Source organism: Ursus americanus, chromosome 3, assembly GCF_024610735.1.
Source record: "Ursus americanus isolate L20-20 chromosome 3, mUrsAme1.1.p, whole genome shotgun sequence".
NCBI classification, from domain to species: Eukaryota; Metazoa; Chordata; class Mammalia; order Carnivora; family Ursidae; genus Ursus; species Ursus americanus.
This window is the reverse complement of record NC_142129.1, coordinates 7170823-7315001: the sequence shown is the minus strand read 5'-3', so window position 1 is coordinate 7315001 and position 144179 is coordinate 7170823. Positions and strand designations below refer to the sequence as shown.

Here is a 144179-nt window from a genome sequence, read left to right as displayed (position 1 = left end):
AGTGCATAGGTTCACAGACACTGATCCATATCCAATTTAAAACCAGGTCTGAGAGGAGGTGTAAGCCAGTTTCCACTGTGTATCAACGCTTCATTCTCCACATTCATCCATCCTTTCTGTCTACAGTTGTCAGCCAGCTGTCAGCGCCTTGGTTCTTTGCTGTGAACTGTAGACTTGACCCTAAGATTCAAGCAACAGGTCCAACACACCAGCTTACTTCATTAGCAAATAAACTTGACAGCTTTGTTGAAAATCTGCACCCTCTATTGTAAATGTGATTTAAAAAAAAAAAAAAAAACCTGAAAAAACTGGAAGGGAAGTTTCTTGATAGACAAAAAGGGCATCGTTTGTTAGTGAGGACCATACTTAGCTGGCAAGCACCTACAGTTCACATTCACAGGCTGCTGGGGGCTTGTTAAAAACGGGGGTTTTCTGTCAGTCAGGCTTGTTGAACTTACTACTCCAGTTAAATCCTGAATTAAAAAGCATTAAGATCTAAAGTCCCCAAATTCTAGGCGACTGCTAGTCTAGAAATGTTAGAAGACCAGAATCTTGTTCAATGTCGTAAACATGAGAGGCACTTCATTACCTGTCTCAGAGGACTAAAAACCTGTCCAGGTTGCGGTCTATCGTGAAGGAGACGGACTAGAAGTTAGCTTTTGCTTATGTAATTCAACCCATGACTCAGACCCGCAATGACGATGCCTAAGATCATGTTGTTAGTGTTGGGTAATTTTCCCACAAAAATATCTGTATCATAGGAAAAAATGTAGCATCTTTATAAAATAATAAAATTTTAAAAATCAGACAGAGAGAGATATCTTCTTGAAATGAGGGTTATCATTCAACTTAGTCACTGCGGGGAATAATTCAATGATCCTGCCTTTTAGTACCCATGTCCTTTGTAATCACAGCTCCCTGAGTGAGGCCTGAACTTACTGACTCATTTCTAAGAAAGAAAAAAAAAAAGGCAAAAGTAATGGGGTGTTACCTCCAAGATTAGGTTGAAAGAAGTCATTTTTTTATGAGGGTGCTGGAGCTCTCATGCTTGTGCTCATGCTTTCTCTCCCCTCTTTCTTTGGGGGTAGAGAACAGCCCTATGGAAATGCAAAGAACTGTCCACAGCCAACAGCTAGTCAGGCCTGAGGCCTCGTGAGTGAGATTGGAAGCTGATCTCTCTCCAGTGGAGCCCTGAGATGACCACCGTTCCAGCTAATGTCTACATTTCACTCCATTTCAGAGTGAGTGACCCTGGGCCTAAGCCCCCGGCTAACTGTGGCCAGATTCCTGACCCGGATATGGTGAAAACAAAAAACAAAAAACCCAATGCTCATTTGTCTTAATGAGTAAGAGACAGGCAAGGCCAGGTAGGGAGAGACAGTAGAGGGCGTTGTGACTAGGGTCACTCAGGGGGCTATGTAAACAGGCTCACAGAAATTCCAGTTATGAAGAAATAGACATGATATTTACAAGAACACCTTGTTTGTTCTCATGACACTTACAAGTCCACCATGTTTGTTCTAAATATAGACATGATATTCATAAATCCACCATGATGTTGACAAGAAATTTGCCAAGTTCCCTGGTCAGTTTCCTATAAAAGAGGCAAACCTAAAATCCCTCAGTGGCAACCCATGCAGGACTCCCCTCACTTAAGAGAACTCTTTTCTTTCTTTTCTGTTCTTACCTTCACTTAATAAACTTTCAGTTCACTTCACACTTTTGTCCCTGAGATTCATTCTTTGACTCCGTGAGAGAGAACCCTGAAACCCTGCAACATTAAGTTGCTACATTTGGGGTTAATAGTGTGCAGCAACAGATAACTAATCCAACACTTTACCAAAAAAGTTCTGCCACTGCTTAAGCAGATCCGGAATCCTGTTTCCAAAGTCTCGAAGGGTGATCCGCACAAGACTGCATTACTTAAATCACGCCTCAGTCTTGCCAAGGAGTACTTCCCAGCTTGTGCTCGCTGTATTCACCATTCTTGACTTTGTTTGACAGACTCTGGGCTGTTTTAAAAAGAACTCTACCTTTCAAAGAGGAAGATTCACCCCCACAAGGAATACTTAAAAAATAATATGCCACCACTTCGGAAGACAATTTAGCTTGGTTTCAAATCTATTTTGACCAATGACTACCTCACTGGAATAATTCTTCCAAGGGGATCATCTTGAAAGGGGTAATGCTTACTTTAGATTTAACACACAAATTACTCCAGGAATGACTTGTTCTGTATTTATTTAGTATCTAGCAAATGTAGGACATGTCCTGCTGATTACTCTCTGACTTAGGTGTATTATCTGTCTTACAGAGGACGAGACTGAGGCTGAGACTTGCTGGAGGGCGGGTGCACAGTCTTGGCCAGAGCAGGAACCTCATCCGGGCAGTCCGGTTTGGGCCTTTGCTCTTTCCTACAAAGCTACCTGGCTTGTCCGCTTGATTTCTAGTTCTATCTCGTACAATAATATCAAGACAATAACAAAGTACAGTTTCTTATTTATTGTGATAAAATTTCACCTCCACTCAGATAATATTTCAATTTGATGGGTTTTGGAAATATACAAAATAGCAAATTAATGTTTCTTCATACATTCTCCTGTAAGAGAAGGGAAAAGAAATCAGGGCATCTAAGTCTTTGGTCAAATTTAGGAAGGTACAAGCTCAAAAGAGCAAATAAAGATTTGGGTCTCTATGTAAAACCTGACTTTTTTTTTATTAGTAACATATCAGACTTTGACTAGAACTTTCCACTCATTTGGCTAACTGGGGTCTTATGTATCCAACTACAGTGCTAGCAAAACTCGGGCTAGATGTGGAGGCTGGCTTTTCGGAGAGGGCTTTACAGCAGCTGCTCTGTTAGAGACCTCAGAGGAACTACTGACTTACTTCACTTGGTTCCTTTACTGACAAACCTACTCTTTCATTTTCTTTTTTTGTCTGTGAGGGTGTTGCCTGGGTGTGTTCCCTCTGGCTACAACCAACAGAAAGGTCCTTGCAGATTCCATTTGCTGGGGCAATTCTCTCCCTTTCATCTGTTCTTTTGTCCTGGGAACCACAAAAGACCCTTTTTATATCTTTATGGTATGTTACTACTTAACACATCTTTTGTTGTTTTATAATAATTTATAAATATGTCTTATGCCCCCAGGTAAATTAGAACCTCTTTATTGGTGGGAATGCAATTGTATCCATTTCATTAGGCTGGCAAGGCCTTGTGCACAGGTGTCGCTTATTCTAAAGAATACTTTTAAGTGGATGAACAGTTTTCATCTCCAAGGAACCGTGTTCTCAACTATAGACAGGATCTAGGTGGCTTCAGAAGTCATTCAAGCACCAAAAGATGCTCAATTTCTGATGTTTAATCGGCTGCAGCCAACCTCTTTGAGATTCCAAACTGCTAAGAATATTGATGAAACTCAGCAGGACAGAGGGTTTACACTGAATTTGACCATTTTGATGAGTTCCCAGACTACTATTATTGGACAGTGTTATTTTAAAGTGGTTACTTGGGGGAGCCTGGGTGGCTTAGTGGGTTAAGCATCTGCCTTCACCTAAGGTCATGATTTCAAGGTCCTGGGATCGAGCCCAGCATCAAGTTTCCTGCTCAGTGGGGAGTCTGCTTCTCCCTCTGTGAGCTCCCCCCTCCCTTGGGCTCTATCACTCTGTCTCAAATAAATAAAATCTTTAAATAAAATAAAGTGGTTACTTGATTTGTATTCATTTGGGCATTCTTCAGCAATTTAAAGAATTGCCTTCAGGGACTTCTTTAAATCCCTAAGAACCTGAATTCAAAAAGGATTCTACATAGCCATGAGCTAACCTTTGAGTTCTCCTGTCTTTCCCATCCTTTACATGAAGTCATAAACACCATCATTTTAAAAAGAAGATTGTCAATATTTACCCGTGCCCACTTCTGCAAGCACTATGGCGAGCAATGCGTAAGAGAAATAACCTCTGTCCTCAAGTTGCCAAGTAAATAACACGATTTACCTGCCACTGTTTTTCTCCAAAGTATAAGATAACACCGAAGTATGATGTAAGGGCCCTGGAGCACAGTGTACAGACAAGGAACTTCGGACTGGAGAGGCTGGGTGGCTCAGCCCAGCTGGGAAGCAACCCAACCAGAACTCAACTCCATTTTTCTGATGTCAAGCCTGATGCCCCTGTCCCCAAATTGTGATGGGTGTGTAGAAATATACATTCAGCCTCAAGAATTTCCAAGGAAAGAGACTATTTATGACTTCAAGAGCTTTTACTGCATTTTAGGGGTACCCGACTGGCTCAATCGGAGAAGCATGTGACTCTTACACTTGAGGTTGTGAGTTTGAGCCCCACCTGGGGTGTGGAGATTACTTAAACATAAAATCTAAAAAAATAAAGAGCTTTTACTGCATTTTAAAGAAAATTATAAGCACCATGCAATTTACAGGGTAGGTTATTCAGTTTGTGAAAATGACTAAAGAAAAAAAGCTTCCATAAAATTATAATAATACATACAGTAAGGAATGTTAGTAGTAAGAGAACATGTTTCCAAGAAAGAACATATGTAATTTTTGACTGACTACTGGTGATGGGAAGTCCATGCCCCTGTCCTATGATGGCAGCAGGCAAAGTGGGATGTGCTCATGGCAAGGAGTTTGGTGAGGAGGAAATTGTTAGGCATAGGGAGGGTAAAGGGACCCCTACAACAGGGGACAATGTTCTCTTCGAGGCCACACAGGGTCACTTCATGGGAAGGAAACAGCTGAAGCAACTGGCAACAATTTCTGTGGTATAGCGCTGCTTTCCTTGAAATAATCTGTCATTTCCATTGGCCTCCCCTAGGAGGTAATAAGCAGAACAACTCAGCAGAAGTGAGGTTGCATGTCTGTAGCTTCCTGTACGCAGTAGACACTCAGCAGATATTCATGACTAAATGAAAACCACATTCCATAGCATAGGTGCTGTCAGGGTCCAATGACTTCATTGCAGGTGTCTTGATCTACATGTCACATACAGAGAAAGGTCCTGAGTGCCTGGAGAAGGTTGCTATGTTAAAACCAAGAGGCTGTTGGGGTGCCTGGGTGGCACAGCAGTTGGGCATCTGCCTTCAGCTCAGGGCATGATCCCAGTGTTGTGGGATCGGGCCCCGCATCGGGCTCCTCCGCTGGGAGCCTGCTTCTTCCTCTCCCACTCCCCCTGCTTGTGTTCCCTCTCTCGCTGGCTGTCTCTCTCTCTTCAAATAAATAAAAATAAAATCTTAAAAAAAAAAAACAAAAAACCAAGAGGCTGTTGCCACCTTGCTATGAACTGAATGCTTATGCCCCCCCCAATCCATGTGTTGAATCCCCAGTCCCCAGTACAATAGTATTTGGAGGGGGTGCCTTTGGGTGGAGCCCCCATGAAAGGGATTAGTGCCTTTCTAAGAAGAGAGGAGAGAAATGATCTTCCTCTCCACCATGTGAGGACACAGTGAGAAGACAGACTTCTGCAAACCAAGAAAAGAGCCCTCACCAGAAATCAGATCTGCCAGCAAGCACCCTGATCTTGGACTCCCAGCCTCCAGAACTCTCAGAAACAAGTACTTGCTGTCCGAGATGTCCAGCCCATGGTCATTTGTTTTTGCAGCCTGAGCTGACTGAGACACCACTCATCACATTCCATTTCTGCCACTAGCAGTGTGATCGTGCCCAAGCTAGGCATTTGAGGCTCAATTTTCTCCTTGTGAAAATGGGTATTAAAAACATAGGTGTGAGGGGTGCCTGGGTGGCGCAGTCGTTAAGCATCTGCCTTCGGCTCAGGGTGTGATCCCAGCATTCTGGGATCAAGGCCCACATCAGGCTCCTCCCCCAGGAGCCTGCTTCTTCCTCTCCCACTCCCCCTGCTGTGTTCCCTCTCTCACTGGCTGTCTCTCTCTGTCAAATAAATAAATAAAATCTTAAAAAAAAAAAAAAAAAAAACGTAGGTGTGAGCTCCTCACCATCGGTCTTGGTAACAATCTTTTGGATTTGACACCAAGAACAAAGGCAACAAAAGCAAAAATAAACCGTTGGGGGGGGGTGGCACCTAGCTGGCTCAGTGGGTAGAGCACGTGGCTCTTGATCTCAGGGTTGTAAGTTCAAGCCCCATGTTCAGTGTAGAGATTACTTAAAAAAAAATTCAAAATCTTTAAAATAATTAAATAAATAAATAAAAACAAACAGTGGGACTACATCAAACTAAAAAGCCCCCGCACAGGGGCGTCTGGGTGGCTCAGTCACTGCCTTCGGCTCAGGGCCTGATCCCAGGGTCCTGGCATCTAGCCCCGCGTCGGGCTCCCTGCTCCACTGGGAGCCTGCTTCCTCCTCTCCCATTCCCCCTGCTTGTGTTCCCTCTCTCGCTGGCTGTCTCTCTCTCTGTGTCAAATGAATAAATAAAATCTTAAAAAAATTTAAAAAAAAAAGCTTCCGCACAGAAAAAGAAACCATCAATAAAATGAAAAGGCAACTTGTGGGGTAGGAGAAAATATTTGCAACTCTACACCTTATTGATAAAGGATTAATATCCAAAATATATAAGGAACTCATAAAACTTAATTGCAAACAAACAAAAAACCCAAACAATCCAATTAAAAATGGGCAGAAGATCTGAAGAGACATTTCTCCAGAAAAGACATACAGACGGCCACCAAGTACATGAGAAGATGCTCAACATCGCTCAGCATCAGGAAAATGCAAATCAAAACCCTAGTGAAATATCACCTCACACCTGTCAGAACGGCTATTATAAAAAAGACATGATATGATACGTGTCGGTGAGGCTGTGGAGAAAGGGGAACCCCCGTGCACTACTGGGGGGAATGCAAACTGGTGCGCCACCGTGGAAAATAGTGTGGAGTTTCCTCAAAAAAGTAAAAATGGCACTACCCTATGATTCAGCAGTTCCACTTCTGGGTATTTATCAGAAGGAAATGAAAACACGCACTTGAAAAGACATCTGCTCCCCCACGTTCACTGCAGCATTATTTACAATAGCTGAGGCACGAGAGCAACCCAACTATCCATTTAACAACGAATGGATAAAGAAATTGTGGTATATATGATGGACTACTATTCAGCCATAAAAAAGAAGGAAAATTTTGCCATTTGCAACAATATGGATGGACCTTGAGGACATTAGGCTAAACGAACTATATCAGACAGAGAAAGACAAATACCTATACGAGCTTGCTTATATGTGGAATCTTAAACAAAAGGTGAAAAAACGAAATCATAGACGCAGAAAACAGATTGGTGGTTGCCAGAGGTGGGGTGGGAGTGCGGGGGGGGGGGGCGGATAGGGGATAGGCAAAATGAGTGAAAGTGGTCAAAAGGTACAGACTTCCAGTTATCAAATAAATAAGTCACAGGATATAATGTACAGTATGGGGACTCTGGTTAATAATATTGTATTGTGCTCTTTGCTGCATCTACTGCGAGAATGAAGACCATTCTCAGCAATCAGACTGTCGACGTTCCAGAAAATGTCGACATCGCTCTGAAGGGACACACAGTTATTGCGAAGGGCCCCAGAGGAACCCTGTAAAGGGACTTCAGTCACATCAATGTAGAACTCAGTCTCCTTGGAAAGAAAAAGAAGAGGCTCCGAGTTGACAAATGGTGGGGAAATAGAAAAAAACGGGCTACCGTTCGCACTATCTGTAGTCATGTACAGAACGTGATCAAGGGCGATACACTGGGCTTCCATTACAAGATGAGGTCTGTGTATGCTCACTTCCCCATCAACGTTGTTATTCAGGAGAATGGTTCTCTTGTTGAAATCCCAAATTTCTTGGGTGAAAAATACATCCCCAGGGTTCGGATGAGGCCAGGGGTTGCTTGTTCTGTCTCTCAAGCCCAAAAAGATGAGTTAATTCTTGAAGGAAAGGACATTGAACTTGTACCGAACTCAGCTGCTTTGATCGAGCAAGCCACAACTGTCAAAAACAAGGATATCAGACAATTGGGGGATGGTATCTACGTTTCTGAAAAAGGAACAGTTCAGCAGGCGGAGGAATAAGATCTGAGCTGTCCATCTACAGAAACGGCAGGATGCCGGATGATTTTTCAGACTTATTGGTGATATTTTAAAGATGGAATAAAAGCTATACTGATTTGGGGGGGATAATATTATATATTTGAAAGTTACGAAGAGAATAAATCTTAAAAGTTCTCATAAGAAAAAATTTGTAACTGTAACTGTGTGGCGACTGATGTTAACTAGACTTATTATTATACCTCCGGTGACTGCCCGCTGACCCGCTCCTGATGTCTCAAGCTCATTCTCAGGTCAGTTTTGCCACCCCCAGGCCGATCTTGGTCTCAACCACCAACTCTATTTTGCTCCAGCCGGCTTGGGGGCTGGGACCAGGACCTAAGTGATGTCATGGCTCCACCATCCAGTTCCGAAGCCTCTGGCTGGTGAATGCCCCAAGTGAGTCAAAACCTCCCCTAGAATACAGACAGAGCAATAAAGGATCGTCCTTGAACGCAGTCTCAACATAGATGCAAAAAAAGACAATAAAACTTCCAGCAGTGACTCTTAATAATGCCATACTCACTGACAGACTTTGAACAAGGCAATTTTTGAGCTGGTTTAGAATCATAAAGGAGAAAGAGGAGTGAGTGTCGTGGCCACGGGGAGTCAAGACTGCGAACGTAGCAAATCGTGGCAACAGGGTCCCCCAAGGGCCCCTTACAAGTTCACACGTACGCTCATTTGGGCCCATAAGGTACTCTCACTCCCATTATTACAAAGGAAGAGAGACCCAGGGAGACAAAACGGCTTGCACGTAGTGGTAGAGTGGGGACAAACACCAGATCCCCAAACCCCCCAGCACCTTCCCACCCCAGGGCAGCTGCCTAGACGTGGAGACCGACCCGAAGAGCCGATCTTAGGAAAAGGGCAGGAGGTCTGGGCAGAAAGAAAGAGGTAAGTACAGAGGAGAAAGAAATACGATTTTAAAACAGAAAAAAAGCTTCTGAGGGGTCAGGCTGCCCAAACCAGAACACATAACGCGCTCCTATTTTAGTCTGTGGTGGTCTTGCTGCCTCACCTGACAACCAAAGGATTCCGCAGGATCGATGACCTCCCCGGGACACGGATGAGCTGAGAGTGGGCAAAAAGGCTGCAGTTTGTGGCCCTGTGCTCCCCAGGCCGGCTTCCCTGCCGTGGCCGGCTCAGCCCCGCGCCGGCTCTGCAGCCCGGAGCAAGTTCCAGGTGGAGCCTGTGGAAAGAGAAACCTGGAAATGCCGAGAACCGCCGCTCTGCCCAGCCACCCCTGCCCCCAGCCCCGGGCTGCAGACCCTGGCACCACCTGTCCCCCTGTCCCACAGGCCACCGAGCCACAGGTGGGCGCCTAGAGACTCCAGGGCTGCGGCCCTGGTGCCCACACCCTTCAGGATCCCAGCCTGTGAATAGCGAGGTCCATCTTCAAAAACCAAGCCTCCCCAAGAGGAGGGCTAACTGACTTGGAAGAAGCCCTGGGAAATGTTTCATTCTGCTTGTTTTCCTTTCTCAAGTTGGAAAGCCACGTTAAGCAGCCAGCGGCTCAGCTTTACAGAAGGTTCATGATGTTCTGGTTCCTTAAAGTTCCTTTAACAGGTTCATTTTGGGTTCGAGAAGTTCCATTTAAATCAGATATAGATGTTTATATGGTGTTCTTTACACCATATGGGAATTTGTTTCCTCTGCTTTGGTTATTCTAACGAGCCGAGCTGGAAGCAATGAAGGGATGAGATTTCGGATTATTGCACAAACAGTGCTCTAGCACTGTCTAGTATGGGCACGTTATATCTACATAATGCAACGGAAAGAGACACTATCCCAATATATCAAACTTAGATTTTCAGTTTCCTTTGCTCTTATCCTCTATGCTCTTATTTACTCTTCTGTGTTGTGAGCGCAGTCTGCCTTGGTTTTTACTTTTTGTCTCTTTCCCACTGAACTTTATATGTAAGACTTTTCCTTTGTACTATCCAGTCTTCACAATTTTCCATTTTAAATCTGTGTAGCTTTCCATCTCACAACTAGATGTATAAAATATATCACGACGTTTCTTAGCATTGAATGTGATCTGGGGGAATAAGGGTTTTTATGACTGGGAAGACGTGGTCATTTTGAAGGTTGGGCACGGCTGCCCCAGGGCAGCACTGGATGGGACAAAGGGACAGAAGCAGAGGAGAAAGGGACAGAAGACGTGATATACTTGAACAATTTTTGCCGTTGGCCATCTGTATTCCTCAGATTTAGATCAGATTTTCTTTTTTTTCCTAAGATTCATATATTTATTTTTTTTTAAGATTTTATTTATTTATTTGACAGAGACAGCCAGTGAGAAAGGGAACGCAAGCAGGGGGAGTGGGAGAGGAAGAAGCAGGCTCCCAGTGGGGGAGCCTGATGCAGGGCTCGATGTGGGGCTCGATCCCAGGACTCTGGGATCACGCCCTGAGCTGAAGGCAGACGCTTAACGACTGCGCCACCCAGGCGCCCCCATATATTTATTTTAGAGACAGAGTGTGAGTGCTCGCACGAACAGAGGGGGGGGCAGAGAGAGAGGGAGAGAAGCAGACTCCACACTGAGTGTGACATGGGGCTCAGTTCCATGACCCTGAGATCATGACCTGAGCTGAAATCAAGAGTCGGACATTTAACTCACTGAGCCACCCAGGCTCCGGATCAGATTTTCTTATCTGAGTTCATGGTCAGGCTGGGGGGCTGATGGGGTCCATGAACACTCTGATATTGTATACAGAATGTGTGCACTTTTGTGAACATAGATGTATAACTTTTATCAGAATCCCAAAGAGTGTTATGGTTTTTTTTTTAAAGATTTATTTAGGGGTGCCCGGGTCACATAGTTAAGCATCGGACTCCATTTCGGCTCTGGTTGTGAACTCAGCATTGTGAGGTCTGGCCCCACATCGTGGAGCCTGCTTAAAAGGTAAAAAAAAGAAGATATATACTTAAAAACAAAACCCTAATGAACAAAACTGCTACCTCCATAGGTTCACCTGTAGCTTCGTCATCTGGGTGACATGTGTCTGAACACAAGAGGAGCTCCTGTTTCCCTGGTTTGGTCAATACGGTGAGGGGCTCGTGGCCTGCCCATGTTCCCCGATGTAGCTTTACCCCCTTCCCTGCAGCAGGTGTGGCACCTCTCCTGGGGCCCCTAAGGCTGGCCTCCCACTGTGAGGAGGGGGGCATCTTCTGGTCTTACTGACGTAGCGCTCCGTGATTAAGCAATTACCCACCTGACTGAGCCTCGTAAGCAAAATACAGGATTCGAGTGATGGAACTTGAACCTGGCTGGCGCCTGAAGAACTGCCCACTCCAGCATCCAGGGGCGAGGCATTCTGCTGAACTCCCAATGCTTCCTTAATCCTCCCAACATCTTCCAAGCGCAGACCACACAGGGCCCAGCGCCCGGCAGGACCTGCACAGACGTTTGTACAATGACTACAATGAGAAAGCATCTGAGTCTCGTTCGTTTTTGTGTTTTACTTTCTAATGTTTGACTCATTGTTAAAATCATATAAGAACACAAATAAAAGTTTCTAAACAACTTACAGATTCTAGAAGCATAATTTATGTGCCTACAATTCAACGATTTTTAGTAAATTTGTAGACTTGCACAACCATCACCACAATTCACTTCTGGGACATTTTTATCACCCTCCCCAAAATGTGTCATACAAGTAAATTTTTATTTTTTAAGATGTATTTATTTTTTGTAATCTCTATACTCAATGTGGGGCTCGAACTCACTACCCCAAAATCAAGCATTGTGTGCTCCTCTGACTGAGCCAGACAGGCACCCCCTTACAAGTAAATTTTTACCAGAAAGAGAACGACCTGGCATTCTACCACTCTAGCATCGCCGTTGTCTTTTTTTCCCCATATTCCTTTGTGATCTTTGCCCAAAGGGCATTTTGCTATTGTTGTTGTTGTTTCCATAGTTATATTCTCCTTCAGCATTTTAGAGGGCATCTGTTTTCATCCCATGCACAGAGATTTTTTAAAGGGAGAAATCGTATGGGAGGCTGGCTTACACACAGCTGGCTGACGATGCTTTTGTCCACAAAAAGATTCCCCTTAAATAACTGTTTGCTTGCTTCTCTTCCCAGCTAATAGGAGGTTAGTTATCATCAGAGGGGATGGGAGCTGGACAGCAGGGAGCTACTGGAGAGCAGAGGTCATGGGCAGGCCTGGGGACAGCCTACAGAGATGAGCCTGTGGAAGACAGGACCCAGAGACATTAGGGCATTTAAATGTCATCTGAAAATGGCAAATACCATGGAAGGGTTTTGAGCATATTCGGAAGAAAAGAATAGCTTAGCACATGAAAAGTATTCACCCCTATGACCAAATGGCCCGTCTTTCTAAAGAATTGCCATTTTTCCAGGTAGGCCAAAGCCCAACTGTGAGATAGGCTAGCTATGTTGTCTATCCTTCCACTTCCTCTCAGATCCCTTCCCTGCTGCCCCCTAGATCTCCCCAGCCCCCCTCCAGCCCCAGCAGCTGCACTTCTGGGTGCAGTTATAGAACCTTGAGTTTAGCACCTGTTCAACTCCCATTGAAGTCCCAGCCACATGCGAACTCACCCCATGGGCTTTGTGAAGTCCAAATATCACCCTAACGGTTATCTACACAATATTTTCTTTTTTAAAAAAGATTTATTTATTCATTTGAGAGAGCGAGAGAGTAAACAGGGGGAGGGGTAGAGGGGGAGAGAGTCCTAAGCAGACTGCACACTGAGCATGGAGCTCGACGCATAGCTCGATCTCATGACCCTGAGATCACAACCTGAGCGGAAACCAAGAGTCAGTTCCTTAACCGACTGAGCCACCCAGGCACCCCTCGCAATATTTTCTTTAAATAAATTAATTTATTTTACTTAGATACTTCTTTCTAATTTTTTAATCCTTATTGAGGAATAATCTATATAATAAGATGCATCCATTTTAATTGTGCAGTTCAATGAGTTTTGACAAATGTTTACCAACACGAAATCACAACCAAGATGTAAAATGTTGGGGCGCCTGAGTGGCTCAGTCGTTAAGTGTCTGCCTTCAGCCCAGGGCGTGATCCCAGGGTCCTGGGATCGAGCCCCAACTGGGCTCTCTGCTCCACTGGGAGCCTGCTTCTTCCTCTCCCACTCCCCCTGCTAGTGTTCCCTCTCTCGCTGTCTCTCTCTCTGTCAAATAAATAAATAAAATCTTAAAAAAAAAAAAAAAAAGATGGAGAATGTTTTCATCACCACAAAACAGTTTCTTTAGGGAGGGCCCTTTGCAAAGTTCCCATCCTCAATCCCATCCCAGACAACCACAGATCTGTGTCTGTTACCATAGATTATTCTTCCCCTTTCTAGAATTTCATATGAATGAAATTGTACACTATGTACATTATTGGATCTGGCATCTTTCATTCATTATTTTTCTTGACATTCATTCATGTTGTTGCATCTATTGCTAATTTGTCCCTTTTATTCCCAAATAATATTTAGAAATGTATTTTCTCAAGAAAACTTGATATCTCTACACAAATTAGAAAATCGGTATCAGGGGCATCTGGATGGCTCAGTCGTTAAGAGTCTGCCTTCTAGGGGGGAGGAGTTAAGATGGCAGAGGAGTAGGGGACCCCTTTTTAAGCCGGTCCCCTGAGTTGAGTTCGATAGGTACCAGACCAGCCTGAACATCCACGGAATCAGCCTGAGATGCAGGAAGATACATCTGGATCTCTACAAATGAACATCTCCAGCGCTGAGTATTGAGGTACGAAGCTGGGAGCCGTGAAACCCTGCACAGATATCGGGAGATAAACGGAAGAGGGAGGGAGCCGCCATGTTCGGGCTCCGGGAAGCGGGAGCCACCTGCACGGGGGAGCTGGCGGACTCGCGGACTGGCACCCGTGAGAGAGCGGACTGAGACCATGAGCCGGGGAGCACGCGTGCCACCAGACTGAAACGGAGCTCCGGTGCACTCACTGGAACCAGACTGAGACCAGGAGCTCTGGGAGCACCCAGGGGCGGCTGGCGGTGTTAGAAACACAAAGGACAGAGACGTGCTGGCCCTGGAAGTGAGGGCTGGGACACCGGGTGTGGGCTGCACATCCCAGGACGCTGCAGGGTTGAGCAGCACCAACAGAAACAGAGTTAAAGTGGCCAGAACATCAGTGGAGAACGGTCCGAGATCCCTCTGTTCTGAGACAGAGGCTGAGATTCGGCCACTGCTGCTCTGACTCTCAGAAGAGGCACAGCAAACCGCCAGGGAAAGCCGCCAGAGAACAAAAGCCTGGAAATACCTGCTCACAGTGTGCCCATCCCCATCCCCCCTCGCAGGGGACACGGAGACTCTACCCAAACAGGGTTGCCTGAGTATCGGTGCGGCAGGCCCCTCCCCCAGAAGGCAGGCTGAAAAATCAAGAAGCCCACATCCCTAAGATCCCTATAAAACAAGGGCACATGGCCTGGGTCCCGGTCAATAATTTGGGCTCTGGACAACCCCGCAACCTCTCCTCATCAGAATGACGAGAAGGAGAAGTCCCCCCCAGCAAAGAAAAGACAATGAGTCTGTGGCCTCTGCCACAGAACTAATGGATATGGATATAACCAAATTATCAGAAATGGAATTCAGAGTAACAATGGTCAAGATGATGTGTAGACTTGAAAAAAGTATTAACGAAAATGTTAATGAGAATATAGAATCTCTAAGGGCGTAAATGAGAGTGAATCTGGCAGAAATTAAAAATTCTATGAGCCAAATGCAGGCAAAACTAGAGGCTCTGACGGCCAGGGTGAATGAGGCAGAAGAACGTATCAGCGAATTGGAGGATGGGTTAGTAGAAGAAAAAGCTAAAATAGAATCTGGACTCAAAAAAATCCATGCTCAGGAATGTAGGTTACGGGAGATTACTGACTCAATGAAACGTTTCAATGTCAGAATCATCGGCATCCCCGAGGGGGTGGAGAAAAAGAGAGGTCTAATAGAGATATTGGAAAAAATTGTAGCTGAAAACTTCCCTAATCTAGCAAGGGAAACAAGCATTCGTGTCCAAGAGGCAGAGAGGACCCCTCCCAAGCTCAACCACAACAAACCTACGCCATGTCACATCATAGTGCAATTCGCAAATATTAGATCCAAGGATACAGTATTGAAAGCGGCCAGGGCAAAGAAATTTCTCACGTACCAAGGCAAAGGTATCAGAATTATGTCAGACCTGTCTACACAGACCTGGAATGAGAGAAAGGGTTGGGGGGGGGCATTTTTAAAGCTCTTTCAGAGAAAAACATGCAGCCAAGGATCCTTTATCCAGCAAGGCTGTCATTCAGAATTGATGGAGAAATAAAGACCTTCCAGAATTGCCAGTCATTGACCAACTTCGTAACCACGAAAACAGCCCTACAGGAGATATTAAGGGGGGTTCTATAAAGGTAAAAAGGCCCCAAGAGTGATACAGAACAGAAAGTCACAATCGATAGAAACAAAGACTTTACTGGCAACATGGCATCATTAAAATCATATCTCGCAATATTCAGTCTCAATGTAAATGACCTAAATGCTCCCATAAACGCCACAGGTTTGCAGATTGGATAAAAAGACATGACCCATCCATTAGCTGTCTACAAGAGACTCATTTTGAACCTAAAGATACATTCAGACTGAAAGTAAAGGGATGGAATACCATCTTTCACGCCAATGGACCTCAAAAGAAAGCTGAGGTAGCAATTCTTATATCAGATTGGATTTTAAACTAAAGACTATAGTTAGACACACAGAAGGGCACTATATTATTCTTAAAGGATGTATCCAACAAGTGGATATGACAATTATAAATATATATGCCCCCTGCAGGGGAGCAGCAAGATACACAAGCCAACTCTTATGCAGAATAAAGAGACATATAGATAAAAATATGTTAATAGTAGGGGACCTCAACACTCCACTATCAGAAATAGACAGAACACCCATGCAAAAAATCGACAAAGAAACAAGGGCTTTGAATGCCATACTCGACAAGTTGGACCTCATAGATATATATAGAACACTACACCCCAGGATCAAAGAATACTCATTCTATTCTAATGCCCATGGAACATTCTCAAGAATAGATCATGTTCTGGGACACAAAACAGGTCTCAACCGATACCAAAAGACTGAAATTATTCCCTGCATATTCTCAGACCACAATGCTCTGAAATTGGAACTCAACCACAAGGAAAAATTTGGAAGAAACTCAAACACTTGGAGACTAAGAACCTTCCTGCTCAGGAATGATTTGATAAACCAGGAAATCAAAAATCAATTTAAACAATTTATGGAGACCAACGAGAATGAAAACACAACGGTCCAAAACCTATGGGATACTGCAAAGGCAGTCCTAAGGGGAAAATACATAGCCATCCAAGCCTCACTCAAAAGAATAGAAAAATCTAAAATGCAGTTTTTATATTCTCACCTCAAGAAGCTGGAACAGCAACAGAGGGACAGACCTAATCCACGTACAAGGAAGCAGTTGACCAAGATTAGAGTAGAAATCAATGAATTAGAAACCAGGAGTACAGTAGAGCAGATCAACAGAACTAGAAGCTGGTTCTTTGAGAGAATTAATAAAATTGACAGACCACTGGCAAGACTTATCCAAAAGAATAGAGAAAGGACCCAAATTAATAACATTATGAATGAAAAAGGAGAGGTCACAACCAACACCAATGAAATTGGAAGGATTATTAGAAACTTTTATCAACAGCTTTATGCCAATAAATTAAGCAATCTGGAAGAGATGGAGGCCTTCCTGGAAACCTATAAACTACCAAGACTGAAACATGAAGAAATTGATTTTTTAAACAGGCCAATTAATTATGAAGAGATTGAGTCAGTGATAAACAACCTTCCAAAAAACAAAACTCCAGGCCTGGATGGTTTTCCTGGGGAATTCTACCAAACATTCAAAGAAGAAATAATACCTATTCTCCTAAAGCTATTTCAAAAAATAGAAACAGAAGGAAAGCTACCAAACTCATTCTATGAGGCCAATATTACCTTGATCCCCAAACCAAAGACCCCATCAAAAAGGAGAATTACAGACCGATTTCCCTAATGGATATGGACGCCAAAATCCTCAACAAGATCCTGGCTAATAGAATCCAACAGTACATTAAAAGGATTATCCATCATGACCAAGTGGGATTCATCTCTGGGATGCAAGGGTGGTTCAACATTCGCAAATCTATCAGTGTCTTAGATTTTATCCAGAAAGAAAGATTCAAAAATCATATGGTTCTCTCAATAGATGCAGAAAAAGCATTTGACAAAACACAACATCCTTTCCTGATTAAAACCCTCCAGAGTGTAGGGATAGAGGGTACATTCCTCAATCTCATAAAAACCATCTATGAAAAGCCTACAGCAAATATCATTCTCAACAGGGAAAAGCTGGAAGCCTTTCCCTTAAGATCAGGAACACGACAAGGATGCCCACTCTCGCCACTATTATTCAACATAGTACTAGAAGTCTTGCAACAGCAATCAGACAACAAAAAGGGATCAAAGGTATCCAAATCGGCAAAGAAGAAGTCAAAATGTCTCTCTTCGCAGATGACATGATACTCTATATGGAAAACCCAAAAGAATCCACTCCCAAACTATTAGAAGTTATAGAGCAATTCAGTAATGTGGCGGGATACAAAATCAATGCTCAGAAATCAGTTGCATTTCTATACACGAATAATGAGACTGAAGAAAGAGAAATTAGGGAATCCATCCCATTTACAAAAGCACCAAAAACCATACGTTACCTTGGAATTAACTTAACCAGAGACGTAAAGGACCTATATTCTAGAAACTATAAATCACTCTTGAAAGACATTGAGGAAGACATCAAAAGATGGAAAAATATTCCATGCTCATGGATCGGAAGAATTAACATAGTTAAAATGTACATGCTACCCAGAGCAATCTACACTTTCAATGCTATCCCGATCAAAATACCGATGACATTTTTCAAGGAACTGGAACAAATAGTCCTTAAATTTGTATGGAACCAGAAAAGGCCCTGAATCACCAAGGAACTGTTGAAAAGGAAAAACAAAGCTGGGGGCATCACAATGCCGGATTTCGAGCTGTACTACAAAGCTGTGATCACAAAGACAGCATGGTACTGGCACAAAAACAGACACATAGACCAATGGAACAGAATAGAGAACGCAGAAATGAACCCTCAGCTCTTTGGGCAACTAATCTTTGATAAAGCAGGAAAAAACATCCGGTGGAAAAAAGACAGTCTCTTCAATGGTGCTGGGAAAATTGGACAGCTACATGCTGAAGAATGAAACTTGACCACTCTCTCACACCATACACAAAGATAAACTCCAAATGGATGAAAGACCTCGATGTGAGACAGGAATCCATCAAAATCCTAGAGGAGAACATAGGCAGCAACCTCTACAACGTCAGCCAAAGCAGCATTTTCATGACACATCTCCAAAGGCAAGAGAAACAAAAGATAAAATGAACTTGTGGGACTTCATCAAGATAAAAAGCTTCTGCACAGCCAAGGAAACAGTCAAAAAAACTAAGAGGCAGCCCACGGAATGGGAGAATATATTTGCAAATGACACTACAGATAAAGGACTGGTATCCAAGATCTACAAAGAACTTCTCAAACTCAATACGTGAGAAACAAATAAACAAATCATAAAATGGGCAGAAGATATGAACAGACACTTTTCCAATCGTGACACACAAATGGTTAACAGACACATGAAAAAATGTTCAAAATCATCAGCCATCAGGGAAATTCAAATCAAAACCACACTGAGATACCACCTTATGCCAGTTAGAATGGCAAAAATAGACAAGGCAAGAAACAACAATTGTTGGAGAGGATGTGGAGAAAGGGGATCCCTCCTACATTGTTGGTGGGAATGCAAGTTGATACAGCCACTCTGGAAACAGTGTGGAGGTCCCTTAAAAAGTTAAAAATTGAGCTACCCTATGATCCAGCCATTGCACTACTAGGTATTTACCCCAAAGATACAGACGTAGTGAAGAGAAGGGCCATATGCACCCCAATGTTCATAGCAGCATTGTCCACAATAGCTAAATCGTGGAAGGAACTGAGATGCCCTTCAACAGATGACTGCATTAAGAAGTTGTGGTCCATATATACAATGGAATATTACTCAGCCATCAGAAAGAACGATTTCTCAACATTTGCTGCAACATGGACGGCACTGGAGGAGATAATGCTAAGTGAAATAAGTCAAGCAGAGAAAGATAATTATCATATCATTTCTCTCATCTATGGAACATAAGAACTAGGAAGATCGGTAGGGGAAGAAAGGGATAAAGAAAGGGGGGTAATCACAAGGGGGAATGAAGCATGAGAGACTATGGACTCTGAGAAACAAACTGAGGGCTTCAGAGGGGAGGGGGGTGGGGGAATGGGATAGACTGGCGATGGGTAGTAAGGAGGGCACGTATTGCATGGTGCACTGGGTGTTATACACAACTGATGAATCATCGAACTTTACATCAGAAACCAGGGATGTACTGTATGACTAACATAATATAATAAAAATATATATATATATTAAATAAATAAATAGATAATCTAAGAATCAAATAAAAAATCAAAAGAAAAATAAAAAGTCTGCCTTCTGCTCAGGTCATGGTCCCAGGGTCCTGGGATTGAGCCCTGCTCAGCGGGGAGACTGCTTCTCCCTCTCCCCCTGCCATTCCCCATGCTTGTGTTCTCTCACTCTGTCAAATAAATAAATTAAATCTTAAAAAAAAAAAAAGAAAATCAACATCAATTACCATCAATAAAGGAAAACATAAATATGGATACTATGAAAACGAAATAATGTTATAGAATTCTACTGAGATAGTGTTGCTGCAAAAGGTACTCTCCCTTTGTTTAAAAAGAAGCTGAGCAAATGGGAGGTGGTAAAGACGTATCATTGATGTAATCAGAAGGATTGAAAGGAATAACTTTCTCATTATAGGAGTCAGTGTTATTTAAGCCCATGCACAGCGCAACCTAGGATTTCTCATCTCCTGCTTGTGATCCAGTGATATATATCCCATGTGTTAGGTACACTCTTTCTGTAGGTTAGGAATGTGTTGAGCTGCATGTAACAGGAAACCCAAATAACAGTACCTTGAGCCCACACACACTGACTGTCCTCATATCCCAGAAAGTATGGAGCTAGGCAGTGTTCAGGGCTGGAGCAATGCCCTAGGTGTCCTCAATGCATCGGGATTTTTTTTTTCTCCTTATCTTATGCCATCTTGGGCAACACCTCTGTCCTCATGGTTTCAGGATGGTTTTCCCAACTCTAGCCACCAATCCCCATTCCAGGCAGGAGGAAGGTGTGCAAGTGTGCTCCTTTCTCTTCTCTTTTCCCTGTGTTTAGTATTTCACTCAGTGATAGTGGGATTTGAGAAGAAATTCAGAAGAATGCATGTGTTCAGGCTACCATGTTGAACAATTTGATTACTTAAATTTTGGTAAGAGATGTCAGAGACCAGAATGACCTTCCATGCAAATGAATGGAACCTTTCAAATGTGGAAAAGGGGAAAGTAATTTTGGACTGGTCAGGCTTCCAGGAAACCCCAGCTAGCCTGCTTTAGCAATGGGTCCTAATCACTGCATGGATTATAAGGGCGGCATGGATTATAAGGGCAAGGAGAGAGACTATCTCGTCTCTACACTCTCCAGAAGTTTCAGCCTTTCCTTCTCTAAGTCCCCATTCCCAAGGAACTATACAAATTCTCATGCTGGATACCTAAGAAACTCCCTGTTACTGGCCAAGCTCAATGCATATGAAATAGGCAAACATCATTCCCTAGAAAGTGACATTTCTTAAGCATTCAAGTTAATCATACTCTTGAACACACATTTTCACCTGTCCTCGAAAGCTTCAATTCACTTTAACACTTAGTACTTTAAAATATTTAAAACAGGAATATAAGATTTGTCAGGCAAAGATAATAACTAAGATTTCTTGATCCTTTTCTCCCCCTAGCTAATGTGAAATTTCTTACCTCGTATTTGGCCAGGGTGCTCACACCTAATCACTGACTGGGACTCCACCAACACAACCATTGGAAAAAGGTGATTTTCAGCATTTTATGGTGACTTCTGCATTGCAATGGCAGTCTTTCTGGAAGCGGAAGGATACGGTCATATTAAACTTGGCATAACTATTCCACCGACTGTGACTATTAGGGATTATTATCAGGAAAAGAAGAAGTCTAGAAAACCACAAGTGTGAACACTAAATGTGCTCTTGGCCACGAAGGTCTCTAGCCGAAGCTCAGCGCAAAGTGGACAGAAAGTGAATCTTCTGTGTGTTTACTGCCATCTGCTGCTGCCTTGAATCTGAAAGGCATTTTGCAGATCATAGACAGAAGCACTATTAAAAAAAAAAAAAAAGGCTTATTTTGCTGACGTTAAATTTTTTTTTCTTTATTGCTAAACATTTGGCCCAAGTATGTTCATTATTTTTTTTCTGTGAGCCCCGAATGTCCTAAGCTATTTGTGAAGGACAAGAGGCCGCCACCTGGTCATTTGTTTCTATTTCCCATCATGCAACTACATTCATTTTGAATATCAGTTTGTGGTAAACTGTCCAAAATTCGAGAAAAATAACCAGGAAATATACTGTTTTTTGTCCCAACAAATCATATGGTTCATGTGACATTAAACCTTTTTAAAAATTATTAAAACATGTCATCCTAAGTGATTTGGAGTAGCTCCTTAAGAGATTTATATAATGAAAGTGAAAGCACTTCTCTCGGCTGGTCCGATGGTAGTGGGTTATCAGAACTTATTAACATTAGTGTCACTAAAGTTGGTATACAACCCCCCACTGCTAAATTTGACTGGCTTTTTACCATTTGATTTGGTATCCGATTACAAAGGTACTGTGCGAACTATCCACTTCAGGGGAAAACATTCTTAAATGAATGCAGTTGTAACAACCAGAAACAATACCATTCTTTTTCCAAAATTAATTATGATGGTATGTAATCTCTCTCCCCTTCCCTCTCTCTCTCTCTCTTTTTCTTACCAGAAATGGTCTTTTGCAGGTTTGATTCTTTTTGTGCTTAGCCTAAATGCCAGACAGTTTCCTATGGCTTCGGGGATGGAGGTGCACCTGCACTATACTAGCCTTCTGAGATGGAGTGGAAGGGTCTCAGGTGGCTGCCAGTGGGGGGTGGGGGGTGGGGAAGGGAGAGCTGTCCCAGGTGCCTGTTTGCTCAGGAGGGAGAAGCGGTTTTCAGGGGACCAGGGACAATCTCCCCTGGTTATCTCTTTTAAGGATCAAGACTCTCCTTGCTGTCGTGGTAACCCATTATTTAAGCTGCAAATACTTGTCAATTAACTGTCTCTGTGAGCACCTCTCAGTAGCTCAGTCTTACCCACTTCGTTTAGAGGAGTTTAGGGATGAGAGCTAAGGTATGGGGGCAAAGAGGGAGGAATCCACAAGTTTTCCCTCTACCTTGTTCTATTATATTTGCTTTAGTTTAAAATAGTAATGATGATAAAAATAATAATAAAACCAGCATAATCTTTTCTTCCTAGAGAATAAGGCTGGCCATTGGAGCAAGCAGAGAAGGTATCAAGGGTAATGTCACTCCTAAAAGCTCCTGATTATGGAGGAAATAATACATAGATCTTTTTCTTTTTCTCTTTTCTGTGGTGGGGAAAAAGAGCAATGGTTGGTGGCTGAGTGACCAAAATACAAATAGTCCGAATCCCTGGATATACCACGTTAGATGATCTCTAGCCCAAACCTCATCATCATTTCCACTGGTTATAGGAAATGAAGAGCTAAAGCAAATATCTGGATAATTGAGGCAGACTTCCCATCGCTCCCCACTTTTATAACTGAATAGTGTTTTGCTTTTTATATCTGAGTAGTGTTGCCTCAGTTGCCTGAATCGTGAGATTGTAGCAGCCACGCTGTGTCTCCTCTGCATGGTCCCTTGAGGCCTAATAATTGGATTGGTCCGCATATCAAATGTCTTGCTCTCCAGGGGCCAGAAAGGAAACTGATCCCTTGGAGAGACTCATTGCTCCTGGGGCCCACCTCTCTGATCCCTCCCCCGCCCCACCTCTGAAGCCCCAGCCTTTGGCAAAAAACATCCTTCCCTCCCACCAGGCAGAGTCCCTGGTGGGGTCTTTCTCCTGCCACCTACGGCCTCAGTTCCTCGTTCTCCACCCACTTTTCTGGCTCCCCTGCTGGAGAGTGAGTGTTTCCCAAGTTCTTTTCCTCAAGCGTTCCTTGTGCCTAGCACCCAAACTCCCACTTCCCAAGTACTCAACAAGCATTTCTAGAATGAATGAACAATTGAGTGAGTAAATATTTCATAAAATTCACTGAGTGTCATATGCAAAATTTTCAATGCCTTGGTTTAATAGTTTATTCCTATTGAATGGGCTAAGCCAGTGGGCCCCTGTGGGAGCTGCTGCAGGTGGTGAAGGGAAATGGCAAATGATGGAATTAAGGGGGTGGAGAGGCAATAAGGACCGAATGGAGACGGATGTAGCTGAAGACGGCTCTCTTAGAACACGCTGGTCGTGCCTTGCGCTCTCCGCGGGCTTGGGGCCATAGTGGGCAGATGTATGCTGATAAGGCCCTCCTGATCCCACTCTACTCAGAAGAGCTCAGAAGCACCTTCAGTTCTTTCCAACTACTGAAAATGGAAGGCAGGCCCTGATGCTGTTTCCTATCAGCCTCTGTCAGGGGCCATTTGCAGAAATCCAGCAGGTCCCTATTCTCTTCTTTGAAAGCTGCACCTTTCCACAGAAGGGCTAATTTGGCAGCCCTGTGTCCCCCAGCTCTCATGTTTATGTACTATCCTCCCTGCACTTTACCTCCAGAGTAAAACCGCTCGCAAATAGAAAGCACGTGTGTGTTAGTTTCAACTCTGCAGGTCATGGAGGCTCCAATAAGCTTCTCAGTGAAGCTCTCATCAGTTCTTTTTCCTTCTTCACTTCCATCTCTACAGAATGGAAGTGTGAGCTTCCTAATGCACTAAGGAGTTAACAACAGAGGCTGAACTGGGAAAGGGTTAAAACTGGCTACAGAAATCTGGATTCTTTGCTGGCAGCCCACCTCCCTGGTGGCAGTATCTTCTTGCTGCTGGTGATGGATACTTTTTTTTTTTAAGGTTATTTATTTATTTACTTATTTGAGACACAGAGAGAGGGACAGAGAGCATGAGCAGGGGGTAGAGGCAGAGGGAGAAGCAGACTCCTCACTGAGCCAGGAGCCCGACACAGGGCCCAATCCCAGGACCCGGAGACCATGACCCGAGTCAAAGGCAGATGCTTAACTATCTGAGCCACCCAGGTGCCCCTGGTGATGGATACTTCTGAAGCAAGTCTGGGTGGGTTTCTGAGCCACGCTGCCTCATGTGGTGCACTTATCAGCCCCAGCTGCTTGATCATCATGGTCACCACTGTGCCTTGTTAAACAGATCCTGAGTCAGCAGCTTGAAGAACATGTGATTGTGTTTATGGAGCTGCCACCAGCCCCTGGCCCCCTCCACAGCAGGCGGCATCAGAGAAGGTGGCGCACATTCCTGGTGCAGTATGATGGTGCCAGGGTGGGCCAAAGGACTTTGTCCCCCCCAATATCAGGGTTGTGTGTTTTGATCTGTCTGGTGAATCACTTAGGGACCTGCACAGATCTGGCCATGTTTCAATTGCTTGGGCTGAAGCAGCTTATGTCAAAAGAATTTAAAGAGATAAAACACCTTTCTTTCTTTCTTTTCTTTTCCTTCCTTCCTTCCTTTCTTTCTTTCTTTCTTTCTTTCTTAGATTTATTTGTTCATTTGAGAGAGAGAGAGAGCACGCGTGCATAAATGGAGGGGAGGGGCAGAGGGAGAGAGGGAGAGAATCTTCAAGCAGACTCCCTGCTGAGTGTGGAGCCTGTCATGGGGCTTGATCCCATGACCCATGAGATCATGACCTGAGTGGACACGAAGATTTGGACACTCAACCACTGAGCCTCCAGGTACCCCTTTCTTTTCTTATTGGATTCATGTATTCAGATCACAGGCTGACTGTGGAGATGATGGAACAGAGAAGTCACTGACCACACATAACAAGGAATACAGTCTTCACAAAAGCTGTTTGGAAAAGCCACTAAACAAACAGATGATGATCGGCCTTAAAAAGCACCAACATCAGGGGCACCTGGGTGGCTCGTCAGTTAAGCAGCTGCCTTCAGCTCAAGTTATGATCTTGGGGTGCTGGGATCAAGCCTAGCATTGGGCTCCCTGCTCAGAGACCCAAAATATATGAGGCAACATTGATAACCGAAGGGAAAAATTGATAGTTATACAATAATAGTTGGAGACTTTGATATCCTACTTTCAACAGTAGATAAAACATCTAGACAGAAGATCAATATGGGAATAGAGGATTTGAACAACACTGTGGACCAATGGAGCCTCACAGACACCCAAGGCACTCCACCCACCCACAGCAGAATATACATTCTCCTCATGTGTACATGGAGAATTCGCCAGGATAGACCTTCTAATGTTATGTTTTCGGGTCATAAAACAATTCTCTTTTAATGGTTCAATCATGTAACGTATCCTCTCTGACCACAATAAAATGAAACTAGAAATCATTAATGGGAGAAAAACAAAAATTCACAAATAATGGAAATTAAACAACTCTTAAACAACCAGTGGGTCAAAGAAGAAATCACCAGGGAAGCTAGAAAATACTTAGAAACAAATGGAAATGAAAACACAGCATATCAAAATGTATCCAATGCAGTGGAAATAGGGATCAGAGAGAAATGTATGGATATAAATGCTCACATTTATTTAATAAGTAAGCTCTACACCCAATATGGGGCTTGAACTCAACTCTGAGGTTAAGAATTGCACGCTCCACCAACTGAGCCAGCCAGGTGCCCCTAAATGCTTACATTTGAAATAACCAAACAAGGGGCACCTGGCTAGCTCAGTTAGTGGAGCGTATAATTCTTGACCTTGGGGTTTTGAGTTGGGCCCCACACAGGGCCTAGAGCATACTTAAAAAAATAAATAAAATTTAAAAAATAAAACAAAACAAAAACAAAGAAATAACCTGACTTTACATCTTAAGGAACTAGAAAAAAAGAGCGAACTAACCCAAAGCCAACAAAGGAGGGAAATAATAAAGATTATAGCAGAAATAAACAAAATTGAAAATCAACAAGGCAAATAGAATCAACAAGGCAAAAAGCTAGTGCTTTGGAAATCAATAAAATTGGCACACCTTTAGCTAGACTGACTAAGAAAAAGTTAGATATAAACACAGTGATATTAATACTAACCTGACAGAAATAAAAATGATTATCAGAGAATACTATGAGCAATTGTACACCAACAAATTAGATAATCTAGATGAAATGGACAGATTTTGAGAAACATACAAATTACCAAAACTGACTCAAGAAGAAATTAAAAATCACAACAGACTAAAGAAGACATCCAGATGGCCAACAGACACATGAAAAGATGCTCAACATCACTCCTCATCAGGGAAATGCAAATCGAAACCACAGTGAGATATCACCTCACACCTGTCAGAACAGCTCTTAACGAAAAGACAAAAGACAACAAGTGTTGGCAAGGATGTGGAGAAAAGCAATGTCGGTGGGAATGCATACTGGTGCAGCCACTGTGGAAAACAGTATAAAGGGTCCTCAAAAAATTAAAAGTAGAACTACCATATGATCTAGCAATTCCACCTCCAGGTATTTATCTGAAGGAAATGAAATCGTTGTCTGTACCCCCACGTTCATTGCAGCATGATTTACAGTAGCTAAGATATGAAAGCAACCTAAGTGTCCATCAATGGATGAACGTTCATCAATGGATGAACGAATGAACATCAACATGTTCTTTATGTATATAGTATATATACTGTATATATACAATGGAACATTATTCAACGATTCAACCATTAAAATTCAATAATTTCAACCATTAAAAAATGAAATCCTCCGGCACCTGGGTGGCTTAGTTGGTTAAGCATCTGCCTTTGGCTCGGGTCATGGTCCTGGGGTCCTGGGGTCCTGGGATCAAGCCCCACATCAGGCTCTCTGCTCAGTGGGGAGTCTGCTTCTCCCTCTCCCTCTGCCCCTCCCCCTGCTCCTTCTCTCTCTTGCTCACTCTCTCTCTCAAATAAATAAATAAAATCTTTTTTTAAAAAAATGAACCCTGCCATTTGCAAAAACATGGATGAAGCTTGAGGGCATTTTACTAAATAAGTCAGACAGAAAAAGATAAATACTGTATGATTTCACTTATATGTGGAATCTAAAAAGAAAAAACAAAACACAAAAAAACCCTGAGCTCATGGATACAGAGTTGCTCGAGGCAGGGAGCAGCCGGGAGAGGGGAGCAAAAAATGTCTGAAGATGGTCAAATCTACACATTTTCAGTTATAAAATGAGTAAGTCATGAGGAGGTAATGTGCAGAATGATGACTATAGTTAATAATACTGTACTGCATACTTGAAACTAATTAGAGGATTGGATCTTGAAAGTTCTCATCACAAGAAAATACTTTTTTATAACTACATATAATGATAGATGTTTCCTGGATTTATTATGGTAACCATTTTGCAATATATTCAAATACCGAATAATTATGTTGTACACCTAAGACCAATATAATGTTATCTCAATTATACCTAAATAATAAGTAAATAACAAGTAACTCTAACAAGGAAAACTCTAACAAGTAAAGAAATTGAATTAGAAATTTAAAAGCTCTCAACAAAGGGACACATGGTAGCTCAGTCAGTTAGGTGTCTGTCTCTGGGTTTTGGCTCAGGTCATGATATCAGGGTCGTAGGGTCAGGCTCCTTGTCAGGCTCTGTGCCCAGCATGGAATCTGCTTGAGATTCTCGCTCTCCTCTCCCTCTGCCCCTCCTCCTGCTCTTACACTCGCTTTCTCTCTCTCAAATAAATAAATAAAATCTTTTTAGATAGATAGATAGATAGATAGATAGATAGATAGATAGATAGACAGACAGACAGATGGATCGATAAAAGACTCCCAAAACAAAGAAAATCCAGGACCAGATGGCTTTATTGGTGAATTTTACCAAACATTTAAAGAAGAATTAATATCAATCCTACTCAAACTCTTCCAAAAAATATAATAAGAGGGAACACTATCTAACTCATTCTGTGAGGTCAGCATTACCCTGATACCAAAGCCAAACAAAGATACCACAAGGAAATAAAACTACCAACTGATATCAATTATGAATATAGACCCCAAAATCCTTAACAAAATGATGGCAAACTAAACCCAACAGCCTATCAAAAAGATTACATCCATGGCCAAGAGGCATCTGTCTCAGGAATGCAAGGGTGGTTCAACACAAGGAAATCAATGTAATAAACTACATTCACAGAACAAAGAGGAGCAACCCACACAATCATCTCAACAGATGCAAAAAAAAAAAAAAAGCATTTGACAAAATGCAACACCCTTTCATGATAAAAACACTCAGCAAACTAGGACTAGACAGGAACTTCTTTAACATGATACAAGGACATTTATGAAAAATCCACAACTAACATCATGATCAATGGTAAAAACTGAAGGCTTTTTCCTTAAGATCAGGAACAAGACAAGGATGCCCATTTTCGCTACTATTTCTCAACACTGTACTAGAGGTCCTAGTTAAAGCAATTAGTCAAGAAAATTTCCCTGTCTTGGCTCTTGTGAATAAAACATATCTTTTCCCCAAACAAGGCAGAGGATAGGGGCATAAGATTCCACACAGTTCATTACAACCACAGCCCAGTTCTTTTGCCCCAAATTGACCATCACATTTTTCCATCACATTATAAGAAGGTTCTGTAGTTTATGCTAATTGAGGGGTGAATTCCAAAGTGGATAACTGTATTCTTATTTCTGTCCTTCCAAGAATTTAGAAGATACCTCACTGTTACTCCTATGTCCCCTAATATCCATAATTCAAGAATTCAAGGTGAAAGACGGAAGATGTTAGCACCAACCAGCATGGTGAACAGTTGGCTTTAGGAGGGAAACCTGTTTCCCAGCCAGGACCCCCTGTGGAAAGCGGGCTTTATATTCTTTGCCTCTGGTTGAAACTCTGAGTTCCTTGGTCTCTCAATTGCAAGGAATAAATCACTTTATAAAGGAATACCTAAATATTGGTCGAATTTGAGGGGTCCTGTTTGTTTGTTTGTTTTAAATAAAAAGAGGAGCTTTTGATTTTAGATTTACAGAATTTTTGAGAAGATAATACAGAGTTTCCATATACCCTGCACCCAGTTTCGTCTATTATTAGCATCTTACATTAGTAAGGTATACTGGTCACAATTAGTGAACCAATGTTGGTACTTTACTATGAATTAAGGTCCATACTTTATTCAGATTTCCTGTTTTCCCCTAACACCCTTTTTCTGTCCCAGGATCCCACCCAGGATACCACATTACTTTAGAAGTCAAATCTCCTTGGGCTTTTCTTGGCTCTAACAGTTTCTCTGGGTTTTCATGTTTTTGATGACTTAGACAGCTTTGAGGATTGCTGATCAGGTATTTTGTAGAATGTCCCTTTGTTGGGATTGGGATTACTCTGATGTTTTTCTCATGATTAGTACCCTTAGTACCATTCCTGTCATATGGTACCAAAGTTACCTACTATCAATCTGACTCATCACTGTGGACTTAGCCTTGATCACTTGTTTGAAGATTTGCCAGTTTTCTCCACTGGAAAATTACTCTTTTTTTCTCTCCCTTCCCATACTGTCCTCTTTGGGGGAAAGTTGAGCAGGCCAATGGCTCAATGCTATTCACATTTTAATCTTTGCATTCCTCTGGTGGCCTGACTTCCCTTGATCATAACAACATCCACGTCCGTGCACGCACACACACACTTCCTGCGTGAGCTGCCACAACACCTTTTCCAGAGCGCTTTTTCGCTTCCTGGTGCATAGCTTGCTCTCGAGTCTTCCCGGTGAATCTGCACTGTACTTTGAATAAATATTCTCATGAAGCGAGAACTCGGCAAGTGGGTGTCGCGAGGGAGCAGGAGACGGTTTCTGTGACCCGTGGTGAAGAGGCTGTGAGTGGCGCAGAAGCCTTGTTTGTTTGTTTAATGCTGTCAGCGGTGACACGTGGGGCAGCTAATCACCACATCACTCATCCGCAGCATAATTATCGTCTCTGTTAAAACATCAGCGCCTGCTAGCAAGTATCATTAAATTTAAATTGGATCCCTGGGCAATGTTCTAATTACAATATTTGAATTTTTAAAATGAACTCATAGAAAGATTAATTGCCTACTGTAATTAGCGATTTCCTCCTATTGGACAGAAATACGCAATGTATTTTTTCTGACAATGTATTTTTGAAGTGATCATTTCATCCTTGCAGCACTAAGGTGGGCTTATGTGTATGACTCATTAATTACACCTTACTTCTTATTAGAATATATTAGATCCTAAATATCATATTTTATATATAGCATAAAATACGTAGTGTTACATATAGTATCTCATATATACATATTATATGCCTATGTATTTATAGATACATGTTTGAGTGTTTATATATTTAGAGATAAATATAATATGGAGAATAATATAGAATGTAATATTTTATGTTACATCATATATATTCTATATACTATTATATGTTATGTTATATAATCAATTATTACATTCTATACTCTATACTGTTATTAGAATATATATGCATGTTTATAAAATATCATCATGGTTGAAAATCTGAGAGTGGGGAATGGCAAGATGCCATTTCTTCTTTTTTTTTTAAGATTTTATTTATTTATTTGAGAGAGAGAGCACGAGTGGAGGGGAGGGGAGAGGCAGAGGGAGAAGCAGACTCCCCACCGAGCAGGGAGCCCGACGTGGGGCTCAATCCCAGGACCTTGAGATCATGACCTGAGCAGAAGGCAGATGCTTAACCAACTGAGCCATCCAGGTGCCCCAGGAAGTCATGTTTTAATTAAAATAGAAAATGTACTCCTCCGTATTGACCTGATGCTTTTCTAGGCTCCCATGGAGCAGACATGGACACATTGGCCCTGGCAAACCGGGAGAGCTGGGTGAGAATGTCAACCTTCAGCCCCTACCCAAAGAGGCCTCGCCCACTGCCACTGTGTTTGGCCAGGTGGCTGTACACTGCACAACTCCAGAGAACATCATTCATTCAGAGTCTATAGTATGGCCATCCTGAGAGGCTCCTAGAGTTGTACCAAGGGGCTCTGGGTCTCCCATAAATTATGTATGTGGCAGAAAGTTTTTCTGAACACTTCCCTCATTTTCCTCTTTCTTTTTTTAATCCCATGTGCTCCTAGGATATTACTATTTAATGACTTACCCCTCTTGTATCTAATCCATTTGGATCTACCATCAATGCCTGGGAAGGGCAGTCTGGCCATTTACGATCATTGGATCCTTTTGCTCTATGTGTTTTTTCAATCACTCAGCAAATAGGTATCAGCACTCCACTCTATGCCTTTCAGTGGGCTTTCCTTCTCTTGTTTTGAAGGGCAGGCATGGAGAATCTTTTCTTTCCTGCAATCCCATGACCTACGGGGGGACAAAGCCTATCAAGATCTGCTGAAACAGAGGGGTGTCTGAGTGGCTCAGTTGTTAAGTGTCTGCCTTTGGCTCAGGTCGTGATCCCAGGGTCCTGGGATCAAGCCCTGCAGCAGGCTCCCTGCTCAGTGGGAAGCCTGCTTCTCCCTCTTCCACTCCTCCTGCTGGTGTTCCTTCTCTTCCTGTGTCTCTGTCTAATAAATGAATAAAATCTTAAAAAAAAAAAGATCTGCTGAAACAGAGAACTGCTTCAAATCATATTGGAAACTTGTACATAGATATAGTCATAATATTCAAACTCACATGTCCATCCACTGCTGAATGTACAAGCAAAATGTGGTATATCCATACAGTAAAATATTATCCTGCCACAAACAGGAATGGAGTACCAACACCTGGTACAACACAGATGAACCTTGAAAACATGCTAAGTGAAAGAAGTCAGACACAAAAGCCCACTTGTTGGATGATTCCACATACCCAAATGTTCAGAACAGGGAAATCTAGACAGACAGGAGATTAGTGGTTGCCAGGAGTGGGGGTAGGAGGTTGGGGAGGGACTGCTCCTGGATATGGGGTTTCTTTTCAGGGTAATGAAAATGTTCTAAAATTAGGTCATAGTAATGGCTGCACAACTCTGTGAATATACTGAAAACCACAGAATTATACACTTTAAAAGGATGGATTTTATGGTGTATATGTCAATAAAGCTATAGAAAAGTTTAAAAATCGTAACAGAATCACAGAACTTTAGGGATTCCTTTTAGGGGTCTTTAGACACATTTCTCCTTTTACATATGAGAAAAAGAAGGTTCTAAGCAGTTGCTTGATTGTCCACTGTCATAATAGTCTGTGAATTGCATCACTGTGATTCACTTGTAAGGGAGAAGGTGTTTTGTGAGGGTACAAATCACACGTATGGGGTTGTTGGTGTACCCAAGAGACAGTACTTTCGGCGAATTACATTTCCCAATGCGAAGTGCATTGACCACCGTTGCATATGCCCACCTCCCTGGGAGTTAGGACATTAAGTTGTTAGAATGTGAAGCCTGGCTGGGCAGCCATGGTGGCTCAGCTGGCTAAGTATTCAACTCTTAATCTTAGCTCAGGTTTTGATTTCACAGTTGTGAGTTCAAGCCCCCCTGTGCTGGGCCCCATGTTGAACACGAAGCCAATCTTTTTTTTTTTTTTTTAAGATTGTATTTATTTGACAGAGATAGACACAGTGAGAGAAGGAACACAAACAGGGCGAGTGGGAGAGGAAGAGGGAGAAACAGGCTTCCCGCGGAGCAGGGAACCCAAAGCCGGGCTCCATCCCAGGACCTGGGGACCATGACCTGAGCCAAAGGCAGACGCCCAACAACTGAGCCACCCAGGCGCCCCACACGGAGCCAATCTTAAGGAAAAAAAAGAAAGAAGGAAAGAAAATACCTGGTCACCTGCCTCCCTTCTGATCTTCTCTCCAGTGATGAGCCCATCTCCCTGCTGTGAGATGAATGTAATACCTTCAGCTCAGGCACTTTAAATAAAGAATCAGAAATACAGAACGGTATTAATGAAACAATACAATGAACACTTCAAAGGATACTTTCAACCCACTTCTAGGCCAGTAAGGGCAGAATTACAGAAAAAGGAGAGACTGAAGACAGAGAAACGAGGAGCCAAGAAAGAACTCCAGAGATGAGGACAAAGACCAGGGTCTACTCCGCTCTGCGTCAAGGAACAACAGCTCCGAATCCCCTTCAGTGACCCTCCAGTCTCCTCACCGCCCTGGGAGGTCTGGCCCAAGACCACCTTGACCGAACGCCGCCCCCAGGCCCAGGGGCCAGGACCTACACCTTTGGCGCTGTCTCTCCTGTCGCCTCTGGAAGCAGGGGGTGCTGAGCCGGGCGCGGGGATTACGGAGCCATTTACGTTGGAAATGGAGATTTCCGGAGGCAGTTCTCTCCCAGATGAACCGGTGCTGACTTTGTTAACCTTGGAGGCAACATTCCCTAAGGCCTCCCGAGTTCTAAAATTCCCTTCATCCAGGGTCTTAAGAGTGGAAGGAAGGCGCAGCCCAGCGCTTCCGGTAAGAACACGTGCTGTGGGGCAGAGAAAGCTTGGAGGCTCCCTAAGGACCCCGGATGAGGAGGGAAGACTGCAGCTGGGCGCCGCCACAGCTGGTCCTGCTCAGCGACCACAAGCAGTCTCGCGAGAACTGCAGTTCTATTAGGCAACCACTGCGGGGCTTCGAGAGTGGCGGGGCTTGAAGAAAGCTCTGCTCTGAAGACCCCCCAGCGATCGCTTCCACCCGCCACCGGTAGCCCGGGTCCTGGTCCTGCGCTGCCGTTTGACCGACCTGGCCCCCCAGAGAATGGGCCTGGCCCTGAGACCGTGTAGGCTTGCACTTGGCCGACGTTGACGGGCCTGCTTTATTAAAGTTTTTAAGAGACTAAAACTGCATTTTTCTAAAGTGGAGATGTATCCATTGAAAAGACATCAACCCCCGCACTGGGCAATTCTCCTAAATTTTATCCCCTCAAGGACATGAACCTTGAGTCAAATAATCAAGGAGTCTACACTGGGCATCTGGCTGTGGGTCAAGTATGAATTCAAATGCGCAACAAGCGGAAGGCTGGTGTAAGGGGAGGGGAACGGATGAGAGGGTGTTGCTGTTAGGATTGTGATGAGGTGGTAGCCAGTGGTTCTCACCCTCCACCCGTGACGGAACCCCTCACCCTGGCTGAGACCACTCCAATATGGTAATTCCAACTCCCTTGGCAGGAATCGGTTCAGGATCTCAGCCCAGCAGTGCATGGCCTTGACCTGGGTCCGGTATCGATTGTGAGCTGGGCACATGGTCCCATCCTATTGACAGAAAAGATTTTGTTCCAGGGCTGGGGGAGGTGCCTCTCTCCCGCTGGATGTGAACAAGTAACCACGTTGTCCCAGCTGCTGAAGAGGGAAGCCCCGTGGGGACAAGGCACACACATGAAGCAGAACTAGGAATTCCAGAGAAACTGAGCCAGGGCCCCGCCGGACCACACCTGGGGCCTAGTGTACTCTAGACGTCCTGTCATTCTGCATCATACATTTCTTTACTTCTTTTGTTGTTTTTGTAAATCACAGAGCAGTACGCATAACTTAAAATGTACCATCTTAACCATTTTGAAGTGTACGGTTGAGTAGCCTTAAGTATAGACACGCAGAGTGCTACCCATCTTCGGAACTCTGCTCCCATTCAACCCCTTCCCCTTTCCCTCTCCTCCCAGCCCTTCCCAACCACCGTTCTACTTTCTGTCTTTTTGACCAGTCTAGGTACCTCATAGAAGTGGGAGCAGACAGATAGTGTTTGTCCTTTCATGACTGGCTTACTTTACTTTGCATAATGTCTTCCAGGTTCGTCCATGTGTGTCAGATTTTCCTTCCCTCTTTAAAAAATTTTATTTATTTTAGAGAGAGAGAGCGCACATGCACAGAGAGGGAGGAAGACAGACAAGTAGACTCTGGCCGAGTGTGTGGCTCAACATGGGGGCTCAATCTCACAGCCCTGGGATCTTGACCTGAGGTGAAACCAAGAGTTGGTCGCTTAACCAACTGAGCCACGCAGGCGCCCCAGACTTTCCTTCCTTGTTAAGGCCAAATAAGATTCCTTTGCAGAGATGTGCCACATTTGGTGGACCCATGCATCTGTTGATGGACACCTGGGAGGTTTCCACCCTGGCTGTTGGGAATAGTGTTGCTCTGAACATCGTGAGCAAGTATCTGTTTGAGTGTTCCTTTTCTTTTAAGCACTGAAAGCTAGTTTGATTTTTTTTTTAAGATTTTATTTATTTATTCGACAGAGATAGAGACAGCCAGCGAGAGAGGGAACACAAGCAGGGGAGAGGAAGAAGCAGGCTCATAGCGGAGGAGCCTGACGTGGGGCTCGATCCCATGACACCGGGATCACGCCCTGAGCCGAAGGCAGACACTTAACCGCTGTGCCACCCAGGCGCCCCAGCTAGTTTGATTCTGATGGGCACAATTTGCTAAGTACTGGATTGCTGGTTTTTGGAGCCGTATCATAGTTCAGCTTCTTCCTCTGCCCAGTCTGTTCTCCTGTTTTTCTTTCACAGGCATTCATCTCTAGTAAATATCTTGCATGCCTATTTCTTTGGAAACACCCAGAATAAACATCTCTCTGCCTCTGTCCACCACCCTCCCCCTCCCCTGACCCTACTTCTCTGGACATCAGGCACATGGAACTCTCTTCAGTCCTCCATCGGAAGCCTCCAGGCATCCAGACCCTCTCCAAGGACCTTCCCAAAGCCTCTGAGAAAGGAACTCAATGGCAAAACAAGCCCAGAGCTTGTGTGGACTGAACTGGCTCCTGAGGCTTTTAATGCTGCAGCCAAGGCTTGTTACTCTGTCCACGTCCAACAGATGGCGTTGGCGGTCAAGCGGTCATTCCATCTCATTCCAGGCGACCTCTGGCCGCTGCCACTGTGCTTGTTTCAAAGTATTTTAGGAAGACTGTCTATCCCATCGTGTCTGATTTATGCAAAAGCAACGCGAGTATTGAAAGGTAAGAAATGGTCAGAAAAGGGATATGGCTAAGAGGAGAAAGGGAGAGATGATTAAAAGTAATTGATCAGTGCGGAGAAGTTGGAACTGGGGGGGGGGGCACTGGGGGTGGGAATGCAAGCTGGTGCGGCCCCTGAGGGAACAGCATGGCAGTTCCTCAAAAAATTGCAGCTTGAATTACCGGACGATCCAGCCAATTCCACTTCCGGGGATACACCCCCAGGAACTGAAAACAGGGACACCAACAGATATTTGAACATCAGAGCGGCGTTATTCACAACAGCCAAGAGCCCAACCACCCCCCCAGCCCCACCCCTGCACCCATCAACGGATGAATGGATAAACTACATGCGGTATATATGTACAATGGCGTAGTATTCAGCCCTTAGAAAGAAAGGAAATCCCAACACAGGCAACAGCATGGATGGATCTGGAGGTTATGAAGCTAAGCCAGTCACAAAAAGATAAATACTGTATGACTCCACTTATGTGAGATCCTTAGAATAGTCCCATTCACTGAGACGGAGAGTAGAGGGAGGGGGAAACGGGGAGTAGTTGTTTCATGGATATAGAGTTCCAGTTTTAGAAGATGAAAAAAGTTCTGGACATAAATGGTGGTGAGGGTCACACAACACTGTGAATGTATTTAATGCTACTGAGCTGCACCCCTAAAAAATGGTAAAAATGGTAAAAATGGTGAATTTTTTCCTACAATACTAGGAAATATACTAAGTATATTTTCCTACAATACAAGACAACCGAAGGCAATGAGCAAACGGTGCGGTTGCAGGAGCCTGTGGAACTGCTGTGGAGGGCAACGATCCAATTGTGCAACATGTTACAATTGCTGGGCCTATGGGACCAGCAGCAATTAGAAGGACAAGAGACATGGGTGGAATAGACATTCCTTACAAGTCACACTATTCATATCATAGGTTTGGCTGTGAGTTGCAAAACACCTGTGCTTACCAGAGAAAATTTCAGACACTCCTTTGAAACGATATATTCATTTCAATGTTCAATGAGAGGATTACCTGTTTTCTAAGAATAAAATACCCCACATTAGAATACCAATATAAGTACCCCTGTGGAAGTCTCAACTTAGCCCTGGTCTCCAGACACAGATTAGTTATTTATGCACATTTCACCCACCTCGCTGGAGGGGCAGACTTTGTTGGAATGTGTGTGTGCACCTACAAGGAGAGAACCTAAGGGACTACTGATGCTCCAAAGCCTGGGCTCCATGTACAGTTGTTCAGGGTGTGCACTGCACAAGGGCACCACATATACATGGATACTATTCCCACTGCAGATATCTTCATTATTTTGCAAAATATTTAAATTTTTATTATTATTGTACTGACTCCAATGATGAGATATATATACACAATGTCCCAGCAATAATAATAAAATATTTTGGGGTTTTTTTTACAAAATTAGTGTACACAAATACACAAAGAGGTGGAAGAAGTCTTATTCTAGCAGGATTGATATCGATCATTCCACTTGGAATTACAAAGAAGGAAAAAGTACTTCTAAACAAGAGCTCTTTTTCTGCCCTGATTGGTGACTATTTTCAAATTAAATCCTCTCTGGGCACTAACTTGTACATTGCCTAATTTTGACACTTCACATTGTGGTTTCTTTACTGTGTCAGAACTATATTGCTGAATTCCCAAAAAACATCTGTAAGCACTTCGATTATGTAATAACTTGTATACATTCATCTCTGCTATCCAGAAAGCAAACACTACCTAGATAGCAATTAGAAACTACTTCGTCCTGGTTTACTATTTTATAAGAATTGTTTATTTGTTGCTGAGGGAATTTTGTCAGTACAAAATTCAGGGCCATAATGTAATGCGAGTAAGCATCAAAACTGCCATTTCCATTTTACAAAAGCAAGACCTGTATGCAAGACTAATATATAGTAAATTATTGTATCGTGGTGATTTTTAGTTTTTATTTATTGTGATTTAAAATTCATGTTTCTATTAGCTTGTGTTTCATATTTGGACATTTATACATGTTTTATACATTACATGGAATGATTTTATATTTTTGCTAGTGTTATTGACCTATAAATGATATTAACTAAAATCCTTTTTTAACTTAAGAATGGAGGACCTTTATATATACAATGGAATATTACTCAGCCATCAAAAAGAACGATTTCTCAACATTTGCAGCAACATGGACGGCACTGGAGGAGATTATGCTAAGCGAAGTAAGTCAAGCAGAGAAAGACAATTATCATATAGTTTCACTCATTTATGGAACATAAGAAGTAGGAAGATCGGTAGGAGAAGAAAGGGAAGAAGAAAGGGGGGGGTAAACAGAAGGGGGAATGAACCATGAGAGACTATGGACTCTGAGAAACAAACTGAGGGCTTCAGAGGGGAGGGGGGTGGGGGAATGGGATAGACCGGTGATGGGTAGTAAGGAGGGCACGTATTGCATGGTGCACTGGGTGTTATACACAAGTAATGAATCATGGAACTTTACATCAAAAACTAGGGATGTACTGTATGGTGACTAACATAATATAATAAAAAAATATTATTAAAAAATAAAAAGAATGGAGGACCTTTTACTACTTAGGCCTAAGGCTATCCATAGCCCTGGTTATGGCAAATCCATCCTCACTCTTGGGTGGGGTGAGGAGGGACACATGAAACATAGGTTACCGATGATGAGTGTGGAAAGATATGTCCAACCCTCCCCAACCACCACCAAATTCTGGGCCAATTCAGGAACAAACTCCATGTAGCCAGGCCCAAGGAAGGAAATAAGTCCCCAGTGTAGTTCCCGGGAGAGGCTAGGGTGCGAGCTGAGGAATGAAGATGTGTGCCTCTCCAGGGGATTTGGAGGAAAGTGAGCAGATTCGCAGCCTGGGAAGAGGTAGACAAGAGCAGAGCCTTGTGACTTTTGAGAAATGCTGGGACTGGACAGCAGAAAGGGGCCAAGATAAAGTACCCCCGTGAGCAGCCAGTCACCTACGGAAGGGAGTCAGCCTGTCGGGGGCCCAGGTGGCTGTAAGCAGAACCATTCAGACCTAATGCCCCCAGACTGAAAAACAACAGGGGAAACAACTTGTCCCCGGGGCTTGCGGATCCAAGGAGAGCACGCACTGAGAAAGGACGTGCCAGGGAGACGGGCACGCAGAGGCAGGACGCTGTCCAACCGGACCAAGAAGCAATCATAAAGTCGATTAGAAGGTGGCCTGCTCTTTATTATCCCCAAGCGCTGGTAATTTTAAACAATGCCAAAACCAAAATGCTCCTCTCCCCAAATCTATTGCTTATCTAAGTTGTAAAATAATTGTTGCTACTCTCGAATTTAATAAATATCTCTAAGATTAGAATTCACCCATTTTAAATGTTCCCTTTAACACACATCCTATTCTACATGGAAGTTAATTTGGAGAACTCTCAGGCATAGAGTCAACCAACGCACGTGGACTCAGCTCCAGCATTTGTCTGAGGAGAGAGTTACTGAGGTTCCTTAGGACTACGTTATTAAAACTAAGTCACCAGTCAACATCTATGGACCACTTCATTCAAAAGCATAATTCACATTCTTAAGCTCACCGAGATAGAACACATTCTGGGTCATAAAACACACCTTAACACATGTAAAAGGATAGAAATTGTAAAATGTCAGCTCCAGACCACAATAGAATTAAACTACACACCAGTGATAGAAAGATAGCTGGGAAATCCCAAAATGCTTGGTGATTAAACAGCACACTTGTAAATAACCCATGAGTCAAAGAGGAGACCTCAAGAAAAATTTATTCTACTCAATTTTGTTGTGATCCTAAAACTGTCCTAAAAATAAAGCCATTTAACAACATCAAAAAATTGTAGGACAGTGATTGTTCAGACAAGAAACAGAACTTGAATTACTTGATTTCTATCATTGTATGTCACCACTTAGAATTTTTATTTGTTAAAACTTAATTTTAAATTAATTTAGATGAATTTTGAAGTTTAATTTTAAAACAAATTGGTTTAAATTGGTTTTAAAATCAAATAAAAATTTTTTAATTTAAAATTTAAAACACACTATTTTTAACAGGGACGCACAGAGGGAACTGCGAAGTGTGATATTTTTATTTCATAAGTACAAATTTTAATTCATACGTGAAATAATTTACTGAATTTAAATAAAATCTTCAAAAATGTAAATTTCTTCCTTTTCAAATTGTCAGTCGCTTCTTTTAAAACGAAGGAAACAGCGATCATTCCTGATAATTATATGGGTATGACTGAAAATAACTCTCGTACAGAGGAATGTTCCAAACCCCCTCCGGGCTCAAGCAGTTGGTCGCAGCTGCTCAACCTGAAGAAGAAAACTTCCGCCAAGCTGGCTGTGCGCCCGGGTCGACAGGACCACGCAGTCCGGGCCGGGCCGGGGAAGGGCCGCGGGAGACGCGCCGCCAGGTCCTGGGGGAAACCAGGGAAATTGCCCTCCCCACGACTTCTGTCTGCGGTTACCGTGGCCTCGTTTCTGCACGGCAGTGCTGTAAAACCGACTTCTACTGATACACTATCTCAGCCTCCCTGGGCGTCCCCTTCTGTTTGCACAGGGGGACCCCCGTGTTCCCCCTAGGGGGGCTGACAGCACCCAGTTCTCATAGAAACAAAACCGCTTGATAAGAGCAGGACAGCAGTGCCACCGAGACTGGCCGGTAAAGTGAGAGCGCGGACTCCCGGCGGGTGGAGGAGATCAGGATCCGTCCGGTCTGGCTCCGGGCTGGGGGACACGGCCGCCGAGCATCCCGCACCTGCGGCGGGGGAGGGGCCGTTCGGAAAGGCGGGAGCTATCCGCACCCCCCCCCATGCGGTCTCCACATGCGTCCTGCCTGGGAAGACGCCCTGACAAGGCAAATTCAGATTTAAGACAAATCGCGTCACTTCGGCGCACTTAACAGAACCGCCACGACCCACCTTTTGGATTCTGGTGGATGTGGCTGCTTCTTGTTTGCATGCAAATCACCCACAATGCCGAGCAGCATTCCCTGGAGCTCCTTTAATTTCATTGAAGAGGGAAAGGCTTTTTTCCTCGACAAAGTTGTTTCATATTTTTGTCTTTAAAATATGTGGTTTATATATGAAGCTTATATTTATACATTTAAAAGTAAGCTTTACTATAGTCACCGTAACTGTAGAGAAGATGAAATTTTGGAGACTTATATAAATGGTAGTGTAGCCTTTTTCTCCGGTTGGTCCGAGTGCAGTGGTGTTTACAATTAATTGATCACAGCCAGTTACAGATTTCTTTGTTCCTTCTCCACTCCCACTGCTTCACTTGACTAGCCTTTTGCTGCGGGGGCGGGGAGAAAAAAAATATTTTCCCCCTATAGGCCAGCCAAGTACTAGCTCTGCCTGACGGTTTCCGAAACACACCGGTAAATACATCGTGCCTGACGACCACCTGCCAGCAGGGATGACTACTAGACAGCAGCATATTGAGCGTTAATGGATCTGCATGGCTCGTGCTGAAAAGGAAGATCCTATTGTCTCCAGATTGTTTCTGGAGAACAGGGAGAACCAAGGTTTAGGTGACCTAGGGAATGAAACGTGCCTTCTGCTCCTCCTTATCCCCAGTGTCAGGTGTGCAGGAAAGAGGGCAGGAGAGCAAGGGGTAGCATAGTGCTGTGGAAAGAGCACAGGCAAGTTGCAAAGTAATTTGCATAGCATGCTTCTGTGTCACTGTATAAAGCAAAACAACGTACATATCTGTAAGTTTGTCTGTGTGCACAGAAAACACAGGGAAAGATGACAAAGGCAATCCCAAGGCTGTATGGCCTGGCAGAAGGGATGCTTTACCCTGTTCTGAACCCTAGACAAATTGCCCACGTGCCCTTATGCATTCCTCAGTCCCTGCGGTTCATGGTATTCGCTCTAAGCCGTGGGTCCACCAAGCTTTGCTTTTCTAGTAAAACATCGAGATTTTGGTGTTGAAAAAATCCCCTTTCTCTTTTCAAATGCCAGGTGTTGGCAAATCAAGTTCATTTTGGCTTCAAACTATAGTATATGCAATGAGAGCAGAATATACCATGCAATATTTGTGATATACTTCTACTAAAAAATGATTTTTATCTTAGCATCTTGCATTTTATTTGGCAACCCTATCTTCGTCACAAGTAACCCGGAACTCTTTTCTTTCTGGAGTTATTCTATTACTCTGGGTTGGCCATTCATTATTGCTTTGTGTATATTATTAACTGGTTAGGAATCCTCAGGAGAGGAGACACATATATCATCAAGACTAATGGGCTTGTGCAGTCCGTAGCCTATGGAATGAGATTTTCCTAGGGTCAGAGAAATTGATTGTTCTCACACCACAGCACTTGGTTTATGGCTTTGTTGCCATTGTTGCTCTGTCAGGTTTTTTTTTTTTTTAATGGTTTATTTATTATTTTAGAGAAAGAGAGAGCAAGTGTGGGGGGAGGGACAGAATCCCAAGCAGACTCTCAGCTGAGCGTGGAGCCCGACACAGGGCTCAATCCTAGGACCCTGAGATCATGAATCAAGAGTTGGAAGCTTAACGGACTGAGCTACCCAGGCACCCCACTTTGTAGGTTTTTCATTGTGGGTTAGCAGAGAGATCTCCGGAAGAAGAAAGGTTATGCTGGTCCAACAAGCAATAAACTCTGTGGTGGGCCTTGAGCTCCCCATGTGTTCTCAGAGCCTCAGTTTTTTCATTTGTGAAACAGTGATGTCTGCCACACTAAGGTAACTGGGTTGTAAAGAATATTGTGAATTAAATAATATGAAAATATTTTGCACCTTATAAAATACAATACAAACATAGGGTTTTCTTTGACAAATGTAGAGCATTGCTATGGCCAACAGACTGTGGTCTTCTCACAGTATTGCTTATTATTCTTCAGATACGATAATCCTGTGTTAAGGGCTGCTGTATGATCATAGCATCACCAGTTGGCTTGAACGATCCTCTGTTCTCCTTCTATGTGTATACCCATTACCGAGGAAGCAGTGAGGTATACAGGAAAGGCCATGAGATTTAGATTGAGAACACCCACTGTGAGTCCTTGGTCTCTCTAAGTCTTAGGGTGCTGCTCTTAACACTGCCTTACCTCCCTGTGGAGTCAACTTGAGACTACACAAGACGGTACTCACGGAAGCACTAGGGAAATCCAGTGTGTTCTCAAGGTACCTTGGGTTGCCTATACCTATAAGAACAAACCAAATAGCTTCCTTTATTAGATACACATTTGTGGCCGGCACATGGTACTACACCTTGCTTCTGATGCTGTCAGGAATTACACTTCCGGGGTGCCTTCGGCTCAGGTCATGATCTCAGAGTCCTGGGATCGAGTCCCACATTGGGTTCTCTGCTCGGAGGGGAGCCTGCTTCTCCCTCTCCCTCTCCTTCTGCCTGCCGCTCTGCCTGCTTGTGCTCTGTCAAATAAATAAATAATTAAAAAAAAAAAAAAGGAATTACGCTTCCATCTAGTAAAGGAGAAAGGTGGATGAGTGTTACGGCCCCTACTTGCAGATGAGAGGGCAGCTGAATGGGTCTCCCAAGGTTACACAAGAACATAAGGGCAGAACCAGGATGACAAAGTGGCTCTGAGGCCCCACCTGGGCATCCCACAACATACTCTGCCCTTCTCTATCTTCTTCTCTGTTTTCAGTCTCTTGCACTTGGGTTTTTCTTCTTCCAAAATGTTTTCTCCTTGAGAATGTTCATATCTCTGTCTTCAAAACTTAACAGGATTGTCAACTTTGAAATGTCTCCTAATTTCCCTATTAAGTGTTGTGTCATCAAATATAGGTCTCTCTTTCCAATATTCAAACATTTAAAAATCCTTACATATCTTCAAAGACTTTCCCTTTGGTTCTTGTTTTTGTTTGTTTGCAAATGACATAAAGAATGTAGAAATCAAATACAACCCCACTCTAAAATAGAACTACCCGATAATCCAGCAAATTGCACTACTAGGTATTTACACAAAGGACACAATAATACAGATTTGAGGGGGCACATGCACCCGGGTATTTAGAGCAGCATTATCAACAATAGCCAAACTATGGAAGCAGCCCAAGTGTCCACCCACTGATGAATGGATAAAGATGTGGTATATATACACACACATATACACACACAATGGAATGTTACTCTGCCATCAAAAAGAATGATATCTTGTCATTTGCAACAACATAGATGGAGCTGGTGTATTATGCTAAGTGAAATAAGTCAGAGAAAGACAAATACCGTATGATTTCACCTACATGGAATTTAAGAAACAAAGCAAATGAACATGGGGAAGGGGGAATAAAGAGAGAGAAACTGTAAGAGACTCTTAACGATAGGGAACAAACTGAGGGTTGATGGAGGGAGGTGGGTGGGGGATGGGCTAGAAGTGTGATGGGATTGAGGGCACTTGTGATGAGCTCTGGTATGTAAGTGATGAATCACTGAATTCTATTCCTGAAACCAGTATTGTGCAGTATTTAACTAACTAGAATTTAAATAAAAATTGGAAAAGAAAGAAAAAAATCAATAGTTACCAGCATGTAGCAGGTATTCACCAAATATTTGTTGAATGAAAAAAAGTCTATTAAAAAGTGGGAAAAATTAAAGCCTCTTTATTTCCTTTCCCTGATCTCTTAGAGTATATACTATCCCCACCCCATTTCCTTTCCCTGATCTCTTAGAGTATAGACTATCTTCGTCATCTCTATTTGATTTGGTTTTGGTGGCGGGGAGGAGGGTCTGTGTTGGCTTCCCCAAATTCATCATTAGCTCTTCAAGGTGAAGGACTATATTTAAAAAAATTTTTTTTTTTGTATTCCCAGCTCTTATCTCAATGATACAAACACGGCAGCACTACTTGGTAGTGTTGACTTAAAATTTTTAAATAGAAACAGGGACAAAGTGTTTTAATAAAAGACTAGTCAAGTGCAGTAGTGAGAAGGGGGGAAAGAGTAGAACAAGGAGTTCGATCTGTAACTGACTGTGAACAATCAATTGAGATAACTCACTACCTTCGGACCAGCCAAGATAGTAATTTGCTGCTTGAGATATTTAAAGCTCAAGGATTTGTTCCTTTTTAGCTTACAGTGACATTTCAGTCACAGCTTATAAATAACTATATTCATAATATCAATTATATGCATCCCTCAAGAGTTCCTCAGTGCATCTAGTTATCGATAGACAGCATTAATGTATTTAACAACCAGAATCAGAAGCACTGCTGAGCATCCTGGGAAGGAGAATGCAAAATTAGCATCTCGTCACTAGGGTGTCTCTTTTCAAGTCCTGTCCTCTGGAGTGTCTCAGGCCCGGGGTTCTGGGAGAGCTGCCCAATCAGCGCTGACCTCCTTTGGCTGATTATCACATGTGACCCGTGGGACAGCCCCGTGAGGCACGGAGAAAACTCAGGTGGAGCGGGTAGTCTGATTCCCCGCATCTGTAAGCCCCTGCGGAGCTCCACACCCTGGAAGCAGAGTCTGCTCCCTCCAGAACGGCGGAGATGCCTCCCCCATTGCCCACGATCCCCGTCCTCCTTCAAAACCCCAACTGAGAAAACAGAAACCACTACAGGAACAGGAGGAGGCGGCATCTGAAACACCCCCAGCCCTTGGATGCTGCTTAGGACGTCAGAAATTAAAGGGACAAAAGACAGAAGCCCAAGGTCAGAAGCAACGATGACTATGCGAAGGCAAGTGGAACAGATTTCTGTCAAAGTGTCAGAGAGGCAAACCTCAGAAAGACCCGAAGTTCGACCTCAATGCAAAGAACAGCAAGAGGATGGCAGGGAGGAATAGCGAGCAATGAGAACGGGAATATTCTGGAACAGGAGGTAGAGGGCAGCAGAGTTCACAGCTCCGTTTTGCTCCCTAGGAAAGAGCAGTCCCAACAATGAGAGTGCAGTGCAGGGGAGCAGGAGGACAGGCAGCTCCCCCACCCCAGACAAAACACACTCCTGGGTGCTGACGTGAAAGGCTGCTGTCTGATTCCCTTGGTGCCTAGTACAATGCCTGGCACATAGCAGGCACTCAATAAACATGTCAAGTGAATGAATACATGAGATGAAGGAGAATGAACAATCCCAGAAAACTAGGCATAAGGAAATGTCTTAATCTTCAAGAGGAGAAAAGAGAGTAAGAATTTCATAAACTATAGGGGCGCCTGGGTGGCACAGCGGTTAAGTGTCTGCCTTCGGCTCAGGGCGTGATCCCGTGATCCCGGCGATATCGGATCGAGCCCCACATCAGGCTCTTCTGCTATGAGCCTGCTTCTTCCTCTCCCACTCCCCCTGCTTGTGTTCCCTCTCTCGCTGGCTGTCTCTATCTCTGTCAAATAAATAAATAAAATCTTAAAAAAAAAGAAAAAGAATTTCATAAACTATAGACAACGTCTGAATTGCTGTTGCTTCCTAGCAAGATTCTAGAATGGATTCCTAAGGAGGTAGATATATATTGGGAGCCAAGTTGCAATTAACAAGAAAAAGTCACACACCAAAATGGTTAATTTCTCCTTTATAATTAGTGTTTGACTCAACTGGTTACATCTCTTATGGCGCTTTGTGTGGGTTGGGTTCAGTGGGCTGGAAGTGATTCCACAGCCCGGCTCAGAGGCTGCTGATAGGGTTGATGCCATCCTGGGAGAGGGGCGCTGGTGCTGTGCCATGGGGTGTTCCTTGGCCAGATCCTGCCTAACCTGTTTTTGTGAACCACATGAATGAAGACGGCCTCAGACTGATGGCACCATAGGCAATACGCTGTGAGAATCAGGGAGGCCCCAGAGATTTACAACACGGGCTCATATCACATCATCTAGGTCCTAGATCTGGCCATCTACTAGCGATGTGTCTTTGGATGAGTTCCCTTGCTTGTGCCTCTGTTTCTGATACAAACCAACAATATAATGGGCACAAACGAACAGAGCTGAAGTTCCCCTTTTCAGGTAAAAATTAAAAAAAAAAAATCTGAGCAGATACCAGATAAGAGAATCTCACAAAGTAAAAATCCAAATACTAGCATAGTTACACAGAAGTGAGCTGTCACTGTCCCTCTGAGGTGTGCTCTGGCCAGGTACCCAAGGCCCAGGGGACAGTTTTTAAAAAGACAACATGGCAAACTAGAGTGTGCCCAGGGGAAGGTGACCGACGTGGTGATACACACTTCCTTGCACATTCCTGATTTCACAAAAACGCTTTCAACTTCACAGGGTGATGTTCCCCAGAGAGTTAAACGTGTTACCACACAACCCAGAACTCCACTCCGAGGTGGATACCCCAAAGTGTTGCAAGCAGGCACTCAAATACACACACACACACACACACACACACACGTGTTCCCAGCAGCACTTTTCACAGTCGCCAAAACATGGAAACACTCTGAGCGTCCATCAAAGCACAAATGGATAGTCAAAGCGGGCGATGTCCCTCCAATGGAAAATTATCCAGCCATAAGAAGGAATGACACCTGCTACCATGTGGATGAACTGTGAAAACATCACGCTCAGTGGAAGGAGCCACGCACAAAAGGTCGCACCGTGGATGATTCCAGAATAAGTAAATCCACAGAGACAGAACACACACTGGTGGTCGGTAGGGGCTGCAGGAACGATAGCTTAAAGAACATGGAGTTTCCTTTTCAGGGGAATAACACGTGTTGGGACTAGATGGAGGTGGTGGTTACCCGCCATTGTGAGTGTACAAATGCCACGGAATTGTACCCTTAAAATGGTTAATTTTATGTTCTCTGAATTCTACCTCAATGTTAAAAAATGCTTTCAATGAACCATATCCACTAGATTTGATCCTCGTGACAAGCCTGTGAAGGCAGAGGATTGGCAATGTTTTTTCTAGTCTTATGGCTGAGACAAATGAGGCTGGAAGTGGTTTGGGGGCTGCCCCCGTTAGTAACTAGCTGGGCAGTGGCAGTCTGGGTCTGGAGCAGGGAGGTAACGATTCAACGCCCAGCACAGTCCCCAACATCCACTGACCTCCCTGTTTCCCTGTCACCTCCCACGAGGTCCTGCTGGCTCGGAATTCACCCCCACCCCCCCATCGGTAAGGCCTGTGCTTCCTTGACCCTTGGACTTTTGGCCTCATCAACGTGGGGCGGGTCCTCCCTTCCTCCCTCTGTTCCTTCCCTCCCAGGAGGCCACGCCACAGTCTGCAGGTCTGCGCCCGGGTGGGGGAGGGGGGCACCTGTAGAAGGCAGGTGCATGGGGTGCTGCAGAGACCTTCTTAATGTTATCTCAAGTAGACCGTGGAGGTACTCAGTCGCAAAACTTTCCGACACTCTTATGTCTGATCCGCTTTTTGCCTCCCCATGTGTTACTGCCCCGGGTCATGGGAAATAAGGGAAGAACAACAACAAAACTGGGGGGGGGGGTGACACTTAAAATCATATGACTATGAGAAACTGGTATACAGAGAAGTCTTTTTCTTATGACCCACTGCCATCCACCAGGAGACTTAGATGGAAATCAAATGTCCCCCTGAAGTCCCTCCTGCCTTTGACCTGGGAAAATAAAACTACATCATCAGCAACAACAAAGTGAAATAAAAAGGCACCCCCGCCAGGGCTTCCACAGTCCGTGGGCTCCGTGGCCCCCAGCTGGCAGACCCTTGCGGGCCTCAGGGGCCCCTGCCCGAGGGTCGTGGGCGACCAGCGACCCTGGCTGCTTCAGCTGACTCGGGAGCTGTCACAAACCACCACAGGCCGGGGGCTTAAACAACAGGCATGTGTTTCTCACAGTTCTGGAGGCTGGGAGTCCAAGATCAGGGCACCAAACGATTCAGTTCTTGGTAAGGATGGTCTTCCCGGCTTGTGGATGGCTGCCTTCTCCCTGTGTGCTCACATGAGGGAGAGCGAGCTCCGGTCTCTTCCTCTTCTCATAAAGACATAATCCTATCATGGGGCCCCACCCCCATGGCCTCATCTAAACCTAATTCCTCCCCAAAGCCCCGCTGCCCGAAGGCCATCGCCTTGGGGGGTAGGGCTTCACCACGTGGATTTTAGGGGGACACAAACATTCAGTCCATGGCACTGGTTCTCGCTTGGGTTTGCTTTTTCTGAACAGATCTGTGCCTGGGCTGGTGTGGTCCTGGGAGTGAGGATGGGCCCACTTGGGTGCTCCCTGCTGAGGCCCCCAGATTGCTGTACTCAGCCCCTCGGGTGCAGGTAACTGCCACTCCCACGCACAAGCCAGACCTGGAGCCCTGCATCCCGACAGTTGTGGCCTCGTGGACACAAACCTAGGGGCCCTTCTTCCCTGAGAACCCACGTCCATGGCTTGGCAGTTTTCCTCTTAATCTTTCAAAACTTCAGGGCCTGCCTCCACCCCGCCCCCCACGGTCCCACACAAGGTGCTGCCACCGGCCAGTCCACTGATGTTGGTGCCTGTGCGGATAGGACTCTTCGGTAGCCTTGAGATGACTTTCTGCTGTTCCCCGAGGACACCATACACCCATTCCGTCCAAGGTACCACTTCCTCGCTCACGTGGGGAGTTAAAAGCGTAAAAAAAAGTCCCTCCTGGCTTCTCTGGAATTTGAACAGACCATCTCCTCTCCAGGGCCTCCGCTCGGGCTTCTCTCCCTCACAGATTCCATCCTGGTTTTCATTAAGGAGGCCCTCCCCTTGGTCCCCTTGTCTGTCTTCCTTAAAAACAGAGCCTCAAAGGGCAGAGGAAAGGACCACAGGTGTCAGCCTAGATGACTGGGTCCCCCTCAGGAGGCTCCTGGGACACTGCCCTCACTCCAGCTGCCGGACTCAGGAACTTTCCTTGAAGAGCCAGACCACCTTTCCTCCTAGGTGACAACTGTGTATTGTAAGCAGACCCTTTCTGAAAAGAACGGGGCTCCCTCTCCACTCCTTTGGTTTTCAAACCCAGAGGAAGGGGAGCCGTGAAGAAAGGACAGAGGAGAGGTGGAGACACTTCAGTCTGGGACCACAGTGACAAGTGCAGGGCCACGTGATGAGGCTGGGAGCCTGGCAGCCACGAGGTCATGACATCAGGAGCCTGGGCTGGTGGCAGTGAAGGGGACAGCAGAGTCGACACTCCATGCTCAATCAGCAACAAGAGAGAGCCTGGAAGCCCCAGGGCATGGAAATAGAACACACTGACAGTAGCTTCTAACCCTTTGGAGTTTGGGATATTTGGAAGTGCCCTGGGCCACCTCTGTGACTTGGGCAAGCCTATCTCTTCTCTAGGCCTCAGTTTCCTAAAAAGGAGGGAGTGAGAAGTGTCAAGGCTTTGGCAGGAACAGCAGATTCGGGTGGACTTGGAGCGCCACTAGTCCAGCCCCTCAGGGGACTGTTGCTGCTTCCATGACCCAAACTAGTGTTGGGGTGAGCAGAGAGCAGTGGTAAGAAGTGGGGTAGAGCAGGTCTCCCTGTAGGGGTGCTGCCAGGGGGGCAGAAGGGTAACAGGAAGACTGACCAGCACGACTCTACCTGAGGGAGGGGACCCATAAACAGAGCGATCCTGTTCAAATGTGTAGACCACACCCTGTACCAACAACCCACCTCCACAACCCAACTCAGCCCAAATCCCAACGCCAGAATGAAATCTCCAGCTTTTCTGAACCAACTCGATTTTGAAGACTTTGTTACATGCAGGGCATCCTCTGTGCTAGTTTGTTTCTTGTGATTATAAAACAGGAAAAACAAAGTGGGGTTTTACTGAGGTCTGCAGTTTCTAACTGAATCCAGCCCTCGGAAGCCCTTTCTTTGGCCCACATAGTATTGCTACCACAATCAGAAATAGATCCAACATTTAAAACTGGGAGATTGCAAATTGAAATTCTGGCTTCTCTTAAAAAAAAAAAAAATCAAGAATAAAATAAAATTAAATTAAAAATTAAAAAAAAAATCAGAACAGCAACAGCAGGCCCAGATACCCATAGGCAACAAGTACCCCCTTCAGGTGGAACAGAATCGAAAGTGTGCCCTGGCCACCACCACTCCCTATCACCCACATGGGCAGTTAACTTACCTGTCAGGCCCCTTGAACACTGGAGTTTTCGACCTCTGACCTTGAAGCTCCCTCAAATCTCCGGCCAACCCGTTATCCGTGATTTCCGGGTAGGATACTCTTGTAGCGGGTGGGGAGAGGGAAGATTCATGATTCCTATACACCTGTGATTGAGGTATCCGTTTTCAATCCAACCTGAGCTGAGCTCACCCTTCCTTTTTATATATAAGAAAAGCTGGAAAGAATACAGAGGGCTCCTTTCCCACAGGATCCCTTGTGCAAGCAATAGCCGCCACTTTCTAAAAGCCCCCCTTCTCCACTTTACAAACAAGTGGTGCTTTGTCCGCCCCGCTCTCTCTGCCACAGTATCTTCATAATCGAAGGTGGGACCACGTTGAATTGGGGAACTGTGCTGGCTCTGGGGCTGCGCCAAGTGCAGGGTGAGCTCTGGGAGCCAAACGGGAGGAGGGACCACAGAGCCCTGCCTTGCCTGGTCCTTGAGCCTGGTCCACCCAGGGATCTGGTCCTTCATTCATTGTTTCATCATTGTGTGGTCAGACCTGGCACCCCTCGCCCCCCTGCATCTCTTGTTAGCAGCTTTCCCAAGCCCCGTGCTGGGCACAGCTGGCCAACCGTCACGTGGGAACTAGATGGATTTCATGGAGAGACACCTTACCTTAGTCATAGGGCCAGAGGACGCACTGTCAGTTACCAAGCAGCCACAGCACTGTGCCCTCGGGGGGTTAGTCCCTTCCCCCCAGTGGAAAGGCTCTTTGGAAGACCTGTGAGTGCACTGTGATGGGCTCAGGGTCAGGTTTGTCCCCGTGCTCCTGGAACACTTCCTGGCCTACGTCCTTCACCCCTTCACCCCAGGGCCCGCCCACACTGACGGGGGAGGGAGGGGGTGAGAGGAGGCATGAGCGCTTCCTCAGGGCCTGGGGGATGGGCTGGGGAGAGGGAGTCACCACGCAGCTCTGTGGGCCTGAGTGGTTTGTGCTATAGAAGCAGGGTCAAGTCCGTCTTCCTCCCACAAAGTCTCTGGAACGCTCAGGGAGGCTCTGAGAACTCCTTCAACAAGATCCCCATTTAAGCTTTTTTTTTTTAAGTTCTGGGATTTCCCCGAGCCAATTACTTATTTATTTATTTTTAAAGATTTTGTTTATTTATTTGACAGAGACAGCCAGCGAGAGAGGGAACACAAGCAGGGGGAGTGGGAGAGGAAGAAGCAGGCTCATAGTGGAAGAGCCTGATGTGGGGCTCGATCCCAGAATGCCAGGATCACGCCCTGAGCCGAAGGCAGACGCTTAACCGCTGTGCCACCCAGGCGCCCCATCCCGAGCCAATTATTAACAGAATTTGTCTTTAATGGAATACTTATTAATCTCCTTTAGAAATGTTCTTTCAGGGGCAACTGGGTGGCTCAGTGGTTAAGTGTCTGCCTGGCTCAGGGTGTGATCCCGGAGTCCTGGGATCATGCCCCGCATTGGGCTCCTCTGCTGCGAGCCTGCTTCTTCCTCTCCCACTCCCCCTGCTTCTGTTCTCTCTCTCGCTGGCTGTCTCTCTGTCAAATAAATAAATAAAAACTTAAAAAAAAAAAAAAGCAGCGTTCTTCCAACACATCTTGGGAAATGCTGGGGCCTTGGAAAGAACACTGGTTGTGACTTCTAGTTCTGACTTGCCAACTGACTGGCCGAATGGCTTTGGGCAAATGACTTCATCTCTCTGACCTCCATCTCCCTTGTTATGTGTTGGAGGTCAGGATACCTGTCCTACATTTCAGGGGGAGATGCGACTGTATTTGGGAAGCTCTGAAAACTGCCACTAGGCTCCAGTCCTGCTGGATCTGATTCCGTAGGCCAGCACCAGGGTCCACGAAGGATCTGCATTTAACACACACCCACACCCAAACCCTCCATTTAGGGTCTACCTTGTCTGCACAATGCACAGCCAATGGCCCCATCCCGGCCCATCAGAATAGGCCAGAGACACAAAGATGAGCATTTCCCACATAAACGGAAAAGGCCTCAAATTTAGCATTTCAGAGCTCCACCGAGCTTTGCATTCTTGTCTGACGTTCAGAACAGAAGTTCACCAACTGCCTCTTTGATGTGCTGGGAATCCCCATCATTAAGCTGGCACACACGGGGTTAGAGACAATCACTTCTAAGGGCGGTATGCCTTCGTTAGCGAGAACTCCGAGCCTGGGACTCGGCAGCACCCGCCCTAGCCAGGGTCACCACCTGCCAGGGGTGAGCTGAGCCCATGCACAGTACTGCACGGGGCCCTGTGGCTCCCTGCAAAGGCTGGGTCGTCATGCTCCAGATGGGAAAATCAGCCCCGAGAGGAGTTAAGGTAACTTGCCCAGAGTCACACAGCTAGGGAGTAGTGTCGGCTTGGATTAGAGCTTTAATAACACCACACGCCAGGTCCTGGATACCCAGCAGGCACCCAGTCCGTGGCACCTATGCTCAGCCTTCAGGATTCGTAGTTTTCATGCTCAGATCTCTCCAGGTCTCTGTGTACCTCCCAGATACACCAATGAGACAGTGAATGTGGAACATTCCTCAAACTTGTACACTTGACACAAATAACAGACTCATTTATCTGATCCCTTGTCCCTGTTTCTGCTGCGTGAGAGCCACAGGGAAAAGCAAACGGGTGACAGGCACGAGAGACAGACACAGAGCACAGGCCTTGCTCACTGAGGAGCCTCACGGACCAACGGCGAGGACCCGTTTTTGAGACCATCAGGCACATCTGATTAGGGACTGGGTACCGCGTGAAACCCTTTATTCGGGCAGCTGTGCTAAGGCACTGTGGTTCTGTAGGAAAAGCATTCTAAGTGCGCACGGGTGAGAGCACGGGCCTGGGACAGGTCATTCGAGGAAAGAAGGGGGATCCATAGGTCAAGAAGATGCAGCAAACTTTGTACTTGTTCTAAGTGGGTGGGGAGCAAAGGGCATCAAGGATACAATTCTCGTTTCCGTGCCCACTTGAGAAGTTTCCTAATTAAGTAACAAAACCTCAACTCAAAGACCTGGATGTCATACCAGCTTCTGGGGTCCTCACCCACCCTCAACTTCCCACCAGCCCCGGAGCCCCTGCTCCTTAGCCTGCTAGAGCCAGTTCTCCAAACGCAGCCCATTTCCCTGCAGCCCGCTCTGGCTCCCTTGCTACCAGACCAGGTTTTCTACAGGGGGGAGGCCACAGCCCAGTGACTGGGGGCCCTGCCCGCAAACCCTGCTCTGCACGTGCCCAGGGCTAGCCAACACCTCCCGCCCTCCTTTCTTCCACTGAGAAATGAGCACAGCAGTACCGGCCTCACAGATCACTTCAGCACACGACCCGGCAACACTTCTGAACACGGGGTCTGGCTTTTGCAGAGTGTCCCATAAGTACCAGTCATCACTCTCATTACTAAAATTTCAAGCTGATCATACCTTATCCCTGCTTCAAGTTATCAGTGGTCCCCCTACCCCCAGTGCTCAGATAAGGTCAAACTCCTGGCTTCCGCTAGAGGCCTGCCCTCCGGCCCACCTCTCCAGCCTCAGCCCCCCTCCCCTCAGACCGGCCACCACATCAGGTCTGGGTTCTGCCGTGCTGCTTGATACCTGTCCCCTCACAAGCCCTATGGGAAGTCCTCCTCCTCCTCCCCCTCCTCCTCCCGGCTCCCATGGCCCCAACCCATTCCTCACAAGGCCCTGGCCACAAGGACTGTAATCCACTTCCTTGCCTGGCTCCTTCACCGGTCTACCAGCTCCCTAACCGATCTGGGGTCAGTTCTCTCCCAGGGGGCCTACTTTCTGCACTCAATGTAGGGTCAGATCCGGCAATCAAGATTCTCTTCGGCAATTTGGTTTCCAGATTGTATTTCAGAACTGAACACATCTTGACCTCTGCCTCAGGGCCTCTGCCTGGTGTTCCTCAAACTTCAACGTGCATACAGATCTCCTGGGATCTGAGGGGCGCCTGGCTGGCTTGGTCAGTACAGCATGTGACTTTCAATCTCAGGGTTGTAGTTCAAGCCCCATATTGGGTGTAGAGATTACTTTAAAATAAAATCTTAAAAAAGTAGATTCCGGTTTATTAAATCTGGGGGCCACCCTGAGATCCTGCATTTCTGACAAACATCCAGGGAGTGCCATGCTGCAAGGCCCAGGACCACCCTGAGAAGCAAGACTTACTCCTAACTAACCCTTTACCGGGCTCAAGCCAACTCATCCTTGGGTCTCAGCTCAAACATCACTTCAGAAAGAAGGGCTTTTCTGGACACATCAACTCAAAGCAGGCCACACGTTACTCCGTGGGCCTTGCGTAGACTGTGACATCTCCCCAACTCGACCAGAAGCCCCAGGAAGGCACCACTTTGTTCTCCTGGTGATGCTGGATGAAGACCTTCAAGCCCCATACCCACCTTCGCTCCTGAGTCTTCTGGCATCAAGCCCCTGAGGGGAGACCCACATGTGCTCCCAATGAAAGAGGACATCGAGGAGGGTGTAGACCTCTTGCCACACTGGCCACTCTGAGAACTTACCAGACACCACCGCCCTCCCACAACTAACACCCAGTCTGCCTGGGCCTGAGTCAACTGGAAAGCAGATCCTCTGGAAAGGCTCACCTAAGCTGCCCCTCCCCAAGACCTGCTTCCTGCCCCCCGCCAGTCCCTGCCACAATCACACGTTACTGCTCAAAGAGCTGCCACCAGCTCCACCACGTTCAGCCTCCTCACTTCTGTTTCAGTCGAGCTGCGAGCAGGCGAGCGCCAGGACAGGGGAGGTGCAGACGGCACGTGCTGGTGAACAGAACCACTGGAATGAGTGCCCCCGGGACCTCAGTGTCGGGGCTACACCAGCTTCCCGCCCTGCCCTACCCCTCCTCCCAGGCCCCCGGACTGCTCGGGGAGTCCCGGCAGCCTCTGTCCCTGCCGCATCCCGTCCGAAGGTGCCACCGCTCACCTCCACACACCAGAGCGGAGACCCCCGGTGTCCTCCATCCTGGTCAGGAGGATACCCCATCCCCTGGATGTTCAGGGGTCTGAGGCAGCCCGCAGGCCGGCCAGCCCTCCCGGCCAAGCCCAGGTCCTCAACTCAGCCAAGGCTCCAGGATGGAGCAGATGTTCTCTGACACAGTTATGGAGCTTCATTTTCAGTAACTGTTTTATTCCATCACGACAGCCTACCCTATCTCGCCCATCACCCTAAGGTATCCACCTGTGTCCTGGGTCACCTCTCCTCACGCAGCACTGATTCTGAAGAGGTGGGGCTGCCTGACCCAAGTGGGGGGGCCTCTCTCTCCCCCCGAGGCTGAGCCTTGGAACCTGGCTCCCGGGTTTGGGGGACCTGGGAGCCGCTCCTCGCCCCGCGGTCCTTGGCTTGAAAGCAGAAGGCACAGCGACGCCCAGTCCTGCGCAGAGATGCTGCCTCTCTCAGGACCGGGTGACGGCCCAGAGGTCGGGCTAAAATGTCATCCTTGGCAGGGTGCTCAGTGACAGTTCCTTGCGCCATACGGGAAGAAACAGAAACTAAAGCACATGGACAAATCTTCTCCAGCGAGTAATTCCTCAGACAACGGTAAAATAAAAGGCCAAAAAAAAAAAAAAAAAAATCAATGTGATTTGGCAAATGTTTTCTTAGATTTTAAAGAAAAAAACATTCACACAGAAGAGATTCAACTTATCTGCTTTGAAGAAATATATTAAAGAAAATGGAAGGTTAAAAAAAAAAATCACACCCCAAATAATGGTAATATCCTCTGTAAAAATCTGGGCTAATCTACGGAGTCCTTCTTACCTATTCAGTATTCAGAGCATGAGATGAAACCCCCGAGTATAAAAAAAAAAAAAAATTAAAAACCAAAGAGATCCTGCCCTTGCGCTAACCCCCCAGCTGTATGGCTCGTGGGGGCTCTGGCCACCGGCTGCTGGGGGCTCCAGTGTCCGGTCCCTCCCGCCCGCCACAGACCTCACTCAAGGCCTTCAGAGGTCTTCCCTGGTCCTGCTCAGTTTTGTGGCATGTTCTTCTACAAACTTGCTCAAATGTTCCAGATCTCTGTTTCCGTCCTCAAATTTAATTGGGTTCTTTTTGTCCCCACTGGGGGCGAAGTAGATGGTAGGGAACCCCTCGACTTTGTAGCGGTCGTTGGTGATGTCGTTGGCAGTGGCGTCCATCTTGGCGATGACCAGATTCTTGTGGTTCTTATACTTCTTGCCGAGGGCGGTGTACTCGGGCTCCAGCTGCTTGCAGTGCCCGCACCAGGGTGCGTAGAATTCGATGAGGACATCCTTCTTGGGGTCCATCACAATGGAGTCAAAGGTCTTCCCCACCACGACCTTGACAGGCCCCTTGTTGTTCTTGGGCACCGGCTGAGATTTGATGACTGGCTTCAGTTTTCCTGCCAAGGAAAGCAAGTAGGGGAGCGGTGTGAGTGCTGAGAAGGCCCTGGGCTCTGCCGGCTCAGACAGGGAGACTGACATGCAGAGGGACGGGCAACTCAAACACACCAGGGTCAGGTGGGGCCCTGCCTCCCCACGCTGACCCCGATTTCTCTAGTCTCTTCACCCCTTCTACCTCCCCAGTCCCTGCAGAGGCCAGAGAGGATGCTGATGGTCCCACCCCAGGCCTGATGGGCCACCAGGTCCCACCCAATTGAGGCTGTCCCATGAGACAGCCCCTGGTGCAAAGGGGCTGCCGGGAGCTGGAAAGCCTTGGTGGTCAGAAGCACTGAGAATACAGCAGACGGCGGGGCAAGGTCTGCCCACAACTCGGCCCGTGCCAGGAAACTGGGCCACTGTGCTCAACCAGACCAATAAAGATACTCCATCTAATCCCTCAAAGCAAGTCTTCCATGTATACAAATCTTATTTCTAGGTCCAAAAGCCTGTTTTGCTTTAAATACTTTTAAAGTAAGGCTTCCTGAAATTTCTAAAATACCTGCCTTTTCTTTTTGTAAAAAAAAAAAAAGACAGCAAGCGAAAGAATGGAGACTCTCCATGTCCATTCGCCCATCTCTCAGATATAGGAGAGGAAACCCAGGGCCAGGCTCAGCAGAATAAGCGAGTGGGGGAGATGGGGTTGGAGCACTGGGTGGTCCCCCCCCCGCCCCTAGGCTGCGTGTGGGGAACCAGGACGAGAGGTCCAAGGGGCCGCGGCCAAGGCTCACCTTTTTTGAAAGCTCTGACAAACTCCCGGAGAGTGTCAGAGTCAAAGTCGTCAGGCTCCATGGCAAACTTCCGCCCGCCCTCATCCAGGATGGCGGCGTTAACATCCTCCCCGCTCTCGCTGAGCCCCAGGTCCTTCACCTCCGTGGCGAAGTCCTCCTCATCAGCCACAGCAAAGGTGTACTCGGGGAAGTCCTTGGCCACCTCCAGGACTTTGTTCCGCCAAAACTGAGTGGCTGAAATGGGAGCGAGCACTGTGAGCTGAGCCGCAGAGATCAAGCTCAAGAGTCCTGTGGCTCAGATCTCTGACCAGGCTCGCACCTAACTTGGAGAGAGAAGCATTTCTGAAAAGCCACCCTCGTGAGCAAGTGCACAAAAGCCCGGTGAGCCCAAGGACATAAGCCCCCGCCTGCCTAAGGATCAGGGGCTGGCCTAGTCCCAGCTCTGCAGCCTCTGAAAGCCTCCAGGCTTTGGTGGCCTCATCTCTAAGAGGGCGCTGGACTCTGCACCAAGTTCCCCTCGGAATCGAAAAGGAAGGAAAAGGGGTAGCTACATACAGAAGGGAAACCACCTTGAAGGCATAAATAAAAAATCCACCCTAGCCACCACCCTGCAAGGGCCTGGGGGCAGGATTCCTAAATGCCAGAGCCCCACGGGCAGGACAGGCCCCGGGGTCTCTCACCAGCTCTGTAATCGAAGCCGAAGTCCACGCTGTAGTAGACGACCACCAGAGGGCGCCGCGTGTACCGCTTGGCGTCGTTGGAGGTCTTGCGGTGGCCCACCAGCGGCAACGTGTGCTTCAACACGTGGTCCTTGATGGCCGCCCCCTCCGTGGAGCTCTGCAAAAAAGCAGGGGCAGGTGAGGAGCAGTCGGACAAAGCGGGGCTCATGTCACCCCACCTTCTGCTGCCACCGTTGAGAAGGAAGACATCTGCTCTGAAGGGCCAGGCGTGGGGGAGGAGCCGTCTGAAGGTGAGCGGCTCTGGGAGCGCACCCGGTAATTCCCTGCGGTCTTTTGGGGCTCCTTTCCTCCAGTGACCCCTAAGTGAGCTTCTGGGGCCATTGAGGACACCACCTGCCCTTTCCTCTGGGTCTGGGCTCACTGTCGGTCTCAATCAGAAACCGCTCGGGGAAGGCAGGCTTCCAGAGAGCAGCTGTTTCCACCGCTGAACTGAGCGAAATGATCCCTTCTCCCCCTCATCTGACCCTCACAATAGCCCCCGGGGGGCATTTTACCGGCGACACAGCATGAAGGTAGGTGAAGGTAGACAGGCCCAGGTGCGCACACTGGCGAGAAGCCATGTTGGGCTCTGAGTTCTACCTGCAGAGGCCACACCCATGACCACCCATTACACCAAAGCACGGCGTGGTCTCTGGTAAGACCATGGAGCCAGACAGGGCTGCAGGGCCTGGAGGCTGCTCCAACCAAGGCCACCCCTCCTGCGATGAGGCCCGGAGGCCTGGCACGTGAGGGCTCAGCAGTCTAGCACCAGGTGGCCGTCCTTGGACAGGCTCAGTATCACTGGCTCCTAAGGCTGGTTCCTAAGGCTTTCCAGGTGTTTTCCAGATGAGATGAACCCAACGGACATTTCAGGGAGCATCCATGACCAGCTGGGTGCAGTGGTCTGGGGACATGGGGCTGGGGTGACTGCCCCAAAGGCCATGCAGGGCCCCCTGGCTCACGCTAAGACAGATGCTGAGCCAGATCCTCCAGACACCAGCCTCACAAGCACCCAAGGGTGGGCACTGCCATCTCACGTTACGGAGAAGAAACTGAGGCACAGCCAGGCTGAGCCGCTCACGCAGGCTGCAGAGCTAGAAATGGTGACCACCGCACTCTTCACTCTGGGCCCGAGTCCTGTTGGGATGGGACAGGATGGCAGGACTTGCCAGGCGGGAGGGGGAAGGTGCTCCAGGGGAGGAAACAGCAGGAACCACGCAGGGGACAAAGCACAGAAGATGATGGGGTGGGGGAGGTTAGTGCTGGAAAAGTGGGCAAAGGTGACGGCAGGGCCATAGGCTGTCCTTAGGACAGACCCCAGACTGAACGTCACTCAGAAGGTGAAGTCAAGGGTCAAACAGAGTGAGCCCAGGCAAACCAGCTCTGCAGCCGAGCATGTACCGCCCACAGGCCCGACCCTGAACTCCAGGGCCGATCTGGCCTCACGTCCTGCGAAGAGCTGCTTCCTTCTCCCGGCAGCGATTCCTGGGCTGCCTTTCAAGCCGGCTCCCTCTCACCTGCCCTGCCTTTGTCTTCCTTTTGTACCGAATTCCAAATTCACTTTTTCTTATACTTTAATTAAGTCATCTCTATACCCAACGTGGGGCTCGACCTCCGGACCCCAAGATCTAGAGTCACACGCTCCCCCAACTGAGCCAGCCAGGCGCCCCTCCATAACCACTTCTTAAAAAACTGCATTTTACTGTGCTGTATGATGTTTACAAAGCAGTCTTAAAATTTCTCCAACAAAGGTGGTACATGAATAATACCAATGCATTTAAAATGAAGAGTAAAAAGGCAGTGATGTGTATACAGACTAGACCGAGCGGCCTTAACCTTTCTGGGGTCAAGGACTCCTTCAAGAATCTGTCGAAAGCTACAGACCCCTTTCCCGGGAACATGCATACCACCCAGAATGTGCCTGACTCCTGGGGTCTGCCGCACCCCCAGCTCATGAGAGCCCATCTCTAGACGCGGGGTCAGTACCTACGGATGGAAGGAGAGCACTGGATGGGACAGGAGATGGGGCAGCCGCTGGACGTCCCGGGAGAGGGGCCCTGAGCCTGAGCAGCAGCAGATGAAAGGATGTGCACCAGACTGTGAGAAGGGGCAACGGGGCTTAGGCCCCAAGGAGTCAGGGATTCAGGGCAGCCCCTCCAAGGCCCCCTGTGTTCCCAGTTCACAAAAATGGATCAGAACAGGCGGAGCTCCTGTGGCCCACGCGGAGCTCACCCCGCCTTGCCCATCACCTCCTCCAGGTCCCATGAGAGCCCTCTGCCCAAACAGCGAGGGCCATGGCCCAGCCCTTCCCCTCAGTCTGCTCCCAGCTGGCTATGAGAGCCAGGCAGATGGCTCACTGCTCTGCATCCCCATCTATCAAAGGAAAGCTCTGGCTTCGAGACGGAAGGTTTCTTCCAAATCTGGAGATCGGCTCACTGCAGCACTGGGCCCCCATGAAGCACTCGGGACATGAAGCTGTATCCAGGCTTAGCCTGGGCCAGAAGCTCCCTCCACCCTCCCCAAGGTGAGTACGTCACACTCGGAAGTCATACTCAGAAGACGAGGGCTGGGTAGGCCCCGAGGAGGTGGGGGAGGAAGGCCAAACCCATGCGCTACTCTCCACAGCTCCAGCCAAGGAGGAGAGGCCTGCCGTCACTCTGTAGCTCAGCGCCTGAGCCGCCTGTTGACTAAGGAGGCTGAACTCAGACCCAGGAGCACGTCCTGCCAGGGACGATGGCAGACACGCAGGCCACAGCCACAGCGGCTGAGCGCCGGGGGAGGCTGGCGCTGGCCCGCAGGAGGAGCAGAGAGGGAGCAACTCTGGCAGGTACAATAAATCACGGGCCACCGCACCGGCTGTACCGTCTCCTCAGCCGCCCGGGACCCTGCACCTTTACCGTGGGGGCCAGGGTGCCGGGAAAGGCAGTCCAAAACCTACTTGTCTGAAGCACAGAGCAGCAAAATCTCCTGCTTCAGATCCCAGCCACTGCTCGACCAGTAGCCTCAGGCCGACCAAAAGCCTGACTGTACAACATAGCGGAGGCTTCCAGACACTATATGTTAACTCACTGCAATGTAAATACAAAGCAGCCCGGGCTGCTGTGACTCCGGACGGCCCTGCCTCACCTCGATGTCCATGACGTGGCTCCGCGGCTCGTACTTGGATTGGAACTTCTCAGGCTGCATTACGACCAGCTTCCCCGGGGAGACTTTCAAGAACTTTGCTATTTCAGTGTTGAAAGTGTGGTGGAATTTATAATCTTCTCTCAGGTTGTTCGCTGAGAAATTAACAGAACAATAAATACACAGTTTATTAAATTGCATCTCTGACCGAGGCTGAACTCACGGTCCCAGCTGATGCCCTGTGAAGACCGGAATTAGCACCGTGAGTTCTGCGTGGACAATGCCCACAGCTTAAGCACCCGAAGGAAGTTTGCATTTTACAACCTGGTGTAGGTATAACACCTTAGAGCCTCTAGCTTAGAAGTTGTTTTTTTTAAAAATCAAAATAATAAGCAAACCAAATGTTCACAGAACAGCTCAGAGCTAATTTGTCAGGAGCTACCTGTCTCCAATGCTGAGAAAGCCACAGATGGTCCGTGAGAACAGGTGGGCACCACATTCCCCGTAGCCACACGGTGGGTTTCCACACCCAACCTCTCCTTGGATTGGTGGCTGATCTATTTGTGGGCTGCAATTCTTTTGCTATATATACTTTTATTTAAATCTCGTGAAACTCTCAAGATGAAACCCCACTGCCTGAGGACACTCGAGAACAGGGGCGGGCAAACTTTCTGGAAAGGGCCAGACAAGATCTTTGGCTTTGCAGGCCATACCATCCCCACCACTCAACTTCGTACTGTGGGGTAAAAGCAGCTCGAAAGCACATATACCAGTGAGCGTGCTGCGTTCCTGTAGACAAACAGAACCAGGCCAGCCTGCCCACCCCTGCCCGACATCCCCTGGGCGAGCGCACCGCAGTCTCTGCTCTGTCCTGAGCCAAGTCTGTGATCCAAACACTGGGTAAGAGGTCAGAGGTGCTCTCCAACCCCGGAGGGTGGGCCTCCCAACTGGGTTATTGGAAACACCATATGTTTTGGGGGAGGTGGGAGGCGGCTTTTAAAATCAGCCAGACGTAGATTCAAATCTCAATTCTGAGACCTGTGAATGGTGTGACTTTAGGCACATGAGTGATTCACCTCCCCGGGCGACAGTCTCTCCTCTGTAGAACCGTGGCGGCCTACTTCGCAGCCACGGGGGAGACTGGGGTCTCTCTCGGCAAGATTCTTCCCGGCTAGTTCCAAGGAGATGACAAGGCTACCTAACCAATAAAGACTGACGAAGCACCTCCGCTCTGGCCCCGGACACGGACACGGAAGTTCCCTCTGCTCCCAGCCTTACCGAGTGAACCTGCACTTGACACTTGCACAGCTGTTCTGTGCGGCACCGGAACCAGCACTAGGCGGCCATCGGTGCAGTTACAGGACTGTGATTACTCCTCTAAAGCAGAAAACCGAGCCATCTGTGGTACGTGAGTGGGGTGTGGGGGCAAAGGGTGCTCAGAAGGAACTTGACAAGGATGGAGAGGATCCTCAGTCTTCCTGAAAGAAAACGTCTCTCTTTCATAACCTAGGGTCAGGCGGGACAGCAAGTACACCTGCCACCAGGCAGGAGCAGACGACGGATCTCAGGACTGGGGGAGTGCCACTTGCCCCCACAGGACACACCCTGGGACAGCTGTTCCCAATAACTCCCCCTCTCAGGGCCGGCACTTCGTGGACACTAGCCTTACTAGGTGCTTCGTCCACATTACCTCAATGGAGCAACCTCCTGAAGTAGAAAAGATCTCCACAGCCGATTATTTAATAAAATACATTTTAAAAGAAAAGATCAAGTCACCACCTGCGCTCACATGCTAGTAACTGGCAGAGGCAGGACTCAAACCCGAGTCTGACTTAGAAACCCTCATTTTCTGGTCGAGATGCTGCCCCTTGCAGAGGGGCTGGGAAGGGGCTCCTGGAAAGACAGGGAGGGAGACAATGAACTTGGATGACTCTGACGTACCCCTGCCCTCCCCCTCAGAGGCCAGGAGGGAGCTGGAGCACCCATCTACTCAGTATGAGATCCTATCCCCCAGGCGTAATCAAGGCAACGGGGGACTAACCTCTACTCTAGCCCCAACCCCAGAAAGGAAAGCCTGTTCCCCACAGATGATATCTCAATTCCTAATCAAGCTATCCTTTAAACTGCCGCCCCAGGAGTTTCCCACAGAGTCAGCAGACTCCCCAGCAACCTATCACAGCCTGGGCAGGTACGTATTGTCCAGCCAAAAGGATCACTACTCACCAGCATCCTGGTACTGCTGATAGGCTGGGTCACTCTCTGCTTTAAAGACCCCAATGATGATGACGTCATCCCCGTCCTTCAGGAACTCCTGGACCTGCTTCAGAGCCATGATCTCCTTGGAGGGTGGCCCGGACTGCTCGATCATGTAGTCCACGATACCTGGGAGCAAAGCACACGCCTGAGGAGGAGCTCGGGGCTCCACTGTTCTCCCTGCCCCCACCTCCCCCAGGAGAGCTCTGCTCCCCCTCCCTGCTGAGGCAGGACTAGGAGGCAGCCTACCATATTTTTCCCGTGGGCCGTTGTAATCAAAAGGCTTTCCCTTGCGGAAGATTTTCAGGGTGGGATAGCCAGAGACATCGAACCTCTTGGCCAGGTCTGTCTCCGCAGTGGCGTCGACCTTGGCCAGGGGGATTGGAGGGGAGCGCTTGCTCAGCTCCTTGGCGGCCTTCTCGTACTCGGGGGCCAGCTTCTTGCAGTGTCCACACCTACAAGAAGCATCAGTCCTTGAAGCGCCTGTTCCAGCACGGACCTGGCCTCCCATCTGAGGAGGCGACAAAACCCAACCTGTGTTCCCGAGCAACTTGGTTCGATCCAGCCAACCTCCGAAGGTCTCCCAGGTGAGGGCATGGAGACAGGCCCCTCCAGAGGCCAGCATGACATCACCGGCACTGGTGCTCACACAGCGAGAGGACGCACACCACACAAACATACACACACACACACACACGCATGACAAATGCACGTGACACAGGCAGGAACAAGTAATGTGGGAAAGCCTAAGAAGGAAGATTCTCTTAGTTGGAGAGTCGGGACAGGTGAGGACACCAAGTGAGGGGTGGCTTCATATAGGATGTGACAGTTGATCTGGGACAGGACAGACAGGGAGGAAGTGGACCTGAGCTCATCAAGGATGGGTGAGGGGAGGGACAACGTAACAAAAGCCTGGGGCCAGAACAATGAACGCAGGGCAGGAGAAGGTGGGCCTGAGCCACGGGAACTGGGAATGGAGACAACTTAAAATAGCCTGTGTGTACAGCAGGAACCAACGGATCCCACGTGGGCAAGAGCCTCGCCAATCACAGGCTCTGCAGACCGAGCTAAACGAAGCAGTCTCACATTAAGGTCCTCAGGGCACCTCCCAGCTGTGCACTACAGAATGTAAACCATCTGCAGGGAGAGGATAACTGTTCTCTGCAGCGTCAGAAACAAGGGGCATTTGCTCTCTAAGCATTTCCTGAGCATGTGACGTGAACAGCAGCTTGCTGAACTCAGCTCCGGGCAAGTACGATGTAGGATCCGTAACCCATCGAGAGACATCCCTGTGTAGCTGTTTGTCCTCCAACACCTTCACCAGCTCACGGGCCCCCCTGCTCTCCGAGTGCACCAGGTGTTCCTCCCGCCCCCACCCACCTGTCCCCTCTGGGTATGCACACCCTACGATGACCAAGGGCAGTGCCTTATGCTGCAGAGGTCCAGAGCCTTGGGTCACTGTCGTTCACCCCATGGTCACATTCCTGATTCTGGTCTACACCACCCACCCTGACAAACACAAGGCTGCTCAAGAATCATGACCCAGGATGAAGTCACCAACGCAGACAGTACCTGGAGCAGCCCTGGCCGCGACACTCACATCTCCCTTGAAGACGGCCTGCCTTGCTGTCTCCTCCGGCTGCCCACGCCTCCCTCCTCTCCTCACGAAGCACGAGAACCGCAGCACCGTGGCTCCCAAGCCGGCACCTCGATCAGCCACTCTCCCCCACTCTCCGACTGCCTTTCTTTCTGGCATCTTCTTTCCCACGTCCGGGTCCCCTGACCCACCGGATTCCTGCTCCTGCATGTTCCCACCTTGATCATTTCTGAGCTGCTCTCCTCGATGAGCTGTCATCACCTACTATCTGGGGCCAGAACCAGCTGTTTCCTGCACACGCTGGGGACACGTAGGCCACGTCCCTGCTAAGCTCTAAGGAACTGGCCCAATTCCTCGGCAGAGCTGGGGCTTCCTGTTTTCTGACAGAGAGCAGGCTTCAATCCCAACCATGTACTCGGGCCGCTGCCCCCAAACAAGAGCTCCTCAGGACCCCCCAGCTGGGCTCTGCTGTTTCTCTCCTACAAGAGGCCCAGTTGTAATGGAGGATTTGGGGGCGAGAGAGGCAGGACGAGACAGGATGAGTGGAGGAGACAGAACTGCGGGAATCCGGAGGCCCGAACATGAGAAGGGCACACGTCTGGAAGGTGAAGCAAGGCTGAGGGTCACCTTCCAAGATTCGCTCCAGAACATCTCGGCCACGAGCAGAGAGAAAACCACTGTTCAGACACCTCAGGAGGCAGCAAGGCTGGAGCAGGCAGCCTGAGACCACCAGTTACCACAGCCCCGTCCACGGTGGTGGTGCTCTGCTCTCTCCCCCAGGCTTCACACTCCTCTGCGCTATAGGCCTGTCTACCTCGTCCCACCCCCTGGGAAAATACTACCCCTCTCCTGGACACTCAGCAGCCACATCAGCTTTTGTGAATGGTGGGTACAGGGCAGCCCCCTTGTTCTCGGCTCTGCCTCACGCGCAGGGGTCCCTGACGCCCCCGCCCAGTGGCTGGGGCGGTACCGAATGCAGGACAGGACTCGTCAATATCTGAGCAACACGGGACGGACACCATCTTACCACGGGGCATAGAACTCCACCAGAATGATATCTGCATCATTCACCACTTCATCGAAGTTCTCTTTGGTCAGCACAAGCGTGACTTCTGGTGGAGGCGTCCAGTTGGGCTGGGAGATCTCTCTGACCTTGGCAACGATTTCTGAAAGAAACCAAACAAGCCTGAGCATGGGCAGACCCTCCCTGCAGAGGCAGGTGGCGGGGAGAGGATGGAGAAGCTGCAGGGCCAAGGAGAACAGGAAATGGGATTCCCTAAAATCCAGCTGCATCTCTAGCCAGTGCCACTCTGCAGTTTGAGGCCACAGTTCAGGGTATGAGGGTCCACTCTTCCCTGTCCTTCCATTGCCTGGTGGCTTCTCTGACAGCCCAAGACCAAGCTGACGAGAGAGGCCCTGCTCCTGCCAGATCGTGGTGCTAACTGCGAGCTCATCTCCCCGCGGCCGACCATGAGTGCCCACGAGCAGTCTCGAGGGCGTCCCCTCCTCACGTACAAAGACCTATGCATCTAGCCACACAATGTGGCACGAGCACGTCACGACATGCAAAAAAACAAGAAAAATGAAGAGAGCAGCACGGCCCCCACTGCTCAGGCTGCATCAGCATCACAGGGAAGGTAGTGGCCTCGTGCCCCAGAGACAGACTCAACGATGGGAGTGGGACGCAGAACACACTCTCGCAAGGCACCTTCCAAGTGGCTCTTAGAAGCAGTGGTGGCAAACTTCACGTTTTTCTTTTTTCTCCTTTTTCTGTTCTGCTGTGCAATGGCCAAGAAGCTAGAGCTGAGAACCACTCCTGCAAAGCAGGCGGCTTCCGGCGGAAGTGTGCACAGCGGCACCTCCGCGGCACCAACACGGCGGGAAGCCCTGGCCCCGGCCCACACCCAAAGCCCGAGTCCATCAGTGTCAGGGAGGCCAGCGGCCCAAGGAGCCCCCTTTGGCAAACACCACTCTCGAGATCCCCAGTGAGCCCCACCTCTAGCGGTCAAACATTGGGCACGGACCTCCAAACACACAAGCCTGTTCACTTTCAAACAATACGGACACGGCTTTACGCCTGCGCTCAGATGAAGTTCCTTTATGTGCTGGTGTGGCTAAGACGTTGTTCGTTAAGTAAAACGCAAAGGTGCAAATGGCGATTAAGATATGCTAACAATTGTGAGAAATGATACACATACACATACATTTGCTCTCACGTGCCCACAGTATCTCTGAAGGACACAGGAGAAACTTGTTACACGAGCCGCCTTCCCGGGCGGGAGCTGGACAGCCAGGGTCTGGGTGGAAAGACTCTTATCTAGCCCCTTGAATTCTGAACCCCATAAACGTATGAACTAGTCAGCAGACAATGTGAAAGCAAGTGTTAACAGCTGTGATGTTTCCTTATGCACCTGCAGTGGGTACAATCCTTAGGGGGTCACAGGACAGGCCCTCCACCAGCTCGAAGGGAACTCTGAAATCAGATCCAAGTGACCCCTAGTTCTCGGATGAGGAATCCGAGGCCTGGCGAGGGGAAAACACGTGTCCAGGACACAAGGGGACATGCAGACACCGCTATGTCCACTATGCCACACTGGGAATGGAAAATGTAATGTGATGGGTTTTTTCTAGTGACTAAGAGATATGGGGAAGATACCACCATCTTATTTGTTCATTCATTTAAAAAAATTTTATTTTGTGCCTAATGTAAGTCAGGCAGGGACCCATCAGGCCTGGTTTTGGAGAACTGCCTGGCTCCCCACATCAGGGGTTCTCAACACAGGGCTCTGAACCCACAGCTTCAGATAAGCCCTGGGAGCCTGACCTGAAACTTAGGGACTTGGGAGGCAGGAGATGGGGCTTAGCACTGGCTTCAGGAGCCCACCGAGTGACTCTGACAAGGGTCAACACGAGCAGCACTGCTCTAGGGCACCTCCTAGAACCGCGGCCTTGCGTGTCACGTAACACACGGGCTCCGGATCTTGAGTTTCACGGTCTGAAATGAGAAAACACCCCTCCTACCCTACGACAAGTTTACTTTGATCTCAGTTACCTGGAACATTCCAGCAGGGAGCACTTCCAGAAGCTGGTGCTCCTGGGGCCACTCCCAGCCCACCAACTTGTCTTCCTCTCTCTTATCCAAACTCCCCCCTTTCAACTTTCCAGTGGGAAGAGAGTCCCAGCCCCGCCTCCCCCAGGAGCATAGGCTCCACTCACCTTCCTGAGTCCTGGAGCCCTCGTAGTCCACAGCCTGCCCCTTCTTAAGGACCTTGATGGTGGGGTAGCCGCTCACATCAAACCTGCTGGCCAGCGCCGACTCTGACGTTGCATCGATCTTGGCCACAGGAATAGGAGGGTCGTTCTCCTTCAAGGCACTGGCGATTTTTTCATATTCTGGAGCAAACTGCTTGCAATGTCCACACCTGGGAAGGAGAAGCAGGTTAATTCTACCCATGGAGACTTACCTCCAGCAATGCACACAGGAACAGGGGCGCCAGGACCAGAACGACTGCAGTTAAGAGGAGACACATAAGTTAAGACAACAAGGAAGCCAAGGCGGCTGGAGCCAGACAGATGGAGGCTGGAACTCCAGCTCTAGCCTGGGCTCAGACTTCCATAAGCTTCTCAAAGTTCATCCAGGGACCCCTCGCATGGGGTCTGTGAAATAAAAACACTCTTTACAAAAGACCTTTCTGGGCTTCTTCACTCATTCCCTCAGAGCGTACAGTGAGTTTTCCAGAGGCTACATGACTGACCACAAGGTCAACATACTGCTGTTAACATGGAAATGCCTCTGTTTTAACGTCTAGTATGGTAACTACAGACAGCCATGACCCACATAAAAAGCTATTTGGACTCACAAGACCAGAGTTTGAGATGTACTGATCTACAGAACACTATGACCTCACGGACCTCTTCAAAGGACTATTTAGATATTTAATACAAAACGCCTCACGCCTGAACACCAGGCACTGGACCAAAAACAAAGTATACCTTAACTATTCTGTCTCCAAAGTGAACCAAGGAGGGCAGGGGAAAGAGGAAAGACAAGAAGGGATTATGAGATAAAGACCGGCAGCAGAGGTGAGGAGGAAGGGCCCACGAGGGTGAAGGACAGGACAGGACAAGTGGGGTGCCTACTGCCCCCGGGGATGGTGTGTCTTCCCACACTGGAAACTGCCCGCGGGCCACGCCTGCACCTGGGCAGCAACTGGCAGAGGCAGGGTGGCAGGTGGCCTCGAGATGGGTCAGGGCAGAACCTGAAGCCAGGGATGGGTCTGTCACCAACACAGGTCTCCGTGTCGTCACATACCCACACCCCAGCTGTAACTACCAGAGGACACATTCCTATTTTAAACTGCGAGGGACCACGTTCCGTGAGGGCTGGCTCACCGGATGCTGAGTTCCTGGGGCTCCTGCACCCACACTCCCCCTGTCACAGGGTCTGGAGGTCCGTGAGGCGTCAAGCATGTGAGCACTGACGTACCCCTCGTTCAGGCTGGTGGGATAACGAGGGTCCTTACCATGGAGCATAGAACTCCAGCAGCACTGTGTCTTTGTCAGCCACGAAGTTATCAAAGTTCACGTCATTCAGGACCAGGACACCATTTTCTTCCTTGACTTCCAAGTCATCCTCATCATCGTCGTCGTCGTCCTCCCCCTCCTCCTCTTCATCCTCAATGGCATCTTCTTTATTAGAAGAATCTGAGCGGAAAATATCCAGACTGGTTAGGAAATTGGTGACTCTCCTCCTTAAAAACTTTCCTAGAACCCCAAACCCTCCAAATGTGTCATGAGTCCTGAGGGGCCCCTGAGGGCCACCACGAGCCACAGTGGGGACATCAGGTCTCCCCTACCCCAGAAATTCTGCTCCAAAGTTTGCATATTGGGTAGCCACTTAGGAGTTCACTTGAACAGAGGTCCCGGTTACAAAGATGTTTGCAAAATAGAAGTTAAAGTCTAAATGCCCCAGCAGGACTTGAGGCTGCAAATGGAACCCCCCCCCCCCATAGCCTGGCTCGGCATGCCTCCCACCCAGGCTGGGCGGACCCTAACCGTCAGCCCCTCCTCCCCACTCTGGGGTCTGATCCAGTCCCCAGCACGACCCCACTGCAGGCTCTCTAGGCCTCACCCCATAGCAAGGCTCCTTTATCCACATCCCATGCTTTGTGCTCTAAGGCACCTCGTTTTGCAGTTACCCCACGTTTGTGCTCCAGGGCGAAGCTAACTTTCACCGACACCTTCCTCTTCTTCACGCACTATGCTTTCCACAGGTCGGGACTCCTTCAGTCTCCCGTGAACAAATGGCTGCCCGGCTCCCAAAACAGCACCCACAGGACACAAGGACTCACACTCGACTTTTCATTCTGGAGGATGGACTACTAACTAATTCCATTTCTGAAAGAGGGTGGCATTTTACCTCATATGCACAAAAAACAGCCCCACAGGTTTCACGGTCCTTTAGAGAGAGACTGAAGTGTGCAGGGAAGGGGGGGGGGATTTTATTGACTTAGAGTCACCCCAGAGTAATGTCCGGGGTAGGAGTTATCCCACAAAGAATTTTAAAGATTTACAGGGTCAACGTGCATCAAAATTACACAACAAATCGCACCTCCGTCAGATGCCTTGCCTTGCAAAGCTCTCTTCCCAGAGCACAAGTAAGTGAGTTCTACTACCCAGGTTTCAGGGACTATCTTGCCCAACGACAGATACAAGGAACCATGGGACGGCAGCTCTTGTCACAGGCTTCCCCCGCAGCAGTCTCACCAGCCAAATGCAGCTGGGCCCCGAAACGCATGAACTCTGCGGCCAGATCATGTCAAGGGAACAATTATTCTTTCCTGAGATGCTTCTCAGGAGATAAAGCAACTCTGCTGCTTCTGTGTTGGGGGCGGAGGATGAAGTCAGCCTCAGGATCCGGGAACCTCGGGGACTTGCCCCACCTTCACCCTGCCCCTAACGAGTCCAGGGCTGGCTCCACAGCTGCTGGGACAGGCCAGGGAACCGGTCTGGGTGCTGTGGCAGCTCTGTTCCTTTTCGTGAAAATCTACCAAGCTGCAAACTAACTAGAAAAAGCAAACCAAAAATCCACCAGGAGCCACACTTTGCTGCACCATGTACCTTTACACATCCTGCTGTTTCTCCCTGACTTCCATGTCTGTCTCTCCAGCCTAAGGTAAAGTTCTCCTCCTTCGTGGGGGAGGAAGAAAGGCCTCTAAAGTCCCAAAAGAAAAGCCACCAATTTGAGAAGTACAAACCAAGCGGACTCCCGGTTTCCTAGGGCCACAGCTCTCTAGCACCTGCCCCTGCCTCCCTCCGCCACAGCAAGAACTCTAGGGGAGGACAGGCCTGCAGAGGCCCGGGCCCCCAGCACTGTCATCCGACCTCCTGGATGTGGAGGAGGGCAAGACCTGGGGAAGACAATGCGGGCTCAACCTCCATCTTCGCCCCTTAGGCTGGTGGCCTACACAGAGTCCCTCTCCCCCGGTGATGGGCAGCCAACACTCCACACCCAGGTCTTCATGAATCTGAGCACCTAGTGCTCTGGGGAACCTGAGTTTAATACTAGCTGGCCAGGGCTTCTAGGTGCTTCTGGGAATACTGCCTACAGCCACCCCGCAAGGCAAGAACCAAGCACTGAGCTTTCCTGTTGTGGCCTGTGGTACAAGCAGTCACCCTGGCTTCCCAAAAGGCTACTCTGACCACCCATCATTTGAAAAGTCCTACCCAGAATGACCTGTGTGGTGGCTGCAAAGCTGAGGACTTGATGCGGGGACGTTCTGCAGGGTCTTTGCTCCAGGTCAGGGGCCTAGGAGGCACTGCACCCGCGGCCTCTGATCTGGACGCTTCCCACGGGCTGGACGGCCTGCTGAGGACAGTTAGGCAGGGCTTGTGGGCCCCGCAGATCCGATCTCACTGCCTGACTGCTCTGGCCAATACGGGAAGCAGATTAACTTGCAGGCGGACGGAAAGACGGGCGCACCGGATGGAAAGAACGATCTGAGGTACTTAATCCGCACTTTAAGCTAGAAGACACAGCGGGGGGGGGGGGGGGCAGAGGGACTCGACAACCCGCTCAAAGCACTGGGGTAAGGTGAATTTTACAAAAAAAGGACAAGCAAACCTGCCTTCTTTCCTACGCTCAGCCTGACGTGGGCTGTGAGCACCACTAGTGGCAGAGCTCTCAGGATCCAGTGGGTGTCCCTGAGCTGCCACGGGACAGAGCTCCAAAGAGTGAACTCATTTCTTGATACTTGGAAAAAATAACCCAACTTTTTTTTTTTTAAAGACAACAAACAAAATGACAGAACCTTCCCCACATTATTAAAGACTCTCAAATGCATTAAGGCATGCCCCTACCTTTCCAGTCCTTCCTAGCCTGCAGATAACCCGGGGACTGGACCCTCTACGACCTGAGAGGGCGCTGGCTCTATATTCCTACCTACTAGAAAGCCACACATTCCTGCAAGGAAAATATCCCACATTTTAACAGGAGACAATTTTTTCACTGGGTTTCACTTTTAAGGCTGGACATTCTAGGACAGAAAATATATCCACAGCCTTCTAGCATCTTCTGGATGGGTGCCATTAACCTCAGTATGAGGCTGATGAAGCCGCCCACATCACCTCCACACTGCTTAGCCCACCTGGTAAGGCCTCTGTGATTCCTGTCCACTCTCAGCAGTACCTCTGACGATAACACCAGAGCCCTGCCCAGCCTGGATGCAGGCAGCTCCTTCCAAGATGTCCTTGCTCTACTCCCTCAGCTGCTCACTCTTCAGTCCCCACCGGCTCAGTGCCTAGAGCAGTTGGATAAACTCTACCATTAGGTCAACGCTGAAGTTGATATTAAATATGGAGAAAGAGAAACTTGTCATCAGACAGATCATGACAGCAGCTATTTGTTAAGTGCCAGGTACCGTGCTGCGCTCGTAAACACATTCTCTCACCCCCTGAGGGACACTTTACATGTACTTTACAGATGAAGAAACTAAGGCACAGAGAGGGTGAGTCACCTGCCCAAGGATCATGAAGTTACTTAGAGGAGGGTCCTGACCACTCAGCTGCTCCCTTGTCACTTCAGATTGTTTCCCAATATGCCCAAAGCTTTAGGTGGAATCATGTGATAATTGCTTCTCAGGAACAAAAAGAGAGGGGTTGGACAGTTCGTTAGCACTACACACAAGTGGATCTCCACTTAACATTTTTTTTTTTTTTAAAGATTTTATTTATTTATGTGACAGAGAGACAGCCAGCGAGAGAGGGAACACAGCAGGCGAGTGAGAGAGGAAGAAGCAGGCTCCCAGCGGAGGAGCCCGATGTGGGACTCGATCCCGGAACGCCGGGATCACGCCCTGAGCCGAAGGCAGACGCTTTAACGACTGCGCTACCCAGGCGCCCCTCCACTTAACTTTTAAATCTAAACCAATCCCAGATAAAAACAGGCAACAACCAGCATCAAAGTATTTTCTTTCACTGTTTTAGCTGGAAAGATGTGAAAAGTACAGGTGATTTCTGATCTGAGGCACAGAAAGCCCCACCACCTAAGGCCTGCACCACCACAGCTTAAGCTCTATTTAGTGACCATATTCTTGGGGGGGGGGCGTTGTCTTTTGTGGCCCCGACACCACTGGGATGTTTGAATCTGAAACGTAAGAGAGACAAAACAAAAACAAAACCGAAAGACTTAGAACATCTGCAGTGGGAGAGAAATGTGGCCCCAAAATAAATCTGCAGGACAAGTTACCTGTGAAAGTGAAGGACCAGGGATGCCCTCAGGGATGGGAAAGGGTCAAGGTAGGGACTAGAACTCCCCCCCCCCCCCCCCGCCCCGGCCCAACCCTGCCAGAGGACAGTGCCCTGGAAGACCTGACATGACCATGACAACTCCAGAGATTCCTGGGCTCACCCCAGAGGCAGCTGCTTCCCGGGGCCTTCACAGCATTAGCGACCTGTCGCCCAAATAATAAACCTGCTGGTCCTAATAACCCTTGGCATGCACCCCAGTTTGCCACTGTCTCAGGCCTCTTAAGAAGCCCCCCAAAACAGAATCACTAGATCAAAATCAAGACAAAACTATTTTGCTTTTCAGCAACGTTCCACAAATGACCCTCCATCCCCACTGGTCCTCAAACTTAAGGTGACCCCCAAAGTTTAACTTGCATGTGAATCAATGAAGAACATGTTTAAACTGCAGATTCCAGGGCTGACCCCTGCAATCTGCTTTGGTGTATTTGGGGACTCTGTATTTATTTATTTATTTAAAGATTTTATTTAACAGAGAGAGAGAGAGAACACAAGTAGGCAGAGCACCAAGCAGAGGGAGAGGGAGCAGGCTCCCCGCTGAGCAGAGAGGACCCTGGGGTCATGACCTGAGCCTTAGGCAGACGCTTAACCGACTGAGCCACCAGGGCACCCCTGGGACTCTGTATTTTAAAAAGCATCAGGTGATTTGGATAAAGGTCCCAAAATTCACCTGAAGGCCACGCTGCTTTCTACTTCCTCTCAGCAGGTGTCTTTATCACCAAGTGCTTGTTCTTACTTCCCTTTCTATTTGGGTTTAGACTTGAATCAGTGACCCACACAGAAGTTACTCAATCTGTTTGAAAGGGTATAAAGTTCACACTTCCCCTACACACTAATGTTAGAAAACGGGGTTTATTTATATTGGAACAAACTGGCTGGGAAAAATCTGTCATCAGGAGAAAGGCCAGAGAGGAAGAAAGTTAAGACCAAGAATGCGATGTCCGTTTTCTAGGAACAGCATTCTTTTCTTGACTAGTGCATTCCCTTTATCGAAGTTCTCTTATGCCATTTGTTTTCTGCTAGCTGGTTTCCATGAAAAATGAGGCAATGATGACTAGTAGCTGTCCAATGTTCCTACTAGAGCGGGAGCTTTATGGGCCGTGGTGGCCACGCTCATCCTACACTCCCAGAACCCTGCTCAGTAACTGGCACATAGTAGGTGTTGAATAAATGGCCGCAGAGGGAATGGAACCTTTGGTTTCTAACAAACGCAAACCAAGCCGTTGTCCCTTTCTCCCTCAAACCAACACCCATGAGTTATTTATTTCCAAATCTACAAACCACATTTTTAAAAGACGCTTGCTGCCCACGTCTGCCCTGGAGAGCTTCTACCGGGTCTTCTCGCCTCTTCTCTAAGACCTGTTTTGAAAACAGCGGCCCCCCTCTTGTTCAAGCTCCCTGGGCGTGTTCGCCCGGAAATTTTAACCAGTTCCAAGCTCCCCTTGCCAGAAGCGAGCAGTCGACCCGAACCCGAGTAAAATCTGAGCGCAATCACGAAGGAGCCAGCTGCAAAAAACGCACTTGGCATCCTCTCCGCGTCCTCAGCTTCAGTGGCAGGGGGCTTGCTGGGAGGCCTCCGCCTCCCTCCTCTCCCGGGATCTCCCAAGCGATTCCGCTCACCGCTACTGCCCTTAAACTCCAGCAAGTTGGCACCAGACGTCAGTTTTGGAAGGGCTCCGCATGAAACCCACCGGTCCCGGGTCGCAGCCACCCCGGCCCCCACTCACAGGTCCCTGCGGCCCATCAGGCCCGGCCCGGCGCCGGGCAGCTCACCTTCGTCCGGCCCCCCGGCGCTCGCCGCGGCCAGTAGCTGCGCCAGCGCCAGCAGCAGGAGCAGCAGGCATGCTTTCCGGAGCCTCATCACGACAGTGCGCAGCGCGGCCTCCCGACGGCCCCTGGACGCTGCCGGACCTCGAGCCCTGGCCTCTACAGCGAAACGGGAGGGAAGGCAAGAAACCCCCCAGGAAGTCCTCGCCAGCTACGGGCTGGGGGCGGGGAAGCCACCGGCGGGCCAATCCCAGCCGGACTGGGGGCGCGGGCCGCGTGCGCCTCGCTGCGCGTCGGAGCCCTGCGGCGCCGCCCTCCGTACCGGCCCTCCTCCCCGTCCTCCTCCGCGCGCCCCGCGGCTCGCGCGTTTAAAGCTCGGAGCCCTAACGTGAGGTGCCCCCTTCTGATTGGCTGCGCGGCAGCCACCAATCAGCGGCTGCCACTCGGTTTGCCGGGAGCGCACAGGCTGAGAGAGGGAGTGAGGGAGAACAAAGGCGGCGGGCAAGGGCCGGAGGGGCGGGGCGGGGCTGCGCATTGGGGCGCGATTGGCTGGCGGGGCTGTGGGCGGGGCGGAACTTGGGAAGGCGGGGCGGGGCTGGGCTCCGGTCCCGCCGCCAAGCTTGGCTGGAAGAACACGTGTCCTTACAGGAGCTGTAGGGAAAAGGGTCGGGTGTGCGCGCTACTAGCTCGGCCTGGGGAGGCTTGAGGTCGAAGCGACAGAGGGGCCTGAGCAAGTTATGTTCACGGGAAAAGAGAACGTGGCTGTTGAGTCGGCTTGATGTTCGTGGGCGTCTTTTTGTGTGCCTTTGAGCAAATAAAAGATTGCATTTTTTTCCTGGGTTAAAACACATACTGGGCTTGGGGGCGGGGTTGAGTATGCTGCAAAATGAATCCAGACCTAAGAGTTCTGGAAGCTGCCCTCCGCGGCTTCATTTATGAACAGACCATCAGTTGTTTGTCTAAACTTTGTCTCCTGTTGTTTATTCCTCTAGTGATTTTCAGCGAAAGTGCAATACCAGATAGGCAATCTACTGGCCTACATATACCTAAATACAGGGCAGGTTTTCCCTCCTGACAACGTAAAAGAAAATTAGGTTAAAATAATTTTTGAATGCCAAACCTGTGGTGTGTATTAGGGTTTGAGACTTCTTCCACACGAGGGGATTAGTATGCCTGAAGAGTTTGAGAAGACAAATGGAGGAAAAAACTCTAGTCCAGGAGTATTTTTCTGTGTATACAGATTGAGTCAGGAAGGAAGAAAGCTGGTTACTCACAGCCTTTGGCAATTAGAAAATTTTAATTTAATAAATCTTTAATGAATTCCTATGAATCTGATGGTTCTCCCCTCAATTTTGTAGGGCAGAAAGACATTCTGCAACTAACAGCACCAAAGTATACACGAAGTGACTTATTTGAATGCTAGGGATGTAGAATATCGAATAGTTCAATATCATTTTATATTTATCTGTTTTTAAATTCCAGTATGGTTAACGCCCAGTGTTACTAATTTTGGGTGTACAATATAGTGCATCAACAATTCTATACACTACAGGGTGTTCATCAGCAATATCATTTTAGAGAACTCTTCAGAAAGATTGAGCCTAGCCAGAATTTTTGCCTTTCATGGTAGTTTCCTATGGATCCTCATTAAACTAAGAGGAAAGGGAGCTCCATTTGCCTGAATGTGGGACAAATACAACCAACTTCACTAAGACCCTTTGTTGACACAAGGTCTGGAAGGAAACCTTTCAAAATGCAGTATAAATATATATTATCTGTGTGTGTGTAATCAGTATCACATTACTTGTGAAATTAAATATGTTCTTTTTAAAAGCACTTATAGGGATGCCTGGGTGGCTCAGTCGGTTAAGCATCTGCCTCCAGCACAGGTCATGGTTCCAGGGTCCTGGGATTGAGCCCCACATTGGGGCTCCCAGCTCAGCAGGGAGCCTGCTTCTCCCTCTCCCCCCTGCTCTTGCACTCTCGCTATCTCTGTCTCTTTCAAATAAATAAAGGAGATCTTTTAAAAAAATAAATAAAAGCATTTATAGTATAGCAATAGAAGTTCATTCAATAGCAAAACATTATCAAGTTGGAAAGATCCTTGTTCTTTCTTTATCCTTAAATCTCACTGATTTAGTTATGGGTAACAGCAGGTTTGGAGACCACTGTGCCAAAGGTCAGAATAGTTTCATAACTATCTCCAAGATCCCTAAAATTGGTTGTTAGTATAGAGAGGCTGACTGTTAAGTCATGGAACTCGCCCCTGGCGTGTCCCTCCAGCTGCCATTTAACTGTTGGGCTATGTTTATGGGTCAGTTTGAACATGTGCTTCCCTCTTTGAAGCATCCCTAGAGAAATGACCTATGGGGAAATAATCCTCCCCATGTAGATATTGTCCAGGCGATCTGTGACATCATTACAGATCCAGGCACTTAGGTTAGCTGTCACATGCCAAGTATATATGGTCAGAAAACAGTACACTGAGACCAGGCAGCTGCCCATCTCCATACCCTGCACAATGAGTCTTATGATTGATCTGAGCAGGGAATTAGACCATGTGGGATGAAACAATCTCTTATATGTGCTTGGAGAACTCAGAAGTGGTCCTGACTACCATCTCATGGTTACGACAGAAGGGGAGAAAGCTGGAGGCACCTGGGTGGCTCGGTCAGTTGGGAGCCCAGCTCTTGGTTTCAGCTCAGGTCGTGATCTCAGGGTCAGGAGATGGAGCCCCGAATCGGCCCTGTTCTCAGTGTGGAGTCTGCTTGTGATTTGCTCCCTCTCTCCTTTTCCCTCTGCTCCTCCCTGCCCCCTCTAAAATAAATAAATAAATAAATAAATAAATAAATAAATAAATAAATAAATAAATAAAACCTTTTTGAAAGGGGGGGGAGCTGAAGCTTTCAAAAATAAAAGAATTCATTTTCAGAAATATCTGCTTCTTCAGCCAAACACTATTGTAGCCAGAGATACACACACCTGCATGTAATTTTCTATCCTACATTTTATTTATTTATTTATTTATTTTTAAGATTTTTTATTTATTTATGTGACAGAGAGACAGCCAGCGAGAGAGGGAACACAGCAGGGGAGAGGGAGAGGAAGAAGCAGGCTCCCAGCCGAGGAGCCCGACGTGGGACTCGATCCCTGAACGCCAGGATCACGCCCTGAGCCGAAGGCAGACGCTTATTGACTGCGCTACCCAGGCGCCCCTCTATCCTACATTTTAAACTTAATATTGCATCATAATCGTTTTTCCCACCCTGTTACCTTGTCTTCTGAGGGAACTTTGCTTTCACTTGAAGGCTCTGCCTTAACTAAGAAAATTAGAGATGGAAAGGAGGTCCAAAACCCACACTCAGAACTCCTTTCGCTGTTCAGGCTGCTGCTGGAGAATGCCTGCCATACTCCTTAAATTCCTTTTAGGCACGGCTGAGACACCGTGCTCAGATTCTATCCCTACCTTTCAGAGGATAATGCTACGTCAGCAGCTGCAACTTTTATTGCATCTTCCAATAACCTTGAGTACTGACTGCTTTTGCTCTGATTCAAAATAGGGAAATGTTCACACATATACGGGTGGCCAACCATTGAAAATAAGGCCACGCTGACATTTTTGCAGGACGTTGTCTGTGACAAGACATTCTTTTCAAGTTTGCAGAAATAGGTAATGGCACAGTCATTTCATTGTTAAGCCAATGGTCTTGGCCACCATTTCTCATTGTTCTAAAGTGAGAAATTCTTTTTTTTAAAGATTTTATTTATTTATTCCGGAGGAGGAGGAGCAGAGGGAGAGGGACAAGCAGGGTCAGGACCCTGAGATCGTGACCTGAACTGAAACCAAGAGCCAGACACTCAGCCACTCAACTGACTGAGCCACGCAGGAGGCCCTAAGATGAAGGAATTCTTTTTTTTTTTTTAAGATTTTATTTTATTTTTGAGAGAGAGAGCGAGCGAGCGAGTGAGCATGAGCCAGGAGGAGGCGCAGAAGGAGAAACAGACTCCCTGCTGAGCAGGGAGCTCAATGTGGGACTGGACCCTAAGACCCTGTGATCATGACCGGAGCCGAAGGCAGACCCTTAAGCCACCCAGGTGCCCAAGGTGAAGGAATTCTTAAGATGTTTTTAGATTCAAACTAAGATTTTTCCCTTAGTATTCAAATTTCATTGTCACCAAATGCTAGAAGGTTCTAGGCATTTGGTAGCTGTTACTAAAAAGACATTATTGGTGTTTGTGGAAATTAAACAGTAAAACTTCCATCAAAGACATAATACATTTATATTAGAAACAAAAAATATTTACTGTATTTGTTGTGAAAGGGCAGTAGAGGCTCTGGAGTCAGACTACATGATCTTGAGGTTAGACCCTTCTCCTTTATTTACTCATTCAGTATTTATTAAGTACCTACTATGTGCCAAGGAGTTATCGGTGTGCAATCTTCCATATGTTTTATAATATCTTATGCTATATTAAAGTGCATTTTTAAAATTTCAAACTCCTGTTGTTCATTACAAATATATGGAAGTACAATCGATTTTTTTGTATTGACCTTGAATACTGCAACCTTGCTAAACTCACAATAGTTTTGGTAGCTTTGCTGTAGATTCCGTAGGATTTTCTACATAAATCATATTCTCTGCAAATAAAGACACTTTACTTTTTTCCATTGTAGATGCCTTTCATTTATCTGGCTTTCCTTATTTCACTGGCCAGAACCTCCAATACAATGTTGAAAAGAAGTAGTAAGAGTGGATATCCTTGCCTTGTTCCTGATCTTAGGGAAGTAATTCAGTCTTTCCCATTGCATAAATTGTTAGCTGTAGATTTTTAGTAGATGCTCTTTGTCAGGTTGAGGGGGTTCCCTTCTGATTCTTGTTTTCTGAAAGGTTTTTAAATTAGGAATGGATAACATGGTTTGTCTTCTTTAGTCTGTTCATATAGATTATTATATTGATTGATTTTCAACAGTTAAACCAACTGCTGAATCCCTGAGACAAACTGCACTTGGTCATGATGTATTATCATTTTTATATTGTTGGATTTGTTTACTAAAATTCTACTGAGTTTATACATCTATGTATGGATGCCTTTATTATTCTTCTCTTGTTCGATTTTTGTCTGGCTTTGATACCACATAATGTTGGCTTCATAGAATGAATTGGGAAGTACTCTCCCTCTCAGTTTTCTGGAAGAGTTTGTGTAAAATTGATATATTTTTCTTTCTGAAATGTTTGGTACAATTTTCTAGTGAGATTTTCTTTGTGGGAAAGATTATAACCATAAATTCAATTTCTTTAATAGGTATATAGGGCTATTCAGGTCATCTATTTCTTCTTGGGTGAGCTTTGGTAGTAGTGGGAATTTCCCTATTTCACATAAATTGTCAAATTTATTGGCATAAAGTTCATAGTATTCTTTTCTTACATGTTAGTAACTGTAGAATCTGTAGTGAGGTCACCTCTCATTGCTGATGTTGATAATTTTTGTCTTCTCTCTTTTTTTATTAGTCTGGTAGGCTTGTAAATTTTATTGGCCTCCTCAAAGAACCAGTTTTTGGTTGCATTGATTTTTTCTTTATCCTTTTCTTGTTTTCTGTTTCACTGATTTCAGCTCTGATCTTTATTTCCTTTTTTCAGCTTACTTTAGGTTTTATTTACCTTTTTTCCCTCCAGTCTCTTAAGATGGAAGCCGAGGTCATGGCTTTGTGGCCTTTCTTCTCTTCTAATATAGGCATTTTGTGCTACAAACTTCCCTCTAATTATGGCTTTAGACAATGAATTAGGCAGGTGGAGATGGTGGATACAGGAGGGTCTACACAGGAATTAGAACACACAGGATGGGAAACATGATACAGCTCAGATACATAATGAGAGGTACTCTATGCAAGGGGAGACCATGCAAAACCTAGAACATGGAGAATTTGGGGGAAAGGCAGATTATTTAGTATAGCCAAGGTGACAGGAGGTGCAGCAAGGAATGAAGCTGGAGAAGAGGAAGCCAGATAATAAAAGGCTTTGGCCTGAGGGCAATAAAGAGTGAGTGAAGAATTTTAAGTAGGAGAGTAGCATGATAGTATTTGCATTCTATAAAGATACTCTGGTGGTCATGTGGAGGAAGAAGTACCTACAGTCAGATACACCGGGTTGAAGGTGGTCTTGTGCTAATCCTGGTGAGAGATGGCAGTGAGGGTGGGGATGAAGCCGAGAGACGAGAGTGATAGCAGAGAGCTAAAATTAGTGTGAAAGTGATGACTGACAGAGATGTATCGGGCAGAGGAAAGCAGAGTCAGTAGGACAGCTAGCGGTGCCACTGAGCGAGATAGGGAAAGACAAGGAGGAACATGTGTATTGACAGGCAGGGACTAGGGTGGGAATGAGGCTGGGAACAATTCCAATTTGGGGAATGTTAAGTTTAAGATGCCTGTTAGGCGTCTGAGTAGAGATATATAGTAGGCAAGTGTGTACATGCGTTTGGAGCTTAGGACAAATCCCTGGCCCAGAGATGAGTTGGCTACAGCCAGTATATGAAGGGTAAGTGAAGCACTGTGAGGGGGTGAATGACCCATGGAGAATGTGTGGAGTGAGAAGAAAGTGGAGGATGGCACTTGGGAGAACAATATCTCAGGGATCGTCATAAGATACAAGAGAGGTAAGAGTGATCATTTTGTTATGAAAGAGAAAAGTTTCATGAAAGAGAGAACAATAAGACAAGGAGCACAACAATGTCTATGAGATTTATCAACAGAGCAGTAGTGTGGACTCTTCATGAGGTATTTAAAAATAGTAATACGTATTATTTATAGAACACTTGAAAACTACAAGAAGATATAAAGAAATATAAGAAGGAAAAAAAATCCATAGGCCACCTACCCAAACACTACTACTGTGAATCTTGTGGTTATCTCCTTCCTTTTTTTTCTATCAGTGTGCATACACATTACACACACCCACATGTCCACATTCTCTTGTACAAAAATGAGATACTAGGGGCGCCTGGCTGGCTCAGTCAGTACAGCATGTGACTCTTGAGCTCAGGGTCATGAATTCAAGCCCAACGTTGCGCATGGAGCCTACATTAAAAAAAATGAGATACTATCTATATCATCTTGGGGGTTGTATTGTTTTTCTTTTTCCATTAACATTATATTTGATGCATCTTCCCCCACTTATGTGGGTACTTTAAAATAATTGGATATAATAGGGAAATAGAGGCAAGACATGATTTTCTTTTTTTGGAAAGAAAAACCACTTTATTTTTAATAATTTCTTTTTTAATTAATTAATTAACTAATTTTTAAAAGATAGTCACAGGGTGATGTTTTATTTAAAGCCAGAGTCTTTTATGAAATGAAAAAAAAGATTTAATTTGAAGTCCAAGGAAAACATAATAATCCCTTTAAGCACATCTTTGGGTGGTTTACTCAAAGAAGAGACCTAAGATGATGTTATCCTGATGGGTACAATACAAACACTATCTTTTTTTTTTTTTTTTAAGATTTTATTTTATTTATTTGACAGAGAGAGACAGCCAGCAAGAGAGGGAACAAGCAGGGGGAGTGGGAGAGGAAGAAGCAGGCTCCCAGCGGAGCAGGGAGCCCGATGTTGGCCTTGATCCCAGGACACTGGGATTGTGACCTGAGCCGAAGGCAGACGCTTAACGACTGATCCACCCAGGCGCCCTGATACAAACACTATCTTGAATGAATAATATCAGGCTGAACTTTCAAACTGTCAGTAGGCAAAGCTGTATTTTTCAAAATGTAGTAGATCCATAAGAAAAACCATTTTAAAGAAAAATTTTTAAAAATCTTCCTTCTGGGATGCCTGGGTGGCTCAGTTGTTAAGCGTCTGCCTTCGGCTCAGGTCATGATCCCAGGGCCCTGGAATCGAGCCCCGCGTTGGGCTCCCTGCTCAGCGGGAAGCCTGCTTCTCCCTCTCCCACTCCTCCTGCTGGTGTTCCCTCTCTCGCTGGCTGTCTCTCTCTGTCAAATAAATAAATAAAATCTTAAAAAAAAATAAAATAAAATAAAAAATCTTCCTTCTAAAGGTAAAGCTACTCAGAGATGAGATGCATTACCTTATCCACATCACTCCGGTGAATATCCAGCTGAGCTAACTAGTCGCTAAGAGGGAAAAAAAAAAACCTATATGAGGATATGATAATTTTTAATGAGGGGAAGACTTTGGGCATTGGCAAAGCTAGAGTTGAACCATTTGAACCCCTTACGTGGATGGGTGCAGTAAATTAGGTGGCTTACTATTTACTGTAGTATCAGGGCCACGTAATTTCCTGACTTAGAGTATGGGGAGAAGCACACTAAGACAAGTGCTTGCGGAATGCTAACTGCGGGGCAGACATCCAGTGAGGCCCAGGGATAGAGTGGTGACCATAATTACGGTCACTTCCCTTATGAAATTTATGAACTTGGGAAATTAGTGATCTTTGAGCACTACATGACAGGCACTCTGCTGAGCATTTCTGGATGCTTCCCCCCCCCACTTAAATCCCACAATAACCCTATGGCCTGAGCATTGTCTTTCTCCTCATCTTACAGAGATCAAACTGAGACTTGAAGAGCCTGTTTATTGACCTCCCAGGTCACACTGCTATTAACTGTCAGAACATATGACAAGTAATACAGGATATGAAGCTTCTGACTCCAGCATCCCTGGTTTTAACTGCCTCTCTGTGATCTCTGACATTTTATTTTTTATTTTACTTATTTATTTAAGATTTTATTTGTTTATTTGAGAGAGAGAGCATGGAGGGGAAGGGGGGAGGGAGAGGGATAAGCAGACTCCGTGCTGAGCTCAAGCCTGACATGGGGCTTGATCTCACCACCCAGAGATCACAACCCCAGCTGAAACCAGGAGTCTGTGGCTTAACCGAGTACGCCACCCAGGTGCCCCCTGCTATTTCATAAATGAGTAGGTCTTATCATCTACTCTTCTTGAACATTTGTAAAGACGTCGTGGAGAAACCTCAGGGCCCCTGCTGCCCTCAGCTGAGGAAGCACTGTTCCTGTTGGATCTAAGGGAATGCAAACGCGGGATCACACCACAGAGAGATGATGTGAATGGTGCCCCTGTCGTGGTCCATCTGGGCTGCCATCACAGGATTCCACAGACTGGCTGGCTGAGGAACGACAGAAGCTTATTTCTCACAGTGCAGAGGATGCAAGTCTGAGACCAAGGCTCTGGCAGATTCCACGTCTGGGGAGGAAGGCTTCCGGGGTCGTAGACGCCATCCTCTCACTGTGTCCTGGAGTGTGTGGTATCGGAATGGGCCAGGGCGCTCTCTGGGGTCTCTTTTATAAGGACACTAGTCTCTTCCTGAGGTCTCCCCCCTCATGACCTAATCACCTCCCAAAGGTGGGCTTCCTAAAACCATCACCGTGGGCATTAGGATTTAACATATGAAATGGGGGGAGAGGCATAGACATTCAGTCAATAACATACTCCTTTGAGTAGGGCAATCCCTGGCTCTGTGTTTTCTTTTCTTTTTTTTTTTTTTTAAAGATTTTATTTATTTATTTGACAGAGAGAGACAGCCAGCGAGAGAGGGAACACAGCAGGGGAGTAGGAGAGGAAGAAGCAGGCTCCTAGCGGAGGAGCCTGATGTGGGACTCGATCCCAGAATGCTGGGATCACGCCCTGAGCCGAAGGCAGACGCTTAACGACTGTGCCACCCAGGCACCCCTGGCTCTGTCTTTTCTGAAGCAAGGGAGAAAAGCAAGGTTCCCTGTGAAAGGAAGGGATTTTGCAGTCTTGCCATCTAGTGCTCAAACCTAATACACACTCTGTAGGTGGTATTTTTACATAATCTCTAAAGAATTCTGTTGAAAAAATAAATCTATAGCCATAGGCTTGACGCACTAAGTCACCCCACTCAGGGATTTGGTCCATCACGTTATTCTCACTATTCTGGTGAGATGTCCACTTGAGCTAATTAGCTACTGATAGCCAGTAAAGAAACCCATCTGAGTTTATGGTCATTTCCAGTGAGGGAAGTCTTTCGCCACTGGTAAATGAGAAAGTTAAATTCACAAGCTTGATGTTCCTTGATATTTTAATATGGAATGATTTATTGTGGCTTTTTTTAAATCACAAAAGTAGGGGCACCTGGGTGGCTCAGTCGGGTAAGCAGCTGACTCTTGGCTTTAGCTCAGGTCATGATCTCAGGGTCATGGGATTGAACCCTGTGTCTGGCTCTGTGCTCAGCTCGGAGTCTGCTTGAGATTCTCTCTCTGCTCCTCCCCCTTCTCTCTCTCTCTCAAATAAATAAAATAAAATAAAATAAAATAAAATAAAATAAAATAAAATAAAATAAAATAAAATAAAATAAATCTTTAAAAAAAATAAAACTGCAGAAGCTTGTACACCTGAAACAAATGTAACATAGTGCGTCAACTGTACTTTAATATTAAAAAAAGAAAAAAACTTCTCACACACAAAAAAATATGGTGATTCAGGGCAACCTCTCAGGTCCCCTCCCTCTTCAGGAGCTTTATACTATCACTTTACTATCGCTCAATAAACCTTGCTTTGCTGCCCACCAAAAAATAATAATAATAATAATAATAATAATAATAATAATAATAATGGTGATTTAAGTCCTATAGATATTTCACTTATGTGGTTTTAAGCAGCACGCAATAGCTGGTAATTTTTAAAAATCAGCATCATGTTTTGATCTTCTAAAAAAACTGTAGAAGCATTTAGGTGAATTACATTAAATTGTTATAAAAGCTGATTTCATTGTCATTGTATGAAAAGCTTTAAAGAGAAACATATTCTGTAGGTGTTTAGTTCTTGAATGAGCTACAGTTTCTCCAGTTGGTCAATCAAAATATTCTGAAGTTCCTTGGAGACTTTTGGATAAGCCATCTTATTTCTGCTGTATAACTATATGGGGATCATAAAACAATAAGCTCTCTTTCATTTTCACAGCACTTGGATATATCGATGAAAGTAACTTTGTTTGTAAACAAAATGAGATTTAAATTTTAAGTTCGACATTTGTACCTTGTATGTAAGGAAATTATTATCAACCATGTTAAAGGTGAAACATGGACAGGTTAAGGTTATCAAACATCTGTTATTAATTATGTTTTACGAAGCACAGCACAATTGGACAACATACATGCTTCAGAAAGCTTTGTATAACTTGAAAGAAAGAAAAGGTTTTTTTTGTACAGTGTTGTATTTTTTAATGATTTTTTGCCAACCGTACTGAAATTCCAGCAAGACAAAGGGAGTATCTTAGGCTGGTACATTTTGATCTGGGGAGCTATAGGTTTTAAATATTTTTATTTTATTTATTTGTCAGAGAGAGAGCACACACGCACAAGCAGGGGGAGCAGCAGGCGGAGGGAGAAGCAGGCGCCCTGCAGAGCAAGGTACCTGATGTGGGACTTGATCCGAAGGCAGAAGCTTAACCAACTGAGCCACCCAGGCATCCCTGGAGAGCTGTCGGTTTTGTTCGCCAGGTCTCTGGGTAGAATCCTTGCATGTGTAATTCTGGAGATGGATCTGTCCGTATCCTCATATACGTAAGTAACATGAGTAGTTGTTCAGTCAGTCTTTGCACAGAACTCTTCCCTTGCCTTTGAAAATCTGTGTATTCTGTACTACGGCTACCTGATCTTCTCCAAAGCACCTGTGGAGGAGAAGGTGACTTCTCCATTCTAGGACCTAAGTAAGTTCTAGCAACAAGGATTCAGCTCCCCGAACCTCAGGGAGGTTGTTAACTTTGTCCCCAGATTATTATTGGCATTGATCCTGAAAACATACTTGATATACCAAGGTTTAAGCCTGTCATAATAAGGACACCAGGAAGTCCAGGATCATTAAACAGCCCATGACTTGGCAGATACCCTATAAAGGCAGAGAGAAAACAGAACCAGACACGTCAGGTCCTCTCAACTGTGTTACTGTCACATCTTCAGTGTGTTACTGGTGCCAAAGGGAAACTTTGGGGCAAGGCTCATTCTACTTTCATAACTAAAGGCAAAAACATTTTTTACAAAGAGGACATAATTGAGAGAGGAGTCTAGGAAAAGGATAAAAGAGCTTCTTGAATGAAGAGAGTTCTCTGAGAAACAGCTCTGTTTTCCAAGGAACCCTGTATCGGCTGAGGCACATGATACCTGGATATGGCCAGTGGTGTTCTCAAACGAACAGATGTCAAGGGATCAAACCGAGTTAGGTGTTAAGGCAGGAAGTAGTCTGTGCTATTATCATGGAGCAGATTTAGTTTTTATTACAGAAAGGTCTTGAAGGCTGAAATCAGAGAATTCTCTATACTGCTAAGTTCAGGAGAGAACAATACTGGGCAGTGAGAAAGGGGTCACCTCAGGTTCCAAACTTGTCCAGTATCTGATTAGGTAATCTAACAGGGCACTTCAAGTCCCACCTTTGGGGCTTACAGCTTTATTTTGATACCTATAGAACCATCTCCATGACTCAGACCAACATCACCTAAGATACAATATGCAAAATTCCCATCTTATGTATTAGTTTAAAAAATCTATTTGACAGGGACACGTGGGTGGCTTAGTCAGTCGAGCATCCAGCTCTTGATTTCAGCTTAGGCCATGATCTCAGGGTGGTGACATCAGGATTGTGAAATCGAGTCCTGCATTGGGCTCCGCACTCAGCTTGGAGTCTGCTTGTCCTCTCTCTGCTCCTCCCCCACCGCCCTACTCCAAAACAAACAAACAAACAAAATCTTTTTTTTGGCCTGTTGTTTGTTTGTTTGTTTATATTATGTTATCTTAGTCACCATACAGTACTTCATTAGTTTTTGATGCAGTGTTCCATGATTCATTGTTTGCTTATAACAACCAGTGCTCCATGCGATACGTGCCCTCCTTAATACCCATTACCGGGCTAACCCATGCCCCTGCCCCCCAAAATAAATAAAATCTTTAAAAAAAGCTATTTGACAGTTTAGAACTCTCATTAAATTGGTGAATAACCCGATGTCTTTCACTCTCAGACTAGGGGAGATAACTGTGTATGCTAACAGGTTGTTCTTTCCCAAAGAAACCTAGTGATCTTTTTGAAGATCGTGGTTTATTTGCTTCTCTGAAATAAAGCCAGAAGTGAAACCAAAATAAAATGTTTTGCAGAATCTTCTTTTGTGATGTGGCCTATGTAACTTCAACAGTCTACTGAACGTTTAAACTTCTCAGAGATCAGTTGCAGATACCCCAAACATTAAAAAACAAAAACAAAACAAAAACTACAGTCTATGTCCATGGTTCTAAATGTAAATTATAATTTTGACCATGGCACATATATGATATGATGATATATCGTATGTGTGAAAAAGCATCAACTCTACCTTCAGCTTATCTCTAGAGATAAAGTCCTGGTCACATCTTAGGGTTTTTGTCCTATTTTTGATATCAGCTTTATAAATCAATCCGTGAACAAACCAGCATCTCTTATTCCTGTCTAGAAGAGCAATGTGCTCTCTCCTCTAGTTCAGTCACTTTCGTGAACCCCAAAGCTGCCACCATGACAAGGAGACTAAGAAAAGGGACTCGTATAACCTCTCTGCAGTGTCTCAGATGTTGGAGCTCTTACCCCCAAACCAGCCATGCTCTCACGCTCTTCAAACCCACCTGCTCACCAGTGTGGGAGTTTACCGCCTTTTCTCTCTCCTTTCCTCTCCATCCCCAAACGGCAGGTGGCTCTCACCCCACTTCAGTCTGGGATATGGAGTCCGGTTTGGGACTATCAGAGCCTGCACAGAGAGGCCACCAGGAGGTGGATTCGTTTCCTCCAACTTTAGGTCCAAAAGCACCTTCCGGGGTGCTGGAATTCCCATATTTTACCAACTGCACAAGATACTGGGAGAGAGACAATCAAAACGAAAAGCTAACAACAGCCTGAGGACCCAGTGGTGCCAGGAAGGGAAACTAAAACCATGGGCACTCCAGGGATGTAACCTTCACTTGGAAGGTGGCACACTTCCCACGCGACCAAGCAGCCCAGTGTGGTGTATGCGATACGGTATTCAGGGTTGTAGTAGAAATACCGCCCCAGGAGAGACGCTGTCAGGCATACTCGGCAGCATCTAACCCAAGTGACAGGACTATTCTGCTCAAAACCAAAGGGCAGTTCCAGCTGTTCTCTAAGAGGCTGGACAGCACGGTCCCGGAAAGGAGTGGAGGAAATGGCTGGGTGTAGTTTCAGAAGCAGATGCCAGGAGACCGTGAGGAATCTGGCGCGTGGTCCGGGAGAGACTGAGGGAGGGGCGCAGCTGTCTCATGTGTGGATTTTTTTTTAAACTTTTTATTTAAGTAAACTCTACACCCAACGTGGGGCTCGAACTCAGGACCCCAAGATCAAGCGTTGCATGCTCTACCGACTGAGCCAGCCAGGCGCCCCTGATGTGAGTCTCAACTGTCTCCTTCCGAAACCTGCCTTCTTTCATAGCCCACACACGGACCCCTTGGTGGAAAAGGAACATGCCTTTCCTCCTTGGCTCTGTTAGCCTACCCAGCCTGCACTTTATCAACTTCTAGTCTGCTTGGGCAGCAGCCGTCCCCTTGTCATGGGGTAGAGACTCAGCTGAGATGTCAGTTTCTCTGCGACAGCTTTCCGGGCCCCTCCAGTTCCAGTCAAGTGTCCTTCCCGTGTGCTGCCCTCCCACTGGCGCTTTCCCTCTGGGCTGGCGCTCATTCCACTTTACTGCCCATGAATTCCTCCTTCTGCCCACGAGACCGGCCATATCAGTGCCTGTCGCATGCATAGGGCTGCTTTCCCTCCTGCTGCTGTCCTTTCTCCTGGTGCTTTCCAAACATCAGCTCGTGGCTGTCATGCTTTGCTGTTGATGTTTATGATCCCAGTGAACTACTCCAAATGTTTTTTAAAGATCTATTTATTTATTTGAGACAGAGAGAGAGCACGTGCGAGCAGGGGTAGGGGCAGAGGGAGAGAGATCGAATCTCAAGCAGACTCCCTGCTGAGCATGGAGCCCGATGATGCGGGGCTCAATCTCACCACCCTGAGATCATGATCTGAGCCGAAATCAAGAGAGAGACGCTCAACTGACTGAGTCACCCACTTCTCATTTAATAGAATTAGAGTCACCCTTACTGAAATGACTCCCAAATCTATAACTCTAGACTCACTTTCGGGGATTAATTTCAGTCATATATCCACTTGCATATTACATTATCTCCTGTATATTTTTTCCACTTCCACATTGATTCGTTTTGTCAGCTAAACCATTTCCATGAACTGTGTCACCGCCTTCTCCTTGCCTTCCTCCTTCTCTTCCCTTCCTTTCCCGAACCATTCCGTTCCAAAATGATTAAATGGAGCCCAGTAAGGTAAGCATCCACACCAGCGGGGGAATGGGAGGGAGTGGGGTGCCTGGAGCAGAGCATCAGAGCTGCAGGGGGAGGGCAAGGAGGGCATCTGCTCAGGGCAGGGAGTGGCAGTGGCCATGTGAGATGGGTTACATACAGGGGGACTGGTCAGATAAATAAATATATGAAGAATAATGGGCTCAAAGCTTCTTACTGTCTCAGATAGAGTTACAAATATGAGAAGCGACAAAACTTGAAAGGACACTGTGGTGTCAGAATGAAATTGGCAGTATTGCCGGGCAGTCATTTTTAAAAAGGGAAAGAGAAATAAGTGCACATGTAAACATGTGTGTGTTATACATAGGCATATCCTCTCTCAAGCCACTACGAGACGGCCTGGGAGTAGCAAAACTCAAACAGCAATGAGCACACATAACACCAGATCTTGGCTTCTATTCCACTGTCTGCTACAAGGAACCAGGGCTCCTCGTGGAAATGTCCGGCTCCAGAGCTCCAACGGGGAAAACAGAAGATGTGCCCGAAACAACTTGTGCCAGAGAACAAAGGAAGTTGCTCAAGAGTGATGGGAACAGGTCAAAAGGACACAGAAGCCTGTGTAAGGGGGCCCCCACAGGCCAAACTTGGGATAGAGCATCACAATAAATACTGGTAGGAAAAGGGGTGCCTGGGTGGCATAGTCGTTAAGCATCTGCCTTCGGCTCAGGGCGTGATCCCGGCGTTCTGGGATCGAGCCCCACATCAGGCTCCTCCGCTGGGAGCCTGCTTCTTCCTCTCCCACTCCCCCTGCTTGTGTTCCCTCTCTCGCTGGCTGTCTCTCTCTGTCAAATAAATAAATAAATAAAATCTTAAAAAAAAATACTGGCAGGAAAGGATTATAAACCACTGGATAAAATAAGAATAAAATAGGAAACTGTGAGTCCATACAGATATAAAATATAGCTAAACTGGGACGCCTGTGTGGCTCAGTTGGTTTAGCGTCTGCCTTCAGCTCTGGTCCTGACCTCAGGGTCCTGGGATGGAGCCCCGCATTGGGCTCTCCGCTCCACAGGGAGTCCGCTTCTCCCTCTCACTCTCCCTTTGTGCTAGCGCTCTCTCAAGTAAATAAATAAAATTTAAAAAAATATATATAGCCAAATAAATGAAAAATCTGATGAGGAATGGGATATTTACATGGTTTCGAAGTACGTCCCCACAAAAGCACCACATATTTAATAATTACAAAGAAGAAAAAAGCAACTTCACCATGGAGAAGTCTGGCAGGTACTACCTTAAATAAGTGACCAAGGTGAGCATCATCGGTAACGGAATGAATTGAAATCACGTGCTGCCCAACAAGACGCAGTGAGAACACAGCATCACTGCCTGGCTATCCTTCCACAGGCAAATAACCTGACCCTACCCCTGAAGACACACCAGGCACACCTCCATTCTACAAAACAACTGTCCTGTATTCTTGAAAGTATAAGGGTCCTGACAGCCTAAAGCTGTCTCTCACTCTTTTTTTTTCCAGAAACTTACTGGAGGCCGAAACAAGCAAGCTGCAGCACCTGAATATTCTTTCTACCTCCCAAGTCCCCAGCTACACACGAGTAGGTACATGGTCTGAGCCCCAAGATTCAACAGGTGACGGTTACTACCTGGTGAAGACTGTCAGTGTCTCAGACCAGGACACTCATTACTGCCTTCCATTCTACTTTCTCTCTGCAGCCAATTCCACATTTTAGTCTCTATTACTTGCAAACCCCCTTCTGTCAGCAATTCCCGCGTCTCTTGGGACTCTATTTTGTAAGAGGAAACTCAACTCCAGGCATTTGAAACAAGAGGGAGATGTTTCTGGTTCGCATAACTGAAGAGCCAGGGGTGGCATAAGTTCAGGCATAGTTTAATCCAGGGCTCAAATAAGGTGAACAGGAAGAGGTTTCCCGGTCTCTCAGTTCTGCTTCCAAACGTTGGTTGAGCAATTCTTGGGGTCACATCCTTCCTCATTCCTACCCAGCAGGCAAGAGGGTGTTTTTCCCCACGTAAGTTATTCTCATTGAATAAAAAAGTTATGACATGATTTTCAAATAGCAAAATTGCAGGCATTTTCTCTTTTCTTCCTGCATGAAAACTCTAATGGGCTGGAGAAAGGGGATAGTTTCCCATACAGTTACGTTCTTTCATTCTTATGTGGATCCCTTACTGAATCACTGCTGAATCTTCAACAGCACGTGACTCAAAAATAAATATATGTGACCTTAAAAGTCATTGGAGGGGTGGGTCAGGGAATCCTACTGATTAAGAAGCGTGATGTCACAATCGAGTCTGGCCAAGCAGCAAACGGAAAGGATGGATGAATTGCTGAGACTTGCTTGGTCTTTGATTTCATGAATTACTCTTAAATTTTCAACAAAAACACATCAGGCCTAGAAAGATCAATCTCATAGATTACATGTGTGAAAAGTCCCTTCTTTTTTTTCTTGAGAGAGAGACAGAGCACATGTGGGGGGATGGGGAGAGGGGAGGGGCAGAGAGAGAGAGAGAGAACCCCAAGCAGGCTCCACGTCGAACATGGATCCCAATGCAGGGCTCAATCTCACAACCCTGAGATCATAACCCAAGCCAAAATCAAGAGTCGGCCGCTTAAACAGCTGAGTTACCCCGGTGCCCCGTGAAAAGTTCCTTCTTACGCTCATCCAGATTCTCCTTCTCCTGTGCTTAGAAACAGATGGCTACATCATCAAAGGACACTGCCACCTGGTCCCACAAACACACCTGCTTTAGACTCAGGACAGCTTCATACCTGTCCTCATCAGAAATGTTTAGAAACCTTCTACCTTCGTTCATATCGGATAAGGGGTTCTGACATGGATCCTGAGAAGCCAGACTTTTCAATATGTAAGACAGGCAAGGCTTTGGTGACATAATTCCAGAAAGAGCTTGTGATGATGCTGTTGGTCCTCCTTCTACAAGTTAACATACACGTCACACAAAACGGATGTACACTCTGGCAGAGGTGGAATATTTAATACATAGGTTTCTTGTTTCATAAGAAGAACGTGTGTGTCATGGGGGGATTCCTAAGGGAGTCAGTCAGTGAAACGGCCACAGACACTCATTTCTAACTGCAGAAACACAACCTGAAGTGGATCGTTTGATTCAATTAAATGAACATTTGAGTACATACCATAGGACACAGTAACATACTTGAGGATGTAGTCATGTCAACAAGGTATAGTACTGCATGATAAAGTAAGCATAGAACTGTCTTCAACACTTTCTGGGAGATCTCTTTAAAACACCTGTGTTTATGAGAAAGAAATACAGAAAGTCACATCTGCATAGATTTCTACATCTGGTACTGTTTCAGTCCACTAAAAACGCAATTTAAACTGAAAACTGATTATTTGCCCCAAGAACACATTACAAATGTCAGAAAGAAATGACAGAACATCAACGATCTTTAGCATCAGAACATCAAAATAGCACTTTCCCTAGAAGGTGACAAAGAGGAATAAGGAAAATGTCCTATAGCTTCCTAATAACTTGAAAAATGTGGAACAGGAGATTGATTAGGCAGCCACCACCCAAGAGAAGCAATATTGCAAATATTAATATTTCTTAAAGGAAAGAAGTCCCGACAGATTTTTTTAAAGATTTTATTTATTTATTCGTCAAAGAGAGACAGCACAAGCAGGCGGAGGGAGAAGCGGGCTCTCCACTGAGCAGGGAGCCCGATACAGGACCCGATCCCAGTACCTGATCCCAGGACCCTGGGATCATGACCCAAGCTGAAGGAAGATGCTTAACCGACTGAGTCATCCAGGTGTCCTCGACAGATATTAGTTGAAGGAGAGGAAGGAAAGCACAGAACTGGAACTCAGGGAACGTAAGTTGTATTATCAGTCACCTGGAGCAAGTCACTTTCCTCACACATAAGATGAGGACACTAGATTATGGTCACTAAGGATTCTATTTTTAATACTTTTTTTTTTTTTTGCATTAGTGAAAAAAGCAGTAAGAAATTAATTCTCATGCTTTTGGAAACGTTGTTTCAAATTAGGCTAAATATCAGGAAACTGAATTACTATCACCCCTGGAGGGGGAAGGTTCTTTGAAAAACTTAAAACTAAAGAGTTGCGACCATCATTAGCATTTTCTAAAGAGCTGTTAAAGTGACAGGGCCTAAAATGGCAATTTAGAATCGTACTATCATATGTCCCCCCATGGGACGTCTTTCCTTTTCCCAGCCATAATCTCCTCTGCTCCTCTTTCTCCCATTCTGCAGCTCACCAACATGCAAGCTGAGCTTCCGAGAAACTGCAACACTCAGAAAGCCCGGGCCTGACTAGAATCAGTGGCTGTGTGCAGGACTCTTTCATTCATTAATTCATTGATTGACTCATCAAGCGTTCGGCGAGCGCCCACTGAGGCCCTACACTCGATGGGTAAGAAGGAAAAATCAGTCTCTGCTTCATGGAACTTAGTCCTGGGCTGAGCGCACGGATTTGCCTGCACGGCCCTCTCCGGACCCCGGGCCGCGACCTCAGGCTGGACTGCTGGATCAGAGGGCTGCACATGTCACCGTCCAGCCTCGCCTCCTACTGGCCCGGACCACACCGGCCGGCTGTTCTGCGACCGCGGCCGCCCCCTCTGCCCGGCCGACGTCACCGCTCACACCCGACAGCTCCGAGACGCCGGACCGAGGCCCCGCTGCCGCCCACGCCTGGAGTCGTGCGACCGGGGAGGTCGGGGAGGCTGAGCAGCCGCTCTGGGGGCGGGGCCGGCGGCCGTCGCCCTGGAAATACGCAGGGCATCCTGGGAACGTTGCCTTTCCTACGCGTGAACTCGGCTCCCGCAGCGCCGCCTGCTGGCAGGAGGAGCAGATTGCTCCGGCGGCGTTCAGCCGCTCTGTGCATCCTCTAACAGCATCCGGTGTCCCCTGCTCTCAGGACTGGAAGAACCGGAATTGCATCCGAGTCTCCACAGCTCTGACCCTCCCTCCTTTGAGGGCTACACAAGGTTAGATCTAACATTGATCAGCATATAAGTCAGGGAATTGGATCCTGTATAACGTTCCTTTTTCTGCTTCAATTGTTGCTGCCCCAGATCGCCACTCTTCAAAATGAAATTGTGCATCACTGCGTAGCCATTCACTACTCCGTCCACCTCTCCGCCGCTCACCTGTCCACCATGGTGGTTTTCACCGTTTCGTTGTTTCGGGAAAGTTTTGGGCTCCCTTGGGCTCAGAGCAACTCCTCCAGCTTCTGTGAGGAACCGGAAGGGGCAGGAAGGGGGTGATAAGGGAGGCAAACTGGGGAAGGTGCACTAACTATGGTCAAAGGTGTGGGGCTCGATCCCAGAACCCTGGGATCATGACCTGAGACGAAGGCAGACGCCTACCTGACTGAGCCACCCAGGCGGACCTGGAAACTATTACTTTAAAAGAATATTGAAATACCCTAGCTCTCTGTGCTCTTAACACGCCTTCCCAGAGCCTTTATTAGTTACACTAAAGAAATCTTGTGATAAAGGTGTAAGTGGGGCAAGAGCAAGAGAGACTTAAACCATATACTATTCAACTTACAGAAAACAGGCCCAAAAGAATTTTCTGAGAAATGCTAGGGCAACGGGAAGCAAGAGAAAGGGCTCATTTAAGTAATACCGTACAGAACTTGTCACTGACTTTGGAAGTTAGGCATATTCTAGTGTTTCTCTTAGAAGCCTTCTACTGGGGACGCCTGGATGGCTCAATCGGTTAAGCATCTGTGACATCTGGGGCGCCTGGGTGGCGGAGTCATTAGGCGTCCGCCTTCGGCTCAGGGCGTGATCCCAGCGATCTGGGATGGAGCCCCACATCAGGCTTCTCCGCTAGGAGCCTGCTTCTTCCTCTCCCACTCCCCCTGCTTGTGTTCCCTCTCTCGCTGGCTGTCTCTCTCTGTTAACTAAATAACTAACTAACTAAATAAGTAAATAAAATCTTTAAAAAACAAAAACAAACAAACAAAAAAGCATCTGTGACATTCACCAATTCAGCCAAATAAATATCTCTATTTTTTGCTTATGCCTCTAAGATAAAGACTTCTGTAAAAAGTACTTCCTCTTGTCCCTAAAATTCTCACTAACGTTTCAAACTATTCCCCTTCTCTTGTAAATTCTGGGGATTTGCTATGCAAATTTGTTCAAATTTCCACACCAGTCAGAAATTTCCAGATTCCCTTGAGACACTCAGCACAGCCTACTGAGTTTGTGCTATGTAAGACATTCTACCAGATGCTACTGGTGATGATTTACTCCCAACAGATCAATTTTGCAAGGATTCAGGTGACTCATATTTTCATGTTTCTCCTCTAATGTCCCCTATTCTTTGTTAGCTAATGAAAAAGCCATCAGATACGAACCCCCAATTCTATAACCAAATTGTATTTGTAGTAGCAGCCTCTCCCCCTGTCCTCCAGTTACTTGGGAAAAGTGTCCCTCCTCCACCAAAGGCCAATTCCTCCGCCTGCTTGGCTGTGTCTTCTGCTACATCTTCACTCTCCTCCTTTTCCAGAATCCTTCCCGGTTAGCAGGCAAATCTGCTCCAGTATCAATAATAGTAACTTCTCTGGCTACTATCAATTTCTCTGCTCCACTTTAAACCTCTGGAAGGAGTTCTCTATACAGCCTGTCTCCAATTCCTTATTCACACTGTGCACCAGTCAACCAAGGTCTGCCTTTCTGCTCCAACACAAAGGGAAGTGTTCTTGTCTAGGTCAATATCTACCTCGATGTTGCCAAATCTTCTGGCCATTTCTTTGTTCTCATTGCACTGAACTTCTCAGCAGCACTCATCTCTGTTGTTCTGCTTCTTGGAATATTCTCCTTGCTTGGCTTCTGAGGCACCACTCCCTCCTAGGATCCCTCCCATCTCACAGTTCCCTACTTTTTGTTTTCTTTCCCTACTTCTCCAAATCTGTTGACCCTCAAATTATTAGGGTTATTGAGGACTTGGTCCTCTGTTCTCCTTTGTCTACCCCTGAGCTCTAGGTGATCTCAGTGCCAGGGAATTTAGATATTTAATGCTGATGACCAAGTTTCTCTCTCTAGTCCAGACATCTGCTCTGAGCTCCAGACTCCCAAATCTGTTAAGCAACTCCCCTTCCATCTTTCCCTTTGCCTTCCTGGTGCTGCTGCTGGTGGTAGTGGACAGAGGGCCTGACTAGTCACTGACAGACTTTCAGTTAATTGCCCTGGTCTTGGGCCTCCATCCTGCCTGACTCCCCGGCTGAGCACCTGCTCAACCAATCACACTCCTCTGAGACTCAGTCCCCTTTCTGCCTCTTCCTGCTTGTGATGACTCCACTTTCCTTCATTAGATACCATTCTGCCAATAACTTTCTGGCATCTGTTGAACTTTCTCGTCCGCTGATGGTTTCCTCTGAGTTCTTTTCATGGTTGTGGATTTATATAAAAAATTCCTTTACTATAATATTCCTGGGATATCCAGAGTCAGAAGACAAATATGAGTGTGCTAAGTTCCCATCTTGAGTCAAGATACTGACTGGGCTTTTGTGAAAAGGATCTTTTTCTTACTTGTAATAGTTCTTTAGGTGGTTCTCTTGGATGACCCAGGTATACAGTGATAGAACACATTCCATCATGTTAAGTAATGGCTCAGCAGAGACCATTGCCTTCTTGACCTTAATGGGAATTAAAAAAAAAAAAAAAATTCTGGGGGCGCCTTGGTGGCACAGCGGTTAAGCGTCTGCCTTCGGCTCAGGGCGTGATCCTGGTGTTATGGGATCGAGCCCCACATCAGGCTCCTCTGCTATGAGCCTGCTTCTTCCTCTCCCACTCCTCCTGCTTGTGTTCCCTCTCTCGCTGGCTGTCTCTATCTCTGTCGAATAAATAAATAAAATCTTAAAAAAAAAAATCTGTCCCTTTGAATATGATCTTCACTGTTGGGTCAGTCAGATTTATTATTCTTTTGGAGGTGATAGGATTATTTTTTTGGATAGTTTTAGACATCTTTCCTTATTCTTGAAATTCAAGGATTTCTACAGGGTATCTCAGCATGGATTTTTCTTTTTAGTTATTTTTGGGCAGGATAGAAAAGGGTTTGTGAACCTGTGCTTATGACAACTTCTTTTCCAGAATCTCTCTCTTAAGTACCACTCTGGGACCTGTTTTTCATGTTGAGTGTGAGCAGCCTAGGGTACTTGGGTTTGGTTGGATCTTACCCTTTTTCTCGACATCTTCCAAAACAACTTCAGCTTTTAGCAACACTCTAAACACTCTGGATCTTTTACCATCTCTGAGATCGTGCAGTTGAGGCTCCAGCCTTCAGTCTCCCTCAAAACCCCTGCTGGGTTCATGATCACATCCTGCTCTCCAGGTCCCCACCACAAGCACTCACCTGCAGCACGGCCTCTGTCTTTTCTTTGCTTATGCTGAGTCTTAACTCCGTGCTTTGTGAAGGTGGCTGTCTCGTGAACACAACAGACGTTGCCGGGCTCTGAGTGATTGTAAACCTGCCTAAATGATATCATCTCTTAAAGATATCAGTTGCCTTTGTTAGTGTCCCCCCACTTGAGGAAAGAGGGTGCTCTACAACCAAGTAAGGATTTATTGTGACCTACAGGTCTGTTTTCTTTGTCCCCTAAAACTGAACACCTCATTTCCTTGGATTCTCATTCCTATTAATGGACAAAGAGCTGGTTTGCTGGAGCCAAGCATACTTGCTCTTCACTAATTTTTTTCAAAATGAATCCTGCAGAACTCTATGTCCACAAGATCATAGTAAATGTGAAAAAGAAAGAATCCCAAGGTCAAATATATTCACAATATCACCTTCCTCTGGGAGAGCCATAGACTCTGTGTGTGTGTAGGGGGTGATGGGGGAGAACTGTTTTACTTTAATTGGCAATGTCGTTCTTTCCTTTTTAAATAAAAAAAATTCTTTTAGAGAGGGAGAGTCCAAGTTGGGGGGGGGCAGAAGGAAAGGAAGAATCTTAAGCAGTCTCCACACCCAGCGTGGAGCTTGACACCGGACTTGATCTCACCACCCTGAGATCATGACCTGAGCCAAAATCAAGTCAGATGCTTAACTGACTGAGCCACGCAGGTGCCCCTCTTTCCTTTTTTTTTTTTTTTTAGAAAAAGAATCTTTGGAGCTAGTGTTCCAGAGAACATCATGTGTGAAACACTCTTTTGTAATAACATGTTATAGTTTAGTGACAATCTCATTTTCTGTCATCCCTCAGAATTTCAGGGCTTCTTTTTTTTTTTTTTTTTTAAGTTTATTTATTTATTTATTTATCTGAGAGACAGGGAGGGAGAGAAGAAGCAGACTCCCTGCTGAGCAGGGAGCCCGATCCCAGGACCCCAAGATCATGAGCCAAGCAAAAGACAGACGCTTAACCGACTGAGCCACCCAGACACCCCAGAATTTCAGGTCTTTTACATGAAACATGAACCCTCTGAAAGTCAGGATTTCTTTGAATGGGGTGCAGTTGTTTCCCTGAAGTACATTCTGTGCTCATACAACCTTCACCTTACGTAACAAACGGGGCAGTTTCCTGGACTTCTACTTGTATTATGTTTACTTTTAACATCTGCTTGAAAATTCTCTATGCTAAACTGCTGTTGCCAGTAGTGCTGCATGACAGAGCTGTTTGGTTTTGTTACTTTTTTTCCCAAGACTTTATTCTTAAGTAATTTCTACACCCAACGTGGGGCTCGAACTCACAATCCACGAGATCAAGAGTCACACACTCCACCAACCGAGCCGGCCAGGCGCCCCTTGGCTTTGTTATTTTGTCTTTACTCAGATTTAGTCACCGCTTAGACAGTGACTCCTGGGAATCTCACTCACTGTCTTGACTTTGAACAGCACCTCTGTTTTGCAGCTCCCAAACCCATACCTCCTGTCTCAGTCCACCTCGTATCTATAGTCTAGCCCCATACATCTTAGCACCCCTGCTTTTATGCTTCTTCAGCTCAGATGAGCCAAACTTTGCTAAATTATCAGCTTTTCCTTAGGGGGAACTATGCACAACCACCGTGGAGGCAGCCGTGAGACCCCAGCATTCACATAGACAGACCGGGATTCAGAGAACTCGTTTTATTGCTATCAGTTTCAAAAATAAAAGAATCAAAACCAAATCCAACATCCCATCAGGCCTGCAACAAAATTCAACGGATTTAAACCTTCGGTTTAGGATCATACTGTGAAAAAAGAGTCAAGTGGACGTTTAAGAGCCACCCCATCTCCTCAGCTTTAAGAACAGTACTGGAGGGGCTGGCTTAGTTCAAGCTGGGATTTCAGAGCTACCTTAGCATTTGCGGGGAAACTACCACGTAAGATGGTGAGAAGAACAGATATCTTTAATCAACAGATAGTAAATATCACAGGTGGTGCGTTAAACGAGAAAATCCCGTGTGGTTTCCCAAATTCCTAACTCACCTTTCGTTCTTGATCAAAAAAGGGCCCCGCTCCTAAAATCGGTCTCCCGGTGGGTTTGGCTACAGCTGCTGTGGACTCCCAGGCAACATCAACTCTGCGGAACGCTCTGGATGCCCTCCGCGGCCTCAACTCCAGTCAGCCTCGATCATCGCGAACAGCTGGCCGAGCCTCTTCTTAACGTCGGGCTCGCTGGGAGCACGGCAGGATTTCGCGTGCACCCTGAGGTGCTCGGCCAGTTTAGACTTATAAATGAAGCCCTTACCGCAGTCGCCACAGGCAAAGGGCCTCTCGGGCCTGTGGATGCGCTGGTGCCGAAGCATGTGTCCCTTTTCCCGGAAGTTCTTACCACACTCGGGACAGCGGAAAGGTCTCTCCCCGGTGTGCAGGCCCTGGTGGCTGAGCAGCTGCGCCTTCAGGCGGAAACTCTTGTCACACTTGGGACACTGGAAAGGCTTCTCCCCTGTGTGGGTCCTGACGTGTTCGACGAGCTTGGACTGCTTGGCAAAGCCCTTGCCGCACTCGCAGGAGAAGGGCATCTCCCCGCCGTGCAGCAGCAGGTGCGCCTTCATGTCGGCCTTCACGCGGTAGCTCTTGCCGCACTCGGGGCACTGGAAGGGCCTCTCCCCCGTGTGCAGGCGCTGGTGACTCAGCAGCTGGCCCTTCAGGCGGAAACTCCGGTCGCAGGTGGGGCACTGGAAGGGCCGCTCCCCGCTGTGCACGCGGAAGTGCTCGGTGAGCTTGGACTGCCTGGTGAAGCCCTTGCCACACTCCCCACACGAGAAGGGCCGCTCCTTGCTGTGCGTGCGCTGGTGCGCCTTCAGGATGCCCTTCAGGCGGAAGCTCTTGTCACACTCGGGGCACCGGAAGGGCCTCTCCCCGCTGTGCACTCGCAGGTGCTCCCGGAGCTTGCACTGGTGGGTGAAGCCTCGGCCACACTCGCTGCAGGAGAAGGGCCTCTCGCCGCTGTGGCGGAGTCGATGTGCCCGCAGCATGCTCTTCAGGCGGAAGCTCAGCGCGCACTCGGGGCACTGGAAGGGCTTCTCGTCGGTGTGCAGACGCTGGTGCCGCAGCAGCTGGCCCCTCTGGCGGAAGCTCCTGCCGCACTCGGGGCACCAGAAGGGCTTCTCGCCGCTGTGCACTCGGCTGTGCTCGGTGAGTTTACACTGCTTGGCGAAGGCCTTGCCGCATTTCCGGCAGCAGAACGGGCGCTCGGCGCGGTGTGGACGCTGGTGCACCTTCCGCCGGCCGCTCAGGTGGAAGCTGTCGTCGCACTGCGGGCACCGGAAGGGCTTCTCCCCCGCGTCGGCCGTGCTGTGGCCGGCGAGCTCGGAGCCTGCGCTGCAGCGCTTCCCACACTCGGCGCAAAACAACTGGCTCTCCCCGCGGGGGTAGCGCTGGACGGCCTCCCCGGTCCCCCTCCAGGGGCGGTGCTCCTCGCGGGCCGGCCGGAGGCTCGGCGTCCCCGCCGAGGGCGCAGCGGCCGCCTCAGCCCTCCCCGCGCAGGCCCCATCGCCTTCTCTCCGGGAGGCCAGCCGCTCCCCGCCCGGCTGGTCCTGGGGAGCCTGCGTGTTGCTCTTTGACGGAAAGCTCCTGTCACACTGGGGGCAGCAGGGAGGCCTCTCCCCCTTGTGCCGGAGCCGGTGGCCGAGAAGGGTCTGCCTGTGCGGGGAGCACGTCTTACATTCAGGGCACTGCGGCGGGCTCTTCCCCGCGTGGGCAGCCACATGTCGCAGCAAATACCGCTTCAGGTGGAAGCTCCTCCCACAGTCATGGCAGCCGAAGCGCCTCGCACCCTGAGGGATGCTCCGCTGTTGCTGTGCCTCAGCCTGTTTGCTGAATTTCTCCCAGGACCGCCATGGCTGGTCCTTCAAGTGGCTCCTCTGGTGCTTCTCTAAGTGATCCTTCTTCCAAAAGCTTTCCCCGCAGACAGCGCAGGGGTGCGGGGTGCCCTGCCAGGAGGAGGCCTCCTGCGAGCCTGGGAGACCCAGCGTTCCGGGACTCGGGATTCCTTCTCTCTGGGGAGGCTCCCTGGAGCTGTGCACTCCTGCAAGTGGAGCTTGTGCGTCACGTCTGTGTGGGCTCATCAAGGCGATGCTTCGGTCAGGCCCGAAGGAACCATCTTCCCCTTCTCGCGAGGGCTCAGAGGAGCACTGGCCCTCTCGGGGACCTACCTGGAAATGGCATTCAGCGTCTCCTGATTTCACAGCTTGCTGGCTTCCTGAAATGGAAAACAAAAATTCAGTCCGTATTCCTGTCTGTGAAAGGTCTATGTCACCAGGAGAGGGAGCAGTCACGGTGACCTGTGGTGGCCTGGGAACTCAGCTCCCACGGAGCTCCACAAGCAGGGACATTTCACTGTGGTTCTATTTCATGGCAGAGAGTTTGATGAGACTCTGCTGAAACTACACTGAAAAAACATATCTTAAAAGAGGAAAATAGGGGCGCCTGGGTGGCACAGCAGTTAAGCGTCTGCCTTCGGCTCAGGGCCTGATCCCAGCGTTCTAGGTTCGAGCCCCACATCAGGCTCCTCTGCTATGAGCCTGCTTCTTCCTCTCCCACTCCCCCTGCTTGTGTTCCCTCTCTCGCTGGCTGTCTCTATCTCTGTTAAATAAATAAATAAAATCTTAAAAAAAAAAAAAAAAAGAGGAAAATAGAGGGGCGCCTGGCTGGCTCAGTCGAAAGAGTGAAAGAGCATGTGACTCTTGATCTCAGGGTCCTGAGTTCAACCCCCACGTTGGGTATAGGAATTACTTAAATAAATTAAACTTAAAAAAAAAAAGAGGAAAATATAGGTCTCAAACATAGGGCCTAAGCTTTGGAATCAGACTGTCTGGGTTCAAACCCATCTCTCCACTGTGTAGCCTTTGTCAAGCTAATCTCTCTTGGCTTCAGTTCCTCCTGTAGATACAGGGAAGCAACAGGATATATGACTGTCATGATCTTTGGGTGAGTTCCTGCATGTAGGGTGCTGAGCACCTGCCTGGCATACTGCATGCACCTGTAAGTGTTCACCACCATCATGACTATAGGATCATCACACTTTGCCATTCTGATGTGCAGAAATTCCTGGAATCAACAAGTGATGAAGACACTGTCACTAACAGATCTTAAAACACTCCTAACCATTCTACGGCACTGTGTTTCTCTAGAATATATCAGATGTCCAGCCTCAGCCCAGCCAAACAGGAAGACGAGATCAGAGTCAAACTGAGTGTGATGTCAGGCCCCTAATTAGGACAGGGCCCTAATTTCTTAATACTCACCCCAAAACTGATGTCCCTCGATAACTGGACCAAATTGCAAATCAGCAGAAGAGCAAATAATGTTTCCTGACTTCTGTGATTCTCCCCAGTTCTTGAAGAACTCTCTCCCCTGTTCAATCCAGGATATTAGTTCTGGCTTGGGAAGTCCATCATCTGTGCAAAAAAGTCAGACAGGGTAGTTTGGTTTCTTTGAGCACTAAATTTAAAGCACACTGAGTTGCTTTAAAGTTTTCAAAATGTACTCCTGGGAAAATGTATAAGATGTCAAAAAATAGATTATAGGTTTACAAAAGGAGGAGCAAAACTACCCACACATCTTAACAGTACTTCCTAATCTATCTGGACCTGTTAAATCAGTTTACTGTTTAAATCCTGTCTTGGTCCCCATATATCTAGCAGTATGTATTTTGTGGGTTTCACAAAGCTCACTAGTACCATGCTTTGAGAATGGTGGAACAGCCCTGCAGACAACTGGAGATACCACGGGAAGAGGGGCATATGCAGAAATAAGAACTGGAATGCCTGTCCAAGGAAATTTCAAAGTTGGTAGCTCCAGGTAAAATACTCTCAGAAGTCCACTAGTGATGGTGCTAATCACAGCCCGAAACACGGTGGAGTTCTGCTTGAATAAAAAAGGTTGCAAGCAATGAAATAAGCAAATGAAAACAGTTACAAGATTCTCTAATATATGACCCCAACCCCCTATAAGAAATGTTTATGTATTTTCAAGTAAAACTTTCTTTCAATAATATCTCTTTTACAGAACCTAAAGTATGCTTCATAGATTGCTAAAGGGAGATCAGTGTAAGGTTCAGATCAGAGGAATAGGGTAAGCCAGGAAATGCCTCAGGGATAAAATGTCGGAGTGGTGTAGTATGTGTGGAGACTGGTCACTCTGTTTTAGATCCCTCCTTGCCCTCTGAAATCTGACTTCAATCCCAAAAGAATTCTATGGCTGCTCTCATTAGAAAAGGAATCACTATCTTTTATTTAAATTCATACACCTGGGGCGCCTGGGTGGCGCAGTCGTTAAGCGTCTGCCTTTGGCTCAGGGCGTGATCCCAGCGTTCTGGGATTGAGCCCCACATCAGGCTCCTCCGCTAGGAGTCTGCTTCTTTCTCTCCCACTCTCCCTGCTTGTGTTCCCTCTCTCACTGGCTGTCTCTCTCTCTGTCAAATAAATAAATAAAATCTTTAAAAAAATAAATAAAAATAAAAAAATAAATTCATACACCCATTCTCAATCTTCACCTGTTGAAATCCCAGCATCTTTTAAAATAAAAGTATTTTTCCAAAAATAAAACCAAGAAAACAATTCAATTTACAATAACACCAAAAAGAATAACACACTTAGGAATAAATTTAATAAAAGAAATGCAAGACTTACACAATAAAAACTACAAAATATTGTTGAAAGAGATTTTAAAAGTCATAAATAAATGGAGAGATATCTCATGTTCATGAACAGGAAGTCTTAATATTGTTAAGATGACATATTCCCGAGGGGAGAAGAGTGGGGGGATGGGGTAACTGGCTGATGGACATTAAGGAGGGCACATGATGTAATGAGCAGTGGGTATTATGTAAGACTAATAAATCACTGACCCCCACCTCTGAAACCAATAACATATTATATGTTAATTAATTGAATTTAAATTTTAAAAAATGAGTAAAAAGATTTAAAAAAAGAAGAAGAAATCCTTGCTGCTTTTCTTTCTTTTTTTTTTTTTTAATGATTTTTTATTATATTATGTTAGTCACCATACAGTACATCCCCGGTTCCTTGCTGCTTTTCTGATACAAGCATTTAAACCTATACACTTCCCTCTAAGTGCTGCTTTGGTGCACCTCACAAATTTTGCTGCTTTATATTTTCATTATCATCCAACTTTAAATATTTTCTAATTTCTCTTGTAATTTCTTCTTTGGTTTATAATCTACTTAGAATTACCTTGTTTGAAAACAAATGAGTAAACAAACACAAAGCAAAATCAGATGTATGAATAAAACAAACTGATGGTTGCAAGAGTGAAGGGATAAGGGGACAGGCAAAATGAGTGACAGGGAGTGGGAGATACAGGCCTCAATTATGGCGTGAATGAGTCACAGCAATGAAATGCACAGCACAGGGAATATAGTCAATGATACTGTAATAGTGTTCTGTGGTGACAGATGGTAGCTACACTTGTGAGCATAGCATAGCATATAGGGATGGTGAATCACTATGATGTACACCTGAAGCTAATGTAATATTGTGTGTCAACTACAATTTGAAAAAAAAATTAAAGAGTATATAGCTATAATTAAACAATGTGAATGTAAAAAACAAAAGTAAAATAATTTTTTTAAAAAAGACAACAATAGTCGCCAAATCCACTATGGTTTTTTATTTTTTTGGCAGAAATTGACAAACTGATCCTAAAAGTAATGGTAATCAAAACAGTGTGGTATTGGCATGAAGATAAACACATAGATCAATGAAACAATGGAGAATCCAGAAATAAACTTCTACATTTACGGTCAATTGATTTGCCAAAAGGGTGCCAAGAGAATTCAATTGGGGAAAGAATATCTTTTTCAACAAATGGTGTTGGGACAACTGGATATCCATATGCAAAAGAAGCTGGATCCGTACCCCACACTATATAAAAAAATTAACTCAAAATGGATCAAAGACCTAAATGTAAGCTCTGAAACTATAAACCTCTTAGAAGAAAACACAGGAGTGAATCTCTGTGACTTTGGATTAGGCAATGGTTTCTTATACATGACACCAAAAGCTCAAGCAACACAAAAAAAATTGGACTTCATAAAAATTAAAAACTTTTGTGCCTCAAAGGATGCCATCAACAAAGTGAATAAACAACCCACAGAATGGGAGAAAATATCTGAGTCATGTATCTGATAAGGGTCCAGTATCCAGAACAAATAGAGAACGCCTAAAACTCGTGCTCGCTTCGGCAGCACATATACTAAAATTGGAGAACGCTTAAAACTCAACAACAAAAAGACAAATATGTCAATTTAAAAATGGGAAAAGCATTTGAATAGACATTTCTTCTACAAAGATATACAAATGAAAAGATGCTCACCATAATTAGCTGTTAAGGAAATTAAAATCAAAACTACAATGATAGACCATTTCGCATCCATTTGATCTTGACGTTTGGAACATTCTTTTTGGGTGGAACAGGATTAACGATTCAGTATTTATTTCTCTACAGATTCAATTACTTTAATTCAATTACTTTAATTGGTCCTTCAGTAACAATAATAATATGTAACATCTTGGATTATGTGTTTTAGAAACAACACCGTATACATAAAGCCTAGAAAACTTATATTTGGTAATGGAAAAGAACATAAAGTATTAGAAACCTTGCAATATAAAGGAAGGGGTATGGTTGTCGGGAGCTAGCCAGAGAGGTGGCAGGAAGTACAGAACTAATTGCCTTATCTTCATACACTGAAGGAATCAAGACATATAAAGCTGATGAAACTTGATCTAGAAATTTAAATTATATAGGTAGCCAATAGAGGCATAAACCCCCCCCCCCAAATTTGGGGAAAATGGAAAAAAGGAGATAAAAGATAATTTAAGTGAGTTAATGCCTAATTTTTCATAGTAATGACTTAATGCTGCCTCAACTTGATAAATCAAGTAATAGAGATGGAAGCATGATAGTTAGATTGGAGGAAAGTACAGTAAGAACTAAAACAGAAAAGGTTAACAGTGGTTACCTTGGGGAATTATCTGAGTGCAGAAGTGAGGATGAAGCAAAGACTTTATCGTTCATTTGATAAATACAAAATATGTATGTATAAAGACCAAGTAAGCAAAAAGACTAAAAAGAACACCCATTACCATAACCATGAAGAGACTGCTACTGTTAACTATCTCGGTATAGACTGACAAAATCTCCCTGCAGGGAAATATTTTAGCTTTTCTGAGTTATACAGACCCCACGGTAAAAACTGACAGGTAGGGACATCCTAGGGTAAAGATATAGACGTTATGGACACAAGCTAGGAGTGCTCCCATATGGAAATCGTGGCAATCCATGAGTGTGTAGTGACTAAAAGCCCTGACTTAGTCACCTCTGACCACCATACATCAAAGTCTTAAACATTCTCACGTAACAGTGTCTACCCTTGAGTAAGGATTAGCAATGCTTACAGAAGTATTAACAAGTAGGACACTGGGGTAAAAAATACCTTTCTGAGTTAATTTCTGAGAAATCTGACCTAACAGAAGCATCAAGTGACTGAGACCTCTTCCAGACCCAGTTCCATGACTTACCCACAAAATCGAGCACTTCTTACCTAGAGAAACAAGAATCTCGTAATTGGTTCTCATCACATGCTTGTAAAGCTCCTTCTGCCATGCCTCTAGATTCTGCCATTCTTGCTCAGAGAAATAAATGGCCACATCCTCAAAAGTCAGAGGTAACTGAAATTACAGACATAATACATACACAGGCATTAGTGCTTCAAAAGGACTTTAGCTCCTTCTCATGAATTTTTCTTTTTCTTTTTTTTTTAAAGTGAACTCGATCCCCAAGGCGGGGCTCAAACTTAAAACCCTGAGATCCAGAGTCACATGTTCTACCCATTGGGCCAGCCAGGTGCCCTTCCCTGTCATCCATTTAAAAAAAATTTGTAGTGGACACTGTTTTTGTCTATTTGGCAGCTTCCTCCTTGGGAACTGCTCCTTCCCCTACTCCAGTCATGTGGTTCTGCTGTTACCCACTACACTGACCACAGTTCTTTGTGCTTGTTCAAACTATATATGCATATGGATAGTAAAGATTTTTTTTTTCTTTTAAAACAACAGTGGGAATAAATCGCTGGGTAACTTCATTCACTTTAATGTATTACAGATATCTTTCCAGGTCAATGTGTAGAGTCAAAACCAGGTTTTTGTAAATTGCAGTATATTTCATGCCATGGGTACATATTCCCCACTGATGGGACATACATTGTTTCCATTTCCTTTATAAATTACAAACAATGCTCTAATATGCTTCCTGATATATTGTGCTTTTACCTCTGTAAGATAAAGCCTAAAAAGGAAAACTACTAAATCAAAAGGCAGAAACATGTTTGGTTTAATAAATATCATTCGATTGCCTTCCAAAAAGAACTCAGCATTTTCGCCCTTGCTAGTAAGATGAGACTTATTTCTGTACACCTTTGCCACCAAAGGTTCTTCTTAAACTTTTTTTTTTTGCCAACATAATGGGTAAAAAATTATATTTCATTGTTTTAATTTGCATTAATTTCAACATTCTAGTGGGCTCCTATAATTTGAATGGACTTCCTTATATTAGGGTTAATAATCCTTTGATTGACTAGCTAAAGCTTTTTTTAAAAAAATATTTATTTCAGGAGAGAGCGTGAAGTATGAGCAGGGGGAGGGGCAGAGGGGGAAGCAGGCTTCCCGCTGAGCAGAGCCCGATGTGGGATGTGGGATGTTGGGCTCGATTCCAGGACTCAGGGATCATGGCCTGAGCCGAAGGCAGATGCTTAACTGACTGAGCCACCCAGGCACCCCAGAAAACGTTTTCTCCCAGTAATTTGTATTTTGACTTTATCATCTGCCAAATATCCTTTTATTTAGTTTTAATCTGTAAGTCTCTTCCATAGTTTCCAGCTTTCTAAGTGGTCCCTATATCAACAAGTTGTACAAATATTCTACTATTTTTTTGCATTTAGATTTGCATTTAATTCTATTGATGAGATTGGCATCTATTATATACATATGGAGAGCCAATCACACACTATTAAATATACCATTCTTTCTCCTTAGATTGAAATGCCAACCTTTGCATATATTAGATTTTCATAAATATGTGAGTCTGTTAATCTGTTTTAATTTCCCTATGGATCTGATTACAGTACCTATGCAATATTATAATATTGGGAGGACAAGTCTTATCCCCTCCTCCCACTCTTTTCCAAGTTACTCCTGTGAATTCCTGGATATTTATTCTTTCTTATAAACTCCAAAATTGTTTTGTCCAACAACAAAAAAAGTGCATTGGAATTCAGTCTGAATTGCATTGAACGTATGCATATATTTGGGAAAGATTTTGATCTCATTTAGGAACACATTTTATCACTCCATTTATTTGGTTTTGCTTGCTACCCTAAATAAACTTATTTTCTTCTTAAATGTTCTGAGTCTTTTTTATTAACTTTATTTTTTTTTTGGTATTCTGTGGTTTTTCCGACAATTGTAAATGGGATCACCCCTGCCATTTCAAATTACTACTAGTTAAAAAAAAAAAAAAAAGCCACTGATTTTTGTAAACTTATTTTGTGTCCGGTTAATGTACCATATCTGTCTATCAATCTTATTAAGTTTTTGGTGGGATACAATTAAATTTTCAAATAAAGATAATTACTCCATCTTCCACGATTTTTTTTAAAGATTTTATTTATTCATTTGAGAGAGAATGAGTGGGGGAGAGGCAGGCAGAGGGAGAGGGGTAAGCAGAGGATCCAGTTGGATCCCAGGACTTAGGATGATGACCTGAGCTGAAGGCAGACACTTAACCAACTGAGCCACCCCAGGCGCCCCTCACATTGCTTTTTGCTTATATTGTTATACTTTTCAGAAGAACGTCTTTTGTGGCTTTGGGGTTTAGTATCTTGATTTGGAAGACTTCCTAACATTATAAAATATTTTCCTAAATTCTTCATAACATTGTTATAACTTTTATTAGAATTAGACCTTTTTTGCGGCACCTGGGTGGCTCAGTCGGTTAAGCAGATCTGCTTTCAGGGGCGCCTGGGTGGCTCAGTTGTTAAGCGTCTACCTTTGGCTCAGGGCATGATCCTGGCGTTCTGGGATCGAGCCCCACATCGGGCTCCTCCGCTGGAAGCCTGCTTCTTCCTCTCCCACTCCCCCTGCTCGTGTTCCCTCTCTTTGCTGGCTGTCTCTCTGTCAAATAAATAAATAAAATCTTTGAAAAAAAAAAAAAAAAGAAAAGAAAAGAAAGCCTCTGCTTTCAGCTCAGGTCATGATCCCAGGGTCCTGGGATTGAGCCCTGCATTGGGCTCCCTGCTCAGCGGGAAGCCTGCTTCTCCCTCTCTCTCTGCCGCTCCCCCTGCTTGTGCTCATTCTCTGTCAAATGAATAAAATAAAATCTTAAAAAAAAAAAAAAGAATTAGACCTTTTTTCATCTGGAACTTATTTCTGCATATCATAACCAGAAGGAATATAATTCTTTTTGTAAGTGGATATTCACTTGTCACAAAATTTATTGAAGTCTATTCTTTTATCATTGATTTGGGATTGTTTTTCATTAACTTGGTTTCCATTTATACTTGGGTATATTTTTATTCCACTGGTGAATGTTGTCCATTTTTGCTACAATACTGCACTGCTTAATTCTCATAGTTTTATCAGATATTTTGCTATTTAGGAGGACATGGTCATCCACCACCACCTCCATCATTTTCCACAGGAAATTGTCTTGACTTTTCCTGTTTTCTCTTCTACATACATAGGAAAGAAACTTTGTCAAATTTATACAAATCCTATTTGGATTCTGATAGGAATGTGCTTAACATATTAATTTTGAGAGAACTGGATCTCTAAAACACGGGATCTTTCCATCCAGAAACATCTCTCATTTATCTAGACATCTTTATGTACTTTAGTAAAATTTAGTGTTCTTCATATAGACCTTATATAATTCTTGATAGATTCATTCCTAAGGACTGTAAAGTCCATTTGCTACGTTTGAGGGGTTCGTCCCACTAAATTTTCTAATTATGAAAGCTTGGGAAGCTAATTTTTATGTTTATTTTGGAAACGAATTCCCTTGTTGGCTAACACTTTCAGTTGATTGCCTTGGAGTGTCTACATAGAGAATGAGATCTGCAAATTAACATTTCTTTTAATGATTTAGGCCTATCATTTCTTTCTTTTTTTTTTAATTTTATGTATTTGAGAGAGAGAGCACAAGCAGGGGGAGTGGCAGAGGGAGAAGGAGAAGCAGGCTCCCCGCTGAGCAGGGATCCCAATGTGGGGCTCCATCCCAGGACTCTGAGATCATAACCTGAGCAGAAGGCAGATCCTTCACCAACTGAGCCACCTAGGCGCCCCTAGATTTATGTTTTTAAATAGTTCCTTTACATTTAAATCAGAAATTCATTATTTTAAGTTTAATGAAATAGTCATTTCTGCTATGTTTTTGCTACGTTTGTTCTAACGTGATTGATAATGTAGGGAATATTTGTCACAAAATTTTACACTTGCTCATACGCAATTTTGTCTATGAGAAACTCTAGGTCAATTCTACCCCCCAGAGGACATTTGGCAATGTCTAGAGACATTTTTGGCATGACTGGGTGGGGACTGCTACTTGTATCTAGTGGGTAGAGGCCAAGGATTAACATCCTACAATGGACAAGAGAGCCCCTCACAACACAAAATTATCCAGTACAGAATGTCAGTAGTGGCAAGGGTGAGAACAGGGAGCCTGCTTCTCCCTCTGCCCGCCACTCCCCCTGCTTGTTAGCTCTCTCCCTGACAAGTAAATACATAAAATATTTTTTTAAAAAACCCAAAAAACTATAGGACACAAACTGAGGGTTGCTGGAGGGTAGGCCAGTGAGGGGATGGGGTAACGGGCTGATGGGCATTAAGGAGGGCACTTGATGTAATAATCAGCACTGGGTATTATACATAAGTGATGAATCCCTAAGTTCTACCCCTGAAACTAATACAGTATATGTTAGCTTAAGTGAATTAAAACGAACACAAAAACATGTCAGTGACAAACTTTTAAAGTGTTACGCACTAACACCCTTTCTCCCATAAGCTGTGGGTTTTATTGCATGATTTTGCATTGCACTGTGATTTTTAGAAATGCATGTGATGTATTATAGCAGAAATGAATGCATGTTTTTGCTTAGAATATACTCATTTTCCTGATTAAAGTCCTTACTTTTAAAATGTTTTCAAGAAATGCTCAAAAAGCCTTCATTCGTTATTAATTTTCAGAAGTTTAAGACTCAGAGAATTACAGAACATTGTAACAAGTACCCTAGTATTTACGACTGATTTAACAAATTTAACATCTTTCTTCAGATTTCCTTTTAATGAAATGGAATATGACAGATGAAACTCAAGCCTTCTAGTCCCTCAATACTGTTCTTATACTCAGTCCTACTGTTTCTTCCAAGAAGCAAACATGATCCATGCAGTAACTTTCCAGTTTTTAATTCTTACATACACATAAGTAACTATAGTTATTGCTTTGTCTTTTATGGACAAATCCTTTATTATACTGTACTGCAGCTTGTATTTTTCATTCAACATTTTGAGATCTGTCCATGTTGATATATACAGAACTGATTGAATTTTGTGTCATGTTCCATTGTCTGAACATGTCACAATTTTTTTTTTTTTAAAGATTTTATTTATTTGACAGAGAGAGAGACAGCCAGCGAGAGAGAGAACACAAGCAGGGGGAGTGGGAGAGGAAGAAGCAGGCTCATAGCAGAGGAGCCTGATGTGGGGCTCGATCCCATAACGCTAGGATCACGCCCTGAGCCGAAGGCAGACGCTTAACCGCTGTGCCACCCAGGCGCCCCTGAATATGTCACAATTTTTAATCCATTCTTTTATCCACTGACCATTTGTCTACAGTTCTCTGAACTGCCTGCTCAGATCCTTTGCCCATATTTTTACTGGGTCATCTGTCATTTCATTTCTAGGACTTTTTAAATTTTCTAAAGAGATTTATTTATTTGAGGGTGGTTTGAGGGAGAGGGAAAGAAAGTCTTTTTTTTTTTAAGATTTTATTTATTTGACAGAGAGAGACAGGGAGAGAGGGAACACAAGCAAGGGGAGTGTGAGAGGGAGAAGCAGGCTTCCCGCCAAGCAGGGAGCCTGATGTGGGGCTCTATCCCAGGACCCGGGGATCATGACCTGAAATGAAGGCAGACGCTTAATGGCTGAGCCACCCAGGCACCCCGAGGGAGAAAAAGTCTTCTTTTTTAAAAGATTTTATTTATTTATTTGACAGAGGGACAGCCAGCGAGAGGGGGGACACAAGCAGGGGGAGTGGGAGAGGAAGAAGCAGGCTCCTAGTGGAGGAGCCTGATGGGCTGGATCCCAGAACGCTGGATCACGCCCTGAGCCGAATGCAGATGCTTAACGACTGTGCCACCCAGGCACCCCACCCCCACCCCAGGGAGAAAAAGTCTTAAACAGACTCCGTGCTGAGCTCAGAGCCCAACTTGGGGCTCCATCTCATGACCCTGAAATTACGACCTGAGCTGAAACCAAAAGTCTGACGGCCTAACTGACTGAGCCACCCAGGTGCCCCTTTTATGTAATTTGTGTATTGATTAATTGCTGAGTATATTGGGTTACAAATACTTTCTCCTTGTGTATGTCATACCTTTTAATTTTATTTATGCTTATATTCTACATAACTTTTCAGTTTTGATGTATATATATCAATCTTACGTTATTTTGCTGTGTTTTAAAAAATTTTTCTATATCTAGGTTACAAAGTTATTCTAAATTTTTTTCCAAAAGACTTAAGTTTTACTTTTCATGTTTAGATTTTTTTTTTTAAGATTTTATTTATTTATTTGACAGAGATAGAGACAGCCAGCGAGAGAGGGAACACAAGCAGGGGGAGTGGGAGAGGAAGAAGCAGGCTCATAGCGGAGGAGCCTGATGTGGGGCTCGATCCCATAACGCCGGGATCACGCCCTGAGCCGAAGGCAGATGCTTAACCGCTGTGCCACCCAGGCACCCCTCATGTTTAGATTTTAAATTTATCTGGAACATAATTTTTTTTATGGTATACAGTGGTGATCTACCATTATGTGATTTTCCAACTGGAAAAGGCAATTGTTCTAATGCTACTTTTGAAGGTCTCTGTATTACTTTCCTAAAGCTGCTGTAACAAAGTACCCCAACTGGGTGGTCTAAAACAATAAAAATTTATTTTCTTATAGTTCTAGTGGCTAGAAGTCTTGATACCAGGTGTCAGCAGGGTCATGCTATCTCTGAAGCTTCTAGGGGAGAATCCATTCCATGCCTTTCCCTTAGCTTCCATAGTGGCCGGTGATCGCTGGCATTTCTTGACTTTAAGCTGCGTAACTCCAATCTCTGTCTCCACTGTAACAAGGTGTTCTCACTTTTTGTGTCTGGGTCTCTGTGTCTCTTCTTATAAAGATATCAGTCATGTTGGATTAAGAACCTACCCTACTCTGGTATGATCTCATCTTAACCAATTAAATCTGTAACAACCTTACTTCTAAATAAGGTCACAATGAAGTTCCAGGAAGGACATGAATTTTGGGTAGACACTATTCAACACAGTACAGTCTGCATCTGGCTTCTTTTTCCATTTCCACTGCTCTGTGTGTCTATGCCTTTTTTTTTTTAAGATTTTATTTATTTATTTGACAGAGAGAGAGCCATAAAGAGAGGGAACACAAGCAGGGGGAGTGAGAGAGGAAGAAGCAGGCTCCCAGCAGAGGAGCCTGATGTGGGGCTCGATCCGGGATCACGCCCTGAGCCGAAGGCAGACGCTTAACGACTGAGCCACACAGGCGCCCCTCTGTGTATCTATTCCTGCATGAAATAGCAGGGTAGTAATTCTATGGGCTTATAAGTTTTATTATCCACTAGGGCAATTCCCCTTTCGTTGTTCTTTTTTCAGAATCATATTTATGATCTTTATTTTCCAAATGAAATTTAGAATGCCTGTCTAAATTCTCAAAAATTTGCCATTTTAATAAAACTGCAGTAAATGTATATATTAAGTTGGAAGAAAAGTATCATTTTTACTGTATTTAGTCTTTCATCTATAGGCCTGGTTATCTCCCATTTATTTATAATTTCCCCCATAAAGGTGTTGCATATCTTTTGAATATTTAATCCTAGAAAGTACATTTTCTTTTTTTTTTTTTTTTTATTTTAAAGATTTTATTTATTTATTCGACAGAGATAGAGACAGCCAGCGAGAGAGGGAACACAAGCAGGGGGAGTGGGAGAGGAAGAAGCAGGCTCATAGCGGAGGAGCCTGATGTGGGGCTCGATCCCAGAACGCTGGGATCACGCCCTGAGCCGAAGGCAGACGCTTAACCGCTGTGCCACCCAGGCGCCCCAGAAAGTACATTTTCTTAGCGGAGGCTGTTAATGCTATTTGGAAATTAATAACCTCATGAATTCGTTTAGTAATCAGGAAAAATGGTCAAAATGAAAGTTTGTAAGATATTTTCTTTTTTTTTTTTTTTAAGATTTTATTTATTTATTTGACAGAGGTAGAGATGGCCAGAGAGAGAGAGGGAACACAAGCAGGGGGAGTGGGAGAGGAAGAAGCAGGCTCGATCCCAGAACACCGGGATCACGCCCTGAGCCGAAGGCAGACGCTCAACGACTGAGCCACCCAGGCGCCCCATAAGATATTTTCAAAAACATAATGGCCATTCCCTCTAAACCTCGATGACATTATTAATAAAATATTTAATTAATTAATTAAATTAATTAATATTAATAAAATATTAAATAATCAAATAATGTGTACTCCGTTTAGGTTTTTATATCCTATTCTATCTCTTCCAACCTCCTTCCTTCCTCTCAACACAAACTGTAACACGTTAGCAGCTGAGTTATCTTATTCAAGCCGCTGCCAGACAATCGCTTCAACCCTCAAAATCTTAAGTCTTTTAAAACACTTGTTCTGTAACTGTGATGTAAAACTGGCTGAGCTCTAACAAGCACCGCTAGCACCAAACCCGTTTCTCTCGTTTCCCAGGCTGGGCCCGCTGCTGAGTCGGCCTGGTCCACGCTCGGTTTGTTCGCGAGGGCGGCCACCGACAAGCCCCAGAAGTGGCGGTCACCGGCTCCGTCCAAGGTCCAGACACACTCGGAGCCTTAAGCGACCCCCAGGCTCCGCTCCTCCCGTCCTCTGCAGCCGGACCCCGAAGACCCCGGATGGGTACCCCCCAAGCCGGAGCCCCACCCCGAGCCCCGAATCCGGGCGTCCCCGCGGGGAGCCTTTCTTACCGGAGCCGGATCGGCCATAGCCCTTCGCGCTCCTGCCCGGCCCCAGCAGCAGATACGCCGAGCTCTCGAGCGGTCCCGCAGCACCTCCCACGGCGCGCGGCCTCCCGCCCCGCCCCGCCCAGTAGGCCCAGCCCCCGCGCGGTGCACGCTGGGACTCGAACCCGTCCCCCGCCTCACAGCGCTCCCTGCGGTCGGGAGGAGCCAGCGCCGCCCGCGGGAGCCGCCTGAGACTGGCCACGCCGGCCGCAGCGCCCCGCGTGGCGGGTTCTCTCGCTCTACCGGGGTCTCCAAACGCGGAAGATGGAGACCCAGAGCCGCTGAGAAGAGCTGGAGAGAGGGAGACGGAGAGGTCGACGTGCAGAGCGAGCTGCAAGTGGGGAGGAGACTCGCTCTTCACTGAGCCCAGGACGGAAAGGGGGTGCGGGGATTGGCTCCTCCCTGAAGGGGACCCCAGGCGAGGGTAGGCTCATCTTTGAGGCCATCCCGGGAACAGAACGAGGGAGGTGCGCCGGCCAAGGGGGTCAAGGAGCAGGTCCCCGCCGTGGGCAATGGGGAGTCTATGGTGCCGGGCACTCTGAGAGAGTGCAGACCGTCTCAGAATCCTCCCGCCAGGGACCGGGAGGCTGGGAATTCATTCTCGGAGAGTCTGGCAGACACATGGCATCGCTGACCCCATGGACTTAAATTAGGAACATGACTTACATAGATTTACAATTTATAAAATCAAGAAATTGTCTTATAACCTAAATATGAAATGGATCTTAAATTTACCGTCTTTCACTCTTAACCACCCAGCGTGGTTGAAGTGCTGAAATATATGTAATTGCCATCCCCACCTTAAAGGTTTTCTTAAAAAAAAAAAAAAAATCAATTAAAAAATATATGAAATTTAACAATAAAGCAAATTTAAAAAGTAAAAATTGTTTATAATTCTGGTACTCTCATGTAAATGCTCTATTTCTTCATATAAATTTCCAGTCTCTGTCCACAGAGATATGGTTCTGAGACACATCATTTTTTCTTGTTTCACTTACCGCATCAAAATTTTTCATGTTTCTCATAATCTTATAATTATACTCTTAAATGGATGTAATTCAAGGCAATGTATTAATCTGCTAGGGTTGGCATAACGAAGTACCACAGATGGGGTAGTTTAAAGAAATTGACTTTCTTACAGTTCTGGAGGCCAGAAGTCTGAGATCAGACTTGCTTTCCTCTGAGCACTCCTTGGTTTGCAGATGAGCCCCTCTTCCAGTGTCCTCCCAAGGTTGTTCCTCTGGCTGGATGTTCTGTGTCCTAATCTCTTCACACTGGCCCACCCATAACGACCTCATTTTACCTTAATTGCCTCTTTAAAAGGCCCTATGTCCAAATACAGTTCTGTTCTGATGTACTGGGCGTTAGAACTTCAACATACGAATTTTGGGAGAAGACAGTTCAGCCCACAGAAGGTAGGGCAGTATGAAATATTTAGGGGCAGTTAAAAAAACTGTGGCCATAAATAATGCTGCTTGAATATTTTCATATACATAGTCTAAAAATATAGAAAGTACAAAGTGCAGGGGCACCTGGGTGGCAGTGTCTGCCCTTCGGCTCAGGGCGTGGTCCCGGCCTTATGGGATTGAGCCCCACATCAGGCTCTTCTGCTATGAGCCTGCTTCTTCCTCTCCCCCCTGCTTGTGTTCCCTCTCTCACTGGCTGTCTCTATCTCTGTCGAATAAATAAATAAAATCTTAAAAAAAAAAAAGTGCAAAGGATAGACCAATACATTAAATTAGATTAAGATTTAAAACTTTTTTTACATCAAAAAACATGATGGCACAGCCAAAATTAGGTCAGACTGGGAAAAGATATTTGCAACAAGCAAAAAGCATCCAGAGAATATAAATAACTTCTAAAAATCAAAAGACTATCCAGGAAGAAAATGTGCAAAATTATGAATAGTGAATTCACAGAAAGGGGAGAAATGAATAGGCAATAAACACAAGAAAATGTTTGATCTTGTTCGTCAGGGAAATGCAGTATCTGCTTATGAAGATGTGTATATCCTATCACCCAGCAAGTCTTACCTTGGTGCTATTTTTGCACATTTACGTAGGAGCCATATTTAAGAATCTCTACAGCAGCATTGTTTTGAGAGCAAAAACAGGTAAGCAGTTTAAATGTCTATCACCCAGAGGATGGGTATCTTGTGGGGTTTTTTTCCCCATACGTTGAAAACTAGCAGCAAAAACTAATAAACTATATCTAAAAACAGCATACAGGAATAGCATTAACATAATGTTGAGTGAAAAGGCATGTTGCAGATTACATACAGTATGGTACCTCTTACAGAAACTTTAGAACATATAAAATAGCACTATATATTATTTAGGAGTAATACGTATGTAGGAAAGCATACAGACATGTACAGGAATACTCAATGGGATAGTAGTTATCTCTGGGAGCGAGGATGGGGAAGGGGTGGTAAGGAAGAAAGGACCAGAACCAAGGTTACACAGGTGCGCCATCAGTACAGATGGTCCCTGATTTGTGATGGTAGCACTTACGATTTCTCGACTTTACAATGACGTGAAAGCAATATGCATTCAGTAGAAACTATATTTTGAATTTTGATCTTTTCCTGGGCTGGTGAATGCTGGAGGATCCACTCTCGTGATGCTGGGCAGCTGCAGCTCCCAATCAGCCATGCTATCACAAAGGGCAAAACCCGACGTGCTTACAACCATTGGCACCCACACAGCCATTGTCTGTCACTTTCAATACATTACATGAGCTAGTCAACACTTTATTCTAAAATAGACTTTGTGTTTGGTGGTTTGCCCAACTGTAGGTTAATGTAAGTGCTTTGAGCACATTCGAGATAGGCTGGGTTAAGCTATGATGCTCAGTAGGTTTAGGTGTTTTAAACGGTATTTTCAACTTATGATGGGTTTACTGGGAGGTAACCCCACTGTAAGTCACAGGTCTGTACTACTAATAACTTATTACTCAGGCGCCTGGGTGGCTCAGTAGTTAAGCGTCTGCCTTCAGCTCGGCGTGATCCCAGAGTCCTGGGATCAAGCCCTGCATTGGGCTCCATGCACTGCTGCGAGCCTGCTGCTTCCTCTCCCACTCTCCCTGCTTGTGTTCCCTCTCTTGCTGGCTGTCTCTCTCTCTGTCAAATAAATAAATAAAATCTTTAAAAAACAAACACAAAAAGAACAAAACTAATGACTTATTACTCAAGCTGAGCCAAGGGCTCATAGGTGAACATTCTTTACACCTTCTGAATATCTTTAACATTGCGAGATACATTTAAATAAATTAATCAAGTCATCACTGAGTTTTGCTATCTCGTGGGGAGGGACACAGGCTTGTAAAAAACAATGTCAAAATAATATTCAATAATACTACTAACAGAGGAAAGTATGAAGTGCTATGGGAACATCAGAGGAGGGATTAGCTGGCTATCTCCAGAAGAAGAGTTCATTGAAAACTCCCTTTGTCCTAGTTTTTTGACTATGAAACTAATTTTTTCACAAAATTTTACAATATATTTGTGTACACATACACATGACTTATGTCATTCTAACTTCAGTTCACAAATATGGTAATATATAACTTCTAGCGTTTAGTTCTAAAATTGCATTGTGATTTTCTCTTTATGAGTTCCTCAGGAGTGTATTTTTAAAGTTTCCAAGCCTAGGAAGTTTTGTTTTTAGTTTAAAGTTTTCTTTCTTATTCCTCAGTTAACACTTCATGGTAGGAGAAATTTGATCACCATGAAATGGCCTTTTAAAAATATGTTGAGACTTCATTGTAACCTATTACATAGTTAATTTTTCTAAGTCCTCTGTATGTGTTTAAAACCGATGTTACTTCCTATACAGGGCTTTCTATTGGGCAAAACTAGTAAATTTTTTGCTATTCACATCACATTATTAATGCTTATTCAGTTTATTGTCTGCTGGATACACACTTTTATGAAAGGTATGCTAACTATCCAACTAAAATTATGGTATGTTTATTTTGGTCGTTTTGTTAACTTTTGTTTTGTTTTGTTTTAAAGATTTTATGTATTTGAGAGTGAGTGAAAATAAGAGAGCTCACAGGGGGAGAGCGAGAGGGAGAAGCTGACTCACCTCTGGGCAGAGAGCCCGATGCGGGGCTCTATCCCAGCACCTTGGGATCATGACCTGAGCCGGAGGCAGACACCTAACCGACTAAACCACCCAGGTGCCTCATAACTTTTGTTTTTCATATTACATTGTTAGGTGTTTACAGTTAATAATTCTTTTTTTCCCTTTTTTAATAAGTTCATGATTCTTAAATCTTCCTAGTGGATTTTTATGGATTTTGCCATGAATTCTAACTTGTTCTCATGTAGTTTCACTAGCCTTCATTCAGTAAATCTTTTTCCATCATTTTTTGTTATTCTTTACTGTTTGTAGTCATCTCTCTTGTAAACGTTGTATAGTAAGTATGAAGTTTTAAAATATCTGTCTTCTGACTGTACTTAATTCATTATTTTACTTTATTATTTTCATCACCCTGGAAATTATTTTCTTCTTTTCCTGCCTTCAGGTGGATTGAAACTTTTCTATATTCCTTTCTTCTTCAGCTGTTTTAGAAACTATATATTAACATATTAGTGATTGATCTTGATATTTTTAACAGCTTCATTGAGGTACAATTGACATACCATAAACTCTATATATTTAAAACTTATAATTTGGTAAGTTTTGACCTATGTATAAGTTCACGAAACCATCCTCAAAATCAAGATAATAAACATAACTGTAATCCCCCCCAAATTCTCCAAGCCCTTCATATTTTTCTCCGTATTCTTTTTAAAGATTTATTTATTTATTTGAGAGAGAGTGAGCATGAGCAGGGGGAAGAAGCAGACTCCCTGCTGAGCAGGGAGCCTGATGTGGGGCTCAATCCCAGGATCCTGAGATCATGACCTGAACCAAAGGCAGATGCTTAACTGACTGAGCCACCCAGGCGCCCCGATTTTTCTCCTTATTCTTGAAGCTAGTGCTAGTTTCACCATCATTGCTAGGTGTCGATTAATTTTTACCATCCTCCTATGTAATGGAAGTGCACTTTTCAATTGAGAATTTTGGAAACCTCTCAGACATTTTCAAGTATTGCTACTCAGCCACTTTTTTCTTACTATTTTTTTTTCCTTCTGGAACTGTTATATATTGGAAGCTCTCAATTCTCTATGTATCTTCACTGCTTTCATACTTTTATTATTCATATTTATCTCTCTAATTCATTCCTAAAGCTTATTCTATTCAGGATTTTAGTTCAGTCAGTAACTTTCTCTTTTCCAAGGCTCTTTTTCATATCCACTTATTTGTATATCACTTCTTCATTTATTTCCTAGTATTTTTAAATGTTAGAATTCATTTATATTTTGGTGAATGAAATGTACTGATTTTAAGATATCTTCCAGACTTCTCTATTATTTTAAATTTATATGGAGTGAATTCTTCTGATTTTGTTTTGTTGGCCCACTTAAACTTAGATGTCTTTATGGGTTTTGGAATTACGTCTATAGGATCATTTTGAAGGGGGTGGGTAGGGTTTCTGTGTATATGTGAGAACATGTGCACATCCAACTATTCCTGTCTAGCTGTTTTGCACTTGTGTCTACCTGATTCCCTAGAACCCCCAAGTCCATAATCAAGTCCTGTGTAGTTCAGTGCTCCTTCACCCCCACCCTGCCCTGTGTTAGGGGGTATATCACAGATCCACGTTCTAAGCCACAGAACGGCTTGATCTGGATGGAGAAAATGCAAAAGCAAGATCAAATTCCTGCCATGGCAGGGGTTCAGCCTATGAGGGAAGCAGGCAGGTTACAGCTGAATGGGAAGAGTGCTATAAGAGAAAGGTATTTGGAGGATGCGCTGACATCGTGTGCATATCTCAGATGTTCCTGGTGTTGAAACTGAATGGTGGAACAAGGAGTTAGGAAGAGGAGGGAGCAGTCAGGAGGATATGATGCACCTGGGAAAGATAAGAGTCATTTGGTAAGAGTGAAGTTCATATGGTGAATAGGTAAGCTTAAGCTGAAAAGGCAGGTCTGGGTCAGCTCGGACGTTTTTTCCTAATGTCATGTTAGACTTTGCATTTATAATAAAATCAGAAACATCTAGAAATATTTTTTGAGAATAACATTAGAGTTGCATTTTAGGAAAACCAATCTGTTAGAAGGGTGATGAATGCACTGCAGGAAAAAAACTGTTAATAAAAACACTAACATTTTTTAAAAGTTGGCTTAAGTTAGTGGTGATGGTAGAGATAAAGAAGGACGTTTGGGAAGAATTTAGGAGACAGGTTGGGTGTAGGAAAATCTGGGATCATTCTCAGATTTACAGCTTTGGAGATTGGTTAGTATAACTTTAGAGGCGGGAAATACAAGACAGTGTAAGGAAGAGGTGCAGAGTGAGGGCTGATTTGGACGAGGAGTCTTATTTTGGGCATTTTGTGTTTGAGATGCCTGTGGAAGTCAGAAATACTCAGGAGGAAGTTGAACTATGGATATGTAGACTTGAAAAGTCATCAGCACCTAAGAGAGAATACATGACATTATTACACAAGCTGTGGCTCAGGAGAGAGAGATGGGCAGACACACACAGCTAGCTGTTAGGTTTTTTTGTTGTTGGAGGGGAGTGTTTCTTCCCCATTCTTGGTATTTTTTTCCATTTAGGAATTTAGGAAAAAATTCCATTAGCACTCCTAATCTCTTGTGCCTCCTCATTCACTTCACTCAGGTCTAGTGCACATCACCGGGTTCTTCAATATTAATTAGTTAAGGCTAAATGAGGTCATAGGGTTGGGGCCCTAATCCAATAGGATTGGTGTCCTTTTAATAAAAGGAAGAAACACCGGAGATCCCCCACCCCCACCCTGTACCCAGAGAAAAAACCATGTGAGGACCCAGGAAGCGAGTGTCATCAGACGCCAACCCTGCTGGCACCTTGATCTTGGAATGCTAGCCTTCAGAACTGTAAGAAAACAACTTTTCTGTGGTTTAAGCCCCCCAGTCTGTAGCGTTTTGTTATGGCAGCCTCAGCTAATACACGCATAATGTAAGAAACTTTTATCATAAGAAGCTTTATTAGAAACTGGAGGAGAGAAAAGGCTTAAAGGAAAAGGCCTAACCTCAACGTCACAGGATGACTAGAATGTTTTCAGAGCTTTCCTTCCTCCGGTTTCTCCACTCACTAGGTCAAATGTCCTGAAACTTTTCAAACAAGTTCACTTGAAAAGACCGTCACTCAGTACATCTGGGGAGGGTCCCCAAGGCCTTACATTTTCAACACGTATCCCTGGTAGGCACGAAGTTGTCCTGAGGTACGCTGGTGAAGAGACCAGCCAAGGTTGACATCCAGCCCACACGTAGCCTGGCACAGGTTAGGGAAAGTGTTTTTCTTTACACGAAGGCACCACTGACTCAATGAGAGGCTTGCACCTACAGGAATGTGCCAACCAGAGGTGGCATCTTTCCTATATAAACACTGATTTGTCAGGTGCCCCTGCTTCCAGCTGAGTCAGGTAATCCGCGACCGCCATGTACTACAAAAATGGAAAATTTACACAGGCCCCAAGGATTCCCTAAGGAAGCAAACCTATACATTTTTGTAGGAACGATGTTAAAAGATTGACAGTCTAAGAGATGGATGAAGGTTTGCTAGAACAAGCTGGAAAATCACCTTATGATGATAGATTAAGCCACAGAACAAAAAATGGAGTGATGTCTTGGACTGGCAATATTTTTTCCTTTGGTATTTACCTAAGAGACCCCAATATTAAGGCAAGTATGTTTCTTGAGTTGACATACACTATTGAAATGCACAGGGGTTAGATACAAGTCATTGCTTGTTACCCGCAATGGTGGACTTTTAGGTAATTTAAATTAATCCAGAGGGAAATGACAGTTCTCTCCACCATCATTAACAAAGGAGATGGTAGATGACATTTATTTTTGGCAACAGAGAAAAATTCTCCCGAGACACAGATGCTCTCTCACCATGTGGAAGAAAATGAAAATTCACTGAGAAAATTGAAAATCTCAATACAAATTTAAATAAGGAGGCCTGGTAATAGGAAGCAGAAAGAAACTGTTCCTTGCATGACTGGCAGGCCCTGCCCATGGGGATTCCAGAGGAGAGATGCCCCTTTTTTATGTCTGGATTATTTGGAATCTGTCGAGGAGCCATCCCGCCTTGCCTGCCTGCAGCTGGCCAGTGTATCTGAAGCGAGTGTTTTGTGAATTCCTTATCCAGCTTATGCCACGGACCCAAGAGCTGTTGCTGCTTCCTTTCTGCGTGGCTTGACCTAGACACTGAAGGGCTTTTCCCTGGCATGTACCGCAACGTGGGTGTTCAGTGCCCCCAAGTACGTAAAGCTCCTTCCACACTCATCACAAGAAAAAGGCCTCTCCCCTCTGTGGTGGTGCAGATGGGTTTTCAAACTTCTCTTCTGGAGGAACCCCTTGCCACATTCAGAGCACCTGAAGGGCTTCTCTCCACTATGCGTATGCAAATGGACCTTCAGACTTCCCCTTATGCAGTAGCTCTTGTCACACTCAGGACACTGGAAGGGCTTCTCACCACTGTGGACTCGGATGTGTTCAGTGAGCCTGTACTGCTGAGTGAAACTTTTGCCACATTTAACACAGGAGAATGGCTTTTTGTCACTGTGCTGGAGCAGGTGGCTTTTCAGATTTCCTTTGAGACGGAAACTTTTATTGCACTCAGGACACTGGAAGGGTTTCTCTCCACTGTGGATTCTCTTATGTTCAGTGAGCTGAGACTGCTGAGTGTAGGTCTTACCACACTCGCTACATGCAAAGGGCTTCTCGCCCCGGTGTATCCGCTGGTGGAATTTCATGGAGGCCTTCCAGAAGAAGCTCTTGTCACACTCAGGACACTGGAAAGGCTCCTCCCCACTGTGAAGTCTCATGTGCTCAGTGAGGTGCGAGTGTCGGCTGAAGCTCCGGCTGCACTCCCAACAGGAGAATGGCTTTTCTTTGGTGTGGACCTTGAGGTGCTCCGTGAGCCTCGACTGCCGAGGAAAGGTCTTTTTGCACTCGTCACAGGAGAATTCCTTTTGCCTGCTGTGGACTCGGCTATGGCGAGTGAGCTTAGAGGGCCGGGTAAACCTCTTGCCACACTCCCCACAGGAGAATGGCTTCTCCTCACTGTGTAAACGCTGGTGGGCCTTCATGGCGTTCTTCCAGGAGAAGCTCCTGTCACACTCCGGACACTGGAAGGGCTTCTTCCCACTGTGCTGAAACAGATGGGCTTTTAGGCTTCTCTTTAGGCGGAAACTTTTCTTACACTCCGGACACTGGAAGGGCTTCTCTCCTGTATGAACTCTGATATGTTCAGTGAGTTTCGTCTTGTGTGTGAATTTCCTACCACATTCGTCACAAGAAAATGGCTTCTCTCCACTGTGTATCCTCTGGTGGGCCTTCACGGCAGCCTTCCGGGAGAAGCTTCTGCCACATTCTGGACAATAGAAGGGCTTCTTCTCATTGTGTTGGCAAAGATGGGTCTTCAAACTTCTCTGCAGACGGAAGCTTCTGTTGCATTCTGGACATTGGAAAGGCTTCTCCCCCGTGTGCACCCTGAGGTGCTCAGTGAGCTTGCACTGCTGGATGAAACCCTTGCCACACTGCTCACAGAAAAATGACTTCTCCCTTTTATGCAAACACAGATGCTTCCTCAAAGTGGCCTTACACTGGAAGGTCTTGTCACATTCGGGGCACGGAAAGGGCTGCTGCCCCGTGTGAACAACCTGGTGGTGAGTGAGCAGGCTGCATTTGAGATAGTAGCTCTTCTCGCACTTGCCACACTGGAAACGCTGCTTCTTACACAGGATCATCCGGTTCCACCTGAGTTCAGAGTTCCCTCTCGATTTGTTTTTGTACTTGGAATATTTGCAGGGCTGGCTCTTAGAGTGGTTTCTTCTGTGCTTTACCAAGTCACTCTTTAGCTGAAAGACCTTCCCACAGACAAAGCAGGAATAAAATCTTGGTCCTGGTGGAATTTCCAAGTGACCTGGAGCACCTATCAGCTTATGCCATGCATTGTTCTTATCCTGATTAGATGCTCGGAGGTAGAGGTCTTTATGTACAATCCCCATTTCCTGGAAATGTGGATGCTGTAAGGTGGCTCTCTGATCTGGTAAGATCCTTCTTTCCTCCCCTGGTAAGGTAGCACATGAACCCTGCTTTAGGAGACCATTTAAATGGCCTTCCTCCTCTTTTGCCCCGAGAGTTCCTTGGTCACCTGGAGAGAAAAAAAGAAGACCCACCCTTACCAGTAATGTGTCCGTGCTATGCTGGGGTCAAGAATTGTCTTCACATCTCTAACATGTTGCACAGGAAAAGGAATCTCATTGATTTTGATGACTCTGTGCAACTGCCTGCCACAGGTAAATTATACTTAAGTTTAACTTCGATATGCAAATCCTTCCATTATGTGTTAAGAAATGGCTTAGTGTGGGGGAAAAAATTGCAGGTAATATATCTTGTGAACTTATGGATGACCCTCAGAGGGTAAACAGAAGTTGAAAGAAAATAAAGTTAAGTTAGTCTGAGAATATGACCATTCTATTCTATTTCCTTAAATCTGTGAAATAAATAGCACCATATTTAAGTATGAAGGCCTTCGGTCATATTCTTGCCCTTTCTACCCACAGATTTCAGAAAAAGCTTTCTGGAAGAAATGCTGATAGAAAGTATCTTTCTTAGGAATGTCAAATGGCAATTGACTAAATTCACAAAGAACACTATGGAGATAATTCCCTTTTCTGAGGAACTCTGCATTATAAGAAAGGTATTAATATAAGCATAGTCAGTGCTGTTCCCAAAGTAAAAGCCATGACGACAGGAAACAGGGAGCTGAGGTAGCATCTATTCTCACCCACAAAAACTGGAGAGAACAATTCCAGATGCTCACTGGAGCCTCTGTATTTCAGAACTGCTTATTCTCCCACCTGTCGAACTGGGTCCTGGGGCTCTCCTTTTCTAAGTCTCTTAACACAGGTGGAAAATTCACCTGTCAGGAAGGGTGGGCGGGCCTGCCCCCAGAGAAGGACTCTGATTACGCTTTATGGTCATCTTCATAACAACACAGGTTACGTTTCCAACTGGGTGATGTCATTTAGTAAGTTAGCACTCCACAGCTGATGTCTAGGTCATACTTACCTGTCTCCTTGAATCCTGTTTCTTATCATGTACTATTTATTCCAGGCAGAGGAGCAGCTGTGATTATTGGGTCAGTGCCACTTGGCACGAAAGGAACATTAGTTTTTAGGGTTAGCCACTAAAGTTGTTCATTCTTTGGTACTCAGAAACCTTTCTAGGTCCTCCCTTTCTGTAGGATGAAGTCAAACTTCCACCTTGGCATTCCTAGCCTCAGCTATCTGGCATTAATTTATGTTTCCCCTTCTCCATCTCCCATGCCATCCCCAAGAATAACATTTAGCTATACATTTTCTAAATACAATGGTCTTGTTCCCACCTCTGAGTCTCAGCTCATGTATGACCCCTGCTGATCTTCTCTAACCAAATCTGCCCATTCTTTGCTATTTAAATCCTAATTCCTTAGAAGTCCTCCTGAAAAACTGCTATCTCTACTCTACTTTTTCTCCCTAAATCCCTATATAGCACCACTACCACTGCCACTTACTATTTTATTAAATTGCATACAGTCCCATTTTATAGATGACTAGTACAACAGTTCAATGTAATCGACTAACTTAACTGCCATGTCAGACAATAAACTCCCACAGGAGAATATACGTATAGATATATAAATCTCTCCATCCCCCCCCAGCCTAAGTAGTAACTTGACAGTCCTATGAACATGGTAGGGACTCAATTCTCATTAGATGAATAAAATAAGAGACGGTGGCAATGAAATAAAGTCCTTGGGAATTCTTTTATTCTTTTGATGGACTTAACCATATATTCCCTGGTTCAAATCCCCTCCTCTTCAGGAGAATCCTTTGACTTCCAGGGACTTAGAAGCTCTCCATTTAATAAAACATTAGCATAGTCTAAAAAATGACATATTCCCTTAAGTATTTAAAGTGTTATAAAATATTTCCAATGTTTTTCTTATGATACAAGGAATTCAAAAAGGAATCTTTCAAAAAGAACTTGAAAAAACCCAAGTTCTAAAAATCTGTATAATAAACAATAATACATTATACCAAATTGGACAGTTTTCCACTGCTCCATACTCAAATGGACACAATGGTGTGATGGAGAAGGTGGTCGTTCCTCAGGACTTGACAAATGGGTCCTTTACTTGCTCTTTTACAGGTACTTCTTTCCAGGGTCATAATTTTTTTTAATGAAACATACACAACTTCCCTATTTATAAAAAGTAATACATTCTTATGTTTGTTTCCCACTTTGAGTAAAAAACCCTAACATTCTCCATCAAAACAATGTTTCTTATTCACCAGGTCCAGCTGCCTATCCAGAAAGATTCAGGAAAATGAAATGAGTCATGATCCTAAATCCATCACACTTACCAAAATACAGCAATTTTCCAGTTTTCTGCAAGTCCCACTGCTCATCAGTAGAAGGGCTAAGTGTCATGTTTTTCTCCAAGGGTCCCTGGTCTCTGATTAATAGCATTCTCCCTTGTTCTATCCAGGTGATCAAATCTGGCTTGGAAAAAACACCACCTGCAAAGAGAGTTCACATAGACTCAGTCTGGGTTTACCTGAGTACTTCACTAAATGTGATTTTCACAGTTAACTTTGATTCCTGAAGATACATCATCAAAGTTAGGTTAAAGAAATTGAAGCCCTTGAAACTACATGAATGACAATAAAATATAGCCTAACCAAGACTGTTTAGCTTAAATGTCCTCTGCAATATTTCACAAAATTAAAGGAAAGAGAGAAGTTAAGGACGATGATTTTTAAAAGGCCAACAGGTCTGGGCAGAAAGCATTAACAAATGACCATTATGAGAACAATAAAAAGCAAAATCGCAGGGGGTTAAGGAGGGATCCTGACCACTAAACACTTCTGACTAGACTCCCCACATCCAAGGAAACTAACTACTAAGGTACAGTGAAGGAACCAGGAAGTTGTTCAATGACAACGATTATGAAGGGGGAGAGAGTAATGTGTCTAATGACATAAGCATGAAGGGAAGAAGGGTGGTTACAAAGCAATGGAGTGATTTTAGCAGATGCAACGGATACCGTGTAGTAGTGCCACCTACTGCTCAGCCCTCAGGTCAGTGTTTCTCAAAGTGAACTGGGTACCACCAGCATTAGCAGTACCTAAAGTGCCTGTGAAAAATGGTAGATTCCTGGGCCTGAGGCTGGACGTGCTAAATCCTCATCTCTGGGGCTGATATCTGGACATCCTGTAAAGAAAATCATTTGTAGGGTGCCTGGGTGGCATAGTCCGTTAACCATCTGCCTTCAGCTTAGGTCATGATCCCAGGGTCTGGGATCAAGTCCTATATCAGGCTCCCCACTCAGTGGGGAGTCTGCTTCTCCCTCTCCCTCTGCCCCTCTCCCCTGCTTGTGCTCTCTCTCTCTCTCTTAAATAAATACATAAAATCTTAAAAAAAAAAAAAAAAGAAAGAAAAGAAAAGAAAACCACTTGTAAATAATGCCCTTTGGGGGCGCCTGGGTGGCGCAGTCGTTAAAGCGTCTGCCTTCGGCTCAGGGCGTGATCCCGGCGTACCGGGATCGAGTCCCACATCGGGCTCCTCCGCTGTGAGCCTGCTTCTTCCTCTCCCACTCCCCCTGCTGTGTTCCCTCTCTCGCTGGCTGTCTCTCTGTCACATAAATAAATAAAATCTTTAAAAAAAATAATAATAATAATGCCCTTTGGGTTTTAAAATGCGGGAAAATCAGACTGGATTTTCCAAGCCCGCAGACACTAGCTGTGGTAACTCCAAACTCAACACTGGATCAGCACATGGCTCTAGTTTCTCGTACCTTACTGGCCTCCAACTGCTTAGCTTGAACTCCAAAAGTTGAGGTGTCCTGGTGCTCTGTCCTATCTACATGTTCTCCCTAGATGATCCCATCTAGCCCTCAGGTTTAAAACACCAGATTTGTGAATCCAGCCCTGATCTTCACTTGAAATTCTGGTCTCACATACCCAATTATATAGATTTCCATATAAACATCTAATAAGCATCTCAAACTGAAGGCTCTCTCCTCAAGCTTCGTCCTGTCAGTGAATAAAGCCATTGTCTTCAATATACTTGAGCCAAAAATCTAGGACTGATTCTTCTTTCACCCTGAGACTCCACATCCAATCCACCAGCAATGCTGGAATGCTACCTCCAAAAGATATCCAGAGCCCGTCTACTTCTCTCTTCATTACTAACTACCTGGTTCAGCTGCCATAAAGCTTCACCTGCCCTGCTGAGAATCTTGGCTGGTGTCTCTCCCTTCATTGCTGTGCACAACCACTCATTCTCCACATAGCGGCTCAAGTAATTGTTAAAAACAAATTTTGACATATTACTCCCATGTAAATCCTCTCATCATCTTATCTTCCCTTCATCTAGAATAAAATCCTAGAGGCCCCTTCCTCATTTGGTATACTACTGTCCCCTTCTCCTAGCCTTCTACCATGTGCTCCAGTAGCCTCCCCCCCCAACCCATACTGAGCATATACATTCCAATCCTGAACTTCTGCCCTAGTCCTTCCTCTGCTTAGAATTCTCTTCCCCCTGATTTCACACAATTGACTTATCTTGTCTTTTGTATCTCAGATGGAAGAGGTTATAAACCCCAAAGGAGGGAGAGAATGCTACGGGCTATACCGAGATCACCTATTAAAGTGAAAACAGCAGAAATGGTTTTAATGAAACAAGAATGAATCAGAGCAAGTTGGATAAACAGCAAGGTATAATCTCCACAAATTTCTCTTCAAATCTGCCCCGAGTATTTCTCTAGGGATACCTAAACATCCCATCCCACTGCTCCTTCTCCCTCTATCAGAGAGTTATTTTCCCAGTTCTTATGAGGATAGAAAATTCATCCTATTTAGACAACATAAGAAAGCATTGAAGTATCAGTCAAAAAAATAAAAGGGTATACTTAAAAGAAAGAGAGAGGTGATTAGATTATTTAGTAACTCTAACTGTGGGAGAAACAAGGGAGGGTTTGGGTGAAAGAGACTGAAGAATTAATAAGACTGAGGGGTGCAGATGCCGTTAGATAAAAACAGACAAGTTAGGGGCGCCTGGGTGGCTCAGTGGGTTAAGCGACTGCCTTCGGCTCAGGTCATGATCCCAGACTCCTGGGATCGAGCCCCGAGTCGGGCTCCTTGCTCAGCAGGAAGCCTGCTTCCCCCCTCCCTCTGCCTGCTACTCTGCCTGCTTGTGAGTGCGTGCACGCTCTGTCAAATAAATAAATAAAATATTAAAAAAAAAAAAGGGACAAGTTAAATACTCCAAGGTCATAATAGGAAGTTAAGGGCATATTCTGAGTGTAAATCAGGAACAGAATCATATTCAACCAGCCAATAGCTAATACAGAACAGAGAGCCTATTGGTATTAGGCAGGTTCCCCAAAAATGATTCCTTTGAAGCCCATCTTACCCAGGGAATCAAGAGTCTCATAATTGGTCTTCATCACTTGCTGATACATTTCCTTCTGCCACTTCTCCAGGATCTCCCATTCTTGCTCCGAAAAATATAAGGCCACATCATCAAATGTCATCGTTACCTGGAATCACAAACAGTACATACACACATTTTCACCTTTAAGCTACTTTCTTTCAATTCCCATGTCTTTAAGAGACAAGAAGAAACTATACTGAAGTCTCCGCCTCTCTGGATGGTGCCATGAACGATGTAATGGAGGGGTCACAGAGGCCCATATAGTGAATGAATGACTAGCAGACCTTTGAGCACATGTACCATCTAGAGGGGGATCCTTTACTTGGCAGCAACTATTGCTATGCAAGACTTTAAAAAAAAAAAAAACCCTTTTTATTTTGAAATAATTACAAATTCATAGGAAGTTGCAAAGATAGTACAGTCCAAGAAGTTTCCCTCTATCCTGTTCCTGTTGCGCGAAGGAGTGAGAAGAAGGGAAGAAAATGCATTACATTAGTAAGATTATTAGATATGAAATTTCAGAAAGGTAGAAGGAAAACTTGCATAGGTAGGCAGATTATACTTAATTGAATTTAACAGTTTCCTGGATTAAGCTCAGGATATGCCTTTTAAACTCTAAAACCAGGGTTCACATTTTCCATTAACAACCCCAACTGGTTTCACATTTTCTCTCATTTCCTAGAGGCACCAGTCTCCAGGTCCTCTCATGCCCAGTCTTCCTTCCCCTAACTTTCTTCATCCGTATATACAGATGAGGTTCGCCGAGGCTACATTCGCCAGCAGAACACAGAACGAGAGCCCAAGAGAAACCACGACGTTCAAAGAGCCCCGACACAGGGCGGAAACAGCGGGTGACTTGAGGGGACGACCGGTAAGACCCTGGATTTCTCCACGTGGCCCCTTTCTTCCAGCTCAACTGCAGAACAACTCGAGCCCCTATACCGCGCCTTCACCGGCTAGGGGCTCGGAGCTCAGTCCTGGGTCCCGGACAGTCCCCCGCCGCCTCACTCCCCGACTCGGGACCCCACTCCAGACCGTGACAGGGACGAATTTCGATACGGCCCGGATCCTCCACGGCCCCTCTTACCAGAGCCGGTTCGGCCATGGCCCTCAGCGCTTCCGCCCGGCCCCTGACCCGGGCCCAGCGCCTGCCCCAGAGACGCCGAACGCCAGGGTAGCTCCGCAGCACCTCCCTAGGCGCGCGGCCTCCCGCCCCGCCCGGCCCCGCAGGCCCAGCCCCCGCGCGGTGCACGCTGGGACTCGGGCCCGGCCCCCGCCCCACAGCGCCCCCTGCGGCCCGGAGGTGCCGGCGCCTGGCCCGCGGGAGCGGCCTGAGCAGAGCTGGCCGCAAGGGCTGCGGCGCCATGCGTGGCGGGTCCACTCGCTCAGCCAGAGTCTCCTAACGGGGAAGATCGAGACCCAGAGGCGCTGAAAGGAGCTGGAGAGAGGGAGACGGAGAGGTGGACGTGCAGAGCGAGCTGCAAGTGGGGAGGAGACTCGCTCTTCACTGAGCCCAGGGCGGAAAGGGGGTGCGGGGATTGGCTCCTCCCTGAAGCGGACCCCAGGTGAGGGTAGGATCATCTGTGAGGCCATCCCTGGAACGGAGTGAGGGAGGTGAGCAGGCCAAGGGGGTCAAGGAACAGGTCCCCGCCGTGGGCAATGGGGAGTCTGTGGTGCCGGGCACTCTGAGAGTGTGCAGACCATCTCAGAATCCTCCCGCCAGGGGCCAGGGGCTGGGAGGCTGGGAATTCATCCACCAAATTCTGCCCTTCTTCAGTGAGGTCACTTCTGGTCTACCTTGGACACAGGCCGAGCTGATATTTAATCTAGGTTTTTGTAGCTACATCTTCTCAGGTTGAGGACATTCTCTTCTAGTCCTAGTTTGGTGAGGGTGTATATTGTGAGTGGGGTTTTGTTTTGTCCAGTGCTTTTTCTGCGTAGATTTCTATTATTGTGTAGTTTTTCTCCCTTAAGCAATTAATATGGTTGATTAGATGGATTGATTTCTGAACATTGAACCAGCCTTGCATTCCTGCCATAAACTTCACAGTAAAAAACCGTGGAAGGTCTGAAATGCCACCGCTCTAAGAAGCTAACAGATCCACCTGCCAAGTTTCATTCATGTTGGCAAAACACAAGGCTCATGGGTCATAGGCAGAATGAACTTTATGTTCACACATTCGGTTGCCCCCAAGTCCCATAGGAATGATATGGGGTGACCCAGATGCATGCTACACCTATGATGGGTTTATGTCACAAGTGAGGAACCCAAACCTTGGGATTCCCACTCTTACAGTAGGGCTGCTAGCAATTTGCTCAACTACTCTGATAATCTCTCTTTTATTTTGTATTTAGGTCATTTACACTAAATGTAATTATTGATATATTTGGATTTACCTCTATCATTTTATTATTAGTCTTCTGCTTTTTCTCTCTGTTTTTCATTTGTCTGTTTCCTCTTCTGGGTTATTTGAACCTGTTTAGTATTGCATTTTAATTTACTTACTATAACTTTCACTATATCTTTTTTTTTTAAGATTTTATTTATTTATTTGACAGAGAGAGAGAGACAGCCAGAGAGAGAGGGAACACAAGCAGGGGGAGTGGGGATGAAGAAGCAGACTCCCAGCGGAGGAGCCTGATGTGGGGCTCGATCCCATAACGCCAGGATCATGCCCTGAGCTGAAGGCAGATGCTTAACGACTGAGCCACCCAGGTGCCCCTCACTATATCTTTTTATATTTTATTTTGTGGTTGCCTTAGGAACTACAAAATACACTTTCATGTTCTTTTACTTTTTAAAGAAAGCAGCTTTATTGGGATGTAATTAATATACCATACAATTCCCCAATTTAAAGCATACAGTTTAATGACTTTTCGTGTATTCACAGCTTCTTCCTTTTTTCTTTCTCTTTTATTTTTATTTTTTTAAAGATTTTATTTATTTATTTGTCAGAGAGAGAGAGAGAGAGAGGGAATACAGCAGGGGAGTGGCAGGCAGAGGGAGAAGCAGGCTCCCGCTGAACAATGAGCCCCATGCAGGACTCAATCCCAGGACCCCTGGATCATGACCTGACCTGAAGGCAGATGCTCAACCAACTGAGCCACCCAGGCGTCCCTCTTTCTTTTTTAATTAATAGACTTTTTTGGATCAGTTTTAAATTTACAGAAAAATGAGTGTTAAGTATGGAGAGTTCTCATTACTCCCTTACTTTCCCATATAAAAGAAGCATGCAGGATTTTCAAAATTTAAAAATCCAAGGAAAAAGAACTGCACAATGGCCTATATAAAATTCTAACTGTAGAAAATTCAAAACTCTGATTGTTTCAGAACTGATTGAACTGACTTGCAATGTTATTAACGGTGTAAGAGTGTAACATGTCTCCCATCTTTTTTGCAACATTTTAAAAATATGTTTTATTTTTAAGTAATCTCTACACCCAACATGGGGCTTGAACTCACAACCCCAAGATCAAGAACCAGCCGGGTACCCCTGCCAACATTTTTCATTTGCTCTGGCATCCATGTTTTATAAGCAGAACTTAATTTTGTTTTGATTGCATTCATTTAATTACTATTGAGGCTGTAGACTTTTATAAATAGAAAAATTTATTCGTATAATTGTAGATTCACATGGAGTTATAAGAAATAATACAGAGAGAGCCCATGTTTTACTGGTACTCGTGTGTGTGTGTGTGTTTAGTTTTATGAGGCTATAGACTTTTCTATGCATTAATTCCTTTTTCCTCCTCTGTAAACTCTTTCTTCATCTCCTATTGGTAATTCACTGGTAGATCCTAGAAAATGATCTTGCATATTTATATAAATTTCATATCACATCACATTTATTTTCTTTGAGTAAAGCCATTGGCTATGTATAATGATAGCAGTATGTGGTGTTAGTTGTGAATATAAAGTAGTTCTTATTTATTCTAAAGTCCAGTTTTACTACACGGACAGCCTTTGGTCTATTATAGTGAAATTCACTTTACACCCTTGACTAGTAGTGTTAATGAGCCTTCAAAGCCAATGGAGCCCCTTCTTCTTTATGAGTGTCTAGGGCACTCCCTGACTTCCCTACTGGTTCTTACATTTCTCCAGTGTTCTGCCTTCTCCTGCTGCCAACGAGCATGGCAGGGTTAGCTACACATCTCCACTGTTGTCATTGTAGCCCATGGCTATTTCTTCTAAAGCTGCTAGCAGGTCTTCAAAGTTGGGGGCATGTTTTTTGTAGAGCGATTACAGTTTTCAGCCTAATTAAGGTCTGGCATCTGGGTTTACAGTGTCTTTTACTGGGACATTCAAATTATATTCCCAGGGGACCAGAGAAGTGAGCACCTGAAGACACCACCATGTGTTACACACTTGTGTACATGAAAGCCCAGTGTCTTGATGTCTCTTCCATGTTTTCAGAAGGAAAGAAATCATGAATAGGCAAGGATGCAGCTATTTTTGTAAAATTCTGCTTGTTTCCTAAACTATCCATACCAGCTCAGCCTGTCTGTTCTCCATGAGGAATGAAGATTTCCCTACATGGCCTTATAAGAAACTTGCCCAAAGCTTTAGGTCATCCAAAGCCAACATATCACCATTCCTCAGAGTTCTTTCTGGCTGACTTCAGGAAGTCCTAACCCATAAGGAAGCCACCTATGGTAGGAAGACCTTGAATTTTAGAGTGAGAAAGACCTGGGTTTGGATGTTCGCTCAACCATCTGCCATCTTTGTGACACCAGGCAAGTCATTTAAACACTCGTAACTTTAGTTTCCATATCCAAAGGATAACTATAATAATTGAGATAACACAGATAAAGAAAGCACTTTCACCACAGTATCTAGCATTCATTCCTCGTGGCCTTGCTTCCTTCCCACCTCCTTTGACCTCAGATTGTCCAGTATCCAGGTAGGCACTCTTTCACTCTACCTGGAAGTCTTCTTGGTTCTCTTCTCTCGAGTCTTCTTTTCTCTCCTAGCCTGAATCTCTTGGTCCTTTGTCATTTCCCTGCAAATGATTCAGCATAAAGCCAACATATTAGGCAAAAATCATATATAGTCAAAATCACCTTGAACATCTCTTAAATTGCTCCTAAACTATAAAATACAGTAAAAATGGTTTTACCCAACTCTGTACAGCAATTCTTACATACACGTGTTTCAGAACCACTCACTTAGATCAAAGGAAGGAAGAAAATGAAAGTCCATTCATAGATGTCTATGCATTCAAACCATTCTGCCTCTAAGGTAATCATTAGGTCTCTGGAGATAGTGAAGCAACAAATGGAGAAATCGAAAGTGTTGCTGCTTGCCTATTGGACTTACTCCATTCCACATTAATATTAAATCTCTATAACCTTAACATAGTCAATAGACTTCTTTACTGAGAGGATTACTCCACTAAGCACACAGGATGTGACTTAAGAAGTATCTATCACATGGGGGCGCTATGAGGACTAAAAGCTACACTGTGCTTATTCACGCAGTGCTTGACACATAATAAGCATTTAACGTAAGTTAGCAACTGTTTTTATTATCTTCTTGAAAAGGAGTAGATAAAGGATCCAAAATCCCAGAACCAGATGGAAAATTGCCTTTCTCATTTTGCTGAGTAGCATCTTAGACACTTAAATGAAAATATATGACTAGTCCTTTTTAAATATGTGATTAAGAGAAACCCGAGATTCTGAAAAACCACACATACACTCATACGAGGAGGAAGACTCTTACCTAGAATTACCTATAGTACTCTATAATGTTTTATTTCTACTTCTCTCCAGGGGCTTACTAAGCCAGGATCTGTTTACGTTACTAGGATTAACTGTTCACTGTTCTTATTTCCAGTAGGTGCTAGAAATGAGGAGGTAGGTGTTCATTAACCCCCAAAGAGAATACACACTGTAAACGGCAGCTAAGTCTGTAATGTTTATATTTGTCAGGTTTGAAGTCTGATTTGAATCACTGTTTATAGGCAAACATTGATGTTTTCTCCTTAATAAGCGGGAGGCAAAATGTGGTTTTCCAAACAGGAATGAATGGGGGAGTCTGTATTGAATGCAGGAATTTGGGGAGAATGTGGCAGTCTGGTCCCCAGTTGCACATTATCAGAACCCTGTCATAGTGTTCTGTTTGGAAACCGTATTAGCCATGCCTACCTGCCATAACAGGCAAAAGTGCATCACCCGGTAGTCAAATTACCCTTTCCTTTCTAAAGATCTGCACTCCTAATCTTACGTCCAGGAAGCTTTTCCAGTTATAGTGAACGTAAGAAAAAATATGTTAATTCAAAGCTCTCTGCCTGTAACTGTTGGAGAAAATGTAACAATAATACAGATAGGGAGTTCCTGAAATAACTCCCCAAGAGGCGTATATGAATTTATAAATGTGGATTTGGAGAAACTGTTCATTGGAAACCTTGGGACCCTGTTGTTGCCTCATCATCTTATCAAATTAAATGGTGTTTGTTGTTCTGGCTATATTTTGCTTTTGTGGTATGAAAATTTCTATTTCTTGGATAGTGAAACTTGGAGAAATCCAGTGTCAAAGTCTCATTTTGGAAGTAACAGAGAGTGCTTCCTTGGGACTTGCAGCACCCCAGACATGGTCAAGATAAATCGCAAAACAGCCTCTGCTGTGCCAGTGCTGAGAATTCCCACAAGTGTGCCAACTTAGTAAGTACTTCCTGCTGTGAAAATGTCAGTGAACCAAAAGTATCTTAGAGAGATACAAGATGCTTCCAAAGCCAGGCTAAAGTTTTGAGTCATTGTTTCTTTCATGAAGACTTCTTCAAAAAATGTGAAGGATTAAAAAGACAAAACCAAAAAACTGAGAAAGGGGAGGGCCTTTCTAAGGAGGTGCCAAAACCAAAAGTCATAAAACACTCAAAATGTTCACATAAAAATTTTAAATTTCTATTTGGCAAGATGCCAAATGGCAGATGTCTTTACTAGGTATAGTATATATAATGTGAAAAACAAGTGTTTAATGTACGTACTATATAAAGAGCTCATGCGACTCGAAAATATCAACAACTCAGAGTGGAGGGGAAGATGGTGGTGGAGCAGGAGGAGCCTAGGAGGACCTTGTCCCACCAACACAACCAGATCACTATCACATCATCCCAAATACCCCAGGAATTGATCTGAAGACTGTCAGAACAAACTCCACAACTAAAGGTAGACAAGAGGCCGCATAGAAGAAGGTAGGAAATACAGAGACGTAGCTTGGAAAAGAAATGGATCCTGGTTGCTGCAGTGAGGAGGGAGCTGCGGTCTTAGGGAAAGAAGCACAAGAGACAGACTAGCTCACGGGGGAGCACATGGGAAAATTGGCTTGGAAAGTGAGAGGGGCTTAGAGCCTGGAGTTTTAAAGGTCAGCCTGCTTGGCTGTGAGAGAGGTTGGCGGACACTGGGGCTGCTTTTGGAGAGAAGGCAGGGCAAACAGCCCACAGACGTACAGTATGGAAACAGCAATCAGAAGAGCTTATGGGGCACACAGTGGGAGGTTAGTTGCTTGTCTCAGAGCATGCCCCAAAGAGGTAGCATTCATGAGAGACCCCTCCAGGAACAAAGAAACTGTCAGGAGCCATTTCCCTCCCCTGGCCCTCATTATAAACACAGGGCCCAGGGCCAACACTCACTACTTAACTTGCTTATACCAAACCCCGCCCCTCCCCCCATGCTCTGGTGGAATGGAACCACCCTTTCCAGTCCCAGTGCAGTGAGCTGCTTCCTCAGAAGACCAGCCCAAACCCCTGCCACCACTGTGTCTCCCAACCCAGGAGTTTTGCAACGCCTTGGTTCTGGTGGTGGTGGTAACAAGTCTCATTTCACAAAAGCACACCTAGTGCAAAACATGGCACGTTCAGGCCAAGGACCAAATACGGCCCACCACAGGCAAAGAGAGCCTCTGCAAATGACTGGCCTGAAGGATAAAGCAGCCAGGACACTAGAGCAGAGCACACACAGCACACTTTGGAGATGCTCCCAGAAGTGCCAGGCCCCAGGGAATAGAGGACATTACGTAGGAGGGCACTACAGGACCTCTTCTTCATAAAGCAATTACCCTTAAGAACAGGGGACATCGCTGACTTTCCTAACACAGAGAAACAGGCACAAAGACTTAGACAAAATGAGAAGACAGAGGAATTTGTCCCAAATGAAAGAATAAGACAAAGCCATGGCAGGAGATCTAAGCAAAACAGATATAAGTAACATGCGTGGTGGAGAATTTAAAGCATAGAGATGCTCACTGGACTTGAGAAAAGAATGCAGGACATCAGCGACACCATTAACATAAAGATAAGGAATAACATAGTAGAGATAAAGGGGTCAATAAACAAAACGAGATACACACTGGGGGGAATGAACAGCAGGCTGGAGGAAGCAGAGGAACAAATTAATGACCTAGAAGACAGAGTAATGGAAAGTAATCGAGCTGAACAAAAGACAGAAAAAAATAACTATGCAAAATGGGAATAGACTTAGGGAACTCAGTGATTCCATCAAATGTAAAAACATTCATATTATGGGAGTCCCAGAAGAAGAAGAGAGAAAAGGGAGCAGAGAATTTATTTGAGGAAGTAATAGCTGAAATTTTCCCTTATCTGGCTAAGGAAACAGATATCCAGATTCAGGACGCACAGAGAACACCCAACAAACTCAACAAAAGCAGATCCATGCCAAAAGATATTGTAATTAAAATGGCAAAATATAGTGATAAAAAAATCTTAAAAGCAGCAAGACAAAAGACAGTTACATAAAAGGAAACCATATAAGACCATCAGCAGGTTTCTCAGCAGAATCTTTCCAAGCCAGAAAGGAGTGGCATGATACATTCCAAGTGCTGAGTAAGAAAAATCTTAAAACAATACAATAGCAAGGCTATCATTCAGAATAGATGGATGGATAAAGGGTTTCCCAGACAAACAAAACTAAAGGAGTTCATGACCATTAAACCAGCCCTGAAAGAAATATCAACAGGATTCTTTGAGTGGAAAGGAAAGACCAAAAATGATAGGAATGAAGGTATGAAACACAAAAGCAGTAAAAATGAATATTTCTGTAAAAAAAAAATCAGTCAGGGAACTCACAATATAAAAGGATGTAATATATGACACCATACACCTAAAACATGGGGAGAAGAGTAAATGGGTTCAAACTTAAATCACCATCAACTTAATACAGACTGCTCTATGCAGAAGAGGTTATATACAAACCTAATGGTAACCACAGGTCAAAAACCACGAGTAAATATGCAAAGAATAAAGAAAGAAATCCAAATACATCACTAAAGAAAACCAGCAAACCATGAAAGAGAGACAAGACAAGAAGGATTAGAGAAAATCTTTAGAAACGACTACGAAACAAGTAATAAAATGGCAATAAATATGTATCTATCAATAATTACTTTGAATGTAAATGGACTAAATGCTCCAATCAAGAGACATAGGATGAGAGAATGGAAAAGAAAAAAAAAAATCCAAAAAAACAAGATCCATCTATATGCTGCCTACAAGAGATCATTTTAGGCCTATAGCTCCCTGCAGATTTAAAGGGAGGGGATGGAGAAACATTTATCATGCAAGTGGATGTCAAAAGAAAGCTGGAGTAGCAATACTTTTTTTTTGATGAAATAGACTTTATTTTTTTAAATATACAGTAATCTTTATTATAATTCATAAATACATTATAAACAGATCTGGATCTTTAATAAGACACACTTAAGATCTGATGGGCTCCTGTCTTCTGTTCAGTTATGTAGTTAGAAAAGCCGGTACACTTGAGAATGGTAGGAAAGGCCAAGAAGTATCTCAGTTTCCTTAAGACAAATTTTCTGCTGATAGGCATTCTGGAATCTTTGGGCTTTGTGGGTCAAAGGACCAGACTGGGGTTTTTTTGTGTGTGTGTTT

The 144179-nt window shown here is 45.5% G+C and overlaps 3 protein-coding genes and 1 pseudogene across 5 annotated transcripts; 1 reads left to right on the top strand and 3 right to left on the bottom strand.

Annotated features, from left to right (window-relative positions):
- Positions 1 to 7422: 7422 nt before the first annotated feature.
- LOC123789521 (large ribosomal subunit protein uL6 pseudogene) lies at positions 7423 to 8019 on the top strand (annotated as a pseudogene).
- Positions 8020 to 56286: 48267 nt separating this feature from the next.
- PDIA4 (protein disulfide isomerase family A member 4) lies at positions 56287 to 76921 on the bottom strand. Its single transcript, XM_045792398.2, has 10 exons — positions 76577 to 76921; positions 70522 to 70702; positions 69215 to 69420; positions 67026 to 67164; positions 64651 to 64856; positions 64372 to 64530; positions 62152 to 62303; positions 58987 to 59143; positions 58307 to 58540; positions 56287 to 57538 (listed from the first exon to the last, which is right to left on the bottom strand). Exons 1-10 carry the CDS (start codon positions 76662 to 76664, stop codon positions 57123 to 57125), a joined length of 1938 nt encoding a protein of 645 aa, XP_045648354.1. The 5' UTR covers positions 76665 to 76921; the 3' UTR covers positions 56287 to 57122.
- Positions 76922 to 95541: 18620 nt separating this feature from the next.
- ZNF786 (zinc finger protein 786) lies at positions 95542 to 118767 on the bottom strand. 2 transcript variants are annotated; one of them, XR_015723779.1, is made up of 5 exons: positions 118656 to 118767; positions 109931 to 110057; positions 105609 to 105761; positions 102346 to 104563; positions 95542 to 97165 (listed from the first exon to the last, which is right to left on the bottom strand). XR_015723779.1 is itself a non-coding variant. In XM_045792395.2 (4 exons), the coding sequence occupies exons 1-4, from the start codon at positions 118671 to 118673 to the stop codon at positions 102471 to 102473; spliced, it is 2391 nt and encodes a 796-aa protein (XP_045648351.2). In that variant the 5' UTR covers positions 118674 to 118767; the 3' UTR covers positions 101014 to 102470. The 2 variants fall into 2 exon arrangements, 1 of the variants encoding a protein (XP_045648351.2); XM_045792395.2 differs by lacking the exon at positions 95542 to 97165 and having other exon boundaries at positions 101014 to 104563.
- Positions 118768 to 125565: 6798 nt separating this feature from the next.
- ZNF425 (zinc finger protein 425) lies at positions 125566 to 135497 on the bottom strand. Of its 2 annotated transcripts, none has more exons than XM_087860731.1 (4): positions 134257 to 134384; positions 131969 to 132054; positions 131205 to 131360; positions 125566 to 128947 (listed from the first exon to the last, which is right to left on the bottom strand). In XM_087860731.1, the coding sequence occupies exons 3-4, from the start codon at positions 131308 to 131310 to the stop codon at positions 126990 to 126992; spliced, it is 2064 nt and encodes a 687-aa protein (XP_087716857.1). In that variant the 5' UTR covers positions 131311 to 131360; positions 131969 to 132054; positions 134257 to 134384; the 3' UTR covers positions 125566 to 126989. The 2 variants fall into 2 exon arrangements, with proteins under 2 accessions (XP_087716857.1, XP_045648352.2); XM_045792396.2 differs by lacking the exon at positions 131969 to 132054 and adding an exon at positions 135365 to 135497 and having other exon boundaries at positions 125569 to 128947; positions 134257 to 134383.
- Positions 135498 to 144179: the final 8682 nt, after the last annotated feature.

Bases quoted from the DNA above. Each gene is read 5' to 3' on its own strand.
- PDIA4 (XM_045792398.2), bottom strand. From the start codon at position 76,664: ATGAGGCTCCGGAAAGCATGCCTGCTGCTCCTGCTGCTGGCGCTGGCG. The intron at 70,703-76,576 runs GTGAGCTGCCCG...TTTTCCGCTCAG, and splicing joins CGCCGGGGGGCCGGACGAAG to ATTCTTCTAATAAAGAAGAT. The intron at 67,165-69,214 runs GTGAGTGGAGCC...GGTTTCTTTCAG, and splicing joins GGGCTCCAGGACTCAGGAAG to AAATCGTTGCCAAGGTCAGA.
- ZNF786 (XM_045792395.2), bottom strand. The intron at 105,762-109,930 runs GTAAGAAGTGCT...TTTTTTGCACAG, and splicing joins CGAGATTCTTGTTTCTCTAG to ATGATGGACTTCCCAAGCCA. The intron at 104,564-105,608 runs GTGAGTATTAAG...TTTCCATTTCAG, and splicing joins CGAGGGACATCAGTTTTGGG to GAAGCCAGCAAGCTGTGAAA.
- ZNF425 (XM_045792396.2), bottom strand. The intron at 131,361-134,256 runs GTAAGATGGGCT...CTCTCTTTGCAG, and splicing joins TGAGACTCTTGATTCCCTGG to GTGGTGTTTTTTCCAAGCCA. The intron at 128,948-131,204 runs GTAAGTGTGATG...TTTTCTCTCCAG, and splicing joins TGGAAAATTGCTGTATTTTG to GTGACCAAGGAACTCTCGGG.